Below are 144,179 nucleotides of genomic sequence, written 5' to 3' on the forward strand. Positions count from 1 at the left end.
AAGGAGACAAACTATATCTACCTACATCTCCATCTTGGCCCGAAGTCTCTCAGTGCTACTTTTGTTTGGGTCCCAAAAGCCACTCCTACTCCCTGCTTCATTCCCTCCCCTCCACCTACTGGTCTGGGCCACCATCTCCTGTGGTCCCTCTTTGCAGCAGCTCCTGGGTGTTGTCTTACTCCAGGCCTTGACCTTCAATTTCTCTCCACACAATAACCAGAGAAGTCCTAATAAAGCCTGACTTAGATCATCTCTCCATTCTTCCCCAAACCTTCCTGTAACATCCCATTTCTCTCAACATGAAAGACAAGGTTCCTTCAATGGCCTGCAAGACCTATGTGATCTGGGACTCTGTCCCTGCCAAATGCCCACCCGATTGACTTGCTCCGTGCTGTCCCTGGAACTTGCTAACACATCAGGATGTGCACATCAGGGTTTCATCTGCTGTTTCCCATGTTGCTTCGCCTGCTGATATCCAAAAGGCTCACTTCTTCACCTCTTTTAGGTCATGGCTCACAAGTTACCTTCTTGAGGCCTTTCCTCGCCACCTATTTAAAATGACACACCCATCCTCCTCCTAATTTTTCTCTATAGCACCTATCTCCTTCTAACACAGTAATGTCTTTTTCTACTCACCTTGTTACTATTTCTCCCTCTACTGGAGTATCAGCTCAATGAGGACAGATTTATTGTCCTTTTTGTTCACTACCTGTGGAATAGTCTATGGCAATAGTAGGTGCTCAATAAATACTTGCTGAATGAATGGCTGTTGTGTTTTCTAATTGACGGGGAGGCAGTTAGGAAGCAGTTGAGCTACTCCAGGTGTGGACAAACTACTGTATATGTAGTCAGAGGTTGAGGGACATATGGGCAGTGTCATCTTTTGGGGGAGAGAAGAGTGACTCCTGGTGTCCAGTCTGTAAGGGAAGTGTTCCATTTTAGGATGCTCAGTGGGAGGAGCCAGCTTTGGAGGGAAGACCAGATGGCATACTAATATAGGATAAGCTTGAGGTGATGCTGGGATGCCCAAGTGATGCGTAGTCACTGATAGAAATGAGGACTAGAGGTACAATGGAAGGGCCAGCATAGTAGAATTCTGGGAGAGTATGGAGCCTCAGGGGATGAATTTTGAGAACACAGAGAAAAATGAAAACAGAGTCCCTCACTCCAGTGCCTGTGGCAGTCAGGTGGCACTTTAGGAAGCAGTGAGGCCTGTGACTAAACGAGGTACCCTAGCACTGCCGAAGAAGAAGTAGCCTTTCTCAGTTGTTTGTTGTGTGTGAGAAGACAGGCCAGGCTTGTAAGAGCTTCTGGTTTGTCAAGAAAAGGAAGTTTGGGTTTTTATATAAAATTTATTTTTATTTTTTTATTTTTTGAGACAGTTTATTGAAGCATTGCAAAAGTGCTATATAGGTCAAATGATCCACATCTGTGAGCTGGATTCAGCTCTTGGGCAATCACCTGACCACTTCTGGAATAAGAGTGATGAGGTGAAAGGCTGGGGGCAGAAACCTGGGGGAATGGAGTTGCAGGGGTACTGTCTGGTCAAAGACAAAGGAGGCAGGAGTTTTAAGCAGGCAGTGCATTACAGAGTTTGAAAACGGAAATTTGGCCCTTAGGGGATCACATGAAGATTTTAACAGAGCAGGTTTGTGCAATGGTAGAGGTAGAAGCCAGACTTCTCTGGGGTGAGGAGCCATCCTTTCTATACCAAAAGGTATCCACCTCCCTTACAAGGGGCAACGAAGAAGATACAGATGGAAGTTTCTTTGCTTTTAACCAGGGCTCCCCCTAGAAGGGAATAGGGCTCAGTGTGAGCCACTTCCCCCAGCCACTTTAAAGGAGACTGAACTGTTAACATCTTTCAAAGGACTCCTGGAATATTATGAATCATGGACATTTTGAAATTACATGTTAATGATGTTCAGAACAGAAGAATAAGGGTCACTGACCCGAGCGCCAGCTCCTATTCTAAGTTCAGAGACTGGAGTAGACACCCCAGTCACTCTACCTTTGAGTAACTGTGAGTCTGCAGCAGCACTGCCCAGAATTTTCCCCACGAAAGACATTGTTTTCCACCTGGGCCACCCAATATGGTAATCACAGGTCACATGTGGCTACTAAGCACACAAAATGTGTTTAGTGACTGAGCAGCCAGATGTAAACAATTTAAATTTAAAGAGGCTCATGGAGCTAGTGGCTGTCATACTGGACAATGCAGGTCTAGTTTTTGGGAGAAACTGTCATTATAGAGACAATACTCTACTCTTCCTTAGCCTCCTTTCTCACCCCTCCCCCCACAAAGGAGGTGATGTCAATAGGGAATGGGGTATCCAGGTTGGCAAAGTCACTTACCTGGGTGTAGCTCTCTTGAGGACTGGATAGCCAAGCAATGTGGGTCTATGTTCTTAGGGCCTCTCTCTCCTCCATTTCTCATGGGCATCTCTGAAACTCTGATCTTATCAAGCTAAGCAGATAGCTGGCCTCAGACCAGGGCTGAGAAGACTGGAGAAGCCCATGTAGGTTATGGGCCTGCACCTCATACTTCAGCTCAGTTACATACCCAATGGCTCTGCCTGCCTGGCTACCAGCCGCTGGGCTCCGCCATACTAAAATGGCCACTTTTAGATTTCTTCCTTTGATCTCATGTGAATTTGTCTCCCAAAGGGACTTTGTGAGACAGGAGTGTATATGGCAGTGGGGGAGAAAGGGCTCCAATTTGGCAGGATCCAAGCAATTCCCAAAGTCCTAGAACATTTGCATCGAATAATGTCTCAGGTCCCTAACAATGTTTTTTTCTTATTTTTTAAAATTTTGACATGCTAATTAAAAATATTCACATATAATGTACAAACACATTCCCTTTGTGAATTTAAAACAGTTCAGAAGGTCTTCACCATAGGTAAAATTGGCTACTTCAACATTTTCTTTCTGTAGATGTGCACACACACACATACACCCAGTGGGGTATTTTCTCTCCCAAATGGGATTATACTGTGTATGTTTATTCTGTGACTTGTTTTTCTCACCTTGACTTAGGAAATATTTTCTTATTCTTTAATGGAGATAGGTCCCATTCCTTTTTAACTGCTGCATAGTATTCCACTGTATTCATGCAGTTTATTTAGCTGTTCTCTCTTGGTGCATATTTGCTTTTTTCCTCTAGATTTCAACAGCACAAACTGTGCTTCAGCAAACATTCTTGTGCATACTCTCTGCGCTCATGAGTGAGCAGGGAGTCTTGTAGACTGGATTACTGTTCTGTACATATTCATTCCTTCCCTACTCCAAACTTCACAGTAGGGGAGTGTGAGTCACTTTCCCCTTGGCCACAGGGCTTGCTTTGCCCAATGCGGTTGGGGGGTGGTGGGGTGGTGGCCGGTTCTGAGCCTAAACCTTAAGAGGCCTTAAATATTTCCACTTGTCCCTCTTGTCATGTTATCATCACTATGAGAGTAACATTCCCAGTAGATATTCTGGTCCAAGGAGGATGGAAAACACAGTGTGGATTTCAGCCTATCCATGTCCAGCTTGGATCAGGCTAACCCTCACTGAACTGCAGGCAAGTAAGTCAGAAAATAAAAGCTCGTTGTTTTGTGCAGTTGAAATTTCAAGGTTATTAGACAGTAAAAGTTTCCTGGCCCTGGAGTGAAAACTGGGAGAGCTTTTAGCATCTATTAACATGTTTAATAACATGCCCTTTGACCCGAATTCTACTTTCAGGTGTTCAGTCTACCGAAGCTCTCTTTAATTACAATACATGGACAATAACGATCTTTAGACTGATTTTCACTTGGTTAAAAGAGGGTGTCCTCACCATTCCACTTGATGGAGGGGGCTGTCTAAGTATTGAGCTGTGGAATAACTTAGCAGCTAACCCGTGGGGAACTGGGAAGCCTCTGGTGCTGGACCTTTCCTCTACTCAGAGCAGCAGCACCAGGGGTCAGACAACTCCCATGGCTGTACATGTGTGGGGGCACCACTTGGGCTGTCAGCAGCATCAGGTCACTGATTTGACAACCTTGAAGTATGATTACCTTGGAAGTCTTTTTCTAGCAAGACATGTAGCCCAAGCAGTTCCAATCCCTAGTGCACTGGTGGAAGTTCAGGATTGGCTGGGAAACATAACATAAAATGCATGGGGAAGGAGAATTCCTACTGTATAGAAGTTGACTGTTTTCTATTCAGCTCACCTCCCTCCTACCACCCACACCCAGCCAATCTCTTTTCATCAAAGAACTACATTTTTTAAGACTTTTTTCCCCCCAGGTCTTCCAGAAGTCTCTTGAAGGGAATCACAGAAAATCTTCCTTGTGCAGGAAGATTCTTAGTGTTGAAGCAAGAAGTTTGCTATGTGGGGTCCCGTCAACTTTCTCAGCTTGCTTATGGAAGGTGGAAGGGAAGAAAATTGACTCCATTGCAATGACCTATGGACACTTCTGCAGAGAAATATGTAGTGTATTGGGAGTAAGCTCAGATGAAATCTTGGAGCTTGGAAATAGATCTGTTTGCTTGCTGTCCCCACTTGCTTCTTGATTCATCTGTCACTGTGAGCTCAGTGCTGATAATTCTGTTGAGTTGTAGCTCTCATCTGGCTTGGCATGGAATTGCGAAGAGAAGGAGTTTTCCCAGCAGAAATTTACTGTGTCCATGTTTATTTGTGGTAGAGGCTGATTGTTAGAGTTGGAGTGGGGGTTGGCTTCATATAGGGGTTTCGGGCTATCAGGGTGGGGTCTTCATGCCCAAACAAGATTATGGGCATCTATGCATCAGCCTGCAGTGCCTGTCTGCCCACAGGGAAGTAAGCTGAGAAAACTACTCATCAACCATCTTGACTCTCCACAGGCCCATCTAGAGGCAACTGCTCCAACTTTCTTTTTTTTTTTGAGAGTTTATTTATTTATTTATTTATTTATCTATCTATCTATTTATTTATTTATTTAGATTAAATAGAAGGGAAGGGAGGGAGAAAGAGAGGAAGAGAAACATCAATGTGTGGTTGCCTCTTGCACACCCCCTAATGGGGATCTTGCCTGCAACACAGGTATGTGCCCTCATTGGGAATTGGACCAGTGACCCTTTGGTTTGCAGACCAGCACTCAATCCACTGAGCCACATCAGCCAGAGCAGGTCTAACTTTCTACATCAGGTCATGGGGGAGGCCTCATTCCCTATTAAACTGTGGCAGATTGTATGACTCTGTAGTCATGCGATGCAGCAGCTGTGATGGGGGAGGAGGGGCCCACATAGATTGAATCAGTGTGGCACAAGGCAATCATGCACAGGTTGGTCAGCAACAGGTGCCAGGAAGAAGCCCTGGCCAGTTGGTACAGCAACATTAACCCTTAGGGCCAGACACACTATTTTCTCTGCAGTAGAGTAGGGAGTAGGTCTCATTTCATGCTCAAAACCACTCTGTGAAGCAGGTAGTACTATCACCATTTTACAGATGAGTAAACTGAGCCACAGGGAAATTAAGAATCTTGCCTAAGATCACTCAGCTAGTTACTGGCAGACCTGGGAAGCAAGCCCAAACCTGACTGACCCCAAAGGCTACCCACCCCTGTAACAACTGCCTCCCTAGATGGTCCAGTACCGGGAAAATTTGCTGAAGTCATACCACTGACCTGGAAAATCGGAGGATACTGCTATTCCTTAGTCCCTGAGTCCCCAGGTATGGCAATAACCCTCCCTATTTATACCCAAACAGCTTTAAGTAGCCAGAGTGGTCTGGTTTTGGTCAGCAGTCTGACCCAAAGCCCTTGGCTTTTGGTGTGCTCACTTTTGCCTCAAACATGCAGATCATGGCTGCTAAAGCAAGTCATGCAGCTGGAGTCAAAACAAGTTGCCTCCCTCCTGGACTTGGTCTTCTACTGGGGAAGCCTTTGCTATTCTGTCGCCTGCTAAGGAGCGATCACTGTCAAAGCCAGGACCCTTAACCCTGCACCAGTTCTTGTTCCTCTGCAATCAGAGACACCAGGCCTGGTGGACACTGACCCTTCCTGCTCTTGGGCATAGGTGAATGAAGATGTTTTCAGCCTTCTGTAAGCAAAGGAAAGCCCTGGAGTGTCAGGCGGTAGCTCCTGTGCCCTGCAGCTCCTGGCAGTGGGTAGCTCAGGCTCTAGCATGCACACTGTTCTGTAGCCAGTACTCCCAGGCTGGAACCACACTAATATTTAAATTCAATGGTAAGGCTGCTTCCTGGTCCCAGGGCTCTCCTGGGGATGTTCTTGTAGAATGGGGTGTTGGGTGACAACTGGTGTGGGCGGAGTGGGAGCCACAGGAGATGGCAGGCAGGATCTCTAATCAGAAAAATAACTAATGATAATAACAATTATTTACAAAATATTTACTACATATCAGGTGCTGGGATATATCTTTCCCATGCATTTTTATTTTAGTTCTCACTCCAGTTCTCTAAGGCAGTTGTATAATAGATGTATAGGCTAGAAAACAGAAGCAGAGGAAACTAAGGAGCTTGCCCAAAGTCACACAGCTAGTAAGTGATAGATCAGAATGGCCAGCTGACCAATTAGCCTTGAGAATTCTGAAATCAAATGCCTAAAGGGGCCAGGCAGTTTAATGCAATGAATGAAGCCTGGTAGGTTCAAGGCAATAGGGAGTGGGGGTTGGGACTACTGGGGCACAATGGAGAGGGAATCCTTGTTTAATGCTCAGCTCTAGCTACTTCTTGCCACAAAGAAATGTGGACCCAGTGTGGCCAGCTCATCTGATTTTCAAGAGAAAATCTTAGCATGTTTGTTTTTATGATCAGGGGAAAATACACACTTATACATCTATAGGTTTTTATTTGAAGTGTTACAACTTTTAAATGTTGGCAAAACATTCTTATTCTAAAAAAAAAAAACAACCAGTGAGCACAAGTCAAATTCAGCTTTGGTGACAACTCTGCTCTTGCTGCCAAGCCCAGCTTGCTCCCTACTCTCCCACCCACCCCCGTTGTCCTGCTTCTACCATGAAGAAAGCAAAAGGGAGACTTTAGCTCAAAGGCCCTCAGTCTGAACCGTCATCCTGAGCCACTCTTGAGGTGGGTGACTGAGGGCAGTGTAACCCTTAGATACAGATAATCAGGGCTCTGCTGACCCCACACTTCAGAGGGCTCTGCTCTTGCTCACTTCCAGCTGTCTTCCTTCCCATGAAGAGGAGGATCTGCTGGGTCAGTGGACCTGCCACCCAGAGCTCACATTTCCTCTTCTAGACCAGTCTCTAGGTCTTGGGGACCCCACAATTCCTTGCCCCAAAGGCTTAAGCCTGCTCTCAGGACCTGTGTATTAGTTGTTTGTTGACATAAAAGAAATCACTTTAAAGTGTATGGTGTGAAACAATCACCTCCGTATTAGCAACATCCCTCACATGCTATGCCAGCCAGATGAGTGCAACATTCTCCCTTGGGTCTCTCCTGATGTCCAGTGAGATGGTGGCTGGGTCAGAAGTCATCAAGAGGTTTTCTCACCCACAGATCTGTGGTGTATCTGGCTGAGGCCTCAGGGGATGCTGCAGGCCAGGGCATCTGCACCTGGCCTCTTTGTGGGGACTGAGCTTCCTCACCTCATGGGAACTGGTTCTAAGGACAATCTCTAGAGGGAGAACCAGGGACACTGAGTCATCTTTATGACCTACACTCAGGAGTCACCTCTACCAGACTTTATTGGTTGAGACAGAAATAAAAGTCTGCCCAGGTCAAGAGGAGGGAGGTAACCTTGCCCTGTTGATAGTGGCAGAAGGAGTGGGAAATGTTCCCATGACTATTCTGGAAAATATTTTCTGCAAGAGCCTGAAGGTTTCTCTTTCCTAAGTTCCTCTTGAGGCAGAGGTGAGGCCAAAGCATTGGGGCATGGATGTATGGCAGGCACATGAGCCCTCTGACCCTACCCATGTTGAGGGCAGGCTGCCTACAGTGCAGGGCAGGCACTTTGGATTTGCTCTGAGGAGCTCTAGCTGAAAGCCACAGGTGGGCAAACAAGTTAACTCCTGGGGGTCCAAGTGATCTCTGGCACTGACAGGAGTGGTTGTGGGGAGGAGAAGAGAGACAAGATAAATGACCTGCTGTGTGTCTACCAACTTCTGGTGAAGACACCCTGACAGAGTGTAGGAAAGAGGAGGCTTTCTTGAAAGAACTTGTTTACTTGAGGGCTGAGACAAACACAGACAAGCCAGCTAGCAAATAATGAGAGTCTGGGTCAATTTGGGTCAAAATGCAAGCAGGCCTTTGTAGAATGGAGAGGTCAGAGCCCTGAGTCTCAGACCTATCTGCAGATCAAAGCTATAAGGCAGCTTGAGAAAATCCTAATTGCCTGTGTCCTACATGGCTCAGAACTCAGAGATGATTGGTCCATCACTTTGGGCCTATGTATGGGGAGTCGTAAGTTCCTCGGTGATTCTAATATGCTGCCAAGTTTGATAAACATAATCTAATTTGGTCCTCACTGCGACAGTGCGTGGTACGTGTTTTAAGTCCCATTTTATAGATGGGGAAACTGAGATTCAGACAGACTACATGACTTGCCTCTGGTTTATCAGAGCTGCAAGTTGAACCTCTGACTCTCTAATTCTGAAAATGATACTTAGAGGATCCTTGGTGCCAATGTGGGAACTTGATCTAGGGTACCAGGGGTCTGGTATAACTGAGGTAATGCAAATAGCATGTTGGAGTAGGTACCTATGAAAGGGTGAGCATGGCAGGGCAGTGCAGAGGTAGAGGTGGGAGGAATATGTATGTGTGTAAGAGAGAGTGAGTGACAGAGAGTGATGGGGCAGTGTCATAGAAAGGGGAGAGCAGCTTCTAGGTACAACTCTGGGGGGCTTTTTAAGCGGTTGCTCCCTTTCTGTGAGGGGTTGGCCAATCAAGGAGGCCTGGCCAGTCTCTCCAGCCCATGTGCCCTAACTGAGCATCTCAAGCTTCCTGGCCTTTGCACATGTTATTCTGTTTGCTGGCACTATCTTGCCCTTTTCTCCACTCATCTCACTGCTGCCCATCCTTCCATGCATAGCTGAGACACCACTCTCTTCAGGAGTCACTCAAACTGAATTTTGAATTTAAACTCTGACACTTACTAGTCCTGTTCTTGGCTAAGTTATTCAAACTCCATGATTCTCAGTTTCTTCATCTTTAGAATGAAAAAAGTAAAAATAGTCTTTGCTTCAGATGGTGCTGTGAGGTTTAAATGTCATCATGAATGTAAATCTCTTAAAATAGTCTCACTTGGAACTAGTGCTCTCAAAAGTCAGCACCCATTACTGCCCTGTAGCATCTTATCTGCATTATCTGTCTGCCTGCCTCCTCCTTGAGTCTGAGGGCAGAAGCTATTCCTGGCCTCTACTGAAATCCTATGGCCAGCATGATGCTTGCAATGGCTAAGTTCTTGAAGGGTTCTTGGTGCAAACATGGAAATTTTGCATCTGATCTAGAGATAACCTGATGTAGGTGTGATACAGATTGCTAGGTTCCATTTCAACTGAGATGTCACCACTTTTCCCCTCCTTGCAACAGAACCCCAATATTGGTGGGAACACTGATATATTCATCTAAAGGATCACATCTTGCAGACCTGCAGCCAGGGTGGCCACACAATGCATTGTGACCAACCAGGCTCTTAGGTTAGGTTTCTGGAAGCAGACTCTGAGGCAAAGATTTAAGAGTCAGCTTTTTATTTGGACAGTAACTCCAGGAAGGATTTGCATGGAATCAGGAAATGAATCAAGGAACAGGAGAACAAGTACAGACTGTGTTAGTGAGCAAGTTATTGTGCAGCATCTGAGGCTCCGTCCCACTGAGAGCCTTTGATAGGTGTAGAACAGGTTCCAGGTTTCCACCAAGGGTAAGGAACTTGTAATATTTGTCCATCGACTGCTGTCCATCATTTGTTGAGGCTATCCCTGAGCACCATGCACTATGGCACTTCTAGCCTGCTCTGTGTGGTGCTCTGAGCAAGTTACTGTCACCAAAGGAAGATGCTTGTAGGGGATTCTGTGGTACCCAAATGATGAGTGTCAAGGGTACATGGGAGGGGCAGGCTCCACAGTGTCTGTTATACAAGTGTAAATGTAAGTTGTTGCAAAGGACTTGCAAGAAAGCTCCACAAAAGGGAGTCTGATTCAGCTAGTATGGGATGTTTTGCTCATGATTTTTCCAGTTTCCTCTTGCTTAGAATATAGATTTAATGGCTAGAGCTATGGCAGCCACATTATGTACATGAGGCAAAGGCCAACAGAACCATCAAGACCTCTTTCTGTTCTGCCATCTTTTAGTTATCAAACAATTTACTACCAGAAATTATGTCATATAAGAAAAAAACTTCTTTATAGTTTAAGGTAGCCATTAATATTTGAGTTATATGTTATTTGCAGTCTAACCCAATCTTAGTTCAACATATTATAAATGTTGAAGAATGAATGAGTAAAACCTGGGCAGGGGTGGGGGTGGAGTGAAGAGCACCTTTTGCTTACAGAGATGCACAGCAGGTTTTACTATATTCCTAGACATCAAGCTCCCAAGGGCTGGATGATGGTTAATTTTGCTCATTATTTTACCCTAAGCCAATACAGAGAAGACTTGTGATAACTGTCTCCTAATAAATAAATGGCCAATGATCCAGGGAGAGGATGGGAAGCTACAGATGCTCTAGACACAATATATTTAACTTTACATTATGGGAAGTCTTTTCATATACCAGATTGTACTTCTTTTTTGCTAGAGGGAGAGAGTTTGGAGGGGAGGGAAAAAAGATCAAATGAGCTAGAAACTGAGTAGTTTAAATTTTCTCCTTTAGAAACTATTTCAACCTCTGTAAAATGGGGATCATAACCATACTAAACTGAAGTTGGTCATAAGGATAAAGTGAGAAAATATATGACCAGGGATTAGCAGGATTACTGACACATAATAGGTCCTCAGTAAAGGATACTTTGATTATTATTGTTGTTACTAATACTTACCTGTACTAGACCCTGCAGAAAATAAATAAGACATGGTCCTTGTCCTTAGATAGCTGATGATCTGATAGGAGGAATTCACTGTATTATGAGGGAGGACAAACATGATTATTTTCATTTTATGTCTGGGAGTATAGATTCTCAGGGGTTTTAAAATGTACCCAAAATAAGCTCACTGGTTTTTGGAGGGGACTTTCCACAGCACTATAAAGAAACTCAGGAGGAACATGAGGAGTGTTACTGACCTGGGGATAAATTCAGCAGAGAAAGTTTATGGTTTGGTCTTGTAGCCAGAGCCAACATTTGACAAATGCCCCAGTAAGATCTTTGAGAGTGGCTCCAAGCTCCACCTTACCCCACCTCATTCCCTCTCATCCTACTGGCCTCAGAAAACTCTAGAGGCCCATTCCAGCTCTGAACTTAAAAATGCATTTGTTGAAAGGAGACAAATTGGCACAAAACGAATAATGGAAGTGCTGTTTAGCAAAGCTATGGATGGAATGCCTTTCAAATCAGGTTAAAGTGCTTTACTTTCCAGATTAGTCCCTGAGCAAGTGTCTTCATTTTCAAGGCTGTCTAGGTGCACATGGGTGTGGGCTCCTTCTCACTGAAACTGTACATCATGGAGAACTGTCAGTGGCTGATGCCACTCACCAAGGCAGAATTCCTCTGTTACTTGGCTGGGAGCCTTACTCAAGTGAGTGAGGTAATAGATGGAGTTACTAAGATTCAGTGGGTAGACTTCTGGACAAAATGCAGGAGTAGGTAGATACACTTTACTTCCTCATACAACCAAAAGAAGAACAATGACAAGTTTAAAAACAAAAAATAACCAGAACTGCCAGGAAATCGAACTGCATGGAAGTCTGACAACCAAGAAGTTAAAGAAAAAACGTTCATCCAGACCAGTAGAAAGCATGGAGCCAGGCAGCTGGGGTGGAGAGGACTTGGGGCAAGGCAGTGGCTGGAGGACTGAGGCAGTCAAGGTGGCAGCTGACAGAGTGGACAGTCCCACATTTGTGTTCCGATAAACTGGGAAGGACAACCGGGGAGTGAGACAAACAGTGCAACACAGGGTTCTAGTGCAGAGAAATAAAGCCTCAAAACCTCCAGATCTAAAAATCTGTGGGGGTTGTGGTGGTGGGAGAAACTACCAGCCTCATGGGAGAGTTTGTTGGAGAGACCCACAGGGTCCTAGGACCTACACAAAACCAACCCCCTGGAATCAGCACCAGAAGGGCCCAGGTTGCATGTAGGTAGAGGAGAAAGTGACTGAAAGCTAACTGACAGTTGAGCAAGTAGTGTTGTTCCCTCTTGAACCCCTCCCCCAAAATATAGCACCACAACACAGTGATGTGGGTTGCCCTACCCTGGTTAATAACTAAGAATCCACCTATTACTATGTAACAGGTATGCAGAGACAAAAAATATGACCCAAATGAAAGAACATATCGAAGCTCCAGAGCAAATACAACAAAGCAATGAAGAGGTAACCAACATATCAGATGCAGAGTTCAAAACACTGGTAACCAGGAGGCTCACAAATAGTTTGTGAGTATTGTCACAAAATAAAGAAAAAAATGAAGGCTACACAAAGTGAAATAAAGAGAAATATACAGGAAACTAACAGTGATGGTAAAGAAATTAGGACTCAAATCAACAATTTGAAGCAAAAGTAAGAAATAAAATTCAACCAGAACACAATGAAGAAACAAGAATTCAAAAAAGGAGAGTCTTAGGAACCTCCAGGACAACTTTCAACATTCCATCATCTGAATCATAAGGGAGCCAGAAGGATAAGAGGAAGAGCAAGAAATCGATAACTTATTTGAACAAATCATGAAGAAAAACTTCCCCACTCTGGCAAAGGAAACAGACATGCAAGTCCAGGAAGCTCAGAGAGTCCCAAAGAAGTTGGACCCAAGGAGGAACACACCAAGGCACATTATAATTACATTAGCCAAGATTAAAGATAAGGACAGAATCTTAAAAGCAGCAAGAGAAAAGGAGACAGTTACCTACAAAGGAGTTCCCATAAGACTGTCAGCTGATTTCTCAAAAGAAACCTTGCAGGCAAGAAGGGGCTGGAAAGAAGTATTCAAAGTCAGGAAAGGCAAGGACCCATATCCAAAATTACTCTATCCAGCAAAGCTAGTATTTGGAATGGAAAGGCAAATGAAATGCTTCCCAGGTGAGGTCAAGCTAAAGGAGTTCATCATCTCCAAGCCCTTATTATATTAAATGTTAAAGGAACTTATCTAAGAAAAAGAAGATAATCAAAACTCTGAACAGTAAAATGACAACAAACACAATTATTAACAACAAAATAGGAAAAAAAAACAATAATGAACTAAGCAAACAACTGGAACAGAATCACTGAAATGGAGATCACAGGGAGGGTTATCAGTGGGAAGGGGAGGAGGAAGGTTGGGGACAAAGGTACAGGAAATAAGAAGCATAAATGGTAGGTACAAAATAGACAGGGTGAGGTTAAGAATTGCATGGTAAATGGAGAAGCCAAAGAACTTATATATGATCCATGGACATGAACTAAAATGGGGAAATGACTGTGGGAGGCAGAGAGGAATAAAGGAGAGAAAAAAATGGGATGACTGTAATAGCATCATCAATAAAATATATTTTTTAAAAAAGATCCATTGGGTAAACAGAGCTCCCATTCAAAAAGAAGCTCTAACAAGACACATTTAATTTTTCTGTAAGTGGGGTTCCCTGTTAAACAAATCCTTTTAATTCCTTGGTTCTCCACCACAGACTCTCTGTGACCACCAGTCTGTTTCACAGATAAAGTAGCCTTCCTAAGGGTGATTGATACAAAGAGATCTGATTAAGATAACTCAGATCACTGGGGAGAAGTAGGGAGGGGCCATAGGAGGAGTTTGCCAAGGCAATTGTGGGCAGTCCAGGACAGGACTGACTGAGAAGCTGAATGCCTTTAGAGCCAATTGCAGTAAAAAGACGCTGGCCCTCTGGCTCCTAAGCTGGCTCTGGCTCTGGCTCTGGCTCAGGCTCAGGCTCAGGCTCAGGCTCAGGCACAGGCACAGGCTCAGGCACAGGCTCAGGCTCTTCTTCCTCAAGGATGCCTGAATTATGGTGCTGCAGCTGCCTACATTTATCAACGAACTAGGGCAGCAGTGCACAACAGAACTCCAAGTACTATTCAGTAACATGATGGCTTCAGACAGCCATCCTCAAAGGGGGAAAAGCCAGAGGCAGGGGCTGAGAAAGCTTGATTAGTCTCAGCATCGTGGTATTGGTAGCAACCCCAAGCAATGCCCAGATTTGTGTTTCTTCTAGCACCTGCTTTGAGAGCTGGATGCCCTGGCATAAAGCAAAGATACCACTCCCTCCTATAGCATTTTGTCACCTGAGAGACAATTTCTCTATGGTGACATATACTCACAGGCATATCTCTACTTTTTGTAAAATAAATAAACCCAAATCATCATCATAAGTCTTGATATAACTATTTGGAACCATGTGGTGGGATGTGAAGTGGTTTTTGCTTCTCTGGTTCCTACTTGACTGTCATCCCTTCTGCCAGCTGTGCATTTTGAACTCACTGCCTTGGGAGTGGATGACTTAACAGAAACAGAAAAAAGTGTCAGCTCTTGGCTGAGGCCTCAGGGGATGACATGGATTGATGGCATAAATAATAGATGTGGAAGAAGGGTTGGGGCAGAGGGGAGCTTCTGGACATGGAGATGGAAAGGATTGGCCTGGAAGGGGGAAGGGAGAGAGATGGAGGGGGTGAAGTGAGGGATAGGAGCCCCAGGGCCATGTGGGCATGAGGGGCTGGGCTTCTGGACACTGCTCAGACCCCACCCTGGAGGAAGCACTTGGGTCATTAAGTGCCAGGGATGTCCCACGGAGTCCTGTCAGCACCTATGTCTCTGCTGTCTGTTTTTGTTGGGAACTGTTCTGCTTGGTTTCAGAAGCTGTAATCCACCATGGCTAACACTGAGTAAGAGACCTTGGGACTATAAGCCACTAAGAAGACAAAGCTTATCTTCCTGATAGGGGCACTGCCTCTGCCCCCTTTTACTGCACCCTGCTTGGCTCCGGGGCAATGACTGATTAGCCAATGAAAAGGTAAGATTTGTCAAGGGAGAAATGACCTCAGACAGGTATGGTCATGAAGGGGCCCTCAGGGAAGGACTTCGGGAGTATAGAAAAAAGGAGTGATGAACCCTTGCCCCTCAGCTTTGGCATAGCCTGAGTCCTCATTTGGTCTGATAGAAGTCTCCTAATCTCTTGGCTGCCTTACTTCCCCTGCCGGACTTGAGCCTGAAACAATGCCTGAGGTGGCTGTGGCCCTGTGCTGGAAAGGCATCTTCTATTATTCCATGTGATATTCCCATTTCTGTGGAGACTGCAGAGGTAGGTTAGGGCCTTATACACCTGCAGGGGCACTTGTGATGGAAGATAGAGCCCCTCATCACTCCTGTACCACTGAAACCTGCCAAGATGAACCTGCTGAATGGTGCAGGCAGACCACACGGCTTGGCAAAGTTCTTCAGTCACAGAAGCTCTCAGAACACTGAGGAAGGGAGAAGAACTGTGGGTTCATGCATAGCTCTTAGGACCAGTTATCACTTCACCTTTGCTGTCCACTTTGGAAAGCTCAGTGGGGTACAAATGTGAGTGAGAATCCCGCTTTTCCTTTGTCTCTTGCATAAGTTCTGGGAACTCAGCCTGTTTTCTCAGCTCTGCTGACTAGTCTATGGGGACTCTTCCCCAGTCAGGATGCCTAAAAGGTGGGGTCTCTCAACTGCTCCCTGCCTGTCCTCCATCCCCCACACAAGTCCACAGGCCTTTTTATTTAAAGAATTCACTGCTTCAGGAAACAGATGGGAGAAACAAAAATAATAAACAGTTAGAATTTCAAAGGCTCCAGAAGATTTGAATCATGGTCTCAGTCCTGTAGTTAAAGACTTATGAGATGGGTCCTGAATATCATTGTAGCCACTGTTACTAAAGCTCCTGGGATGGCCAGGCAGTGTTGTAACTTGTTAGTAACTGGACTGGTCTGTAATCCTCACAGCGGCCCTAGAGGTGCTGGTGTTCTTGCTGATGCTTATGGATGAGACAGTGGCGTTCAGAATGCACAATTGGCCACTGGATTTTACAGGGTGGTACAAAATGGGAATGTGGCACCCTTGTTTAAAAATTATTAGGAACTTCGAGATGGTGATGGCAGAGCATTATACCAAATGTGGAACACTTCTGAGGGCAGGGCCCTGTGTGACTGTGCTGGTCACAGGCCAGTGAAGCCAGCCTTGTCAGAGATTAGGTGATTTACCAAAATATTCAAGGAGTGAGAGGCAAACCTGGGTTTTGGTGGAAGATCTAGGAGAGCCTTAAACTGAATTCTGCTGTCTCCTGAGTCTACCTGCAGCCCCCCCCTTTCTTCTCTCCCACCCATCACCACTGATAACACTCAGCTGTGACCTTTATTTTCTATGACTTAAAAAGAAGAGGAAAAAGCAGAACATGACTTTGACACATCCACACTACATAAATCATGATGTTGCTCCAAGAAGCCCTTTGGCTTGTGCTAAAAAGAAAGCTAAAGAGACAATGGGGCATTGCCCCATCCCTGTCCATGAAGCAGATGAAGTTTGAAAGTCCCTGAGGGCAGGAAGAATAGTCAGACTTACTTACTTCAGGAAGTGGTGTCTTCGCTCCAGTTTATGTGGACTTGATTTTAAGGGAACTCACTGGCCCAGCCCATGTAGATAGCCTCCCCAGTGTGATGTGTATAATATGCAATAGATTAAAACATAAGTATATGGGTTTATGTTTGTATTTTATTTTATTATCACAGTGGTCTCAATGTAGAGAGGGACTTGACCTACCCAGGGCACATTGGCGATGTCTGGAGACATTTTTGTTGTTATGACTGGGTGGTGGAGGCTGCTACTGGCTTCTAGTTGGCAGAGACCAGGGATGCTGCTACACATCCTGCAATGCATGGGACGGCTCCACACCATAGAATGATCCAGCCCCATTGTCCACAGTGGCAAGGTTGAGAAGCCAAGACCAGCAATTATAATTTATTTTGCTATTTTCAAGGAATGAAAATATAGCTCCAAGACTGGAGCCCCAATCTGTAAAAATATACTCTTAGAAAATAAAGTTTTGAGAAATGCTGGCCAAACTTGTGATCATTGTATAAGACTAATTGGGCCCCGAATCAGGAGTCATTTGAATCTTAGGTAATTTTCACAATAACCCCAACAAATTTGCATTGTTATCCCCATTTTTCTGATGAGGGAACTGAGGCTCAGAGAAGAACTAATTAGGAAAGGACTACCAGGATATGGTGTTTACCCAAAGATGTCACCACAGAGTCAGGCACAATGGGAGTTTCTTTGGCCTTAAGAGATCCATTTTTTTTCCTTGGTACCTTACCAGCTGGGGGTGGGTACCCACTTTTTTGCCTCTGGCTCAGAAATTTCCCCTCTTTGCATGTGCTCAGAGTGAACCCTGTTTTTGTTACTTCCCATCTATCTCAGTTCTACTGCCTGAATGTATCATATTCACAACACCTGGATTTTGCTTTGAAAGATGCACCCTCCTCCAATTTGACCTTTGGCTGAGTTGGGGGATGGGACAGGTAGACAAGGTGATAGTAATCAGTGTATTAAGTTCTCTGGCCACAGTGTTTGACTTGAAATGGTCACATAACTGAATTTGAGCCAGTGAGAAGCTGTGAGAGGTGTGCTGTCCTATTGCTCCCCAGGGGACCCAGCTTAAGGATGAAGTATGAGAGGCTGCCAGATAAAATACAGGAGGCCCACCCGAGCCTGATTTTCAGATGAACAGTGAATAACATTTTTTAGTATAAGTGTGTCTCAAATATTTAGTGAGGCATGGTTATACTAAAAAGTATTTCTGTTTATCTTTAATTAAAATTCAACTGACGTTCTGTATTTGTATTTGCTAAATCTAGCAACCTATCAAGTCAAGCTACCCATGGACTTTGTAGCTGAATGACTGCCGAGGAATTTTCTGGACCTTCTCAATGTTGGCCTTTGGAAGCCTGGAAAGAAAGACTCCTAAGGGTGCCCTCCCACATGTCCTCTGGGTCTTCACAGTGCTTAGTAGCAGTGGACAATAAAGGCTTGTTGAAGAGCTAGGGTGCATGCGTAGCTCCTTACTCTAACTACCTTTAGTTTTTTGAGCATCTACTGTGTGCCAGAAACTGTCCTGGAGGGTTAACTTAAACTGCTTGCCATCTATCACATGTGCTGGAATTAGGTAGCATATAAGCATTTCACAGGAGAGGAAACAGAGGTCTGGAAAGGTGCCATCCTTTACTTTCAGCACTGATTTTTAACAAGTGAGAAAGGGAGAACTTGAAAAATGTACAAGTTCTGCAAAGCCAGTGCTCATTTCTTTACAGCTTGCCATCTCTTGACCCCTATACCTTGCCTGTCACTCAGCCCCTTGGAAGGCACCCAGCATTACCCATGAGTTTGCTATCTTCTCAGCCCCTGAGGGCCACCCCCCCCATTAGCTGCCTACCTCCTGCTTGAAACAAGTCACTGAACATCTGGAAGCCTTAGGAGGTTGTTTCTTTGACAACCTTTACTTTTGAAGCTCATTGAAATTCTTGCTATAACTGCCATGATATGAGCAGTCCAGGTATACAAGCCTCCAGAGGCCAGACGAGGTTGGCAACATCTGCTTCCAGTTACCCCGGGGAGGGACTTCACCACCAGCCACTGGTAACAGGAGCTCCTGGCCTCTGATTTATGGTCCATTTGGAATGAAGCCTCAGGAGCAATTACTTGTTGGATGGAGTCAGGCGATAGAGAGCTGAGGGATTTGCAAGGCAGAAAGCAGACCTGGCTGGCTGTGCTTCCTACCCAGCAGATGAGCTTCATCTAGTGAGAAACTTCTGGTTTATTTAAATGACCAAACTTTAGGGACCCGAATATATGCCAGGCACTATTGCAAGCACTTCATGAATATTTACTCAGTTATGCTTTTCAAGAGGGAGATATTCTTGTCATCCCATTTTATGGTTGAGATTGTGAGACCCTCCTTGACTCCCAAAGATTACATCACTTGCTGTAGTCACATAGCTGGGAACACAGGCTCAGCTGAGACTTGAATCCAAGCACTTCACTGTTATGCTGCCCTGAAAATGAATGATTTATAAAACATGTGAACTGGACCAGATTCCTTGCTTGGAACACACAGATGCTTCCATTCACAGAATAAAACCCAAAGTTGTTAAGCTGTAGGGGCCTCTGTGATCTACCCTAGGTCCTCTCTCTTACCCTAGCTCCCCTTGCTCCATCCACCCTGCTCCTTCTTGCTTCTTTTTGTTTGCTTGTTTCTTCCTTTCTTTTTCAAAAACAGCTTTATTGAGATATACTTAATGCATAAAACTTACTGATTAAAAATGTACAGTTTAATGGTTTTTAGTTTTTTTCAGAGTGGTGAGGCTATCCCCAAAATCTAGTTGTAGAACATTTTCATTGTCCCCAAGAGAAATTTCATCCTCATTTTCCCTTATTCCAGCCCTAGGCAACCAGCAGGTGTACCTCTATCTCTATAGATTGGTCTGTTCTGAACATTTCATATAAGCCAGTCCTACAACATGTGGACTTTTGTGACTGGCTTCTTTTATTGAGTGTTATGTTTCCAGATCTATCTATGTGGTATCATAAATTGGTATGGCATTCCTTTTTGTGGCCAGATAATATTCTTTTGTATGGCTATACTACATTTCCTGTATCCATTCATCAGTTGGCAGAAGCTGGCTATTTCTGATACCAAGAGCCTGCCTGGACAGACCGTGGGAGAAGAAGGGGCTCAAGGAGGTGGGTGAGGTGGTATTGCCTTGGTAACCAAGCTAGCACCTCGTGAACACTCTGTCTCAATGTGGCAAGTCCTGGTCCTGGTGACAGATACTCTACTCCAGAGCAAGATGGGCACAGGAGGAAGCATTACACTGAGCATGCACAAGACAAACAAAATGATTGGCTAAAGGAAAAGCCCTCCAAACCCCCTCTGGTCCCTGGTTGGGGGTGGGACCAGAGGAAGGCAGCCACACATACCTTAGAGGTCAAGATGGTGGCAGGAAGAGGTGCTGTACCAGAAAAGACCTGTCAGTCTAGCCTGGGGAAAAGATGGGATTGGTCAGGGGGCTGGACCATTCCAGAGTACATGGAAATTTAGGCTGGAAAAAATGTACTGTACCTGGCTCTAGCCGACACAGGTAACCCAGGGAAAGGAAGAGACAGTCTCTTTTTATTCACCTTATGGATACGCAAGCGGGTGCATTTGCAAGATCTTATGGCCTTGGAAGCCACGTGGACAATGGTGGCATGGGCAACATACACAGACTCCAGGAGGGAGCCTGAGGCCCCACAGCTACCTGCTTAGCCACCTCTGCCTTCCAAGGACAGATAAAGATAGAGCTGGAATTGTAGGAACTGCCTTGGGTTTTAGGGGTTTTGGTCTTGTTGAGAATAGCTGGATTTTGCTTGTGTTTTATGAAAGAGATGAACATGATGAGCCTGGAGACAGGGAATCCCCTGTCTTCCCAAATGGTGCAGCATTTTAATAAAAACCTCTTTCTTTTCTTACCAAGTTTGCCTCCAGAGTTTTCCTACTAGTGGCAGCAGGCAGTCAAATTCCACTTTTGTTTGGTAACATTTCTACTTTTTGGCTTATGGATAATGGTACTGTGAACAAGTGTGTGTTTTATATGGACCTCTGGTTTTGAACATTCTAAGTCTGTGCTCCTGCAGAGCCTTTGCCCTCACCAGCTCTTGTCCATGGAGTGCCTCTCTTCCAGACCTTCCTCACTCATATCTCTACCCATAGGTCACCTCCTCAGGGAGGCCTTCCCTGACCACCCTCTCTGCTCATCACTACTCCTCCTTCTGCTTTAGCTCTTTTTATCAATGTTATCACTACTGAAATTACTTTACATCTTTGAGTACTTCTTTCTGTCTGCCCACTGGTCATGGAGTTCCATGAGGGTGGGGACATTAATGGTCTCATTCACTGCTGGTTCCTCAGTGCCTGGCACACAGGTGCTTAATCAGGGCCAATGAGGACTCAGTGTCATGCTCCAACCAGCACAAGGCTTACAAGAGGTGAACATGCAGACCCAATCACTCTGACTGGTAACCAGTGCTTCTCTGATAATTACTGCACAAACAATGTCTAGCAATGCTTTCTAATTCCCTCACAAGAGGGTTGGAAAGACAGAGGAGCAAACCAGTAATCCAGCAGGGTACTGTGTAGGAAACCAGAGTGGGGTGGCTTTTGAGAGTGGCCACTTTGCCTGGAAATATCTGGGTGTTACTATGTGTGAACTCTGTGATGTGAGCCATTAACTTTATCTTTTGTCCCTCAGTTTTCTGAGCTGTCAAATGGAAGTGATGGTACATTCTTTACTGGAAGGTTATGAGGGTTGTTCAGAGAAACAGAACCAACAGAAGGGAAGAAATATATGATTTATTATAGTAATTGGCTCATAACATGCTATTATAGAGGCTGAGAAGTCCTATAATTTGCCATCTGCAAGCTGGAGGCCAGTGAAAGCCTGCAGATCTCTAAGAACTGGAGGGCTGATGGTGTAAGTCCTAGTCAAGGACAGAAGACCCATGTCTGGCCTCAGGAGTCATGCAGAGAGAACAAATTTCCTCTTACTCAGCCTTTTAGTTCTTCTCAGGCTTTCAAAGGGCTGGGTGGAGCCAGCCATACTGGGGAGGGTCCACTGCTTTACCCAGCCCATCCATTTAAATGCCAATCTCCTTTGAAAACACCTCATAGACACACTCAGAATAATGTTGAATCTGGGCGCCCTGGGTCCAGTCAAGTTAACACATAAAATTAACCATTACAAGGATAAGTTGGAATAAGGTGGGTAAAATGTTCAATATATGTTGGCTATTTTTATGTGGGTGAATGTAGTGATCTGGAGAGCAGAGGAAGCGCTTAGTATGTCCAAAAGCCAGTGGGACCCACACAATCTACACTCACCTTCTCCTCTGACACTCTTTATGGGGTAGGCGCTAGGATCATGGTCTTACATGGGAAAATTTTGCCACACAGAGCAGTTAAGAAACTTGCCCAAGGTTGCCCAGCCAGGAAGAGGCTGAGATTTGTACCAGGCTTTCTGGCCACAGTGGGAGGGCTATCGTCACCTCTTTTTGCCTCTGATGGTTACAGAGTGGTGATGGTGATGCTGGAAAGAGATACAAGGCAGAGGAAATGGGGCACTGTTATTTTAGATCCGGGGGACAGAGGCTACCCTGTCCTCAGGGCTGAATATGCACTACCCAGCATCCCTGCGACTATATCAAGGGCCTATCACATGTTCCCCTCTGGGGGCTGGTACTGGGGACTCCAAGGCAAAATGTGATGACCCAGAATCCATGAGGTGGTTTCCAGCTCAGATGTACCCTGCAACCAAGGAAGGGTTGGGCAGCTAACCCTGCCTCTGCCAGGCCAGTATGTCATGTGGCTGGGAGCCAGTGGCCAACAGTTATCAGGCTGAGCCAGGCTTGTGTGAGGGAGTTCAGAGGAGCTACCAAACCCAGCATGTACTGAGCATGTCCTTTCTTTCTTCAGGTCTTTCTTTCCCTATTTTCAGCCCTGTCTCTCCTAGCACCCTCCCCTCCCCTTCTTTTTCTCTCCCTCCTCACCCTTACTTCCCATTCATCCACCCACCCAGTATGTGCTGAAGGTCTACTATGCATCAGATATTGTGTTAATCTCAGTTGTTAAGCTCCTATTCTCAAGGAACATTATGTACAATTTCAGTGGTACCATAAATAAAACTACAATATCAGCTTAGAAAAAAGATGTGTGTTCTTCAAAAATAACACTGAGATGACTTTTGGGAATTAGATATTATTTGTACATACAAAGATACCGTAAACAAAATTAAAAGCCAAACAGCAGGTTGTAAAACTTTTTTGCACCCTATGTGATGCACAAGAAATCCCCATCTATGTGTAGGGGATTTGGCCTACACACTTTTTTCAAGGCCTGACAATGAGTGTCTCTCCATTCATAGCAGAGCCAGCCCTTCCTACCTTCCTTTTTTTCTTTTTCTTTTTCTTTTTCACTCATCTTTTGTCCTGCATAAGATCAAGTGCCCTATAAGTAGATCAGGGCATTAACATCTTGAGTCAGTGATTATGACATGACGTCAGTCAAGAACAAAAATGTCCTGGGATCAATGCACTCATCCATCATTGTTTCACAAGCTGAAGTCCCAGCATTTAATGACAGAATTCCTGACCTCAGGGATTTGAGTCCAGTGTGGGAGACAGACAGAACACCAAGCAAAGGCTCTTTGGGATGATGAGTGTGAAGAGGTAGGACAAATGCTGGGGACTACTGGGGACTCCTGGGGACTATTGGGGACAAGAAGGGCTAGTGAGGACAGTGGCAAATAAGGAGAACCCTGAAACATGGGGAAGTTAGCTCAGTGAAAAGAGAGGGGAAATTGTTCCCAGCCCGGACTCTGACCATCCCGCCCCCCCACCACAAAAGTAGTGGTTTCATATATTACATATGACACCATATATATGGTGTCAGGTAGGTACCTGAAATATAGGGGGGATCATTTTGTAAGGTATGTAAATGTGTGTCTAATCAGTATATGTATTATATACCTGAAACTAATGCAATGTTGTATGTCAAGTATAACTGAAAAAAGATTTTAAACTGATGGCAAGCCTTTGAAGAATTATTGGGCAGTTTACAACTTGTTTCAAATTTGTGTTTTAGAAAGATTACATTGGCTCCATCCTAAGTAATGGGAGACCTGAAGCTAGAGACAGCAGTTAAGGGACTGTTGCCAAAATCTAGAGAAGAATCAGAATTGCCTTAAAATAATTTAATAGCAGTGAGGATGGAGAGAAGTGGATAGAAGTCAAGGTCAAGACTGTGAATGGCCACAGAGACTTCTCACTGTGGAGAGGGAGGAATCAAGGATGACCCCAGGTCCATGGCTTGAGCAATCACAGAGGCCAATGGGGCTGTTATGGAAGAGGAAGGTTGGATGTCCAGGTTTAGGTTGGATGATGAGTTTGGGGTCCTTGTGAATCAATCTCACAGTGGAAGTTTCATGAGGTAGTTCCATGAATGAGAGTCTGAGGTGGTCATTTAGGCTGCTGCTCTGGAAATGGAAGCCACAGACAGACAGAGAAGGCTGGAAGCCAGGGAGCAGCTGCAGTAGCTCAGGGAGATCATCTCACTTGAGGAAAGGAGGAACACTGGGTAGGGTGTTTGGATCGAGAGCCAGGAGTGTCCTGGATTCCTGTCTCTGCACTCACTGGCTACATGACTTCGGGCCTGTGATTCCACCACCTTTCACTCTCTCCCTCCCTCATGCCGGACATGGATGGACCAGTGACTTCCTGTTGTCCCACAGAGCCCGTGGAATTTCTGGGAAGTCCTTCAGCAGCCATGGCAGTGACTGAGTTGGGGCCGTGGCTCAGAACAGTCACCTCTTCTTCAAGCGCGGTATTTCCACTTTGATTTGTTTTGTAATTTGGCCTCTAAGTTTTCATATGAAGAAAGGGTCTCCATGACCCAAAAGAGGTTGATAAGGAAATGACCTCTCGTGTTCCATCCAGCAGAGGGTAAAACCACACCTAGTTGGGATTTTCCTGATGCTAAAAAGAGTGATGTTTCTGTAAATTGGAGGCAATGAATAACAACTACAGTCATTGCAGTACCATTTGGTTCAGACTCTAGGTCCAAAATCATGATTACTTTATCCAGGGGTCCCAGCAGTGGATTTATCTAGAGGGTATGCACTACCAGCCCACGTACTCCAGGGATGACAAAAGAGATTCAGCTCTAGTGACACTTGCAGCTGCACTGACCAAGTGCTGTAATTGATTGACAATGTCTGCACTAGGTGGCAGTTAACTGGCTGATGTGTGTATAATGTATCTGGGGGGCTTTGATCTAATCTTTGTCCTTAAGAAGCACACAAACTCCTATCCCTCTGTTAGTGCCTGGCTGCTTTGGCATACTTTCTCTTTTTTTTCTCCTGCTCTTGCTACTGAGTACTTCAAAGGTTCATCCTGGCCCACTTCCCAGTGGCAAGTCACTTCAGGAAACAAATGGGCTGCTCTCTGGAGGAAGCCAGATCACTCAATAAGTTCCCAATTCTCTAGAATTAGATGGTCAGTCATGCAGACCAGAGGTGGGCTCTTGGCCAGGGCAGCGCAATATTTCTTTGCTGAGACCCAGCAAAGAAAAGACTCAGCCTTGTTTTCAAAGGTATCAAAGGCCATATTTAGGAGGCTCTGGACACCACCCTCAGTTCTGCCTACTATATTCTAATGGAGTGCTGGCACTTAGGCTGGAGTGGTGGCAAGAATAAAAATAGAGCAGTCCGTTTCATTTCAGGAAATTGAAAATCTTCCTTTATCTTTGACATTTAAAAAAAGGGTCTTCATTACATAAGTAAATCAGGTTTTTTTTATAGAAAGACTGAAAAACATGGATAAGCAAAATGAAGAGGGGAAAAAAACCTACCTACCATCCTGATACCTGGAGGAAAGCATGGTTTCCATAGGCTGGTGTCTTTCTAGACTTCAACAGCATGGACACCCATCCATCAGAGTACACAGTGGTTACTGTCCTGTGGTTGGTGGGCCCCCTGTGGTGCCAGCACCAACCCTGTGGCTACTGGATATCCAGAAGGTCTGGCATCCAAGAGGTGGGGCCAGGGCAGGTGAGGTGTTATGCCAGGGGCACAGCAGTAACTTTTATCAACCAGACTGTAAATAGTTTAATTTTTAATAATCTGAGGTTTATCAACCAGACTGTAAATAGTTTAATTTTTAATAAACTTCATGGATCATTATCAGTGGTGTCCATTGCACTCCTCTGAAGGTGTAATCGGGCATATTGGCTGGAGGTGGGCCTGGACTGAGGCATATGTTTGGTGGGTGGAGTTAGGAGGCCTCACTTCCCAGCCAACATTTCTATTTGCATGTGGATCTTATTACTCTTGGAGGGTGAGCTGGGCCAAAAATACCCCTTTATTTATTTGTTTTTTATTATTAACAATTTCCCTCCCCACAGGGACCAAGAATTCTCCTGGAGAGAATCTAGGACTCTGGCTTTCACCTTGTATTCAAAGGTAAAAACAACCTTACCTTTTGGGCTCAGCTGGCTTCAGTTAAGGCTAGATCATTAGAAAGGACCGCAGGATTTTAACAGATACTCAGAAGGAAAGGGAGGGCGTGGACCAGAGCCAGGACTCAGCACCCTGGCTTAGTGAGCTGGAGGCAAGCGTTCCTTCTGACAATGGTTTAAAGCTTACTGAGCCTTCCGCACTGACTGGGTGTCCTACAGGGAAAGGAAGTGCGTGAAAACATAAAGGCTCTAACACTTTGAAGCTCAGGCAGCATTGCTGTGGGGCTCTTCTAAACTATGGACCCTTCACACCCTGCTCTGAAGGGACAGGGAGCCCCTTTAGATATGGGGTCCTGGCAGCAAGTGCAGATCTCAGGCAGCACAATCAGCCAGGGAAGGGGCATAGCAAGGCATAGAGCCAACAACAGCTGTAGGGCGACTAGACTTCTCCATTTCTACTAAGTGGTAAAAATGCTCACGACTTATTTGACAAGTAGTTTAACTAGAGGTTAAGGGTACAGATTCTGAAGTTTGACTGCTTGTGTTTACATCCTGTCTCTCATTCTTAGCTGAGAGACTTTGAGCAGGGGACTTAATCTCTCTGTTTTCTTGTCCTTAAAGTAGGAGACACAGAGTACCTATTTTGTAGAATTGTTCTAAGGATTAAATTATGTAACCTTATATATATATATAAAACTGATTTTTGTAATTAATTGCTGGCTCACACATGCATCCCTGGGTGGTCTTGAAAATGCAGTATTTGAGAAAGGGAACCCTGGGGAAAAAACTGGAAATTCTGTTAATTTGGAAAGTGGGGCCTTGAGCTGTTGTGTTTTAGGGAAGTGATTCTTAAAGTTGAAAGTATATCAGAATCCCTTGGAAGGCTTGTTAAAACACAGATTGCTGCCCCGCCCCACCCCTCCCTGCCCCAAGGAGGTCTGGCCCGGGCAGGAGAACCTGCATTTCTCCGTCCCCAGGGGCTGTCCCTGCCGGAGTCCACAGCAGCACTGGTTTGTAATGGTTTATAAGTGCACTTCATTTGTTCTACCAGGTGTGAACCCTGGTGCATGATGGTTACATACCTTTTTACTAAAGTGGGATCTTACTTGACATTTTGTAACTAGAATGTAAATTTGACAGGGGCGGGGGCCATGACCTTACTCCCCAGTGTATCTGTAGCAAGGGAGTGCCCAATAAATACCTGTCGTGGGGAGGAAAGAAACTTGCTTTTGGCACTCAGCAATATGGTTGTGCACATTTTTCCTGTTAATAAATATGCTTTCACCACTGGTCTGTTGCAGTGCTTCTTATATGGATGCAAGTGAGAGAACAGCCTGAATTTGCTGGGCTAAAGGGGCAACGTGTTCTAAGAAGCAGAGTGACCTTGTAACTGGAACCAGGACTGCGACAAGCTGAGGACCTACAGAAGGAGCGGCCCCCTGGTTACAGATCCTGCCATATTGCAAGTCCACCTGTGTGTGTGCCCCTTACTCTCTCTCTCCTAGTAACCCCAGCTGGGACTCTGATAAGCCTCATTTTGGCTGCCTGGTGCCCCTGCTGTGAAGGGTGTGGTGAAGTGGTTGCTTTGTGTGCTCCCTACTGGATCTCTTTGAATTGCCTTTCATTCAGTTTTCCACCTCTGTGCTTAAACCTGATTTCAAACTGGTGATCAGGATTTGGTTTCTATGGACTTTTCTGGACTCACGGCAAGGATTTGACTGACTTAACACCATCTCCCATTAGCAATAAGGGCCCATGGCAGTATCATAGGTTTGATGTCTTTGAACATTTAACCCATGCAGCGTGATTTCAAAGGAGGCAGGAGGTTTCACCCAACAATGCCTGTTAAAAAAAATTAATATAATTAAGAAGATAACTCAGGCCAGTGTTCCGGGGACTGTTTCACATGGACACATAATGAATGCTAAGCTGAGTACAGTAGTGCCAGAGAGCAAAATATATTCTTGGTGTTGGTCAGTTATGGCCTGCAATACATTTACTTGTTCCAAACAAATATGTTTGTCAATACAACACAGTTAGGAAGGCTGAGCCAATCCAACCATCAACTCTGCAGAGAAGCGGAGTGTGGCTCCCGTTCACCCTGCTAGATGCAGCCAAGACCTGAGCGTATCAGCACCAGTCAACTAGGTAGGACTCCGGCCTTCATTCCATCTCTCCTGGTTACTGAGAACATTTGCCTCTTGTTTTCTTCTTTCCCCATGTGATTCATTACCTTGAGGCAATCTCCCTCCACAATCTTTTAGGTTAATTTCCTTCCTTTTTTGTGTGTGCCAATGGCTAGAAGCAACTGCTGAGATACATAGTTTTTAGACTCAGGGCCTGACAAAATAGAACAAATAATTAGTTTTGATAATAGTTACCATTTATTGCATAGATGCTTAGGATAGACATTATTAGTTCCATTTTATAGATGAGGAAACTGAAGCTAAGAAGGGCTAAATGGCTTGCCCAAGGCCACACAGCTAGTGAGTGGCTGAGCTGAGATTTAAACTCTGGTCTCTCTGATGCCAGAGTTTGTATTATAACTACTGATATTAAGAAACATAGAACCCAACTCAGCTTGGGTTTAAACAATAAGGGGATTAAATTGATAGCTTAAAAGTAGACTTTGAGCTAGGCTTAATCCAGCCACTTCAGTGATGTCACCCCAAACCTGGTTTCTTTCTGCTCTGCCTGCCTTCATTCTTAGGCTCCACGCTGCTGGGTTTACACTCCACTGCTGGGGCCCTTCCCATGTGGAAGGAAACTGCTGCAGGAGCTATATCCTTTAAACCCCCAAGCCACGTCAGACTGGGGATAAAAGAACGTCCCCCTGGGGCGCTCCCCTGGAAGAGAACAATCTTCTGCTCTTAAACTCTTGGTATCCCATTTACTTGGCTTGAGTTAGGTGCCCATCCATAAATCATCACACCTGGCAGAGAGACACCAAGTACTGATTGCCTTAGGCTGGATCCAGGGTGCCGTCACTATCACACAGGCCCCGTGGCTTGTGTGACAAGGGGCCTGGGCCCTAGAACAGAGCTGGGTGCTGTGACCAGAATAGGGGGAAGGGCTTAAAGAGTGAACCAACTGGCCCAGCACAAGCCCTGGTCAACCAGAACTGACGCTGGTCACAAAGACCCATTAACCACCTGCTACTCAAAGTAGCTTCCAGTGACAGCAACACTGGCATAATTTGGGAGCCCATTGAAAATGCAGAATCTTGGGACTTACATCTGATATACTGAATCAGAATCTGTGTTATTAAAAATAAGATCTTTAAACCTTTAACAAAGTTTAGCAAATTTGAAAGCACTGATTTAGCAGAGTGGTGAAGAGGAAGGATAGGGTCTTTGCATCAAACACATGGAATTTCAAACCACATTCCATTGCTTTCTACCTGGGTGATATTGGGCATTGAGTGACACCACCACTATTACAAAACTGTGCAGGGGGTATAGTAAATAACTTTTGTAAAGTGCCTGGTATGTGGTAGATGGGAAATGAACATAGCTCCCCAATTCCCATCCCAAGTGTTTGTAAGTGGGGACACTGATCCAGAAAAGTCTTTGCTTGCCCAAGATACAAAACTGAACCTCAGGTGCTATGGGCACTGTGGGCTTTCCTCTCTGCAGTGCACCAGAGATTCTCGGCCTGGCTGCACATTAGTATCACCAGGGGAGTTTAAAAAAAATCTCAGTGCCCAGGTGTCAGTCACTACAAATCAAACAACAGGACTTTCCAATTCCTATGAGCAGCCAAGGCAGAGAACTAGTGCCACCTACTCTCCTGCCTCCTACATTAATTCAGCTACAAGAAGGCTGTTTTGAAGCTTTCAGGTGGCTGGCGGCAGAGCCTTCCAACACGAGTATGAGCTCTCGCTTGACTTTGCAAGGGAAGGTGGAGAAATTTGTGCCAGCTGGTGTCCACTTGCACTTCTCACACATTCAGGGAAGGTTCACATTTGAGCTAGGGAGCCAAAGGCCTTGGACTCGAAGCCTTGACCCTGGGAAATCAGGGGGCAGGTAGGGAACAGTGACAATCTCTGCACCTGAGTGAGAAGGGAATAGACCAGAAATTCTAAACTTTTGTGTTTTATGGACCACTTGGGATCTGGTAGAGCCTCAGACTCTTTTTAGAAAAATGCTTTTATGTTATACAATAGGACTAAAGAAAAAATTGTTTTGAAATACAATTGTCAAGATATTTAAAAAGGAAAAAATTATGACTTGGAATATACATGCTTCTTTATTAACATGTTAAATAACACAATCCAGCAGAAAGAAATCTGAAATAGTGATGAGCATGCACAGTATTTTGAGGTATCTGCAGTAGCTGTTGTGTGACACAGGAGTGTCTGTAATTTCTACCTGTGACAAAGTAACCGGTGCCTCTCATCCTACTGAATTCTGGCTTACATTTAAAAAGGGGGCACGAGCTGAATTTTGGTTAGAAGCTACTGAAAATAATTTTTTTACCCAAGTCTGTTAATCTCCTGGATGCTATCCACAGAGTCCTTGGGTTCCCTGTTGGTGATTATAGGCCTTCACAACAGAGGGTACCCCAAGGGCACAGTGTGGTTTGTCTCTAGCATCCAGCCTGTTCTTCTGCTGGGCCCTGCAGGCTGAAGCCCTGGAGTCAGAGGTGTGCTGGGAAGGGACTCCAACCTTTCAGGGATGGGTATGCCAGGGTTTCCCCCCCAGATCTTCTCCTCACTGGCTCTGTGACCCAGGCTCGATGCTGTGTTGCTTTTAACCTCCTTTTCTTAATATATAAATCAAGGGTCCTAATGTTTACTTCAAATTTTTCTGTGGTAAGGAATGAAAAATGCCTCACACAGTAACAGTGAACCTCCTGGTTAGGTATGCTGGCTGTATGACCTTAGACAGGTCCCTAACCTCTCTGAGGTCTCATTTTCCATATCTATAAAATAGGCGGCTATTAGTGCCTATTTTACTGTGAATATTCAGTGCTTGGCACCAAGAGAATGCTTAATAATCTTGACCTTCATAGTCTTTAAAGCATGGCCTGGCACACACTCAGCCCATTATCCACAGTAGTTATTGAGCTGAGGACCTCAGATATTCCGTAGGGCTCTAAGCACAGCAGTTTTGAAGCCTACTTCTTCAGCCACACTTCTAGGCTTGTTTCCTTGGCTGGATCTAGCCGGCTGCCAGTTCCAGGAGCATCCTGGGGGATGCTCTGTGACCTTAACTCCTCAGGCACACCATCTTATCCCTGAGGTGAGGGCCAGGGTGTGGTACATGGGGCTGGGTGGGGTGGGTAGGAATTTGGTGGGAACCTTGGAGGAGAGATGATAAGTCACTGTAGCCCAGTCCTTCTCCAGTCCTCCCAACAGCCAGCCTCCACTATACTGGGCTGGGATTCTCAGGTCTTGTGCCTGGGGCCTGTCCTCTCCCAGTGGCCCTGCCCGATTCACCCAGGCCTTAGGAATAGCTGGAGCACTGGCCAGGCCAGGCATCAGTAGGCAGGAGCCAGTTTTCTTAGGAAAGAATTTAGCTATAAGCATCACCCTTCCAGTCTCTGTTACTCTCAGTCTGGAAGTCTCTTTTCTCTGCTTCTTTCTCTTCCTGTCTGTTTCTGTGAATGAGCCTATGTCCTGCTTCCATTTTTCTCTTTTGGTCTCTTTAACCTGTCTGTCTCTGTCTGTTTTTCTCTGCCTCCCTCTGAACCCTCTCCCCTCCCCCTACCTCCTTCTTTCTCTCCCCATTTGTCTGGCTTTTTCTGACTTTTTGTCTCTTTCTCTTTCCATCTTTGCTTCTCTCTATCTCTCCCTCTGTCTCAGTATTTGTCTCTGTTTCTATCCCTTTCTCTGTTCATCTCCTGCCCCATGCATTTATTTGAATCATCTCATAATCCTCAGCTCTCATGAGCCCTCTGGTGCACTCATGCCAAGTTCTGCTCATTTGACACAGTGGCCTGGGTGACTCTGAAAGGTAAATACATCCTGAGTTTCCATCCCCTCCTACTCAGGAGGCAGATTGTCTAGAGGAGTAATAGGATGGAACTCATAGGCTGTCTGGCACTTATGACTGTGCTGTAACACTTGACTCTTAAACTCCTTGAAAAAAAGACCACGTCTGCACTGCCTTCAAATCACTGGTAACAAGCGCAGGACCTGCTGCATAGCTGTAGTTAATTTTTTAAACCTCATTTGCTTTTTAAATTCTGATCCTCCTACAGGCCATGACACATGGCCACACTTTCCAGAATATTCCAGAAAAAGCCGTGTTGCTTTGTACTTTTGTTCTCCCTGCAAACTCTTATTTATTTTTCATATTTCCTTTTGGATGTCACGTTTTCCAGAAAGCTTTCCTGACTGCTGAGAGAGGTGAGTTTTTCCGTTTCTGTTTTCCCACAGCTGAGTCCCACGCTGATTTGTAAACTGCTGGAAGGAGGGAGTGGGCTTTTCCCCGCATATCCTGGGCCTAGCATAGGGCCTGTTTGGTGCTGAATACAGGAGCAACTTGAGGAGTATGGGGAGTCTCAGCAGTTAAGCTGTAGTCCTCAGCTCTATCTCTAGTTTTTTGCTGTTAAAAAATCAATCCTGTTCAAGAAGGAAAAGACCACACAGAAGCCAGTCTGGGAAAGCTAGGCTCAGGAATGCCAAGCTGGCTGTTGCCTGGACAATAGTTACCTAGACTTCAACTTCCACTTTTGACGAGTTGGTTTTTAACCAGGTAGAGCCCCAGGCAGAGAAATAAGTACCTGTTCAGATCAGTGGTTCTGCCCCCTGCCATACCTTGCAATATTTTTTTAATAGGAGGAGGTGAAATGAATTAATTATGAGCCATGTGTGTTCGCAGGCATATATTCTGTTACTCAGCTCCTCTTCTTGAAATGTGCGATCCCAATTGCAAACGAAACTCTGCGTCCCATCCTGGTGCTTCTGAATGGCTTTCACAACAGTGCCTTTGTGGGCTGTCTTGAATGTCTGCCATGCCAGGGAGGCCGAACATTCCTCCAGAGTCCTAGTGGAGCTTTGAGGAGGTCTGCTGGCAGAGGCCCCATTTTGCACGAGGTGGGAGGGCATGTCGGGAAATGCTGCTTTTAATCTGCCCACATCCCCTCAGGTCCCCCAACCCCCACAGCCCAGGTAGGAGGGGTTGAGATAAAGCCTCTAGCGGCAGACAGGAGATTCAGAGCTGCTGTTTTTATTACCACTCTTACTGTCTCAAGTAACAGGGGCATTAGCCAGCTGGGAGGGGTGGAGGCGTGCCAGGGGCACAGAGCAGGGCAGGCACCACCCAGCCTTCCAGCCCATCATGGGCAGCTGTGACTAGGAATAAAAGACAAATATGGTCCTGGATGGTGGCATGGAAATGTGAGCTTTGTATAGAAGGTCCAGTGTTATGCTTACTGTTCATGAGTATTGAGTGTTACTGTGATGATAACAGTGGCTAATGTTCACTGTGCATTCCCTTTATTCCTGGAGCTCCACTAAGTATTTTCATGTATTAGCTTAACAAATCCTCACAGAATGTGCTGTAGGTGCTGGCTCACAAAAATTGAGGTGGGATTTGAATTTGGGTCATCTGACTGGAGTGCCCACGTCTCTGTCCATTGTTTCTTCTAGTCAGTGCAGGTGACAATAGACACCATGTTTAGAAGAAAGCACAGAAGAGACTTGAGCCTCATGTAGACCTGTGTTTAGCTCCCAGCTCTGCAGCTTCTAGCCAGGAAACGTTGGGTGGTCCTTCCACCCCTTCAGCCTCAATTTCCTTTTCTGTGACACTGGCATGGCTCATCGATCTTGCAGGCTGCTGTTGACACTAGAAGACATCACATGGGTAAGGCGCCTATTATGGGCTGAACTGTATCCCCCAAAACATATGTTGAAGTACTAACCTCCAGAACCTTAGGATATTATCTTATTTGAAAATTGGGTTATTGTAGATTTGATTAGTTGAGGTCATATGGAGTAGATGGGCCCTTAATCAAATAAGGACAAATCCAATTTGTGCTTATTAAAGGGGGACACTTGAACAGAGAGGCAAACACACACACAGTGAGCACACAGGGACAATGGCCACTTGAAGATATGCAGAGGTGTGCTTCTGTGAGCTTAGAATGCCAAGGCTACTGGAAGCTGCCAGAAGCTAGAGAGGCAAGGATGGAGTCCTCCCTGGAGCCTCCAAGGGCAGTTGGTTCCTTCCACACCTTAATCTTGGGCTTCTAGCTTCCAGAACTATGAACAAATACATTTTTGTTATTTTAAGTCACCTGGGTTTGGTACTTTGTTAGGTGGTGACAGAAACTAATGCAGTGCCTCATTCTGACTACTATAGGGGCTCAAAAAATAATAATAGTTTTCTTCCCACCTTCTGAGTTCTTCTGATCAAGCTAAGAGTCAAATCAACAGAGACAGATTAACAGGAAAAAAAAATCAAAGTTTAATACATGTGCATGGGGAATTCACATAAGCATGAAAATTCCAAAGACAGTGAGACAACATTGAATATATAGGACATTTGGATAAAGGAGAAAGGGGAGACGGGATATTAGATTCAAGAAGTGGAATGGGTGACTTATAGGTAGTTGAGGAAGAGCAGAACACACAGGGCAGGAAAATTCTTGTTCGGTGACTCAGAGACAATAGGACACAGTATCTAGCCAACAGCCCTAGAGTCTTCCTCCCTGAAGCTAGCGTAAAGATTTTTTTTAATCCACACCTGAGGACATGCTTACTGATTTTAGAGAAAGGGGACAGAAGGGAAAAAGAGAGGGAGAAAAACTTTGATGTGAGAGAGAAACATCAATCGGCTGCCTTTTGTATGTGCCCCTACTGGAGACCCAACCCACAACACAGACATGTGCCCTGACTGGGAATCAAACTTGTGACCTTTCAGTTTGCAGAATGACACCCAAATGAGCCACAAGGGCCAGGGTTAGGGTGAAGAGCCTTGTTGATAAAGCAAAGGCTCCCTTTCTAAAGCTGGTTTCTCTGTCTGAATCTCTTGGGCAGGGAAGGGAGTGGTGGTCAAAGGTTCTTTCTGAGTCTTGTTTCTTTAAACAGCTTAAAATCAATACCTACAAAGGCAACTTTAGAGTGGTGAAAGTTTGGTCCCTTCTTACCCTGAAACCCTCTGCAGCATGGTACACATGGCCTGGCTCTTATCTCAGTGTGTATCTCTCTGCAGCCTTCTGCAAATGCACAGCAAGCCCAGCTGGGCACTGAGCAGGCATCAGGTGGCCAAGAATTCACAGTCTGGGAGTTAACAGTGAAGCTGGGAGTCTATGGATAAATGCCCCGCTTCCACACGTGGTGGGATGATTCCGAGTGTACCCTGCAGTCTCTGAAAGGCATCCAGTGGGCCTGAGCCCCAGGTGCCGAGAGTGGTTACCCAATACTTATTTTTTAAAATTATATTTTATTGTTTATGCTATTACAGTTGTCCCAGTTTTTCCCCCTTTGACTCCCTCAACCCAGCCCCACCTACTCCCTCAGGCAATCCCCACATTGTTGTCTATGTCCATGGGTCATGCACTGATGTTCTTTGGCTACTCTATTACCTTCCCATGCTAACTTTACCTTCCCATTGCTATTCTGTAACTACCAATTTGTGCTTCTTAATCCCTTCACTTCTTTCACCCATCCCACCTACCCCTCTCCCATCAGGTAACCAACAAAATGTTCTCTGTATCTGTGATTCAGTTTATGTTTTGCTTGTTCATTCATTTTTTTTTAGAATCAATTGTTGATAGAGAAGTGTTTATTGCCACTTTATATATTTTATCTTATTCTTAAAGAAGACACTTTGACAGTTCATATAATACGGGTTTCTGATAAACTCTTTTAGTTTTTTCTTGTCTGAGAAGCTCTTTATCTGTCTTCTACTTCTAAATGATAGCAAAACTTTGCTATCATTTAGAATTAGAGTAATCTAGGTTGAGTAATCTAGGTTGTAGGTCCTTGCTTTTTATCACTTTGAATACTTCTTACCATTCCCTTCTAGTTTGCAAAGTTTCTTTTGAGAAATCAACTGAAAGTCTTATGGGAACTCCCTTGCAGATTTAAAAAAACTGCTTTTCTTCTGTTGCTTTTAGGATTCTCTTTGTCTTTAAACTTTTGCATTTTAATTATGATGTGATTCGGTGTGGGCCTCTTTGGGTTCATTTTGTTTGGGACTCCACATTTCCTGGATTTGTATGTCTATGTTTTTCACCACGTCAAGGAAGTTTTCTGTTATTATTTTTTCAAATAAATTTCCAATTTCTTACTCTTTCTCTTCTTCTTCTGGCACCCCTATATGCTAATGTTGGTACACTTGAAGTTGTCCCAGAGGCTCCTTACACTATCCTCATTTTTTAAAATTCTTTTTTAAAAATATTTTATTTATTTATTTATCTTTAGAGGGGAAGGAGAGAGGAAGAGAAACACCAGTGTATGCTTGCCTTTCCCTGCTGGGAACTGGCCTGCTGGGGACTGGCCTGCAACCCAGGCATATGTCCTGACTGGGAACTGAACCACAATCCTCTGGTTCGCAGGCCTGTGCTCAATCCACTGAGCTATACCAGCCAGGGCTAAATTCTTTTTTTCATCTTGCCGTTCTGATTGGTTGTTTTTTGCTTCCTTGTATTCCAAATTGCTGATTAGATTCTCAGCTTCATCCAGTCTACTGTTTATTCCCTGAACATTGTTTTTTTATTTCAATTAATGTTTCTTCTATTTCTGACTGGATGTTTTTTATGCTGTTGAGATGCTCACTAAGATCCTTGAAGCATCCTTATCACCAGTGTTTTGAACTCTGCATCTAGTAGATTGCTTATCTCCATTTTGTTCAGTTCTTTTTCTGGAGTTTTGTTCTCTTCTTTCATTTGGGCCATGTTTCTTTGTCTGCTCATTTTGGAAGTCTCCCTGTGTTTCTTTCTATGTATTAGGTGGAGCTGCTACATCTCCTAGGCTTTATAGAGTGGCCTAATATAGTGTTTTATAGAATCCAGTAGCACAGCCTTCCCTATAGCTCAAGTTGGGTACTCAGGTATGCCCACTGTGTGGGCTATGTACATCCTCCTATTATAGTTGAGCCTTAATTGCTTTTGGCATGTTCAGGGTCAGCCACTGCCTACATTCTGTCTGGGGTCACATAGCATAATCTACAAAACAATCTGCAGATGAATCTATTTGTGCTGGGCTTGGGGGTGCCCAGGCAAGTCTAAGCTGTGAAACAATGCTGGTTGCTGCTAGTACTGAGCCTGGGGCAACTTAGCAAGAGGTATGGGGCTCACTGAAGCCAGATGCTGCTTGTTTGAAAGTACTTAGGAAAATCTGAAGCATGGGTCAAGGTAAGCCATTCAAATGGAAAAGCCACTGGAAATAGCTTGGGTGGGCCTGAAAGTTGGGTAGGATAGAGCCTCAGGGAATCACCAGGGTGGGGCAAACAGTGTAAGCAAGGTTGATGGAGTCTCAGATATGGTGCCCACCTGCCAGCTCTGTGGCTCTACTGTGGGAGGGCTCAGAAAAGGAACAATGGCCTGAGCCAGCACTTTTGTCTGGGAGAAAGCTGCCTCTCAGCTCTTGCCCTGATGCTGGACAATTCAGTTCCTCCCCATATATCTTGGATGCCTTTGAGTCTGCTGTCCCTGCTCTGGAGCTCAGGGGAGTGAGTCCAAGTAAGTCTGTGCATAGACCCTTTAAGAGGAACTGCCTAAAACTATAGCAGATTTTGTCTTCCACAGCCTCAATCCTCACTAGTATTTATAGCCAGAAATAATGGGGACTTATCTTCCTTGTACTGGAGGCTTGGGCTGGGGAACCTAGTGGGGGGCTGAGACCTCTTGGTTCTAAGATATCCCTCATGATTTTTATCTGCCACACCGGGGTCTGGGACCAGCCCATTCTGCATCTCTGCCCCTCCTACCAGTCTCACTGTGGTTTCTTCTTTGATTCCATAGTTGTAGGACTTCCATTCAGCTCAATTTCTGTTGGTTCTGAATGGTGGTTTTTCTACAGTTTAGTTTTCATTTTGATGTGGTTGTGTGGGGAGTTGAGCTGTGTTTACCTATTTTGTAATCTTGACCAGAAGTGCAATCCAATTATTAATATTCCCTTTATGGGTGTCCTCATCCTTTGTTTACTCTCTTGTGGTGCTTCCTAGGATCAGCTCCTAAAAATAGACTGCTTATATCCAAAGCCCCAACTCAGGTCTGCTTTAGGGAAGACCCAAGAGTATGACAGTAAGTAAGATAGTAAGACAGTAAAGCTTGGTATGACACTAAAGTGGCAGCTGCTTTCTTTTCCTGATCAAATTCAGCATCTTCAAGCTAAATGATCCAGTAGGTAGTTCTTGGACACTTGGAAAACTCTGAAGACAATAAAAGCCCTCAAAGACAGATCTGGCATCTCAGAGAAGGGAAATGACATGCAACTTATAAGATAGAGGGAATAATATTAGTTAGAATTCTTGAGCCCAGGCCTGCATAAGGCAACAAATCTGGGGGACTGCTCCCAGAAAATAATAGGGAAGACTATGCTGGTACTGCAGAGGCCTATTTGAGGTGGGGATCATGGGTCAGGGGCCTGGTCTCTTGGAAGCCAGCAGAGGTGAGAGAGAGGTGACGAGAAATTAGGTATGGGCTCCATGATCCACCACAAGGAACCCCCCAAGTCTTTCCCTAAATTAATAAAAAGTGAACTTCATGCATGTGACAGGATTTCTTATAAAACTTGTCACATGGTCAAGGTCCACATACAGTATAAGCTGAGCTGGCACAATAGACTTAGGAGTGAAGAGGCAAGGTGGGCAATCTGCTGAGATTTTGAGGAGGAACTAAGACACACACAGGCTGAGACACAAACTAAGTTTACTCAACTCCCAATCAACAGACATTTGTCATGTGTGGCTGCCCATCACCCAGGAATACTTTCCCTTACACTTTGGGTAATTTTCCTTATTTTCATTCCTGCTTTATCAAAATTGGAGAAAACATGCTTTGCTAGGTTCCCTTGCATGCCGGAACCTAATGTGCAATATTCTGCAAATTCCTTGCATCCACAGGACCCTAATACTCAGAAGTGAGCTAAGGGAGTAGTCATACCAAGGGCCCCATGTCTTTTAGTGAGCATGGTGGCCTAGGAATTCTGTCTTCAGGGGCAGCAGCAGTGGGGTTCCTGGCACTGGCTCTGGTTCAGGAGCTTTTGGCATTGAAAAGAGAGTAGTACATTCTCGGAGAGACCCCCATGATGTGTGGATGTTATTCCTGGCTGTGGAGCTCTAGAGTGGCCTTCAATAACCATTCCAGGGGCTCTGCAAAGCATTTGGTCTTCTCAGATAAATTCTTTTCTCCTTCAGCAAGTCCAAGTGGATTCTGTTATTTATCTCTAACAACCTTGTCCAATACCAACCTGAGTGACTTTTGAGTTTTAATAACAGCAGTTTATCTCTCCTGGGGGTTACTAGGAGGCCTGATTCTCCTGACATGCATTATTTCAACAAATCACCCCCACAGCTGCACAGGGCAGAGCAGAGAACTGAAGGGAAACTGCATGGAATCCTTGGGTCCATATGGATCCAACACTTGTGTTTTTTGTTTTCTCTTAGAACCATTAGACTTACAGCAACATTCCTCACAGGCCATGATGGGTGGTGACTGCCTACCTTATTTTGTGTACAAAGCCTGATAAAATGACACTTTCTCTTTTTCACCCCTTTCCACCACCCTAATGCTGAAAGAAAAGAAATGTATGTCCTGGATTTAGTGCATCAATGACAGGAAAGAGGTTGTTCATAGAGAATCTTCCTGTTTTCTAAAGGAAGATTTCTCTCTTCCACTCATTTAGCTGAGTGGAAATATACCAGATAAAGTTTTGCTATAAATATGAATCTCCCCTTCCCAATACATAATCAATACTCTGGCTGTTGCATAGAGTGAGCTCAGAAATAGTTGTTTTGAGCTCTTCATGAAGCTGACTGAACTGTGGACACATTGAAGATGTCAATTTTCAGATACACTAGCAATTTAATAACAGCATGCACGCCATGAAAGGAAAAAATAGCTAGCATATGTTGAGTGCTTACTATCTGCCAGCTGCTACACTCAAGATCTCTTTCATTTATTGTCTATTCGATGCTCTTATTAATAGCACCCATTTACAGATGAGGGAATGGAGACTTAGTGAGGGGTGGGGTTTGCCCCTGGCCCACAGGGTTAGAAAATGGCAGAACTCAGAGTATAACTCCAGAGCCTTATTCTTCTTAACTGTCATTCTGGAGCACCTCCCAAGAAACACCACCTTAAATCTTTCCATTGATTTTAAGTCATATTTCGATTTCTGAAATATTACAAAATGATGGGATGAATATCTCATAGGTAAGAAAATTAAAAATCTCTCAGTTCTAGCGGGGGGCCTGGAAGGATCCCATAACTTACCACTGCCTCCTAAGAGGAAGTGGTGACCTCCCAAGGTAGACCTCCTAAGAGGAAGGAGGCATGGATGGACATCTCAGGGGCTGATGGCTCAGCAAAGCCAGATCTGTCTCCATCTCCATCTCCCTCTGAGGCCCCTGTGCATTTGGATGGTGGTCTACCCCAAGGATAAATGCCAGCATCGTGAGTCTCCACTGGACTGCACCCTGCTGTTCAATGTAAGATTTTTTCCTTGGATGACAGAGGCTGGGTTCTGTGCCATGCCTAAAACCCCAGAAAGCCTCGTCAAGATGCTTAATCACACACCTCTTTGATTTTCATTATTCAAGATCTGACATGCTGACTGGGAATACATCACTCAGAGTATACATGGCTGGTAACATTAAATATTAGAGAAAACTCTTTTAATTAATTTTTAATGCATTCTTTATAAAAATTCTTCATATCTACCCACACACTGAAACAAAGTACTAAAAGAAAAATTGACGTTCTGGATCTCAGGGACTTGTAGGTCTCAACAGCCCCCTACTTGGGTTACCTCTGAGTTACATATCAGGATGTAACAGTGATGGCAACTATGGCATAGAAGCAGGCTGACCATATGTCTTGGTTTTATTGGCAGACTCCATTTATGTCTCTTGTGCCAGCATGCTCACTAATAGCGCCTTCTTTTACTCCCCAATGTGTTTCAGCTTGGACGTTAAATTATCTTACTCTAAGGCCACCACTCCCTTCCTTTGCCAGTCCTATGACAGACACATTGTCCTGTACCAGCTGATGTCACATGCATCCTCCAAATTATTCTCAATGTAGCCCTCCAGGCAGCCACTCCCAGCAATACAAGCTTGTGTCAGGATGAACTCTATCTACTTTTCTTTTCTGAGAAAGCAGTTTATGTCAAATTCTTATAAATATATATCACCTTTGGCTTTAAACAACTCTCTGTTTAGGCCTTTAATTTTATGACATTGCTTTTCTTTTGTTTTCTTTTTTTTTTAAGAATACTTTACTGATTATGCTTTTGCCATTGTCCCATTTTTTCTCTCTTTTATCCCCCTCCACCCCCACTCTGTCCAGCACCCCCTTTCCCCTTTAGTTCATGTCTATGGGTCATACATATAAGTTCTTTGGCTTCTCCATTTCCTGTATTATTATTAACCTCCCCCTGTCTATTTTGTGCCTACCAATTATATGTCTTATTCTCTGTACCTTTTCCCCTATTCTCCCTCTTCCACTCCTCACTGATAACCCTCCATGTGATCTCCATTTCTGTGATTCTGTTCCTACTCTAGTTGTTTGCTCAGTTTTTGTTTTTGTTTTCTGATTCAGTTGTTGATAGTTGTGAGTTGGTTGTCATTTTACTGTTCATATTTTTGATGATCTTCTTTTTCTTAGATAAGTCCCTTTAACATTTTATTTAATAAGGGCTTGGTGATGATGAACTCTTTTAACTTGCCCTTATCTGGGAAGCACGTTGTATGTCCTTCCATTCTAAAAGATAGCTTTGCTGGACAGAATAACCTTGGATGTAGGTCCTTGCCTTTCATGACTTTGAATACTTCTTTCCAGCCCCTTCTTGCCTGCAAGGTCTCTTTTGAGAAATCAGCAGACAGTCTTATGGGAACTCCTTTGTAGGTAACTGTCTCCTTTTCTCTTGCTGCTTTTAAGATTCTGTCCTTATCTTTAATCTTGGCTAATGTAATTATAATGTGCCTGGTGTGTGCTTCCTTGGATCCAACTTCTTTGGGACTCTCTGAGCATCCTGGACTTGCATGTCTATTTCCTTTGCCAGAGTGGGGAAGTTTTCCTTCATGATTTGTTCAAATAAGTTATTAATTTCTTGCTCTTCCTCTTCTCCTTCTGGCTCCCTTATGATTCAGATGGTGGAATGTTGGAAGTTGTCCTGGAGGTTCCTAAGACTCTCCTCACTTTTTTGAATTCTTGTTTCTTCAATGCGTTCTGGTTGAATTTTACCTTTTTCTTTTGCTTCAAATTATTGATTTGAGTCCTAATTTCTTTCCCATCACTGTTAGTTCCCTGTATAATTTTCTTTATTTCACTTTGTATAGCCTTCATTTCTTCCTTAATGCAACCATAGTCAACCATTTTTGTGAGCATCCTGATTACCAGTATTTTGAACTCTGCATCTGATACATAGGCTATCTTTTCATTGCTTAGTTCTATTGTTGGAGCTTTGATCTGTTCTTTCATTTGGGCCACATTTCTTTGTCTCGGTTCACCTGCTAAATTGTAAGAGGCAGAGCCTTAGGTATTTGCCAGGGTGGGGCAACCAACATCACTGCATTCTGGTGCTGTATGTGGGGGAGAGGTCAGAGAGGGAACAGTGCCACTTCCTAGCTTGCTTGGCTCTCGCTCCACTTTTTGTCACTTCCTTTGTTTCTCACATGTAGATTGTGCCATTTCAGGTGCTGATGCCCGGATGGGTGGGCTTCTGTACATTCTAGGACCCTGTGGGACCCTCCAACAGATTCTCAGGTGATATTGGGAGTATCTCCTGCTGCCTCAACTGCTGCAGGTTTTTACAGCCAGAGGTTTTGAGGTTTTATTTCCCTGCACTGGAATCCTGGGTTTTGTGGTCTGTCTCACTCCCCAGTTGTTTCTCCAGTTTATCTGCACACAAATGGGAGACCACCCCTTACATTAGCTAATTCCTTGTCATGTATCCTCTCCTCCCCAGCTTCTTGTCTCCACCCCTCTTACCAGTCTGGATATATGTTTTTTCTTTAACTCCTTGGTTGTTGGACTTCCATATAGTTTGCTTTTCTGTCAGTTCTGGGCTTTTTTTTTTTTTAACTGGTTGTTATCCTTCTTTTGATTGTATGGGGAAGCAAAGTGTATCTACCTATGCTCCCATCTTGGCTGGAACTCTCTTTTTCTTTTTAAAAAATATTTTTTATTGATTATGCTATTACAGTTGTCCCAATTTTTCCTCCTTTGTTTCCCTCTGCCCAGTACCCCCATTCCCTCCAGCAATCTCCCCTCTTAGTTCATGTCCATGGATCATGCATATAAGTTCTTTGGCTATGCCATTTCCTGTACTGTTTTTAGCATCCTCCTATCTATTATGTATGTACCAACCTGTACTTCTGAATCCCTGCACTTTCCCCCCATTCTTTCCCTTTCCTCTCCCAACTGATAACCTTCCAAAGGATCTCCATATCTATGTATCTGCTCCTGTCCTGTTTGTCTGCTTAGTTTGTTTATTAGATTCAGTTGTTGATAGTTGCCATTTTAATCTACACAGTTTTGATGTTCTTTTTCTATTCCTTTTAATATTTCATATAATAATGTCTTGGTGATGCTTAACTACTTTAGTTGTACCTTATTTGGGAAGCACTTTATCTGCCTTTCAATGAAATGATAACTAGGCTGGATAGAGTAATCTAGGTTGTAGGTCCTTGCTTTTCATCACTTTGAATACTTCTTACCAGTCTCTTCTAGCCTGCAAGGTTTCTTTTGAGAAATCAATTGGCAGTCTTATGGAAACTCCTTCATAGGTATTTGCTTTTCTCTTGCTGCTTTTAAGATTATCTTTAACCTTTGGCATTTTAATTATGATGTGTCTTGGTATGGCCCTCTTTGAGCCCAACTTCTTTGGGACTCTCTGTGCTTCCTGGATTTGCATGTCTATTTCCTTCACCAAATTAAGGAAGTGTTCTTTTGTTATTTTTTCAAATAAGTTTTCTATTTCTTGCTCTTCCTCTTTTCCTTCTGGCACTTCTGTGATTTGCATGTTGGTAAGCTTGGATATTGCTTTTCAATGGGAGTACTATGGTCACTTCGTGGGAGGCAGTTTGTTGTGGTGACTCTTTCAAGCATTGTAGATATTTAATATTTGATATTTCTGATACCATGTGCATTAAATGCCAGTAGCACAATTTCTTCCCCCACAAACCTAGTCATTGTGACAAATAAAAATGTGCCCCCTACATTTCCAGAACACCACCAGGGAAGCACTACTACCCTGAGTTGCAAATAGATACAAGTATTAATAACTACACTAAGCCAAAGAATGTTGCTTTGGTTATCTGTTTTGTGTAAGAACCCCCCTTTCTCCCTTCTTCCCAAGAAATCATTGTCTTAAAACTATAACAATTATATTTTTAAATTTTCTCACTGATTTGTAATTTAGGCAGGGCTTGATGGGCATCTAACTGGGGCAAGAAGTTCTCCTGAAGAAGTTCCCTCACAGAGCAGACAGGTTGGTGCTGGCTGTGCCAGCTGCAAACTCAGCTTGGGCTCCATCTAGTATTTCTTTTATCCTTCCTGTGGGCCTCCCCATAAGGCACCTTGGGCTTTCTTGTAGCATGGTTGTGGTTCCTAAAGGGAGGAAGCAGAACTGCCCATCCTCTTAAATGGTAGGCTGAGAGCAGAAATTTGGTCACTTCTTCATACTATAACGGTTTGAGCAGTATCAGGGCCATTACAGATTTTGGGGATGAAGGAAATAGACCCCATTTCTCAAAGAGGAGAATGACAAACATTTTAATCCATGTTCATTCACTATTATCTCATCTTGAGAATCACAAAAATCTTAACAAGTAGAATGGGGAGAACCTATGAATTCCCCCATCTTACATGTGGTGAAATAGGCTCCGAGAATTGGTGTGGCTTGCCCATAGGAGATAGGTAGTTCATGAGCCATGGACTTGAAACAGGAGGTGGGTGGTGGCAAGCTCTTACACAATCCTTAGATTTCCCTGGAACCAGTGTAGTGAAAACCAAACCTGACAGAGTCAGAGGGTGTCACTGTGGTGAGGCCCCACTTCCTGTTAGCTCTTTCCTGACGTGGTCTTTGCTGTGTTAGACTCTTCATTGGTGCCAAAGTTCTTGCATAGCTTCAGAACCTGTCATTTTCTTTATCATCAAGTATTTGTTGATCATCAACAAGGGCCAAACACTGGGTTAGACCTGAGGGATGGCAAGGTGAATGGAACAGAAATGGCCTTGGTAACCTCACAGTCTCAAGAGGAGATGACAACAGCTTATTTGAATATACCGAGGGACAGCTACAGCTAAGAAGAGAGAGTACAGTGTGCTGTACAGAGGGAATGTATAAGAGGGTGTTTCCAAGGAAGTAACACTTCAGCTATGATCTGAAGGATGGGAGTAAATAAGAAGGCAGAAAGTGCGGTGGGAGAGGGTGTTCCAGGCAGTAAATACCACACACCATGGTGGTCTACACAGAGCTGAAGAAAGCCACAGAGAGTGGTGTGAGAGATGACTGTGGAGGAAAGAAGGTACTGGAGGGCAGTATCTTATAGGCCAATGAGAGATGCTTTCTTCCTTGTTATTCTTGCATGTTATTCTGAGAGCAATAGGGGAACATATTATTTTGACAAGATTGTTCCAGCTGAAACTTAGAGAATGGATTGGAGAGGCAGGAGTGAATTTGGGGAAAACAGGCCCTTAGCCCCTGTTGAGAAAACAGTGGGAAATGATGTAAACACACTGGCCAGTATAACACTTTGGCTACTGTCCACAGTGATGACCACCCCTCCAGCTTTGCCCCTCCATTTGAGTAGTGACGACTAAGAAGGAAGCTCTGCTCTGTGATGTGAGCAGAGGCCCCCCCATTCCTCGTATGTTACCCTTATTCAATTCACATGGTCCAAGACCCAGCACCAGCACCAGGGTGAAATGAATGAAAAGCCCAGGGAGCAAAAATTAATGAGATGTGCATTTTTGATCCTCATTGTACTACCCTGATTGTGAACACTTCTTTACATTTGGTACCTAGACACCTCCCTGGCCTCCCTGAAGTCCTGGTCCTTGCCAGCAGTTTCTCTCCAGATGTACTCTGTGTAGCCAGGAAGGGGAGAGGGAGAAGAAGAGGAGCCCCCCCAGAACGAGGAGTGATATGGGCCATATGAGTGATATGGGCCTCTTTCTGGGGGGGCTCCCCATATATCCCATTGTCTAGAAGGGAGTCATTGGCATGTAGAGCTGCCAGGGAAGCTGTACATGTCACCTCCATCCTGGACATGAGCCACACTACTGGTTTGAAGTTCTCTAAGTTCTGGGAAACAGTACTACAGCAGCACTTGCATGAGAGAGTGTTACAATGGACAGGAAGGTGAACATGGAGGCTGCCAGTTTCTGGCTGTGTAGAAGAAGGTCAGCTCCCTCACTTTAAACATGAGGACACTGGGGCTCAGAGCCAGAGAGTGTATGTATCAAGATGATAGTGGATGGGGATTGGAGTGCAGGGCCCCAACTCCAGGGGAGCCCCAATTTCCTTAACACCCATTTTCTTGTCCTCTCCTGCATGGAACAACCCCATAAACCCATCTGAAGGAGAGTGGGCTCTCATAGATGATGTTCCTTGTGGGACAAGAGTGAGGTGGTGGTGGGGGGCATACTGGAAGGGGTGGTAGACACTAGGAGACTTCCAGGCTTCAGTTAAATTCAGAGGTAGCTCTTTCTTTCTCTTCCTCTACTTCTCATCCCCTCTCCCCTTTGCGACTTCCTCCTCCACACCGTTTGTCCTCCCTTTCTTATTTTCTGTTCTACCTTCCCTGACTTCCTCCACCTTTCTCTTCCCTCTTCAGGATTCCCTCACTCCTACTCCCTGCTCCCTTTTGTCCCTTGTGTCCTTCCCTGGCAGTAGTGACACCTGAGGAATGGCTCAAGATGGAAATGCCCCAATTCAGGGAATTAAGCAAAAAGGGCCCTGTGAGTCCTGTACTGTGGTTGATGGTATGTTTGAAAAGGCTTGGAAAGTGGTGACTGCTTCTTGCCTCCCCACCAGCCTCCTTATTCACAGGGCCTGCTTGTCACAGTGTTACAGACCCAAGGTTCAGAGTTTGGAGCAAGGAAAGGTTCACTGACTGAGAAAGCCTAACTTGAGGAGATGGGAGAACTAACTCTACAATCCATCTTCAGAGAGACTGGAATCCAGGCATCTTTTACAGTCAAGGGAAGGGAGGAGGGGGTGAAGCTAGGGGTGAGTGTTGACCATAGACAGGTAGCTTCAAAAGGGATCCATGGACGAGTATATAATTTCTCAATCCCTTTCTTGTGGTTGGTCCCTTGATTCTAGCTGATCTGGGTCCTGTTATGGAGACTTCTGTGAATATTTGAGAAACAGTTATTACTTTGTTCTTATTTCCCTACCTCTGTGCTGACCAGGGGGGATTCTCAAGCCTCAAGCAGAATTCCTCTAGCTAATTAGCATATCTATTGTAGGCTGTCAGCTTGCAGGCTATCAGAGAGAGGAAGCCTCTCATTCTGGTACCACTCGGGGTGGGGTGGAGTTAAAGCCTCAGGTTTTTGAGGAGCCCCTTCTCAGGACAAGCTTCCTTTCATTTTTCTTCTCACCCCAGGAACCCAATGTTGGAGAACTGGGGAATTCGTTCCGGGCTCTATCCTGGATCCTCTGTGTGCTATTTGAGTAAATATTATAAAATTTTTTGACTTTGTTTTTCATGTAGCCCTGAGGGAGTGCACCTGGTTTTAAAGGGAAGATCCTCCTCTCTCCTTCCCTCCCCCTCTCTCCTCCTCCCTCCCTCCATCTCTCTACTTCTCCCTCCCTCCCTCCCTCCCTCCCTCCCTCCCTCCCTCCCTCCCTCCCTCCACTAGGGACCTTGTAGGCATTTAGGAAAAGCATCTCATTGCCTTTGCAGGCTCACAATATGCTCATATTGTATAGTGTTGATATGATGACCCAAGGGCATTTGTGGCATAAGAAGTTGTTTATATTTAGTCTATGTCCTCAGTTCCTGGCACAGGGCTCCTAGTAATCTATAACATTTACATCTATAGTGGTGAGTGTCTTTTGTATGCTAATGACAAGACTGCTGGCTGGGGACCAGCAGATAATTTCAGGATAAGGGCTGGTAACCTGAAAGCGCATGATTAAAGTGTCGAAACTCTCAGCCCTACCCACAACCTCCTTGGAGAAGTGAGGGGCTGCAGATTGAGTTAAATCATCTAAAATTTAATAGTCATGCCTGTGGAAACTTCCAATATATACCTACAAGATAGGGTTTGGAGAGCTTCTGAGTTGGTGAACACATCAAGGTGTTAGGAAGGGTTGATGGGGACTCAAGTCTTGGAAAATTTTAGCTTAAGATAAAAAGTTGTTAGTCTAGCAAGTAATATGTATGTTAAGGCTTTTGTTTCAGAAACTTCAGATAAGGCCCATCCTGGCTCCTGGGAAAACAGCCCACCTCCTGGGGCACTGATAGAAGATTACCACCTAGGGACAAGTTGGAGGCATCCAGTTCATTGTGTTCCAGGAAGAAACAGACTATCACCCTCCCCTGGGAACTGCTAACTGCTAGGACAGGAGTGTTGCAGCTTCTGGATCTCAAAGCCCTCACCATACCTTGTTTAACCCTTCCATCCTTATAAAAATTCTGGCCTGGAAAGAAAACACAAGATGATCTGTTAGAGTATGAACCCACCATCTTCTCAGATCTCCAGCCATCTGAATAAAGCACCAATAAGGATTCAATCATTGTCATTGCTCATTGGGTTTCGTAGTGACAGGCAGCACAAACACCCGTGTCTTTTCTGTCTACATATTTTGGCAACTCCACTGGGACAGACTTTGGGACTCTCTGGTAAGTCTGGATATTTGGTGAGGAGTCCCATTGGCTGCCTGGGCTGCCCTGGGGGTTTGGATTTAGAGAATCCCAAGCAGGTACCAAGTGATTTCACTTGCAGATTCTCCCCCTGAGCTTCTGGCACTTCTCATCGTTTATCATATTTGATTGAATCTTTGCACTTTCTGGTTCAGGTTAAAATCCCAGGTCACAACTTAGGTCATCTGGTAAAAATACCTTTCTGGGTTACAGAGCTGTCTGTTTAGGGTATCTTCTGTTTTGTGCTCCATCTATGTTCATGAAAGGATATCTGGTCTGTTTTGGGTACCCTCTGGAACTCCATCTGGTAGAATGGGGAAAAAAACCTCTGTTCCATGAAATGACCCTTTGGGGTCAGTTACTTATGAGAGTATATCTAGGGCATATGTTGTTTTGTTGTAGTACTGTTCTGTTTGTGTCTTGTATAATTTAGACTCAGGAGAGTGCTGGTCACTGAATGGGTCTTTAAATTACTGCATTATACTGTAACTAGAGTTGTATTGTCAAAAACCAGGGAAATGGGACAAAATGCCTTATCTAGAAGTGTTTTTTTTTTAGTTTACATGGTGAAGATGCATGTAGAATTAAAAAAAAAAAGGAAATAAGTTAACGGCTGTAAGAAAAGATAATTTGCATGTGAAAGATAGAAGCTCAGAGGAGAGCGACCAGGAAGATCTAGATATTATGACTGCTTCAGGCTGGTCAGAATATTACAGAACAAAGAGGCCAAGGCGGGGGCGGGGGGTCACAATATACTATTACCAAAAAGACCCCCTACTGGGCTTGATTGTCTGGAGCCATATAGGAAAGATGTCTCTCAATGCCAGAGATTTGTGAAAAGGAAAGGAAATGTTATTTAATGCTACACAGACTTAAAGTAGTGACCTAGAGTCTTTATTAAAATATCAAAGTCCTTTTTGGATACTCACAGATGCCCACAGCACTTTCTTATCCCCCCTACCCTAATTCCAGGTACCATAACTCTGGAAAAGAAGCACACATCCATATTTCAGGCTGCTGGCACCGTCAGCTGTGTCTCCATCCAAGCAGGATCTCTAATTACTCCAAAGCCATGTGGCACCTTTTCATAGCCTACTGGCAAGAGTTCTTTCACCCTTCTTCCAGGCAAAGTCTTTCCTGCTTCCTAGGTCACGTGGCCAAAGGGAACACCCCAAAGCCATGTGGTCATTTTCTACCAAAGCTGCAGGGGTCCCCACTTTGGCCAAAACCGAATGGTTCTTCTCTCCACCAGAGCTGCAGGGGTCTGCACTCTGGCCAAACCATGTGGATCTCTCCTCCAAAGCAGCAGGGGAGGGAGGGTGGGGAAGGGTGGGTCACCACTCTGCCAAAGCCGAATGGTGGTTCTCTGCTAAAGCCTCATGGTGATTCTCTCTACCCCAGCTTCGAGGTTCCCCACTCTGGCCAAAAGCACATGGCTCTCTCTTCACCTAAGCTGTGGGGAGGGGGTGGTTGCCACTCTACCAAAGCCATGTGATTCTCTCTTCACCTAAGTTGAGGGGATTTGCACTGTGCCAGAAGCGTGTGGCTTTCTCCCTGCACTGCCACAGCCAAATAGTCCTCTCCCCTACCAAAGCTGAGTGTGGCTCCCTCTGGCAACGCTTCAAGGGAGTCTCCACTCTGCCAAAGCCACGTGGCTCCCCCTCCAGTGGTTGCCATGTCTGGGTTTAAATCCCTGAGCCAATCTTCCTCTGTACTCCCATTTCTGACACCTCGTACAATCAGTTACACCTGCCAGAATTTCTGTATTCTTCCAAGTTTACTGGGCTGCCATCATGAGTATGGGCAGGTATGTCCCCATGTCATGGAGCCAGTCTTCTCCAAGCTCTCACACAGGCACTGTCACCTGGGGGACCTGCCCCCAGTTATATCTTGGGTGGAAGTCACTTCCATCTCCCTGGCTCAGAGCATGGCCACCCCTATTTAACATATCTATGCAGACAGTTAAAGGTTTTAGATATGTTAAATGATCATGCCAGAGGTTAGCTGCAAAGCTTTGGCTGTTCTTAACAGCTCTGTATGTTCCTGCTCTGTGTGTCCCTTTCCCCAACTCACACCTGAGTGGGAAGGGGTGAGGACATCTTACATGTGTTCGTAATATTTCCTGGATACCCTGAGTTCTGGGCCCCATTCCAAATCCCTATTTGGGCCCCCCTCTGGGCTGTAACCTGTTACAAGAGTTTCTGCAGCCCCAGGGGATCTACTCTGATGAGTGAAATGGGGAAAGTGTGCCATCTCAGATTAGTCAAGGAACCAAATTTGGTGGAGAAAAAGCCCCTACTGGGTCAGGGCAATATTCTTTTCTGAGATTTTCAGTGGGAGTAGGGCCAGAGGGCCAGCCTGCTGGATAGTATTGGGTATATACTCTGTTTTTCTACATTGGATCTGTTAAACTGGGAAAGCTCAAACCCTTCTTATGGACATGATCCTGCTAAAATGATTAGTTTGGTTGCATCAGTTTTTACCACTCATTATCTCAATTTGGCAGACATACAAGCCTTATTGAATTCTTTGCTTCAGTAGGGGATGAGCAGAGGCTGGTGTTGGATAAGGCAGATGAAGAGGCTCAGAGATTACACCAAGAAAATCCAGATGGGGCTCTGGGCCTTCCCAGGGCAATACCTGTAACCAAGCCCAACTGGGACCCTAATGGAGATGGCCTTTCTTACAGCATTGTAAGAGATATCTCCCTGAGGGAATGGGGAAAGGTGTCCCTGGGCAGAAAAGTCTGAGTATGATGCAGGCAATGCAACAAAAGTCCACAGAAGACTCCTGCCAACACCAGGAAACAATTAAGGAGATTCCTGGGGATGGCAAGCGACTGCTGCATTTGAATTCCAAACTTTGGGCTCATTGCTAAACCACTGTATGAAGCTCTGAAGGGACTGGAATGTAGCCCTCTAGAACAGACAAAAGAGTGCACTCAGGCTTTTGATTCCCTGAAGGTGCACCTGGCTTCTGCACTAGCCTTGGGGCTTTCAAACCTGCTGAAGCCCTTTCAGTGATAAGTGTATGAGAGACAGGGCGTTGCCCTAGAATTCCTCACCCAGATGCTTAGTGACATTTTCAGCCCATTGCATAATTGTCAAGGAAATTAGATCACCCTGTCCAGGGGTGGCCAGCCTGCTTGAGAGTGGCAGCCCCCTGGAAGCTCTTGCAGGAAGCTGCAAAAGTTTTCCTTGGGACAGCCTATCACCTTTTGTGCATCTCATCAAGTGCTGAGTTTGCTGGAGCAAAAAGGAAATAAATGGCTTACTGCTGGAAGAAGGGACAGGCACCAAGCCATCCTTCTTGACAATCCCAACATCTCCCTCAAAACTAAGTAAGTTAAACCCTGCCTCTTTTCTACCAGATCCTGACTCAGCTGTGCTAATACATGACTGTGCTGAAATAACTAATGAAGTGTATTCTAGCAGAATTGATTAACAAGACCATCCTTTAGAAGAAGCAGACTGGACTCTCTGTACAGATGGAAGCAGTTATATGGACAAAGGAAGCAGAGAGGCTGGGTATATACTGTGACCCTTTTTTAAAAAAATTTATTTATTATTATTGATTATGCCATTACAGTTGTTCTATTCCCTCCTTCACTCCCCTCTACCCTACCCCCCGTCCTCACCATTACCCCCCCCTTTAGTTTATGACCACGTGTCTCAGGTTCTTTATATTCTATATTTCCCATACTATTCTTGCCCCCCATCTATTTTCTATCTACTGTCTATGCTACTTATTTTCTGTACCTTCTCCCCCCTTCTCCTCCTCCCACTCCCCTGTTGCTAACCCTCCTTGAGATCTTCATTTCTATGTATCCACTCCTGATCTAGCTGTCCTTTTAGTTTGCTTTTGTTTTAGGTGTTGTTGTTGATAACTGTGAGTTTGCTGTCCTTTCACTGTTCATGTTTTTTTAACTTCTTTTTCTTCAATAAGTCCCTTTAACATTTCATATAATAAGGGCTTGGTGATGATGAACTCCTTGAATTTGATCTTATCTGAGAAGCACTTTATCTGTCCTTCCATTCTAAATGAAAGTTTTGCTGGATAGAGCAATCTTGGATGTAGGTCTTTGGATTTCATGACTTGGAATACCTCTTTCCAGCTCCTTCTTGCCTTTAAGGTCTCTTTTGAGAAATCAGCTGACAGTCTGATGGGAACTCCTTTGTAGGTGACTGTCCCCTTATCTCTTGCTGCTTGTAGGATTCTCTCCTTCATTTTAATCTTGGCTAATGTAATTATGATGTGCCTTGGGTTGTTCCTTCTTGGGTCCAACTTCTTTGGGACTCTCTGAGCTTCCTGGATTTCCTGGAAGTCTATTTCCTTTGCCAGATTGGGGAAATTCTCCTTTATTATTTGTTCAAATGCGTTTTCCACTGGTGGCTGTGCCTTTCCCCCTTCTGGTACCCCTATAATTCGGATGTTGGAGCATTTAAAGATGTCCTGGAGGTTCCTAAGCCTCTCCTCATTTTTTTGAATTCTTGCTTCTTCACTCTTTTCTGTTTGGCCATTATTTGCTTTCTTCTGGTCCACTCCATTGATTTGAGTCCCAGTTTCCTTTTCATCGCTATTGGTTTCCTGTGTAATTCCCTTCATTTCAATTAGTTTCACTAATTTGTGGCTATAATCAACCAGTTCTGTGAGGATCTTGATCACCAGTGTTTTAAACTGTGCATCTGAGAGTTTGTCTATTTCTTCATTGCTTAGATTTATAGGCTCTGGGGCTTTGAGATCTTCTTGAGCCATTTTTGGTCTGTTTGCACCCATTAATTATGAGGAGCGGAGCCTTGGACTCCCAGGTCGCTGGGTTGTGAGGCTGTATGTGGGGGCATGGTCAGAGCGGGGAAATGGCGACCCCCTCTGCTGTTTTGCACCGCTGGGTGAGGAGAAGAGCCTTAGGTGGTTCACCAGGGCAGGGCCACTCAGAGTCGCTGGGTTATGACACTGTATGTGGAGGCAGGGTCATAGTGGGGAAATGGCGGCGCCCTCTGCTGCCACTTGCCGCTGGGGCCTGCTGGGTCCCGTCCAATCGCCCACTCCCTCGCTTGTCTATCTTTGCACAAATGTGCGACCACAGTCAACCCGCAGCCCTGCTCCCTTGCTGTTTCCGCACGGTCGCTCTCTGGGTGGCTCACTAGGTCCAACCCTGTGCCTGGGTTCCATGAGACTGAGTCCATCTGACAGAGTTTTCCTGTGCAACCCTGCTCTGCCAACTGCTGGTTTCGCCCCTCTTACCAATCAGGCTGAAGAATTTGTTGTTATCAGACTTCTGAAAAGTTCAATTTTCTGTGTTCTGACTATGTTTTCTGTTGCTAATATTTAGTTGTCTCTAAACTTGGTTGTGTGAGAAAGCATGGCGTCTCCACCTATGCCTCCATCCTGGCGGAAGTCCCACTTGTGACTCTTGAAAGAGTAGTGGAGGTCAGGGTCTTGCTGCCAGGGACCTCTGCTCAGAAAGCTGAACTGATTGCATTGATGAGGGTTCTGGAATTGTTGCATAGAAAGAGAATGAATGTGTGTATTGACTCACGGTAAGCTTTCCTGATTTTGCATGCACATGGTTTCCATCTAGGAAAACAAAGAACTATTAACCTCCAAATAAAAAGGAGATTAAGCATGCAGCAGAAATTTAAAAATTATTAGAGGCTGTTCAGGTACCTTTACAGGTGGCAGTTATGCACTGCCTAGGGCATCAGAAAGAGGACACTAAAGTGGCTAGAGGAAGCAATCTGGCTGAATGGGCAGCCAAAGAGGCTGCTAAAGGAATGTTTATGATGCCTTTAGTACCTGTTCTGGACTTGTCACAATTTGACCCTGAATATTCAACTGCAAACTTAGAAAAAGCTAAGAGTTGAGGTTTTAATGAAGAAGATCCAGATAGAAGATGGAAAAAAGAATAAGAAAAAAGCTATACTGTTTTCCTGAACATTTAGTAGAGCTAGTCATAAAGCATTTGCATAAGGCCACACACTGTGGAAGAGATTCATTAACCACCTATGTCAAACTGTGGCTCACAGGTCTTGGAATTTCTAAAGCCATAAGAAAAGTAATAGATAGATGTGTTATATAACAGAAGAATAACTCCAAAGCAGAACCCCATCAAAGGAAAAAAAGAAAGCAATACCAAGAATAGTGTCTACTTGGAGACTGGCAAATAGAATTTACTCAGATGACAAGGGTCTGAAGGTGGAAATATTTGTTAATCTTTGTTGACACCTTTTTCAGGATGGATAGAAGCTTATCCTACTAGAATGGAGAAGTCCTCGGAGGCAATGAAAGGTTTACTGAAGGAAATAATCTCACTTTGGCCTCCCTGGCAGCATCCAGAGTGATAACGGACCTGCTTTTATTTTCTAAAAAATTACACAGGAGGTTAGTAAACTTTATGAATCAATTGGAGACTCTACCTCAGGCTTCTGGGAAGTAGAGAAGATGAGCCACCTTAAAGAAAAATATAGCCAAGCTGTGTCAAGAAACTCATCTCCATCGGGATCAAGCTTTGCTCATTCCCCTGCTCAGGATAAGAGTGGTTCCTCAAAGTGGGATTAAGTTGAGTCCACACAAAATCGTGTACAGGTGGCCATTTCAGGTCACAACTGCGGTGAGAGATAGGTATATAAATTTAAAGAAATGGAAGGTAAAGACAATGTACAACATTTAAGTCAGACCTTAGCTGTGATGAATGACCTTGCCTGTATTAGAGACTTTTCTCCCACAGGTTTGCTGCATTCCTTTGAGCCTGTAGACACAATGCTACTCCAAATTTTGGTGACAGCATCTCCAAAAAGCCAACTAGGAAGAAAGTAGACTGGACCTTGGGACATACTCCTCACCACCCTCAACATGATGAAACTGGCAGAAATAAAACCTTGGACTCATCACACCAGAATAAAGAAAGCACTGGAAGAAGATTTGAAAGTCATCTTTGAAAAACAGTGACTTATGTTCTTTTCTTTGCCTCTTGTTTAACCCCTTGTTATGGACAACTTATTCCTTCCAAACAAGATGAAAATATTTGGGTATATTTAGCAAAAATTGAATATTTCTGACTTTTGCTTTGCAGGGGGAACTTATGTTGAACAAACTTTCCCTTCATGTCTTATAGGTGTTTGTGCTCCTTTGGAAAGCCTTAGAAATTATACTGTGTTTAAGCATATTGGGAAAAAAAGACCTACTCTGATATTTATAATTGAGGACCAGTGGTGACTATAAAGGACAGGGAAATGTTTCCCTTAAAGGTCACACACGTACTCCAGCTAGAGAGTGTGCAACTTTTGTTAACTGTACTAAAACTGTTTTGTGCTCTCAGCAGGTGTGAAAATAAATTGTACCACCACCACTGATGTGTCTTATGCTCATATTAAACTGCCAACAGGATGGTTTCTGATATGTGGAATGTCTATTCCTATGTTCCAGCAAACAGCTCTGGGGGACATGCTCTCTGGGAGGACTGACAGTGTTTATGCCTCAGAAGCCCCATTTGACCCAGGTTCAACAGGATCTCTCCCTCACACCCAATTGTATCAGTGACTTACACCTTTTAAGCCCTGCTGAATATGTGTCTTTAACTATATTTATGATGCCAACCATAGTAACTTATTTGAATGTAGAAATAAGCAGATTAGCTTGCCCTGTGGTAAAAGCTTTGAATGCCACCTTGTAAGCCATTGGTGCCATTAGTAAGAACTAGGACAAGTCAGAGAAGTAGTACTAGATAATAATAGTGCCACTGTAGACTACCTTTTAAGGCATAATCATAAATGTGAGGAATTTAAAGGATTCTGCTGTTTTAACTGATAGTTCATAGCTCATAGGACAAAAAGTAAAGCAAGTAAATAATGTAATGTCTAATGTAAAACAGAGAGAGAGATTCTTTGGTATTGACTTATCTAAACTAACCTCTGAGCTGCCTAGTATACCTGGTCTTTGAGACATTTATTATTTTTATTCTTGTCATTTTCTTCAGTATTATAGTTGTTGCATACAATGTGCCTCCTATATGTAGGTCTGCAGTTAGGTGTATTCCTACCCATCCCCTCCCCTCCACCACTGGACAGTCCAATACTAAGTTCTGATGGCATAGAAGTGAGATAGTTTAATACTAATGGTGGGGAATGATAGGAAACTTAAAACTTGTAAAATTTTAGCTTAAGGTAAAAAGTTATAAGCCTAGCAAGTAATATGTATGTTAAAGCTTTTGTTTCAGAAACTACAGATAGATAAGGCCCATCCTGGCTCTTGGGAGAAACAGCAGATCTTCTAGGGCACCGCTAGGGATCCCCTCCTGCAGACAAGTGGAGGCATCTGGGCCAATGTGTACCGGGGAGAGAGAGACGACCACCCACGCCTGGGAAGAGCCGACTGCCCAGGCCGAGAATATGGTTTTCGAAACCTGGTTTTCCCTGAATTTCAAAACCCCTCACTGAGCTTTGTTCTCCATTATAAAAATGCTGGCTTGGAAAGCTCTTTGTTCTCTGTTATAAAAACACCTGCTTGTAAAGAAAATGTAAGACAGTTCTTTTGGGTGCAAACTCACTGTATTCTCAGATTGCTGGCCCTCTCATAAAGCGCCCATAAAGATTCAATCTCTGTCACTGCTTATTGGGTTTGATAGTGACAAGCAGCCTGAAATCCAGTGTCTTTCCTGGTTTCAATCTCAAGAGCAGAGAAGAGCACAATCTGGGATCTTCTATGTTGCAATGAGCTACAGCATCCCATGGGCTGCTATTAGGGCACACATCTCAGGGCCATGGCCCAGCACACAGGACTCAGCCTCTACAAGTCAGCTCCTGACCAGGTGAGTAAGTGGGCACAGAAGGGGAAAGGGCAAGACTCTGTCCACCTTCCATTTAAATTCAGCAACCCCAAAATTCTGTGTGCTCTGGAAGCAGATAGGAAGGCTTTTCCACTCTGCCATAACATTTTGCTAGCCTGGCACATGCCCTGTACAGGGAGGGACCTTTTCCTGTCTCCGTGTTAATCTCCATGCTACACATGTGCTATGTCCTTTCTGCCTGCATACACTCTGTGCAAGCTTTCCAATGCTGTGTCATGAACTATGGTAGTTTGTTTACTCTTACTTGGGAGTAGGGAAATCTACCATACATTGGCTATGGCTCCCCCAGTGATCTCACCAGATTACTCAGTAACATTGTAGGATTGAGCCCTTACTTTGTGGGATCTAACACTAACTTCACGTAATGGTGTCAGGCCTGAATTGAATTGTAGGACATGTGGCTGGGGTGGAAGAGCTGGAGGACTGCTGGGATGAGAGCTGGGCTACTCATTCAGTACCAGAAGAACTATAAGTAAAAACTGCACAGAGCCCTTTGGTCTCATCTGTGTGTCCATATCCTTTTTTCTGAAAGAAAAAGGTCCTCCTTCTTCCTTCTGGCAGGGCTCTCAGTGACAGAGTCTCAGAAATGGAATGTGACCCAGAACTTCTAGTTAGAGTAGCTGATTAGCAAAAGAGTGTGCTTCTTTTCTCATTTTTAAAATATAATCTTTATTATATCTTTTCCATAAAGAGTGCTTTTTTCCTGCAGGGCCATGGGGAAAGCTTAGTGCCTCAGTCTACCAGTGTTCCATCTTCATCACTGGGCTGGGATTTGTTCAGACAATATGGGAGCCTGTCAACAGATGCTGGGATAGATTGACTTCTTAATAAATATGTGATCGCAGAATGTCGTCTAGACTAAAAACCTCACCTGATCTCCTGCATTTCTTTGTGTCCTTGCAAGTCTTAGATAACCAAATACACCAAAAATAAAAATAGAGCCAAGATTTTGAGATTTTAAAAAAATATATATTTTACTGATTATGCTATTACCATCATCCCAATTTTCTTCCCTTTTCCCCCTCCTCTCTGTACCCCCTCCCACTATCAATCCCCTGGCTTAGTTCATGTTCATGGGTCATACATATAAGTTCTTTGACTTCTCCATTTCCTGTACTATTCTTAACCTCCCCCTGTCTATTTTGTACTTACCATTTATACTTCTTATTTCCTGTACCTTTTCCCCTATTCTCCTCCCGTACCCTCCCTGCTGCTAAACGTCCATGTGATCTCTATTTCCCTGGTTCTGTTCCTGTTCTAGTTGTTTATTTAGTTTGCTTTTGTTTTTTGTTATTTTTTATGTTCAGATGTTCTGTTGTGGATAGCTGTGAGTTTGTAGTCATTTTACTGTTCATATTTTGATCTTCTTCTTTTTCTTAGGTAAGTCCCTTTAACATTTCATATAATAAGGGCTTGGTGATGATAAATTTCTTTAACTTGACCTTTTCTGGGAACCACTTTATCTGCTCTTACATTGTAAACGATAGCTTTGCTGAATAGAGTAATCTTAGACATAGGCCCTTGCCTCTCATGACTTGGAATACTTCTTTCTCTTTTGAGAAATCAGCTGATAGTCTAATGGGAATTCTTTTGTAGGTAACTGTCTGATTTTCTCTTGCTGCTTTTAATATTCTCTCCTAATCTTTAACTTTGGATAATGTAATTATGATGTGCCTTTATGTGTGCTTCCTTGGGTCCAACTTCTTTGGGATTCTCTGAGCTTCCTGGACTTCCTGGAAGTCTATTTCTTTTGCCAGATTGTGGAAGTTCTTCAGTATTTTTTTCAAATGAATTTTCAATTTCTTGCTCTTCCTATTCTCCTTCTGGCACACCTATGATTCAGATGTTGGAACATTGAAAGTTGTCCTGCAGATTCCTAAGCCTCTCCTCATTTTTTTGAATTCTTGTTTCTTCATTGTGTTCTGGTTAAATTTTATTTCTTCCCTTTGCTCCAAATTGTTGATTTGAGTTCCACTTTCCTTCCCTTCACTGTTGGTTCCCTGTATATTTTTCTTTATTTCACTTTGTATAGCCTTCATTTTTTCTTCTTTTGCAACCATAGTCAATTATTACTGTGAGCATCCTGATTACCAGTGTTTTGAAGTCTGCATCTGATAGGTTGGCTACCTCTTCATTGCTTAGTTCTATTATTGGAGCTTTGATCTGTTCTTTCATTTGGGCCATATTTTCTTGTCCTGGCCTGCCTGTTACTTTGTAAAGGTCAGAGCCTTAGTTATTCTCCAGGGCAGGGCAACTCATGTTGCTGTGTTGTGGTGGTGTATGTGGGGCAGAGGTCAGAGAGGGAACAATGCCACTTGCTTAGCTCTTGGCCAGCTTTCAGTCACTTCCTCCACTACCCACAAGCAAATTGGGCCCTTCTGGTGCTGATTCCTGGGTGGGTGGGTTTATGTATGTGTTAGGACCTTTTGGATCTCTCCAATGAAGTCTTATGTGAGGCTAGGAGTTTCTCCTGCTGCTGCAACCCCCATAGATTTTTAGAGCCAGTGGTTTTGAAGCTTTATTTCCCCCTGCTAGAATCCCAGGTTGTGTGATCTGTCTTGCTTCTCAGTTGTTCTTCTGGGTTTATCCTCCACAAATGTGGGACTGCCTGGTCTGCCATCTTGCCTACCCCATCCTCTTGCCGCTGCCTTACCACACATCCTCTCCACCCCTTCTATCAGTCTGAATAAATATTTCTTTTTTACTTCATTGATTGTCAGACTTCTCTTCAGTTCAATTTTCTGGCAGTTCTGGTTATTTTTTGTTTTTAAATTTGTTGTCCTTCTTTTGGTTATGTGAGGAGGCAAAGTGTATCTATCTACCTAAACCTCCATCTTGGCCAGAAGTTGATTTTGGGATGTTTTAAGATAGGCTTTGTAATGTTTGAATGAGGTATTCTTTTCTATGACTATGAAGCATCCGAGCTTTCATTTTTGCTTATCTCCTTAGGACTTGCTGGTTTGGGAGACAAAGGCAGACTTACACCCTTGGATGCAGGAGAGTATGATGGGTCAGCACTTGGTCTCAGAATTCTATCGCTAAGTTGAAATCCTGGTTCTGCCACTTGTTAGCTGGGGATCCCTAAGCAGTTTTGTGCCTTAATTTCTTCTTCCCTATTGTGGGGGTGATGGAAAATGTACCTGTCTCACAAGGAAGATGTGATGATTAAACAAGTTAGTAAATATCCAGTGCTTGTAAAATGCCCAACATATAATAAGCTCTATGACTCAGATTTGTGATATTAGATTGCCCTTTAACCTTTGTCTTGTTCCTGGGTTTCTGAATTCAGGATGGTGGCAAGGGTTAAATGAACTCATATGGGAAAAGCATCTGGCAGCTTTGCTTTTTGGGATATTGATTGTTTTAAGTTGGTTGTTTTTCAGAAACAGAAGATGCAAGGAAAGCTGTAACGTTCTTCTTAACTGCCTAATGGAATTCATATAGAAAACTAACTCAAAGGAAGGGAACATCATAATGTGAACTAAGTGTGGTAGACAAAGAAAAATCTAGTAACATCTGTTTGCTAAACTTCCTCTTTGTCCCATTGTTTCTGGGTGACCTAACATTAATTTGGTTACCACATTTGCTCTTTTTCATCTACCCATAAATTGCCTCCTGACCGTTTGAAGTCCCAGAGTCTTGGCTCCCCCTCTTTAATCCAGACTGGCATATAAACCTCAAATGCATCCTGGGGTCTCATATTATTTTGGAACCCCTGTATGCATGTACGTATTAAATTTGGTCATGTTTTTCTTGTTAATCTGTTGCCTGTCAATTTGATTATTTGTCTAGCCAGAAGAATTTAGAAAGGTGGAAGAAAAAGTATTTTTTCCTCTCTTACTGAGTGAAATTGATAAAGGCAAGAGAATTCAGGCATCACCAATCTGAGAATGACAGGGTTTGGATGCGACAGATTCACTTCTTTACAGTCTCATTTAAGCATCTTTTCTGAAGCAGCCCTATCTCTTTCTCAACTCACTTCTTTTTCCCCTCAGACAATGGGGTTGCTTGCTTAAAGGGCCTTGGCTGAGTAGTCACATGACAGCATTCCATTAAAAATATCTTTGCCTAGCTGTAATGCATGAGAGACATTTGTGGTAGCTTTGGTGGGGAGGCACTGATTTTGAAAAGAAGAGGAAACAAAGCACTTTTATTTCCATTGAATGAAAAAAATACTTCCAAGACTCTTGTCAAATTGTTTCCTCACTTTCTCCCTCAGCAATTTTCCAAAGACCCTGGCAATGAACAATTCTCTCTGACTAATTGTTCTGGTGGAAATGTCTCCTATTTAACTTGCATTTAAACTATGGATTACTGTTGAGAGGAAATGCATTGATCCACATGGGTTTGTGCATTTCTGTCTTAGAACTTCTGCTTTGGGTAAAGACAGCAGTCTTCATTCAATCCAGGGATCCCTTGGAGATGCAGAGGCAGAGAAGGAAATTCTCTCTGGCTGGTCCTTTGTGGGGAGTCAAGGAGCTGCTTTCCTGAAAACATTGCTGCCTCCACCTGTGCCCAGCCTGCCCTTCTGGTGGGAGAGATGGTCACTGTTTTTATTTGTAAAGAACTGGGAGCTGGGAAATTTGTGGTGTGAAGCTACCTCAGGCTATATCCCCTTAGCCAAGTTGCTTTCCTCCTCTGGTTTCCACATCTGTAACAGAAAGTTAAGAAAAAAAAAACATCAGAAACTTGGAAATAAGGCAAAAGAATGACTCCATGTCCTTTGAATGCCTTAGCTGAGTGCTGGCCAACAGGATGTCTCAGGGTTATCTAATTCTTTAGGGCCCAGGCTAAGTCTGCTGCCACCTATTTTTGGCAATGAAGTTCTGTTGGCCAACAGCTGCATGCATTCACATATATGCCGTCTATGTTGCTTTCACACAGGGCCAGGCAGAAAGACCACAGGGCCCACATGCTGAAAATTATTTACTGTCTGCCCTTTATAGAGCAGGTTAGCTCACCCCTGTTCTAGAGGAACATAATGCTGTTTGATTTATGATTTAGAACTAATTTGGGTCCAGACTCTGGAAAATGTGATGCTCATTTGTGGAAGACTAATAATTTGCAAATGATTTTGGTATAGTAGTCATGGAAATTATTTCTGCTTCGTATAAAAAATACCCCCAAAGAATATAATCCTATTGACTTGTAGGACACTCATCATTTCCAGGTCTAATCTTGTCATTTCATTTCAACATTCTTTCTGTCCTTCACTGTGTTGTCTTTGATCTCTCCCATAAGCCTTCGAATGAGCCTTCCTATCCTGCTCACTCACCCACCAATAGGTTAGTGAAATCCTCACCACATGTTCCCTTTTTATTTGTGTGAATCATGTTCTTCACTTTTTGAAAATTATTCTTTGATATGCACAATGAGGAGGACATCAGACCAGATCAGCTGTTGATAAACTGCTCTGGGGAACCCTGGGTGCTTCAGAAATTCCTTAATGGGCACTAAAATGATAAGGGAGCCATCAGATTCTCCTGGTGTCTCACCAACTCAAGGATTTTCAGTTTATAAACCTGACATATTTTGAGTCTTCAAACATAAAATTCCTTGAGAAAGGGAAAAAGCATTATTGCCACTAAAAAAACGAGTGTTGCAAGCACTAGCTAAGGTGATGAGAAGTTTTCAAGTTCCTGAGAACTGCATGAAGCAGACAGGGCTGTGTTGCCCGGTAGCTGCCAGGGGGCACACATCCCCGTGCACAGTCTCTGTTTGGCTCTTGGGTCCACCATGTGAGTGTAATGCATTGTATTTATTCTTCTTCAGAGGACAGCCAGGCCTCCAGACACCTGGCATGAATACCAACAATTCCTCTAGGTATTAACAAGGAAAAAGGTGTGCCTTTCTTTCTTAACTGTTTTTTTTAAAACAAACCTAACTGTAGTTGTACAAAGCATGATCTGTTGTCCTAATTACTGAAAGTTTCTCATGAGAACATTTGGAAACCAGCAGGTTCTCTAGAACTCCAGAGAACTGTGGGGCTCACCAAGTACTGGGTGGTATCTGGCACTCCGTGAACCTGGTAGGGGCAAGGTGAGGGTGGAAGGAGAGGTAAGTGATCAGACATCTGTATGTCTGTGTGTTTCCTCTTTTATTTGGGGAATCAGTTATTAATTGCAGGGCTTGGGGAGGGGAAGTTGGAAGGCTCAGTTCAGCTGCTGCCTTTCTGGGAGCAAGCCTGCCTTCTCCCAGGCTCTCTGGGGCTTCCTAAGAGCAGGGTTTGGGTGGGATAACTTTGAGCAGCTCTTGAAGTCTGTGCTATGATTTTTGGTATCAGCATGGATTACATGATCCTGTTGTATGATTCTTTCTATTCTTGCCAGGTTGATCTTTATTCTTTTTTAAAATTGAGGTTCAATTCATGTAATACAAAATTAATCATTTTAACATTTCAGTGTATACAATTCAGTGGCATATAGTAAGTGCCTTTACAATATTATGAAACCATCCCCTCTATCTAGTTTCAGAACACTCCCATGACCCTAAAACAAAATACCCATTTACTAGTCACACCCCATTGCCCACCTCTCAACCTCCAGCCCTAGGCTACCACTAATCTGCTTCTCATTTCTATGGATTTACCTATTCTGGATATTTCAGGAAAATGGAATCATGCAACATGACCTTTGGGTTCTAGCTTCTTTTACTGGGCACAGTGTTTTGAAGGCTCATCCAATTTGTAGCATGAGCAGATCTTCATTCCTTTTTGTGACTAAATGACACTGCATTGCATGGTTAGACCCCGATTTACCCATTTGCCTGTGAATGGGCATTTAGGTTGTTTCCATTTGTTGGTCATTGTAAAGAGTGCTACCATAGCCCCCTCAGTCTCTCAGCAGCCTGAGTGACAACCTTCACAGCAAAGACTCCTCCAGGTATTTCTGGGTGTCCTTGTGGAAATTTCACATGACTGATGTCCTGTTCCATGTGCCTGGGTACAGCCTCTGCTGCTAATGCCCTCTATGGGCAGATAGACATGCCACATGTGGCCACCACCACTGGAGGCCCTAAGCCCAGCTGCCAACTTTGCCCTGTGCTGTGCACTGTGCAGATGCAAGTTCTTTTTTAAATATATTTTTTAGTTATGCCATTATAGTTGTTCTATTCCCCCCTTCATTCCCCTCCACTCTGCACACCCCCTCCCCCACCATTCCCCCCCTTTAGTTTATGATCACGTGTCTCAAGTTCTTTAGATTCTATATCTCCCCTACTATTCTTGCCCTCCCCTATCTATTTCTACCTACCATCTATGCTACTTATTTTCTGTACCTTCTCCCCCCTTCTCCTTCTCCCACTCCCCTGTTGTTAACCCTCCATGAGATCTTCATTTCTATGTTTCTGCTCCTGATCTAGCTGTCCTTTTAGTTTGCTTTTGTTTTAAGTGTGGTTATTAATAACTGTGAGTTTGCTGCCCTTTCACTGTTCATATTTTTTATCTTCTTTTTCTTAGGTAAGTCCCTTTAACATTTCATATAATAAGGGCTTGGTGATGATGAACTCCTCGAATTTGATCTTATCTGAGAAGCACTTTATCTTCCCTTCCATTCTAAATGAAAACTTTGCTGGATATATCAATCTTGGATGTAGGTCTTTGGATTTCATGACTTGGAATACCTCTTTCCAGCTCCTTCTTGCCTGTAAGGTCTCTTTTGAGAAATCAGCTGACAGTTTGATGAGAACTCCTTTGTAGGTGACTGCCCCCTTATCTCTTGCTGCTTCTAGGATTCTCTCCTTCCTTTTAATCTTGGCTAATGTAATGATGATGTGCCTTGGGATGTTCCTTCTTGGGTCCAACTTCTTTGGGACTCTCTGAGCTTCCTGGATTTCCTGGAAGTCTATTTTCTTTGCCAGATTGGGCAAGTTCTCCTTTATTAGTTGTTCAAATAAGTTTTCCACTCGTGGCTGTTCCTCTTCCCCTTCTGGTACCCCTATAATTCGGATGTTGGAACATTTAAAGATGTCCTGGAAGTTCCTCAGCCTCTCCTCATTTTTTTGAATTCTTGTTTCTTCATCCTTTTCTGTTTGGTCATTTTTTCCCTCCTTCTGGTCCACTCCATTGATTTGAGTCCCAGTTTCCTTTCCATTACTGATTTCCTGTGTATTTCCCTTCATTTCAATTAGTTTAGCCTTCATATGTTCCTCTAATTTGTTACTAAAATCAACCAGTTCTGCGAGCATCCTGATCACCAGTGTTTTGAACTGTGCATCTAAAAGTTTGTCTATTTCTTCATTGCTTAGATTTATTGGCTCTGGGGCTCTGAGTTGTTCTTGAGTCATGTTTTGATCTGTTTGTGCCTGTTATGTATGAGGAGCGGAGTCTTAGTTGTTCACCAGGGCAGGGCCACCCAGGTTGCTGGTTTGTGATGCTGTATGTGTGGGCGGGGTCAGAGAGGGACAACAGCAGTTCCCTCTGCCGCTTCCATCTCAGAGAGGGCCCTGCGCAGTCTGTCTCACCACTCGCTCCCTCACTGGACCATCTGAGTGTGAATGTGTGACCTCAATCAGCCCTCAGTGGGTCCACCGCCTTGCGACCTCAGTGAGTCTGCCTGCTTCTCCACACCTGCGATCCGCCCATGGCTGTTGGGTCATGCGCCCGGGTTGGTCCGGTGGATCTTTCCTGCCTGACCCCGCTTTGCTGCTGGCTCTGCCCCTCTTACTGGTTTGGCTGAAGGGTTCATTGTTGTCAGACTTCCGTGTAGTTCACCTTTATGTAGTTTGGCTGTGTTTTCGTTGCTAAAACTTTGTTGTTTTTAAACTTGGCTGTGCGAGAAGGTGCAGTGCTTCCACCTACGCCTACATCTTGGCAGAAGTCCCCAGATGCAAGTTCTGCATGAGGGGTTGGACTTGGTGTTTGCTGCTTTCATTACAAGATGGGGATCTCACCATCTCATGAAGGCATTTTCTTTCTTCTAGCCCTCAGATCATTTTTTCCTGTCCTTGTCACTTTCCCCCCAAAAACTCTTTTGGTCTTAGAGGAGGATAAGAAGGGTAACTCATCCATGGTTACCCAGGACTTTCCTGATCTTAATTCTCATAATCTGTCATCCTAGGAAACCCTTCGGTCCCAGGCAAAGCAGAGAGTTGATCACCCTAGATTTTAGCCTGGTTGGATTGTGTCTCATCATTCAATGTGTTGAGTTTCACCTAATCCCCCTGTTTTGCATCTCATGTCAGAGCTTGGCCCTTGGTTGTACCTGTAAGCACCAAATCCTGTGTGTATTTGCCCACAGCTAGCTAGAGGTTAAGCCTCTATTCTTCTACTAAATTGGTTGGTTATCTTGCTGCATGAGGTTGGAGGAAACCTGGGCATGTGAATTTGTTTTTGTTTTTTTTAAGGATTTTATTTATTTTTAGAGAGAGGGGCGGGGAGGGAGAAAGAGAGGGAGAGAAACATCAATGTGTGGTTGTGTCTCACATGGCCCCCCACTGGGAACCTGACCTGCAACCCAGGCATGTGCCCTGACTGGGAATTGAACTAGCAACCCTTTGGTTCACAGCCCATGCTTAATCCACTGAGCTACACCAGCCAGGGCTTGGGTGGTTTTGTTTTTTTTTTTTTAAGATTTTAAAATGAATACTCTTACTTTCACCCCACTGGGCCCCTTGCTTTTAAGGATCACTAATACCTCTGATTCTTGATGTTTCCTGGGGTTCTGGGGGTACAAATCACCTTGTTTCATATGATTTTCTATTAGGCATGGCTTTAGCATTCTCAAAAAATAATTTTTTTGACATTGCTTGCTTGCTTTTTCCTTTTTGCTCATGTATTTTTCTTTGCTGGCTTACTTATGACCTTTTAGTAAAACTCTTTTACTGTTATGTTAGTGATTCTTAGAAAGGAGCAGAGAAAACACGTGGGTTTTTTTTCAGACATTTTAAACAGAAAGTTCATTTCTTTAACATGTGAGGCGAGGTTGGGTTTCCATCTTGGCTCAACCTCTCAGCTAAATGACCTTGAACAACTATACTAACTATAACTGCAGAAGCAGCTCAAAATGGTTTTATCCTGTTTGACAAGTTGCTGAGTTGTCTTTTAGAGACAAGAGACAAACCATAAGCCATGCAGCTGAGGCATGTGCAGAGGGGAGAACGTTGGCCTCCAGCTGCACCCAAAACCAAAGTCTCCCCCACCTTCAGTGAACCAAAGGACCATAACATGACCAGAGCTTGAATACCAGAACACTTTCAGAAGTCAAAGTTCTGTTGTCCAGAGAGATCAGATGTTGACACTCCTTTATCATAAATGGCCAAGCTCCAAGGTCCTTCAGTTAAAACTTGCCTACCTCTAAACCCTTAAAACCCCTTAGCCTGGCCCAATGAGTGAGATGGATTTGCGGAACCTCTAGGGCTCTGATCTTCTTAAGCTGACATTTTGAGTTTTGGGCTGTCAAAGTGTTGGGTACACAGATTTGGGTTTCGATAATAAGACCTCTCTCAGCTCTGTTTCCTCAAAAACTTTGTTCCCCTTTAAAATAAGAGTAGAGTGAGATAGTAATGACAAATCAAGAACACATGCGAAGCCCTGAGCATGAGCTAGGCATGGGTGGCCACAGCAGGTGGTATCAGAAGAAGCATGCCTATGACCTATATCTCCATGATCTAAGACAGCTTTCCTCAGTGTCTGGGGTTCTCCCACAGCCCTCATATAGGAGGGAGAGCCCACTCACCAGTCTGAAGGGAATACACTCCCTCCATCCTCCACTGCCTTTCAATTAATTTTCATGAAGACTTCCACTTCCTTCTTATGCTAAGGAGATAAAGAGCCCACTCTTTCCTCCTAAATCCTCAATTGGGCTCAATCCGAGTGCCTGTCATCAGCTTTCCTGCCTTATATCTGCCCTTACATTCATCTTTGACCCTTCATGGCTAAGTTCAAAGTCGTCTTTCTTGAGGAAGCCTTTTCTAAATTTGCCAGCACCCACAGAAACCCTCTCCTCTACACTTATATTTGAGGAAAAAACAGTGGGGCACAGTGGTAAAGTGCTAAAGCTTTCAAGGTGTTGCCCCAGGTTTGATTCTCAGCTGTACTACTTACCAGCTGTGCCACCTTAGGCAAATGACAACACTGCTCTGAGCTCATTTTCTCATGAGTAAAATGGGAGTTAATAATGGTATCAAACAGAAATGAATGGTGTGGTGCAAGAAAATACAGTGGCCAATGTGTATGTATAAATTCTTGATAAAAGTTTATTGTTACCTCTGCTTCTGCCATATTTAGGTTTTGATTTGATTTAACCACCAGGCTGTATCTAGTGGTGGGGCATTGTGTTCTTCCTCTTTCTGTTCTTTGCAGCTGGCTACAGTGCCCAGGAAGTAGTAAGGGTGCTAGAGTAGGAGTCCCAAATCCTGTTTTTCCTGTGTCATGGGCAGAGTAACCTCAGGCAGGTCACATCACTTCTCTGAGTCTTTTCTTCTGGAGGCCACCGGAAGACAAATTCCTGCTAAGGCATACAGAAAAGAAAGTGAAAAAGAGACATAGCTTTTAATGTATGTTCTTTTCTCTTCCAGTTAGTTCATGGCCCTGTAGCTCAGCTAGAGAGCCTTTTATCACAGAGTTGGATAGAACCCTCGGTGGTGGTAGTGGGTTGTCTCTGATTCTGGCTCTCAGCCTCAGCTTTACATTAGAACAATCTGGGAGACTTCAAAGTGTTAAAACCAGGGCCTGACCTTAGATCAAGGTAACTGAAAATTTGGAGGATGAGGTCAGAAAAGAGTGGTTTTTTTAAGTTCCTAAATGATACTAATGCTTCTGGACAAAGGCTCACACTTTGAGTATTGAGACTCTATACAATCCTCCCATCTTTTCAGGAGGCATCTGTCAGGCCCCTCTGAGTCAGGGAGAAGGTACAATATCCCTTCACAGAGCTCTTCTTTTGAGCTTTGGCTTGAACTCCTCCATGGACATGAAGCCTCTTCTCTTCTGATGCCCCATTCCATTGTTGGACAACTGCTTTTCTTTCTGTTGAGCTGAAGCCAGCCTCCCTGGAAAGCCCACCCGTTTGTCCTCATTAAGGGAAGCTCAGCCTGGTCCAGGGGAAGCCACCATGCATCTGAACTGCCCCTCATCTGAATGACTGTGGCAGGGGTCAATCATCAATTTATTCTGACAGCAGGACTTCAATAGCGACCTGGAAGATTTCAGAGTGCCCTGGATCTAAAAGAGAGGACATCTCTTTAAGTAAGCTTTAGACTGATGTTTTCCAAATATGCCTCCACTAGAATTTTCTGGGTAACATGTTTCAAATAACCTACTAAATCTAAATGTCCAGGGAAGCTGTTTATGTAATATTTGTCCTAGGTGAGGATTATGGTAGCAGGGGATACAACTTATAAGTTGATTAGATTAGCTAGTTCTGGTGCAGAAGGTTCCAGAGAACAGATTCCTAGGAAAGAGCCTGGGCTTAGCAGAGGTGGGGAGGTGGGGGTGGCATTGTGGAGCAGGTAGAGGCAGAGGGAGACTAGGCCTTGATGGGGCTCCCACCTAGGCTTGGGCCTCGGTGAGGGAGTCTGCCTGGATGATGTTCTGTGGCTGTTGTACCAGAATCCTTTGAGCCTTCTTTCCCCAAAGGGGTCCTTTTCTTTCATCTCCAGTTCTTGGGAAGATGGAGGAGACAGTAAAGTCCATGCATGTCTCATTCATGCCTGCAGAATTCTGTTCTCTGGGAAAAGGTTCCCTCTTTTAAGGCTCAGTTCCATGTTGTTTCTTCTCGACTCTTGGAATAAGAAAGTTAGTCTTTAATTCAACAATACAGTGTCTGTATTAAACTGAGTGGCTTAAACAACAAAAATTTATTGTTTTCCCTGGCTGGTGTGGCTCAGTGGATTGAGTGCTGGCCTGTGAACCAAATGGTCGCCAGTTCGATTCCCAGTCTAGGGCACATGGCTAGGTTGCCAGCCAGGTACCCAGTAGGGAGTATATGAGAGGCAACCATACATTGATATTTCCCTCCCTCTCTTTCTTCCTCCCTTCCCCTCTCCAAAAAATCTTTGAAAAAATTTTATTGTCTCACAGTTGTGGAGGCTACAAGTCCAAGATCAAGGTGTAAGAGGCTTGATTCTCCTGAGGTCTCTTTCCTGGGCTTGACTACATTTTTACTGTGTCCTTGCATGACCTTCCCTCTGTACAAGCACATCCCTGGTATATCTCTGGGTGTCCGAACCTTCTTCTCTTTTTTGCAGTGGATATAAAATATTATGTTAGTTTTAGGTATACAACATAGTGATTAGGCATTTATATAACTTACAAAGTGAACACTTTGAGTAATGTAGGACACTTTGACACCATAATAGATATTACTACAATATTATTGATTATAGTCTGAATGCCATACTTTACATCTCCATGACTATTTTGTAACTAGCAATTTGTACTTCTTAATCCCTTCATCTTTTTCTCCTGTCTCCCCAATTCTCCTGTTATCTAACAACCATTAATTTATTGTCTGTACCTATGAGGTTGTTTCTGTTTTATTTGTTTATTTTGCTTTTTGGATTCCATATATAAGTAAAATCATGTGGTATTTGTCTTTCTCTATCTGGCTTATTTCACTCTTTTCAAATTAGTACTTTGAGTTTCTTTAGTTAAATAACCAGAAGTCAAATTGCTGGGTCCTTCTTGTCTCTTGTTATAGCCTTTGTTGAAAAATCTACTTTGTCTGGTATAAGTATTGCCATTACAGTTGTTATTGTTTTTTCCATTTCTATGAAATATTGTTTTCCATTTCTTTCAGTTTGTGTGTTTTTTTATCTGAAGTCTCTTGTACACAGCACATGTAAGCCTCTTATTTTCTTATCCATTTAGCACTCCCTCCATATCTTTTGATTGGAACATTTAATCCATTTACATTGAAAATAATTGTTGACATATATGTAGTTATTGCTATTTTATTATTCATATTTTCATCTTTTCTCTATTTCTTAAAGAAATACATTTAACATTTCTTACAATACTGGCTTGGTGGTAATGAATTCCTTTAGACTTTTCTTTTCTGGGAAGCTCTTTATTTGTCTTTTGTTTCTGAATGATAGCTTTGCTGGGTAGAGTAATTTTGGTTATTAAGTCCTTAATTTTCATCACCTTGATTATTTTGTGCCAGTCTCTTCTGGTCTGCAAAGTTTCTGTTGAGTTGCAAACTTTCTCTTCTTATAAGGACACTAGTAATATTGGGGCCCCACCTTAAAAGAGGCCCCACCTTAAGGACCTCTTTTTAACTTAATCAACTTTTTAAGGGTCCTATCTCCATAGACAGTCTCATTCTAAGGTACTAAAATGTTAAGGGTTTCACATGTGAATTTGAGAGAGGGGGCATTATTTAGTCCACAAATTTTCCCAGGGCTATTTGAGTCGATGACTGATGACAGTGTTGGAAGGAGGCCCTGGTGGAGCATTTGTTAAAAAGCAGAGGGAAAGAAGCAGAGAAACAAGTTTTAGAAAGCACAACTGCCTTAGCTTTCTCCATTTAGTTACCTAATACTTCTGCTATTCTGTTTTCAATGTCCAGGAACTCTTTCTTATTTTCTTTTCCTTTCTGATAGTATGCTGTTCTTGTTTAAAGGATACATAACATTTTTTTTCTGGGAACATTCTTCTGCTCCTTGGATCCTCTAAGTGTCTATTCTTCCCTCCTATCTGTTTTAGTTTCTGTCTATTAAGCTAGAAGCATACTTTAAATGTCTAAGGGTATGGAGCTGTCTGATTGGAAAATCTATGGGGTAAGTATGTTTTTGCTAAGGGTTCCCAAATATCAAATTCTCTAGGTCTTTGCTTTTGACTCAGTGGCATTTCTGGAGAAGAGACCTCTGATTATATTCTTGGGGATACATCGAGTGTATGTGTGTGTGTAACAGAGAGGGAGAGAGAAAGACACAAAGAAAGAGACAAAGATAGGGCATTCTGGAGATGTGTGATGGGAAAGGGTCTGAGCCTCACTCTTCAGTGGACAGACATGAACTTATTCCTGTTTTTATTTTAATATTCTTATTTTTAAGTATATTTTATTGATTATGCTATTACAGTTGTCTCATTCTTTTTCTCCTCTTTATTTCCCTCCACCCTGCCTCACACCAGTATTCTCCTCCTTAGTTCATGTTCGTGGATCGTACATATAAATTCTTTGGCTTCTCCATTTCCTGTACTATTCTTAACCTCCTCCTGTCTATTTTGTATCTACCATTTATACTTCTTATTTCCTGTAACTTTCCCCCATTCCCCCCCCCTCACCCTCCCTGCTGATAACCCTACCTGTGATCTCCATTTCTGTGATTCTCTTCCTATTCTAGTTGTTTGCTTAGTTTTTCTTTCTTTTTTTTTTTCTGTTCAGTTGTGGATAGCTGTGAGTTTGTTGTCATTTTACTGTTCATATTTTTTATCTTCTTTTTCTTAGATAAGCCCCTTTAACATTTTATGTAATAATGGCTTGGAGATGATGAACTCCTTTAACTTGTCTTTTTCTGGGAAGTACTTTATCTACCCTTACATTGTAAATGGTAGCTTTGCTTGATAGAGTAATCTGGGGTGTAGGTCCTTGCCTTCAGTGACTTTGAATACTTCTTTCCAGGTCCTTCTTGCCTGCAAGGTTTCTTTTGAGAAATAGGCTGATAGTCTAATAGGAATTCCTTTGTAGATAACTGTCTGATTTTTCTCTTGCTGCTTTTAAGATTCTCTCCTAATCTTTGACTTTGGATAATGTAATTATGATGTGCCTTTATGTGTGCTTCCTTGGTTCCAACTTCTTTGGGATTCTCTGAGCTTCCTGGACTTCCTGGAAGTCTATTTCCTTTGCCAGATTGTGGAAGTTCTTCTTCAGTATTTTTTCAAATGAATTTTCAATTTCTTGCTCTTCCTATTCTCCTTCTGGCACACCTATGATTCAGATGTTGGAACATTGAAAGTTGTCCTGCAGATTCCTAAGCCTCTCCTCATTTTTTTGAATTCTTGTTTCTTCATTGTGTTCTGGTTAAATTTTATTTCTTCCCTTTGCTCCAAATTGTTGATTTGAGTTCCACTTTTCTTCCCATCACTGTTGGTTCCCTGTATATTTTTCTTTATTTCACTTTGTATAGCCTTCATTTTTTCTTCTTTTGCAACCATAGTCAATTATTACTGTGAGCATCCTGATTACCAGTGTTTTGAAGTTTGCATCTGATAGGTTGGCTACCTCTTCATTGCTTAGTTCTATTATTGGAGCTTTGATCTGTTCTTTCATTTGGGCCATATTTTCATGTCCTGGCCTGCCTGTTACTTTGTAAAGGTCAGAGCCTTAGTTATTCTCCAGGGCAGGGCAACTCATGTTGCTGTGTTGTGGTGGTGTATGTGGGGTAGGGGTCAGAAAGGGAACAATGCAGGTTGCTCAGCTCTGCACTGTCTTTCAGTCACTTCCTCCACTACCCAAAAACAAATTGGGCCTTTTTGGTGCTAATACCCAGAAGCATGGGTATTATCTCTTGGAGAGACCTGTTGGTCTCTCCAATGAACTCTCATGTGAGTCTGGGAGTTTCTCCTGCTGCTGCAACCCCCATAGATTTTTAGAGCCAGTGGTTTTGAGGCTTTATTTCCCCCTGCTGGAACCCTATGTTGTGCATTCTGGCTCACTGCCCACTTGTTCTTCCCAGTTTATCTGCACGTAAATGCAAGACCACTCAATCTACCAGCCACCACCTTCCTGCCAGTGCTCTCTGCCCTACGTGCCCATCTCCATCCCTCCTGCCAGTCTGAATGAATGTTTCTTTGTTAACTTTTCAGTTGTGGGAGTTCCATACAGTTCAGTATTCTGGCAGTTCTGGTTATTTTTTTATTTAAAATTTTTTTGTTGTCCTTTTGATTGTGCAAGTAGACAAAGTGTAGCTACCCATGTCTCTGACCCCCTGTTTTTGGTATACTACTCATTGCCACTCTTAGTGGGGTCTCATACCTGCCAAGTTATCATCCTTGCCCTGGCCTATTCTGAGTGCTGATATCTGTCTGGAACTGCACAGCTAAGTACTTGTTTGGCAGTGTGAGGTCTGAGGAAGAGAGCTGAGGGTCTAAGTATGCACTGATCTTCAACCCATTGTCCTGTCTTAGTGCCACTCCAACATGCATTTCTCCAGAGGTACCTTGTGTCTAATTTCTGAACCTGTCAAGACTCTGCCATGTGCCGCCTCTGCTTTTTATTGACTGTCCCCCTTCAGGTACTTAGCAGAGAAAAATAAGTCAAGACCAAACCCATTGCTGCTTATCTGTTCATTTTCCAACTTCCTAAATGTGCTGACATGTGCCATTTGCTTGTTCCCTCTCTTCTGTATTTTCTTCTTGTTTATGGCATTGTTCTTCCCACATCTTAACATTGGTGAGCTTCAGGGACTAAGCACAGATCAACGTCTGCATGATTTACTGGATGTTGACCTCCTCTCTAAGCCTTATTCTCCCCATCCATAAATGGGGCAAATAATTCTTTCCAGTTCAAATTTGTGGAAATTAAGTGAACTGGTGTCTGTAAAATATGTAGTGTGGGGTCTGGCAAAAATGTCCAGAATATACTAGGAAAATAACCAAGTACAAATATTGACCTTATCCAAGGGCCCTTTGAAATCTCTGCAAACAATGATGCAGTGAGAACTACACAGAGGAATGTCTAGCTTAACATTGTTTGCTAGCCTCTGGTGCCTGCTTTTTTCTCCCATTACTGAAGAAAAAAAAAAAAAAAGGAAAACAACTTGGTATTTAACCACAAAGAGAGGTACACTAGAGTGATGTTCCTGAAAGTTTACCATGTATACCAATCTCCTGGGCTCTGACTCTTACTTTCCAGCTGAAAACTATGCATTGCTGCTAGTTCTGCTGGTTGAAGGACCACATTTTGACCAGCAAGATGTTACAGAACAGAGGTCCAAGGGGGGCAATATTTGGCTCACCCAGGGATGCCAAAAACTGTTACAGAACAACAGGCCCCCCCCCCAAGGACTGTCTAGATCACCTACTGGGCTTGTCTGTCCACCGCCAGAGGAAAGACATCTCTCCATGCCAGAGATTTGTGAAAAGCAAAGGTTCAATGTCCCCATTAAAATATCAAAGTCCTTTAGGATAACCACAGATGCCCACAGTCCTTCCTTCTCCCCCTGTCCTAATTTGGGGTATCGTAACTCTGGAAAAGAAGCACACATTTATGTTTCAGGCTGGCGGCACTGTGTCACCAGCTGTGTCACCATTCAAGCAGGATCTCTAATTACTTCAAAGCCATGTGGTACCTTTTTATGGCCTACCGGCAAGAGTTCTTTGTACCCATTTTCCAGGCAAAGTCTCTCCTGCTTCCCAGGCCATGTGGCCAAAGGGAGCACCCCAAAGCTGCAGGGGTCTTCAGTCTGGCCAAAACCACATTGTTCTTTCCTCCACCAGAGCTGCGGGGAGGGTAGGGTCGCCACTCTGGCAAAGCTGAGTGGCGATTCTGTGCTACCCCCAGCTGCGGGGGTCCCCACTCTGCCCAAAAGTGCATGGCTTTCTCTCTGCACTGCCACAGCCACGTGGTTCCCTCTCCTTCTCACATGGCTGTGGGGGTCCCCACTCTGGCAAAGCTGCATGGTACTCCTCCAATGGCTGCCATGTCCGGGTTTTAAATCCCCATGCCAGTCCTCCTTTGCAGCCCCATTTCTGACTCCTCCCACAATCAGTTACACCTGTCAGCATTCCTGTATTATTCCAAGTTCACTGGGCTGCCATCTTGAGTCTAGACAGGTATGGCCCCATGGGGTGGAGCAATCACCTCCAAGCTCTCATGCAGGCACTGTAATGGGGGCAGGGAGTTGCCTCCCAGTTACATCTTGGGTGGAAGCCACTCCCTTCTCCCTGGCTCAAAGCAAGGCCACAGCTACTTAACATATCTATGAAACCAGTTAAAGGTTATAGACATGTTAAATGACCATTCTAGAGGTTATCCGCGAAACTGTTGCTATGCAAAACAGCTTTCAATGGCCCCTCTCCATTTGTCCCTTCCCCCAGCTGACACCTGTGGTGGGGGGTAAGGGGTGAGGACATCTTATATGTCTTTCTAATATTCCCTGGATACCCTGAGTTCTGGACCCCATTCCAAATCCCTTTTTGGGCCCCCCTCTTGGCTGCACCCTGTTTCAATCCCTCCTTTCAGATTTATAATCATTTTATAATCATATAAAGGACAATGGGTGAAGGTTTCATCTTCTTGCAACTGCTTCCGGCTGGACATAGACGTCGTCCTACCTTTGCTTGGGTCAGGGGTACCCTGAAAGAGGGGGTGTGCAGCATGGAGGGAGTCCTTCCTGTGAGGGGAAAGACCTTACAGGATTCTGGTCAGTTGTCTGTCACCAGGTAGTTGCAGGCTTGGTGTCCAAAGACTGGCATTACTGGACCATTGGCCTTCTGGTCAGGTCATATTATGGAGGTGACAGATTAGGCAAGAAATTGGAAGCACAATTAAATTATAACTATTAAATGACAAAGGCAGGGACTTCAGTAAAGAATGGCTTATCTGGAGGAAGGTGTACAAGGCATGCTACACCTATCCAAGACTCTTGTGGCCCACTATACTTCGCTTGAGCTGAGAGGAATACATTAGAATTTCCCTCCTTTCAGATTTCTGAGCCCTTTCTGTCCAAGCTATCAAGACAGAAAAGGGAAAATCAGTTCTAAAGTGAAGCCCACAGACCTACCCAACCCTTTATCAACCTAACTACTTAGTTCAATCAAACTGTTGAGTCTGGGGGGGGGGGCGATGCCGAAGATGGGCTCCTTAAGTGAGGCCTATATTGTAACTAATCATCCATAGACATAGGCAGGTCATATGCATACACCCCATGAAAACAGAAGAACACACAGGTTAATTTACAGAATAATCCCCAAACCAGTCTCTGTGCCTGTGAGACTGTTTTTGGGATGACATTCCATTGCAAGGTCCTTCCTGCAATACCATTTAACAATGGCAATTTGACAGGTCCTTTGCACCTGTAAATTGTATATCTTTGGTGATATTACAAACCCCGTTTCAACTTTCAAATGAAAACAAACTTTCAAGACAGTTAGCTGTGCCATTCTGATGTCCAATACTGAGCATAGTGATTTTCCTTGAACTACAGTTTTTCTCCTTAAGATCACCCTCACTCTTATTACAGGGACGACTTTGAATCCCGCGTTTAATTTTGACTGTTTGTTTGCATTAACACACCAAGAGCAGCCTGGATCACTTATGATCCTTAAGTCCGCTTTGCTGGAACTCATACAGGGAACCCTGAGATCGACTTCTTAGTCTGTCCCTCGGGGCATAGAAGCAGAGCCACACATCTGCCATCTGGCTTCACCTGTACCAGTCATTTCACTCAGATCCTTGAGCCCCCATTGTGCCTACAGGTTTTTGTTTTTTTTTAGCCATCTTTCAGGAAAGCAACCTTTGTTCCTTCCCTGGAAAGACCTCCATGAACCGCACAACCACCCAAAGTACCAGGCTCATTTCATGGGCTTTCACTAGCTTCACAAGTCAATCCCAGTTCCTCAGAACTTACTGGTGATGACCAGAACCCATATATGCCTCCTTCAGACGTGACATTCCAGTGAAAGTCCTGGTTAACAAAACCACTATTAACAACTGGTCTTACTGGTTTTATGCAAAGAAACCTTACGTCATCACTCATTCCTTCAGAATGCCAAATTCTGGAGGGATCAGGTAGGGAGAAAAATACAAAGTGTGATGGAAAATCCTTTTCCTTGTTTATTTTCCTATGACGTATGAAGTTTCCACCTTTTCTGGAATCCTCAATTTCCTTTCTCAGAGCAGATACAGAGCATAATCCAAAACACAGAGTTCCAGAACAATACACAGGTAGAGGCATTCTCTTGTACCAATGCTTCCACTGGTGCCTCGCAGAGACATGCTCCTTCAGGCCTGGTCTCAGGACAAAGACATGCTCTTTGCCTCAGGCTGAAACACTTATCAGCTCTAAATGACCCTTTCTGGGTCCTGGGTGGCAAAGGCATCCTCCCCAATTGGCTATGGTGACCTTCACTAGGTCTTACAGCAACCTTTCCTAGGTCTTACGATAGAGGTTTCTTATCAGAAGCAGAACCAAATGTTTGTTCTTTTCCCACGAAACCAGAAAACAAGTAGTTGAAATTTCCTTTACTTCAGGTTTAAAACTTTTACATCCCTTATACATATTTCTACTCATCTAGATTTAATCATCATTCTCTTTTAATCTTGGTTCCTTTCCCACATGGGAAGTACTGTACTTAAACTCAGTACTTAAACTCAGTATGTGGCAGCCAAAAGTCCCTAGCACTATAGGTACCTTCAGCTAAAAGTCCCTAGATTCACAGGGACATTCTGCAGCTTTCTGAAGCTTAGATCTTGCAAACACCTTATAAATCAGATGGTCACCCTTGGACCTCAATTCATGACCTTCAAAACCAGAGCCATTCTGACTAGAACCAGTTACACGGAGAACCTGACTGATGCAGTGCCCACACAGCAGCAACACGCAGCCCATAATCTGAAGAGAACCCTTAGCCCAGCACTTTGTCCAGTTCCAAGATGGAGGCCCCTCTGCATGCTGGGTCCTCCATGGTGGGGCACTCACGTGGCTCATTCTCCATTTTACCCAAAATGGTAGCATCCTGACTCTGGTTCTGCTCACCTGCATAGGCAGCCCTGCAGCTCTGGCTCCAGTCTCCAGAGCTAAGGAGGCCCCAGAAGCCCCCAAGGCCCCTGCCACCCATGGGTGCAGCGAGAGAGTGGAGCCGACTAGGGATTTGTTTCTTCCGCAAACCTGATACCAGTTCCTTTACTGCCACCTGGGCTCACCAAAACTGTAAGTGAGCAGACGGGCAACCTGGAGGCAGCGTACTAACCAAATCATTGTCTACAACTTCATTATTCCCCAAACAAGAGTACTCAGAAAATAGTTTTCAACCAAATCATTTCACTTCTCTGCTCCCTTCCCCGTTTTGTTTCCTTTTCACCTTTCCGGGTGTGATTAGGCAGCCAATGCCCTCAAGAGGAGCACAGAGAAATTCTCAGAGACTGGGAAAATTCTGAAGCCTCACTCTCTCGCACTTGAGGGGGTTGGTCTACCACGGACAATTATCCTCTCGGTGGAGTCGTCAAAAACTGTTACCGAACAGAGGTCCAAGGGGGGCAATATTTGGCCCACCCAGGGATGCCAAAAACTGTTACAGAACAACAGCCCCCCACCCCCCGCCTAAGGACAGTATACTAAATACTGTCTAGACCACCTACTGGTCCACTGCCAGAGGAAAGATGTCTCTCCATGCCAGAGATTTGTGAAAAGGAAAGGAAAGGTTTATTTAAAGCTATACAGACTTAAAGTAGTGACCCAATGTCCCCCATTAAAATATCAAAGTCTTTTAGGATAACCACAGATGCCCACAGTCCTTCCTTCTCCCCCTGCCCTAATTTGGGGTACCGTAACTCTGGAAAAGAAGCACACATTTATGTTTCAGGCTGCTGGCACCATCATCTGTGTCATCATCCAGGCAGGATCTCTAATTACTCCAAAGCCATGTGGCACCTTCTCATGGCCTACTGGAAAGAGTTCTTTCACCCTTCTTCCAGGCAAATTCTCTTATTTCCTTCACCAGAGCTGCAGAGAGGGTAGGGTTGCCACTCTGGCTAAACCACATGGTTCTTTCTTTCACATGGCTGCAGGGGTCCCCACTCTGGCAAAGCCACATGGTACTTTTCCTCAACTGGCTGCAGGGATCTGCACTCTGCCCAAAGCGCGTGACTTTCTTCTTTACCTGGCCAAGAGCGGATCTTCACTTTGCCAAAAGCACGTGGCTCTCCCTCAATGGCTGCCCTGTCTGGGTTTTTAATCCCCGCACCAGCCCTCCTTTGCAGCCCCATTTCCTACTCCTCCTACAATTGGCTACATTTGCTAGCATTCTTGTATTATTCCAAGTTTACTGGGCTGCCATCATGAGTCTGGGCAGGTGTGGCCCCATGTCATGGAGCCAATCTTCTCCAAGCTCTCACGCAGGTCCCCAGTTACATCTTGGGTAGAAGTGACTTCCATCCCCCTGGCTCAGAGCATGGTCACAGCTATTTAACATATCTATACAGCCAGTTAAAGGTTATAGATATGTTAAATGACCAGGCCAGAGGTTAGCTGGGAAACCATTGTTGTACAAAACAGCTCTCAGTGACCCTGCTCCATTTGTCCCTTCCCCCAACTCACAACTGTGGGGAGGGGCAGTAAGGGGAGAGGACATCTTATATGTTTTTCTATATTTCCTGGACACCATTCCAAATCCCTTTTTTGGTGCCCCCCTCTTGGCTGTGCCCTGTTACAAAGATACTAAATGGTAGAAATTTACTGTTTGTAAATGAAGAGCAGCTATAGGAAAGATGTCTTCCTGGGCTTCCTGTGGTTGAGAGCTTTGAAATGAGACTTGTCCTTCAGGACTGAAACCCAAAGGGAATAGTGTGGGTTCCTCTAAGTGGCCACAAGATGTCCTAATGTCATTACAAGAATTCTCCCAGAAAGTTTCTAGTCTGGGTATCAAATTACATCCCTTAGATGGGGACATCGAAAATGGCAGTTATCTAATTTGTGCTACTTCAGGGACTAGTCCCCGTGAAACCTCTCTCCTGGGTGCAAGACACATGTCAGGCTCACAGCAGACTTTTGTTTTACCCACTTTCTCCCATTCACCATGTTCCTGGTGTCATAGGAGAGTCATGTGGGTACCAGGAGTGAGATCTGTCCTAAGGGGAGACTGGCCTTAGAAACAGATTTCTTCCAGGGTCATTCCCAGAGCCACACACTGAGGGATGCTTTGCACAAACATTCATTTTCTAGAACAATCAGTTGGGAAACTGCTTCCTGCCATATCCCCTTCCAGAGACTTTAAAAAGTCCATTAGCATGTCAAAGGCTTTGATGAGCCCTGCTGGGAACCTGTTTAACAACAAAAACAGATCAATCCTACCCCTTCCCTCCATGCTAGTAAACCTGTATAGCAAAGTTAAGTTGACCAGAAATCCAGGCTGCATATTTTCACATTGAAAATGGAGGCTGATTTGGTGTATTTCAGGTGCTACGTGGGCTGGGGAGGAGAAGTGAGCCTGAGGTCACACTGCAGTCACAGAGAGGTAGAATTATTACATCAGACTTCCTGCTTGCAAAACCGAAATATTTTCTGTTTGGCATTTTGGAAAAAACATTGCTGACATTAGGATGAGTAGTTGCTCCTAGAGGAAATCGTAAATGAGCCATTTTTGTAGCTTCCCTTCTCCCCACTCCCTACGCTGAAACCTGTGAATAGTAGGTGCTTAATAAATACTGGATATAAGAAATAGCTGCAAGCCTTCTTGCTGTGGAAGTGTTACCGAACAAGAGGTCCGAGGGAGGGGCAATACAATATTCGGCCCACCTAGGGATGCCAAAAACTGCTATATAACAGGGGCCCCTCCCAAGGATGTAATACTAAAATCTACTGGGCTCTTCTGTCCGCCAATTGGAAAGACATCTCTCAATGCCAGAGATTTGTGAAAAGGAAACAAAATGTTTATTTAATGCTATTCAGGCCTAATGCCTGCACTAAAATATCAAAGTCCTTTAGGGCATACACCTACACCCACACAGCTCTCCCTTCTCCCATTGTCCCAACTCCGGGTACCGTAAATCAGGAAAAGAACACACATCTGTGTTTCAGGCCGCTGGCACCATCAGCTGTATCACCATGTAGGCAGGATCTCTCGAGTTAATCCAGTCATGTGGCACCTTCTCACGGTCCACTGGCAAGAGTTCTTTCTACCAAGTTCTAGTCAAAGTCTCTCCTGCTTTTCAGGCCCCGCGGCCAAAGGGGGCACCCCAAAGCTGCAGGGGCCCGCACTCCACCAAAAGCATGTGGCTTTCTTCTTCACCTGGCTGCAGGGATCTCCATTCTGGCAAAGCTGCGTGTTTTTTCCCTTTCACCTGGGAAAGAGGGAGTCCGCACTCTGCCAAAACCACGTGGCTCCCTCTTTCACCTCACCAAGAGGGGGCCCTCACTCTGCTGAAACCTCGTGGCTCTCTCCCTCAATGGCTGCTGTGTCTGGCTTTTAAATCCTCATACCCATCTTCCTCTGTACCCCTATTTCCGACTCCTCCCAAGATCAGTTACACCTGCCAGTATTTCTGTATTAATACAAGTTCACTGGGCCGCCATTGTTAGTCTGGACAGTAATCATTCCACGTCCTCGAGCCAATCTTCTCCAAGCCCCTATGCAGGCGCTGTAACTTGGGGGACCTGCCCCAGTGACATCTTGGGGGAAGTGACTTCATCCCCCTAGCTCCAAGCCTGGCCACAGCCATTTAACATATCGAAGTGACCGCCAAAGGCTATAGATATGTTAAAAGACAATGCCATGGATTAGCCGCAAGGCTGTGGCTATACAAAACAGCCCTGCATGTTCCTGCTCCATGTGTCCCTTCCCCCCAACTCACACCTGTGTGGGGGGAAAGGGGTAAGGACATCTTATATGTCTCTCCAATATTCCTATACACTTTGAATTCTGGACACCATTCCAAATCTTTTTTTGGGGGGGCCCCCCCTGGATGCACCCTGTATCAGAAGGACAGTCCCTGACCTTCCATTGCTTCTCCAGACCTGTGGTTCTGCCCTATAACTCACTCTCCAACACTGGCAGGCAGGCTCCATCAAAGGCAACTTCCTCTTTCTGAGGAAAAATTTCTTCAAAAGGTCTCCAAGGGCCTTTGAACATCAATAAGGCAGCTCTTAGCATCATGTGGGCAAATATGTAAAAATGAAGCAAACATATGGATTACATTTTCAGCAAAATACACATAAGCTTCAAAATTGTTGGAAAAATGCTTTGCAGGGTCACTCCATTGCTTCGTTGTGTTTAAAGCTGTTTTAGAAAAGTTTGATATGTTTGATAAACCTCAAACATAGTGTAGAATTAATCTTTCTCTCCCTAGACTAGGTGGGAAACTCAGAAGGTTTGGGTTGAGGTTCAATAAATTGAACCACTCATTAAAATGCCTCTTGAATCTGATTCAACAAATGATAGGTGGCTGCTTATGCCCATTGGGGTATATATTTTTTCAGTCACTCTTAGAGGGACAAAATGGAGGCAAAGGTACAATTGTTGGTGCAGTATTTTTATTTGCCTTCTGATGCATGCCTGGTGTTGTCAAAAAAACTTAACTAAAAAATGATTATATACCATACATGTGCATTGTCAAAAAATGAGAAGAGACAGATGAGCATGAAGAAGAAAATAACGACTATGGAAAATAATGAAAATGGAGTCATTTTACATGAGCAGGACAGCCAAGTGGTCCCACACTCAGCTATTTGAACACAATTGGAAGGGAAAGCAGAGTTGGGGGAGGGGGAATTGGGGAAGAATGATCTTGCTTACAATGCAAAATGCGTTTGGTGGTTGAGAAGACATGAGAATGTGGTTGGTGTAGGGTAGGAAGCTGGTAGAGAGGGGTCCTGATTGGAATCCTCTTCTCAGTTTCTAGAGTTGGTAACCCTTTTTTCTTAATCCTCTCCTGAAGACATGCTTATTGATTTTAGAGAGAGGGGAAGGGAAGGAGAAAGAGAGAGGAAGAGAAACATCAATGTGAAGAAGAAACATTGATCAGTTACCTTTTATATGCATTTCAACTAGGGACCAAACCTGCAACCTAGGCATGTGCCCTGGCCAGGAATTGAACCAGCAACCTTTCAGTCTACGAGATGATGCACCAACCAACTGAGTCACACTAGCCAGAAATAAAGTCGGTAATCTAGAAGACTCTGCCCTTCACCCTAAGCCTCTGTGCCACACAGTATGGGGGGGAGTCTGGGATTTGGCCCTAAGCACCAGGAAAACATGGATTACTTTAACTTTTTTGTGGATCTATTATACTTTCAAAATAGTAGTATTTTTAGCAGCATCCTTGAGGAGACAGTGTTGCTAGCTGAATAAGATCATTTACTGCCTTGATCAGGAAGTCTCACTTGCTCCAGGAAACACAGGAAATGGAAAATTGTTGCCAAAGAGCAAGTGGGGTCCTGCTTCTCGCCAACCACAGGCAAATTCTGGAGGCAGAGGTTTGGAGAAAAAGGAAAGCTACACAATTCTGGAAGAATCGCAGGCTTCTGCCTTAAAGCCTGTCTCCTCTAGGATACCCAGAGAAGAATAACCCTGCCACTTTCTGCCAGGCCAGACCAACTCTAGGTTGTGTCCAGAGTTTCTTTTCCCACTTAAAAATACCATTGTTTGGGAACTGCAGGTGGCTACAGCACAATCTTCCAGGCAGATCCCCAGGAAGAGAAAGAGGCCGAGTCTCTGCCCTTCCTCTTTTTAAAACTTCCAGCCCATAATTCCATGAACTCTGGAAGTGTCCAACTTCCCAGCCAATACCATCCTAGACTGGCAGGTTTGCACCTCCCCTGGCTGCCATGTTCCAGAAGGGAGTAGGAGGGTTTTTTCCTCCATCAATCACACTCACGGGCCTCTGCTATTTCTATCCCAGGTAGGGAGATCTTGTCATGTGCTGAGCTAGCTTGTTTACCATTGCCTCAGGCAACCTCCTCCTACAGCCCTTCCCTTCTCCTCCTGGCACCATGCTGGAATCAAAATCGCAGAGGCTCAATGGACCATGAGTAGTGCAGCTCACTTCAGATTGTGCCTGTGTTCTTCTCCTTATTTTTTAGTTTTTAATATATTTTAATTATGCCATTACAGTTGTTCTATTTCCCCCTTCACTCCCCTCCACTCTGCACACCCCCTCCCCCACCATTCCCCCCTTTAGTTTATGACCACGTGTCTCAAGTTCTTTAGATTCTATATTTCCCCTACTATTCTTGCCCTCCCCCTTATTTATTTTCTACCTACCATCTATGCTACTTATTTTCTGTACCTTCTCCCCCCTTCTCTTTCTCCTTCTCCCACTCCCCTGTTGCTAACCCTCCATATGATCTTCATTTTTATGTTTCTGCTCCTGATCTAGCTGTCCTCTTAGTTTGCTTTTGTTTTAGGTGTGGTTCTTAATAACTGTGATTTTGCTGTCCTTTCACTGTCCATCTTTTTTACCTTCTTTTTCTTAGGTAAGTCCCTTTAACATTTCATATAAAGGCTTGGTGATGATGAACTCCTTAAATTTGACCTTATCTGAGAAGCATTTTATATACCCTTCCATTCTAAATGAAAGCTTTGCTGGATAGATCAATCTTGGATGTACGTCTTTGGATTTCATGACTTGGAATATTCCTTTCCAGCCCCTCCTTGCCTGTAAGGTCTCTTTTGAGAAATCAGCTGACAGTCTGATGGGAACTCCTTTGTAGGTGACAGTCCCCTTATCTCTTGCTGCTTCTAGGATTCTCTCCTTCATTTTAATCTTGGCTAATGTAATTATGATGTGCCTTGGGTTGTTCCTTCTTGGGTCCAACTTCTTTGGGACTCTCTGAGCTTCCTGGATTTCCTAGAAGTCTATTTCCTTTGCCAGATTGGGGAAGTTCTCCTTTATTATTTGTTCAAATAACTTTTCCACTTGTCCCTGTTCCTCTTCTCCTTCTGGTACCCCTATAATTTGGATGTTGGAACGTTTAAAGATGTCCTGGAAATTCCTAAGCCTCTCCTCTTTTTTTGAATTCTTGTTTCTTCATATTTTTCTGTTTGGTCATTTTTTTTCCTTCCTTCTGGTCTACTCTCTTGACTTGAGTCCCAATTTCCTTTCCATTACTATTGGTTTCCTGTGTATTTCCCTTCATTTCAATTAGTTTAGCCTTCATATGTTCCTCTAATTTGTGACTAAAATCAACCAGTTCTGTGAGCATCCTGATCACCAATGTTTTGAACTGTGCATCTGAAAGTTTGTCTATTTCTTCGTTGCTTAGATTTATTGGCTCTGTGGCTCTGAGTTGTTCTTGAGTCATGTTTTGATCTGTTTGTGCCTGTTATGTATGAGGAGCAGAGCCTTAGTTGTTCACCAGGGCGGGGCCACGCAGGTTGCTGGTTTGTGATGCTGTATGTGGGGGTGTGGTCAGAGAGGGGCTACCCAGGTCACTGGTTTGTGATGCTGTATGTGAGGGCGGGGTCAGAGAGGGACAATGGCGGTTCCCTCTGCCGCTTCCTGCCACTGAGGCCTGCGAGGTCTGTCTCACTGCTAGCTCCTTCACCTGTTTATCTGTGCGCAAATGTGTGACCTTGATCAGCCCTCAGCGGGTCCAAAGCCTTGAGCCCTTAGTGGGTCTGCCTGCTTCTCCACACCTGGGATCTGCCCACGGCTGCTGGCATGCCTGGGTCATGCACCCGGGTTGGTAGGGTGGATCTTTCCTGCCCAAACCCTCTCTGCTGCTGGCTCTGCCCCTCTTACTGATTTGGCCGAAGGGTCTGTTGTTGTCAGACTTCTGTGTAGTTCAATTTTATGTGGTTTGGCTGTGTTTTTGTTGTTAAAACTTTGTTATTTTTAAACTTGGTTGCGCGAGAAGATGCAGTGCTTCCACCTACACCTCCATCTTGGTGGAAGTGCTGTGTTCTTCTTTTTCTGTACACCCAGGAGACCCCGCTGAAAAGTTACTCTCAAACAGTTTCCAACCGCTTTTTTCCTTGCTACCTCCTCATGTAGAGGATAGAATTCAATCTCTGCTTCTCTCGCAGCTAGGCTAGTCAGCTATAAAAGTCTAACCTATAAGTAAGGGTCTGCTGGGGGTGGCGGTTCTGGGAAATCTCTTCACTACACATATAGCTTTTCCCTCTGGCTAACTTATTTCTGATGTGCAGAGATGAGGTACCTGGAGATGAAGCAGCCATCTGTGTCACCAGAAAAAGGACAAGAGAATAATGGAGGTTGTCCCTGAAAACACTAAAATTTGTGTCAGCAACTGTCACCTCCATACTTTCCGTTAGGTAAAAAAATGTTAGAGTTAGGTTTTAGTTATGTTTAAGCTTAAGGTTAGAGTTAGGATTAGGGTTAGCGTTAGATTCTGAGTTAGGGGTAGGGTGTGTTTAAGCCATTGTGAGTTCAGTTTTCTGTTATTCATAGTCAAACGACCTTTAGCAGAAGCACTGCATGAGCCTCTCAGCTTGGCATTGAGACTGGTACACAATGGCCATAGTATATGAGCTTTGTTGTGGCAAAAATAAACTTTACACAATGTTACAAATTTGGTGGCTATGTCATGGTCTCAACAGGGAACTAATGACCCACTCAAGCAGGGGAGGAGAGTTTAATTAAAGGACACCATTTAAAAAGGTGTTTGAAGAGTTTAGGGAAACCACAAGAGGTTAGTCAGTGCCCAGGGCTATCAGTTCAGAATTCTTATCTCCCCAGGCTGCCAGAACCAGGGAGTAGGTGCTTATCTAAAGTCAGGGAGAGCTGCAAGATGGAAAAGGCTGCCTGACAGGGTATAACCTGAGGTAGGGTTGCAGCTAACTGGCAGTGACTCAGCATGGGAATAAATTTCTGTGTTTCATTCTCCTTCTGCCCTCCAGTATCCTACCAGTGCTCCCACAAAGCCAGAGGGCAGCCAAGGATCAGGCAAGGGAAAAGATGGCAGGTGGATCTGGAAGGGCAGATGGGAGGTATCCTCTTTAGTGGTCCCCAGTGAAGGAAGGGTCTGAGATAGGCAGGGGGCTGTGCTCCACCTGAGGACCACTGCTCGGGGATGCAAACCTCCCTTTAAACTTTGAGAGTTCTCTGATCTGTGTTTGTGAGCTTGTGAGGCCCTTTGTTTCCCTCTAAAGCCCCCGTGGGCTGGCACAGGTAAATACTAATCAGTCACCTGGTATCTGCATGAACTATTCTGCAATCAGATTGGTTGCAAAATTCTAACTCTATTTGAATATCTATGGGATCTCAGATCAACCTAGGCAAACACAAACCCTTAGAAGATGAGAAATAAAGGACACTTGCTATTCTTGAACTGGGCCCTCACCAAGGTCCTCACCTCCATGGTCTCATTTTATCCACAAGATACACTACACCCCAACTTCACCCAAAATAGCAGGAAGGTGCTGGAAGAAAAGTGACTTGCCCCAGACCTCAAGCCCTGAGTGGCAGAGTGATAGTGACTTCTCTGGCCAGCCCTGCGCTTCCCACACTGCTCTCCTTCTCTCACTTTGGCCACTCCTGTGAATTGTCATCTCACCAGGCTGCTTCTGAGGCCTCCCTCTCCCAAGGAGGCTCAGAAATGTTAAGGGACTTGCCCAAAGCCCAAGTGTGTCTTCTTAACTAGCAGAGCATAGGTCCAGTGTACTGAGGAGACTCCAGACCCTCATGCCAGAAAGCAGCTCTCAATTGGGTGCTCTTCTGGGTTTTTCTTGCCTGAACTGAAGTTTACTTGATTCCCAAAGGATTCAGCAAAACTCAGTACTTGCACTAGAGCATATTCATTAAGAGCACTCTCTGAGTCTGGCAGACCAAGGTGAGTTCTTTAAACCCTTTCAAGCCTCACCTATAAAATGAAGCTATAACTCCCTCATGTTGGGTTCCTCCAGAATGGAACCTTAGGATAAGGATTTTCTAGCTTAAGTAGTTTGTTTTGAAGGTGACCCCAGGAAACACAAGGAGGAGATCAGGAGGTGGGACAGAGAAGGGAAAGCAGCCCATAGCAGGTGCATTGTCAGGCAAATGACCACACTTGGATTCTAGAGCTTAATTCTCATGGGAGCCAGTGAAGACCACAGGATGTTACCCAGTTTAAAGACCAGAGGTTCTGGGGTGTTGATCACCAACTTCCATCCCTTGTTGGCTGAGGTGGTTTTGCAGTGAGATTGTTAATTCCCTGGTGACAGACCTAGGTAGGCCTTGGAGGAATGGAAAATCACCAGGCAGGAAAACTGTACCGTGGGAAACTGCAGCCTGGGAAAATGCCTGCCTGGGAAACTGCCTGACGACCCTAACCAGGATAAACAGATGCCTGGCTAAGACTGGGGTCTGGGGTCAGCCTATCCGGCATAACAGGATGCAGCTTTAACTTGAGCCTGACAAGATGTATCAAGAACAATGGTCAGCAAAAACCAGGCACCCAGCAACCAGGTCTAGCCAATCAGACTCTGACACCCCAACCAGTTACCCTTCACAGGTTTTTGTGCTGAAAAACCCTGCCTTAAGAACAACCACACGAGTCTTAACCTCCCTTGGTTGGCTCCCCAACCTCCCTAGGTTGGCTGCATTTTTCCTCTTATTGCCTGCTAGTAAGCCCTGCTCCTTAGCTTGCTGCCTCTATCTGGTTTCTTGAGCAACTCCAACCTAATACCTGGCACTTCCTGTCTGCTGGTGAGTGGACAAAGCCAGCTGCAGCAGGAGGAAGCCTCCAGCAAAGAGATGTGTGTTTGGAAGGTAAAGTCAGAGCAGAGTGTACTGGTGATACAGGGTGCAGTCAAAAGGAAGGGAGCAAAAAGGGAATTGGAATGGGGTCCAGAACTCAAGGTGTCTAGGAAATATTGGAGAGACATGTAAGATATCCTCACCCCTTCCCCCCAACAGGTGTGAGTTGGAAAAGGGACAAATGGAGCAGGCCTTGGAGAGCTGTTTTGTACAGCAAAGGCTTTGCAGCTAACCTCTGGCATGGTTATTTAACATATCTATAACCTTTAACTGGTTATATAGATATGTTAAATACTATGGCCATGCTCTGAGCCAGGGGGATGGAAGTGACTTCCACTTAAGATGTAGCTGGGGGCAGGTCCCCTGAGTTACAATGTCTACATGGGAGCTTGGAGGTGACTGGCTCCACGACGTGGGGCCACACCTGCCCAGACTCACGATGGCAGCCCAGTAAACTTGGAATAATACAGGAATGCTGGCAAGTGTAGCCGAATGTGGGAGGAGTTGGAAATGGGGCTGCAAAGGAGGACTGGTACAGAGATTTAAACCCAGACAAGGCAGCCATTTAAGGAGAGGGAACCACGTGGCTGTGGCTGGGCAGAGGGAGAGCCACATGCTTTTGGCAGAGTGAGGACCCCCTCTGGGCTCTGGTGGGAGAAGGGAGAACCACGAGGCTTAGCCAGAAGGGAGAAGCATGAGGTTTTGCCAGAGTGCAGACCTCTGCAGCTTTGGTAGAAAAGGATTACTCAGCTTTGGGGTGCTCCCTTTGGCTGTGTGGCCTGGGAAGCAGGAGAGACTTTGCCTGGAAAGATGGGTACAAAGAACTCTTGCCAGTGGACCGTGAGAAGGTGCCACATGACTTTGGATTAATTAGAGATCCTGCCTGGACAGAAACACAGTTGATGGTGGCAGGAACCTGGATCTAGGACTTTTGCTGTTTTCCTGAGTTAGGTCCCCGAATTAGAGCAGGGGGAGAAGGGAGTGCTGTGTACATCTGTGGATATCCTAAATGACTTTGATATTTTAATGAAGATGTTAGATCACTACTTTAAGTCTGTACAGCATTAAATAAACATTTCCTTTCCTTTTCACAAATCTGCTGAGAGATGTCTTTCCAATTGGTGGCAGACAATGGAGCCCAGTAGGTGTTCCAGACGGTATTATTATACCATCCTCCTGAGTCTTGGGCCCTGTGTGTCTGTTCTGTAACAGTTTTTGGTGTCCCTGGGTGGGCCAAATATTGCCCGCCCCTGGACCTTTGTTCTGCAACACTGATTGTAAGTAAGGGTGGGAGTGGGGGTTCTGCCAGCATCTCCCCCGCCTACCTGTTGAACTGTTGTGAGGAAGCAATAAAATACTGTCCCTAGTAAGTGCTGAGTAAATGGCAGCCATTATTATTACTATTATCATTATTGCCCACACCATTACTGAGACTGCTACTGACTTGAAAACTGAGTGGCCATTTAGCTCTTGTCTTCCTCCTACAGTTCTTGACATCAAAGTGTTTTGCTTCAGCCAAGCATTCTATTTCACCTAGGGACAATCCCCTGGGAAGAAAGCTCTGAGCTCCTGGCCTATGCCATTAGAATTCTAGTCAGGTGTGCTTTCCAAGCACAACCTGTTCTGCCTCCAGCTGGCAGCAGGTTAGGTGCGCATGGCTTGCACCAAGTGAGTGCTGTGTGCTGCTGTCTCCTCCAGGGCTCCTGCCCTGCTGTTTTCCCCTAAGGGCCCAAGACAGAGGAAGGCCCCTTTGAAGCTACAGAAAGGTGGAGTTGCTTCTTGCAATTGCCGTCCTTCCATCCTTTGTGTTTTCTGTTGCTTCCTTCTCCCAGCTCCAGCCCCTACTCATTCCATTTCCTTGCCATCCTTTCTTGTTTGGGCTCCTTGGAAAGGGGCACTATTTTGGTCATGATCATTCCTAACATCTACCCCTTGAAGCACTGGCTTTTTCTCCTCATTCCTTTTGGATCTGTTTCCTCTTGTGTTTGCTTTGATCTCTAGCTGACGCTGACAGGTGGACTGGCTCACCCACTGATCCTGATAGAGGACTCAAGAGTTGGAAAATTTTAGTTTAAGGTAAATAGTTAGTAAGCCTAGTAGGTAATGAATATGTTAAAGCTATAGTTTCAGAAACTGCAGGTATGGACTGCCCTCCCGCCCTCCCCCCCACCCCCCAGACAGCCAACTGCCTGGGTCACAGGTGGAGACAACTGAGCCACTGTGTTCCAGGGAGAGACAGACCACCAGAGGACAGCTAATTGCCCAGGGTGAGAATGCTGCAGTTTTCAAATCTAATTTTCCCTGAATTTCAAAACCCCTTAATGCACTTTTTTCCCTGTTATAAAAAGACTGCTTTGGAAGGAAATGTAAGATGGGTATGAACCCTCAGTCTTCTCAAATCACTGGCCATCTGAATAAAGTGGCCATAAAGATTCAATCGTGTCTCTGCTTATTGGGTATAGTATGTGACAAGCAGCATAAATGCTGGCTTTTCCAGCTTCAATCCCACTGTGTAGTTGAACAGAATTTTTACATTCTTCAGGCTGTTGCCCTTGCTGCCCATTCCAGAAGGAATGGGTGCCAGCTGGCTTGGAAGCCTGGATATCCTGCAAATGGAAAGAGCTGGCAGTGATGGTATAACAGGGTACAGCCAAGAGGGGGGCCCCAAATAGGGATTTGCAATGGGGTCCAGAACTCAAGGTGTCCAGTAAATATTAGAAAGATATATAGAATGTCCTGTTTCCTCCCCACCACAGGTGTGAGTTGGGGAAGGGACAGATGGAGCAGGAACATGTGGAACTATTTGTACAGCAACAGTTTCACAGCTAACCTCTGGCATGGTCATTTACCATATCTATAACCTTTAACTGGTTTCATAGATATGTTAAATAGCTGTGGGCATGCTTTGAGCCAGGGGGATGGAAGTGACTTCCACTTAAGATGTAACTGGGGAGCTGCTCCTCCTGATTATGGTGCCTGTGTAAGAGCTTGGAGAAGATTGGCTCCATACCATGGGGACACACCTTCTCAGACTTATGATGGCAGCCCAGTAAACCTGGAAGAATACAGGAATGTTGGCAGGTATAACTGATTGTAGGAGGAGTCAGAAATGAAGCTGCAGAGGAAGATTGGTGTAGGAATTCAAACCCAGAGGCAGCAACCATGCAAGGGAGAACCACGTGGCTTTGGCAGAGTGGGGACTCCGCAGCTTTGGTGAAAGTGAGAACCATAAGGCTTTGGGGTGCTCCCTTTTGCCACAGGGCTTAGGAAGAAGGAAAGACTTTGCCTGGAAGAAAAGGTGTGAAAGGACTCTTGCTGGTGGGCCATGAGAAGGTACCACATGGCTTTGAATTAACTGGAGATCATGGCAGTGACACAGCTGATGGTGCCAGAAGTCCAAATCACAGACTTCTACTTTCTTTCCTGAGATATGGTATCCCAGATTAGGGCAGAGGGAGAAGGAAGGACTGTGTGCATCTGTGGGTATCCTAAAGGACTTGAATATTTTAATGAAGACATTAAGTCACTACTCTAAGCCTGTATAGTTTTAAGTAAATATTTCCTATCCTTTTCACAAATCTCTGGCATTGAGAGACGTCTTTCCTCATGTGGCTGGCATAGCGAAACTAGTGTTTTGTTTTGTTTTGTTTTGTTTTTTCAGTAATATTGTACATCCCTCCTTGGGTCTGTTCTGTAATAATGGCTGCCTTGTTATTATGGAATTGATAGTGTGTCGCTTTGCTGCCTACTGAGGGTTAAGGGAAGGTAGGAGTTGGGTTGGGGTGGCAGCTGGTGAAGTAGGGAAGATCATCAAGAAAGTGCAGCAGTTCCCTTAGGAGGGATCTCTGGAGGCTGCTGTCCAGAAGTTTCCCAAGTACCTTACATTCCAGAGGAAATGCAAATAAGAAAACAGGCCAACAGGGGACTTGGGTTCAAGTTTTGAATCTGTTACTACCTGGCCATGGTATCTTGGATAAAACAATCAGTCCTGTGCCATCTTTTTCTGATTCCTAAACCACCTCGGATGACACTTGCACAACTTGGTTTGGGAGCACATGGTATCAACCCTTGCTGCATAAAAGGAAGCCCCCAAACATGGTGGCTCCTAACAACAATCACGGATGTGAAACTGGAGAAAACACCAGCGTTCGTGCTTCCTTTCACATACCAAACCCAGTAAGCAGAGGCAGGGATTGAATCTTTATGGAGCCTTTATTCAGATGACTGGCAATCTGAGAAGACAGTGGGTTCATAGCCTAGTGGACCATCTTACATTTTCTTTCTAAGCCAACCTTTTAATAAAAGAAAACAAATGCAGTGAGGGGGTTTGAAATTCAGGGAAAATTAGATAAAAGAAAATTGCATCACTCTCGTCCTAGGTAGTTAGCTCTTCCCAGGGGCACTGGTCATCTGTCTCTCCCTGAAACACAATGGCCCAGATGCCTCTACTTGCTCCCCAGGCAGTGGTCTTTAGCAGTGCCCCAGGAAGTCAGATGTCTCTCCTGAAAGCCAGGATGGGCCTTATCTGCAGTTTATGAAACAGTAGCTTTAACATATGCATTACTTACTAGGCTTATAACTATTTACCATAAACTAAAATGTTCTAGCTCTTTGAGTCCCCTATCAGATGCAGCTCATGATTCTGTGAGTGAGCAGTTTGGGTTGGGTTCAGCTAGGCGATTGTTCAGTCTCAGCTGGGTTGGCCCACTTATGTACCTGTGATTAGTGGCCAGGCCAGCTGGGGCTGGATGGTCCAGGATGGCCCAACTGAGAGTTTGTCTTTCTACCTCAATCTGTCATCCTCCAACAGGCTTGCCCTGGTGGCATCTGCAATCTAAAAAAAAAAAGTGCACAAAGCTTCTTGAGATGTGAGCTTAAGCCAGTCACATTTCTACTGCTCCTGTACCCTTTTGGTCAGAACTAGTGATGGGCTACCTCAGATTCAAGGGGTGGAGAAAGAGACCCAACCTTTGGCTAAGTGTGGCTGCAAAGTCATGTGGCAAAAGCATATAGATACAAGGATGGGAATAGGTTAGACCATTTTGCTCAATATATCTGCTACATCCATAAAGTAATACACTTACAGTCACTTAAAAGAGCAAAAAGTCTTCTCAGTGCAAACAAGGAGGCAAAAGGCAGAAAATTGGTTTAATCCCACTTTCCAGAGGGATGCATTGTTAATATATTTTTCTGCATAATCCAATCATCTTCAAGCTCCTGTAGGGTGTTCTGGCTGAGCAGGAACCAGAATTTGAATAACAGAAGAGATGAGAATATTTTTGGGGTTGTCTATTCACAGCCTCTGATAAATCTAAGTCTCTTGACTTGCCCACTTTCAGGCTTGACCATATGCTGATGTGACTATGAATGTACATAGTTTAGGAGATGGTCCAGTTTCAGAGACCCTTGTCATATGGATTGGAGTCTAACATGATAGTCCAGATGTTGCACAAAGCAGAAACATCAAAGGGAGAAGGAGTCCTGGGGACATGATAATTAATACGAGCACCTGCCCTAGTTCATGGAGGCATGCCTGTTTTCTGGAAGAAAGAAGCCATAGGTATCATCTGAAGGGGAGCTATCTAAACTTTGGTAGCCTAAAACTCTTGTTGTGTGGTCCTTCAAATGAGTGCAGCACAGAGGGCATTTCATTCATTTTTTCCCAGAGGATGAGTGAGAACTGCTGGCCACCAGCAGCTGGTGCCAGGAGAGATTTGGGGCTTTGCAGGAGTGTAGATTTTAAGTTCCACCAATGCCAGCACAGTTTTTGCAAAATCACAGACTTCCTGGCACTGTGGTGCCTGCCTCATTCATGAATACATGCAAGCAGTCTTGGTGCCTGAATTGGTCTCCAGAAATGTTGGCTACTTGTCATCCTCACCAGCCATCTATTTCTTCAATTTTTGCCAGCTCTGAATATTGTCATTTTTTAAAAATCATGCATTGTTTTAAGTGGAATCTCTATATGAATACATACATGGAATAGATTCATGCTGGAAAACAATTTGCAAGACAAATGAACCTTCCCCAATCTGCATACATTTTAATATTCACCTGGGAAAGTCCTCCCTTCTTCTCTAAGGACCACGTGGGTATGTTCACAGTACTTTTCACCTGTCCAGCTCATCTCGTGAATTCCTCCATGCCATGTTGTTACAGCAGAAGGTGTGCCTGGGCAATCCCGTGCTTGCCTGCAGCCTGCCCAGAGCAGTGCCACATCCTTCCCTCAATGGCTGCCAGGTTTCCTTTGTGTTTCTTGGCTCTGTTTCAACAGAACCCTGGAAAAGAAGGATTGTAAGCAAAGGTGAATGAAGGAGCCAATCATTTCTGAGATAATCCCATCTGACTAGAACTTTCTAAAGGAGGCAGCAAGAAAAGCCCAGCTCTGTCTGGGCCCTTGCTGGACCCTCAGTTGGGTCTGTGTCTCTGTTCCCCAGAAAGCAGGATGCTATGGGCTTCTTGCACAGCCTTGCAGAGATCAGTTCACAGCAGGGACACTTCCCAGGCTGCAGGGGGAGTGTTGGGCTCATTTGCTTCTTTTCTTGGGTTGGACTCTTGGGTTTCTTTTCTAGGGTTGGACTCAGTGAAACTGGCCCAATCCTAATGAGAGCAGACATGAGAGGAGAGAGAAGGAGAAAGTTTGACAGAGGGCTGACTTCCCCAGTCTGCTCAGACTTCTCACTTTTCATATAAAAAAAAATCACAATTAACCACCTCACCAATGTGAGCCCCCAGCCTCACAGCCCATCTTGTCACTGTCTTCTAGGGTGGTGGAAACAGGAGCAAGACCCCGTGGGGAGCGGCTGAGGTATGTGGAAGCACCCAGTCCTGGAAAAGCCTGAACCTTCTCTGGGTTTTTCTGGCCTGTGGTCAAAACATTCAGAGTGCACAAAGCCTTGGGACGCCTTTTGGAACTGCTATTGATTTTTGGCCCAGCTGGCTTTAAGGAGGGGCCATAAAAGGGTTAAGAAGTCCCTTTCTTCCCTCATGCACTGACTGCCCATTATTGCTTCAGCTGGCTCCATTTCTTCTGGGGCCTTTCCAAACAGACATGCAGGGACCTGCCTCTGGCTACATCTGCCAAATGCAAATAGTTGCTAAAGTCATTTAGTGTGTCCTTGTGTCTCCTTGATGTCACTGGTGTTCCTTAGGCAACTGCTGCTGGCATGCCATCAACTTCCAGAGGATCTGTGCACACAGGAATATGAAATGGCTCTTGCTCACTTCTTGTTTGTAGATATCTTGAAGTGGGATCCTCCCACTAGGAATTCTCGTCCACTTTTTATTTGAAAAGATGGCAGTGAGAGAAGCCTAACCCAACTGCCCCCAGAAGTCAGGCAGCTGGAATCAGTGTCCCTTTGCTGGATCTCTCTGGGTGAGTTGATGCCTGTCCATTGAAACTGTTCCACAGGAGAGGTAGTGGCAAGAGAGCAAGAGGGCTGCTCTCTTTTCTGCTTAAAAGCTATACAAATTGGACAAGAACTTGTGTGCAGATAGTTCATTCTGAAGAAGTGCTCTAAGAAAGGGTGTGGGGGGACTGGGGAGACAAGTACAGAAGGTATTAGGATGGGACACTGCTGTGGAGACCCGACCTTCTGAGGAGCAACAGAACGCACCTTAGCATGGTCCACTCAGGACACACAAGAGGGGAGTATTCATTTCTGTGTTAGTTATAGTCACTCCTGGGATTGAACTTACATGTTTGCCAGGGGCCACATGGCTGAGCATCCTCCAGGGAAGAAGCCCTGCAGAAAGCAGACACCAGTGCAGTTGAAGTGAAGCACCCTTGGTTGTCACAGCTTTGGACAGGACAAAAAGGTGACTGGCAAGAGCTTGGGATAGCACATGACGGTTGTGAAGTCTGTACCTGGCATCTCTGAATCCCCATCTACAATGTGGTGCTTGGCACATGGAACATGCAAAACCAATGGTAAATGAGAAGTGGAGGGAATTTTTTCTGTTGAATTTGTTCATGGCCCTCCATCTCTGGTCGCAGAGGCCAGATGTTCTTATTCCACTGCTTTTATGCTTCTCTGGAGTTTGTATCAAGAAGGTGCTCTGCTCACTGAATGATATGGGTTGAGCTAACCTCCATGAAGGGGAAGGGTTACAGGACATTTTTCCAATCATGTCTACCAGAGACCTTGTGAGAAAAGTTGCAGGGAGGGGTGGAGTGGCCTGGGCATATCAGAAAAAGTCCCTTCTTTTCCCTTCCTTCTGTTGAAGACTGTGCTCCATTTACTCTGAACCTAGTTTCTGAACATTATCCGAAACAACAAACAACTGGCATTTCCAAAGCATGGCACATATCAAAATGTAATCCATGGCATCCTAGTCCTGTCCCCACCTCATCTCCATTGACAGCAGTTCTACTTTTACTTTTGATATATTAAGGTTGTGTGTGTATTAGTTGGGTTTGGGTGCAAGCAACAGAAATCAACTTCTTCAAAAAAGAGAAAAAAATTATTAGAAGTATATGCAAACCAGAGAGCTGTGGGCCAAGAAGTTTGGGAAACAAGAAGTAGAACAAGTGAAATAAGTCTATTGCATGATGTATCAAAGTCATCAATATGCCAATACAAGTACCCAAGAGGGGTACACAGTTTGCCAAGTTTTCCAAACATTTCTTCAGTTCCAAGATGTACTGATTGTAAGATGTATCCGCAGTTTAATAACAATGACCCAGGATTCAAATAAAAAAGGAAAACTATCACATCAGGTATATACATTGATTTTAACAAGCATCCTGATTTCATACCTTGTTTGTTGTTTGTTGTAAGGCAACACATACAGAGTACTTACTATGTGACAGACACTATTTTAAGAGCTTTTTGGGTAAGTTTACTTATTTAACCCTACATTTTGATGTTAGAGGGGACTCAGAATGTGTTCTAAGATATCTTATTGCTAAGAGTGTGATTAACCAAGGTCTCCAGGTTCTGGAGCTCTGAACCTATCTCAGCCTTGGGCAGAGGCCTTGGTTCCCACAGGCCCCCAGCCAGCAATGGAGCATGTCAGCTACACTGAGGCAGGCATCTTCCTGGAAGATGCAGGACTCCTCTGGCAGTTGACTGTGACTTACAAACTACCTATACTAAAAACGTTGCCAAAACTTTTTTATAACTGCACTGCCATCTAAGGCATTTTCTTCCTTTTCTCTCTTTTTTTTTTTTTTTTTTTGCAGGAATTCAATCTCTGTCAAGGTTTCACATGGTCCCAGCCTCCTCTGTCATCTCCCATGTATTCCCACAGGTGCATGTCATATACATGTCATCTTATCTTGACATCTGTTTCTTGCAGAGCCTGAAATAACACAGTTGGATCTTTTATTTTGTTCCCAGTTTGTGGATGGGAAAATCAAGGCCCAGAACAGTTAAGTAACTTGCCTAGGCTCACACAGCTAGGAAGGGCCAGAGCTGGCAATCAAATCCAGGTAGTCAGACTCAGAGTAAATGCTTGTAACCATTTCCTTATACAACCTCTCATTTAATATTAATACAAGAAAAAATAAGAAAGTGCATTTTAGGATCTAAAAAATAAGGTATTTGATCACAGAACTCACTTTTGTAGAGCATTTTACAGAGAAAGAATTCAGGGTGCTGTGTCTTAGGAAATGTGGGCAGTGTTTTGCAATGCATTCCTGTCATGACTTGAAGGTGTTACAGTGCATGTGACAGGGAGCAGAGATGAGAAAGAATCCTGCAGATCTCCAGGAATGTCCTGCTACTGCTGGTGATTGTGTCTTGAGAAGTGTAGGAAAGACCTGGTCATGCACTTGATCTCTACTGGCCCCTTATGTAGATTCTGTTTTTTACTGTCTCTCAAATTCCAGTGAGCCCCATTGTGGCATGATAGAAAGGCACTGGGCTGGAGGTAGGAGGTCTGAGTTTAACACCATCACTAAACCATGCTGCATCTTGGTAAATCAGTGGACTTCTCTTGCCTTGCTTTTCTTATTTGGGATGGGATAAAATAAAGGGTTTTCAGGTTGAGCCTTTTGGGTCCAAGGGGCACTTTGGAGATAATGAACAAGCTCTTGTTAAGAGGTTTCAGAGGGAGGAGCTGCTGCTTGTCCTCCTCCATTTCAACCAAGCACTCTACTTTTATCCATTTTCAAGATTGTCATTCCATGAGTATCTGCAAGCATTATTGGTTGCAAGCTACAGAAACAGACTCTTCTGGCCAAAAAGAAAAAAAATTAATAAAAGGGTATTAGACCTAGGGGCAGTTATTCAAAGATTCACTAAGAGGCTGGAGGACCAGGCATGGGGTCAGAGAAACAACAAGGGTTCTGCAAAAACTGCACTGGTAGCCAAACTTTCACGAAGACCCCTTTCCAATCTGTCCCTCAGCCTTTGGTTTTGTGTTCAAGACTAAGTCCAGAAAGAAAGCATTCATTCAGTTGGCTGCGATTGCCTCTGGGTTAGGGAGGAAATACATGGTCTCTCAAAATTCCAAAGTAGGCAGTGCTCACTAAAAAGTCCTAACTAAGACCTTTTAAGTTGGCACAAGGTATTTTCCAAGAAGTACACCAAGTTAGAAAGAAGGAGTATGTATTCAGTGCCCCAAATATCGAACACCAAATTATGCATGTGAGTTTTGTTTGTAGAATAGTCCCACTATTAACCCATTTGAAAGGCACTAGGCTAGGGGCCCTTCCTGCATGACAGTCAGAGACAGTAACCTCATCCAGCTGTCTAGGTTCCAGCTGGGAAAGAAGAAAGCAGCTGCTCTCTAGTTTTTTGACCACACAACTGCCACACATGCCTCTGAAAGTTCCTCTTATCCTGACAGCTGGTGGAGAGAGGGCAGAAAGTCAACAGTCTTGGCTTGGGTTCCTTTATGAAAGCAGTGGTAGAGAATGAAGGCTTGCTTGCAGGTAGTTTAATATGGGGATTGATCCCACGGGGTGGGGGACAGAAAATAAAGAAAGCAATGCAGGGATGCATTACTGAGGCAATCACCACTGTGGACTATGGGCTGCAGTGGACCATCTGAGGAACCTTTGACACTAGCACCCAGAATTTTCTAATTGAAGGACAGAAGGAAGTAATTATCCATTTGCTGCTGCATCCTACTGGTCAAGATGGTACTTTCAGGTTTGATGGCAGCAGAATGGCTGAATGGATTCCTACACAAAAGGGCAGCTGAGAATCTCTAAGGGGGAAAGTGAGAAATGTAGAGTGCAGCTGACGCCCAGTGATGTTAGGTCTACCAGGATGCATATCATGGATACGGCATCAGCTGGAGGTGATGGTGGGTGGGGAGGATTCTGGGGCAGGGCCCCAGAGGGTTCTAACGTAACTCCTTTGCCACTCCCCTGCCCCAACCCTCTTAGAACTATGCTGACAGGACATGCCTGATATCAGGGTGGCTTGGGGCCCAGTGAAGTTTGGACCTTTGTTGGTGGAGACTCAAGCCCATGAGAAAGGGGCAACCTTTGACTTTCTGCACAGCATATGTCACCGTTTGATGATTGATGTTGCATTGGGGCCCTCACACTGTGTTTCCAGGGTCTTTACTTTAGTCTTTACATTTGACAAAGGCACCACTTTTGAAGAATGTATCAGAGGAAGAAATGCACACCCTTCTCCTCCTTAAGCAGGCTCTGCTTCCAGGTGATGTTCAGTGTTCTCTAGAGAGGGGCTGCAGTGTGTGGGTACAGCAAGGGAACCTGTGCCAGGCAGAGGCAAGTCAATTGAGGCTTGAGCAGGTGGGCTTCCTGGCTTTTGCTCAGGTTGCCTAGAAACTGGGAAAAAACAGGTTTCGGCCTAGTTTTGACCCCAGGCAAACTGTCCAAAGGTATAGGAAAAAAGAGTCCTCAGAGTTTTGTTACTGAAACTGCAGCATCTGGAGATTCCAAATGGACCTCACCAGAGGTCTGAGATATTTTTATGAGTTTTTGTTTTTAAAATCCACTGCCCTATAGTTGTATTTCTAAAACTGGAAAAGCCAGCGTTCATGTTGCCTGTTACCTACCAGACCCTATAAGCAGAGACAGGGATCAAATCTTTTGGGTGCTTTATTCAGATGGCTGGAGATCTGAGAAGACAGCGGGTATATATCCTAACAGACCATCTTACATTTTTTTTCAAGCCAGACTTTTTATATGGGGGCAAAAGTATAGGTAAAAAAAGTGTAGGTAAGGGATTTGGAATTCAGGAAAGAGGTTAATCAGATTAAAGCTGCAGGCCAGCAATTTCCCTAACATTCTGTCATCAGCTGACCGGTGACCTTATCTGTGTCCTGTGCCCTGGGTGATTTTCCTTGTCTGTGTTCTGGGCAGTAAACTGTCTCTCCCTAGAACATAGCGTCTCAGATACCATCTTGACTGTTTATGGTATCTTCTAGAGCAAAGGTCAGTTGCTTGTGATCTGCTGGAGTCAGGATGGGGCCATATGTTCAGTTCCTGAAATAATAGCTTTTTATATGCATTAAATATTAGGCTTATTAACTATCACCTTAAACTAATATTTTTCCAATTCCTGAGTCCTCCATCAGTTTGAGTGAAGAAAAGAGGTCAGTCTCTCTCATGGCATGTTTGCTCAGGCTGAAGCCCTGCACTCTAATCCTGGATGAAAGAGATGGCTATTGATACAACTTTATTTTCAGTAAGTATTCATTAATAATCACTTCCACTTTCTGATATTTATCAGGTCCCAGGCACTGTACCAAGAGCTTAATGCATCTTCTCTCATTTTTTCCCATTTAATTACCCATGCATCGCTCAGATCCTAATAGTCCTTTCTTTAGGGACATCTTCCTAGACTTTGTTTTCCTTCCTGACCCTTCCATTATATGCTCTAAGTGAACCACAAACTTTCCCTTTGAGGCAATTATCTCAGGTGACATTTTATTTATGTCATGTTTCTTTTTACAGAAATCTGAATAGATTTAATTAAAAAAATTTTTTACATTTGTTTTCTTCAATTTTATTGAGATATAAGTGACATATAAAGTATTAGTTTTATCTTTTTTAAAGTATATTTTATTGATTATGTTATTACAGTTGTCCCATTTTCTTTCTCCACTTTATTCCCCTCCACCCTCCCCTTTATTCCCACCCTTTATTCCCCTCCACATGTCCATGGGTCACAGTTTTTTTTTTTAATTTTATTTATTTTTCTTTTAGAATAGAAGGGAAGGAGAGAAGGAGAGAAATATTAATGTATGGTTGCTTCTGGTGCATCCCCTGCTGGGTGTTGTAGACGATCGGCGGGTAAATACACACTCTCGGAGTCCGGAACCGAATTGATAAAAATTTTAATGGCCAAAGATTTTTCCTGAGCAGGGGCGAACTTCCCCAACTGTGACCGGAGTCACGTAGCTACTCAGAGCTACAAAATGGAAGTCGCGCCTGGCTTACAGACTACTGGGTATTTATATTTTCTAGCAAGCAAGCAAAGGCATACAGAAGCAGAGGTGGCGGTTAGCTATTGGCTTATTTAAAAACGGCGAGGGTCCCTGATTGGTGGGTGCTGCTGCTGGCGGGCACTTTCAGGCGGGCCGGGTTAGTTACCTTATTTGGCTCGAATTTTAAACCCAATTGTTCCCGGATGTTTGTTCATTACCCTGTTCCAGGAACTGCAGATTTAGGGTTGAGTAATGCCCTAGCTGTAATTTTCCTAGCTGGGTATAACACTGGGAACTGGCCTGCAACCCAGGTATGTGCCCTGATGGGGAATCGAACCTTGATCTTTTGGTTCGCAGGCCCATGCTCAATCCACTGAGCTACACCAGCCAGGGCTAATGGGTCATACTTTTAAATTATTTGGTTTCTCCATTTCCCATATTATTCTTAACCTCCCCTTGTCTATTTTGTATCTACCAACCACGCTTCTTATTTTCTGTACCTTTCCCCCCCATTTTCCTTCCTACCCCTCCCTGCTAATAACCCTCCCTGTGATCTCTATTTCTGTGATTCTGTTCCAATTCTAGTTGTTTGCTTAGTTTCTTTTTCTTTTTGATTTTTTTAGGTTCAGTTGTGAGTTTGTTGTCATTTTACTGTTCATATTTTTATCTTTTTTTTCTTAGGTAAGTCTCTTTAACATTTCATATAATAAGGGTATGGTGACGGTGAACTCTTTTAACTTGATCTTTTTTGGGAAGCACTTTATCTTCCCTTCCATTTTTAAAGATAGCTTTGCTAGATAGAGTAATCTTGGATGTAGGTTCTTGCCTTTCTTGACTTGGAATATGTCTTTCCAGGTCCTTCTTGCCTTTAAGGCTTCTTTTGAGAAATCAGTTGATATCCTTATGGGAATTCCTTTGTAGTTAACTGTCTGATTTCCTCTTGCTGCTTTTAAGATTCTGTCCTTATCTTTAATCTTGGGTAATGTAATTATGATGTGCCTTGGTGTGTGCTTCCTTGGGTCCAATTTCTTTGGGACTCTCTGAGCTTCCTGGACTTCCAGGAAGTCTATTTCCTTTGTCAGACTGTGGAAGTGCTCTTTCATTAGTATTTCAAATAAATTTTCAATTTCTTGCTCTTTCTATTCTTCTTCTGGCACACTTGTGATTTGGATGTTGGAACGCTGGTAGTTGTTCTAGAGGTTCCTAACCTCCTTCTCATTTTTTTGAATTCTTGTTATTTCATTGTGTTCTGGTTGAATTTTCTTTCTTTCTTTTGCTCCAAATTATTGATTTGAGTACTGGTTTCCTTCCCTTCACTGTTGGTTCCCTGTATATTTTTTTTCTTTAAAAATTATTTTATTGTTGTTCAATTACAGTTGTCTGTATTTTCTCTCCACCCCTCCCTGTACCCCCTCCAAACCTTCCTCCCTCCCTTGCTTCTACCCTCCCCCTTGGTTTTGTCCATGTGTCCTTTATAGTAGTTCCTGAAAACCCTTCTCCCCTCTCTTCCCTTCCCATCCTCTCTGGCTATTGTTAGATTGTTCTTATTTTCAGTGACTCTGGTTATATTTCGTTTGCCTTTTTGTTTTGTAGATTATGTTTCAGTTAAAGGTGAGATCATATGGTATTTGGCCCTCATTGCCTAGCTTATTTCCCTTAGCATAATGCTCTCCAGTTCCATCCATGCTGTTGCAAAGGGTAGGGGCTTCTTCTTTTTCTGCTGTGTAGTATTCCATTGTGTAAGTTTTACCATAGTTTATAATTTTTTGATCCACTCATTTAGTGATGGGCACTTAGGTTGCTTCTAGCACTTGGATATTGTAAATTGTGCTGCTATGAACATTGGGGTGCATGGGTTATTTTGGATTGGTGTTTCAGGGTTCTTAGAATGTAATCCCAGCAGTGGAATTGCCAGGTCAAAGGGCAGTACCATTTTTAGTTTTTTGAGGAAATTCCATACTGTTTTCCACAGTGGCTGCAGTAGTCTGCATTCTCACCAACAGTGCACTAGGGTTTCCTCTTTTTTTTTCATCCTCTCCAATACTTGTTTGTTGATTTGTTTATGTTGGCCATTCTGATGGGTGTGAGGTGGTAGCCATCAGAGAGATGCAAATTAAAACCACAATGAGATACTACCCTGTATATTTTTCTTTATTTCACTTTTCATAGCCTTCACTTTTTTCTCTATTTTGTGATCATAATCAGCAATTTCTGTGAGCATCCTGATTACCAGAGTTTTGAACTCTGCATCTGATTGGTTAGTTATCTCTTTATTGCTTAGTTCTTTTCCTGGAGTTTTGATCTGTTCTTTCATTAGGGCCATATTTCTTTGCCTTGGAACACCTATTATTTTGTAAGGGTCAGAGCCTTAGGTATTCGCCAAGGTCGGGCAACCCACTTTGCTGCATTGTGGTACTATATGGGGGGAGTGGTTGAAGAGAGAACAATGCCATTTGTTCTCTCAATGCCATTTGCTCATCTCCCAGTTGGATTTCAGTCACTTCCTCTGCTATCCACAAGCAAATTGGGCCCTTCTGCTGCTGATTCCTGGATGGGTGGGTTTCTATATGTGTTAGGACCTTGTGTGTCTCCCCAAGAAATTCTCCTGTGAGACTGGGAGTTTCTTCTGCTGCTGCAACCCCCACGGGTTTTTAGAGCTAAAGGGTTTGAGGCTTTCTTTTCCTGCATTGGAACTCTGGGTTGGATGGTCAGTCTCAATCCCTAGTTGTTCCTCCCAGTTTATTCGCCTGCAAATGTGGTACTGCCCGCTCCTCCAGCTGCTGCCTTGCATTGTATCCTCTTTGCCCCAGTTGTCCATCTCTACCCCTCCTACGGGTCTGGATGAATGTTTCTTCTTTAACTCCTTGGTTGTCAGACTTCCATACAGTGTGGTTTTCTGTCAGTTCTGGTTGTTTTTGTTTTTGTTTTTGTTGTTTTAAATTTGTTTTCCTTCTTTTGGTTGTGTGAGGAGGCAAAGTGTATCTACCTACACCTGCATCTTGGCTGAAAGTAATATTCATGTCATTTTAAATTAATGTCTGTCTCCCACACTGGGAAGAGAAGTTATCACATACTTACTGTCATATCCCATACTTAGCACAGTACTTGGCGCATAGTAGACACTCAGTAAAATGCCTTTTGAATGAAATAATAATTGAATAGCTTTACCAGGATGGATTTTACAAGAGGCTCAGGGTGGGTAATTATTGGCTCAGGGTCACACGACTAGTAAAGGTAGAGATAGGATTCAAACACAAGCTATTTGGCTTCAAGACCAGGCCTTCCTCATTGTGCGCTGCTGCCTCCCAGTGTCCAAGTTCATTTTCTCTCTTACTGCCCTGTCCTACCAGTGGAGGACAGGGGTTCGCACCCATCTCTCTGCCCCTCCTGTCCCTCTGATCTAGGTCTTGGCACTCAGCCCCGTGGCCCCTGTAGCTGTGAATCCTACCTTTGCAAATAGCTTTTATACTGTTCAGTGGTCTCTTGGCTAAAAGTGCCAATCTCCATCTGTGGAGATGGCACGGTGTCCGCTGACAAGATGACATGCTATTTTTACCCAGCTTAGTTGCCAAGCCAGCCAGATGTTTTTCAGTAGTGCGGGGAAACTGAACATTGCCAGGGGGTGGGGGGTACCTTCCACACATCAGCTCCTTGAGGGGCTCTGGGACAAGAAAAGGAAAGGCTCAGCTTGGAAGTGGACACTGACAAGAAGTTTCCAGGGACTGGCACCTGTCTGGGCTCCCACAGCATGCTTTACACTGGCTGCTGGTATGGGCACATGCTGGGGCTGTTTTGGGGCTATTCCAGGAAGGAAATACCCAGGTCAGCACTCCTGGGAGGGCATGTGCTAAGGACCTTCCCTTTTACCACCCAACTGACTGCTTGGAAAATTCTAGGTTTGGCTGGCTGCCCAAGAAGCTGGCTAGATGGAGTGGAGTCCAGGCAGTTGTTAGGATTAGCTTTCTCTCAGGAAATACAGAGCCAAAGGCTGGGCTGTCTTAATCTCTGCTTTCTCCTCCCATGAGATGGTGACTCTCAGCTGAGTTGTGGTCCCCAAATAACAGCCAAATAGGAACAGAGGTGTGTATGGCCCAGTCCTGCTGGCTGTGGCTCCCTGTTCTCCACACTTCCCCACACCTCCCCTGTGTGACCTCCAGCCAGTCATAACTGCTCCAAGGGAAGCCTCCAAGGCCATTCTCCAAGCTCGGGGAACCTGTGGTTCAATTAGCTGTAGGGAATTACTACAGCTGTTCCCAACTTGCCAGCCTTACCCCTGATCACCCATTCTTAGACCTGCAGTGGGTGATAAACAAACTCCACCCCCAACATCCTACTCCATAAATGCATACCCATACATGAATCCATTTCCTTGGCCTTAGAAAATGTATCAGAATGTTCAAACTGACTACAAGAGACCGTTTCCAAGTTCAGGCTTCTGGACAAAAACACCCTTCCCCATGAAGGGTTTCATGTGGAGAGAGAAGAAATGTTTGCAGCTGTGACAAATGAGCTGAGAAAAGTAGATTTCAAAGGGGTCCTTGTGGCTTCATTGAGTAAGTCTAGCCATTCTGAGCATGGCCTGAAAGATGTCTGCCTTGGCTGGTGCTGCAAAGCCAGGGCTTCTCAAACTTGAATGAATACCTGGACTACCTGTGGATCTTGTTAAAATACATATTCTGACTCAGTCAGTAAGAGAGGGCTCATAGAGTACATGGGGTAGGCAGAATAATGTCCCCTCTATGATGTCCATATCCTAATTCCTAGAACCTGCCAATATGTCAGGTTACAGGGCAGGGGGCAATTCAGGTTGTAGATAAAACTAAGGTTGCTAATTAATCAGCTGACCTTGAGATGGAAATATTATCCTGGATTATCCAGTGGGCTCAGTGAAATCATACAGGGTCCTGAAGTATGAAAGAGGGCAGTGACACAGTGTGACAAGGACTCAACCCACTGTTTCTGGGTCTTAAAGATAAAGCAAGGAGCCATGACCCAAGAAATGTGGGCACCTCTGGAAGCTGGAGAGAGCAGGGAAATGGATTCTCATCCTGATTCTCCAGAAGGAGCACAGCCTTGAAACACCTTGATTTTAGCCCAGTGAGATACAATTCAGACGTCTGAACTCTAGCACTGGAAGGTAATATTTTTGTGTAGCTTTAAGTTTGTGGTAATTTGTTACAGCAGTAAGAGAAAATCAATTCAGTCTATACTCTCACAGATGATGCTGATGCTTGCTATTGGTGCCCAGTCTGCTGGTTGAGTAGCAATGCTAGAGCTTTCCCAAGTATGGGGCTTACACCTGGGCTCAGTGAGGACCCAGAGGTGGGAGACAACTGTTCAGCGGTTTCCAGATACTCATTACCCTCTTTTGTATCTGCCTTTTGGTATGTTCCAAGTCAGGGGTTTTCTGGTCTGTGGGATATAACCCCCTGAAAGAACCAGGCAAGTCAATGCAAGAGACTCCTGCACCCTTATGGGTATGTTGTCTGTTACCCAGAGAAGTGAGGCCTCATGCAAATTGTATTTTTCAAATGTATGCAGGTGCTATGAATAGGTTACCAGTGGAAGGTGGTGGCTTAGAAAAGAGGCTTTGCCCCTTGGTTAAATGCTTAACTCAATCAGAATACAGGTGTCCCTATGTGATCTGGCCCCTCCTTTCTCCTCCAGTTCTACCTTGCTCTTTTCTCCCATCACATGTTAAGCTCCAGTCCCACTGGATTCTTTCTGTGCTTGAATGGACATGGGTCTTTCCTGCCTCAGCATATGCAGGCCTCCTCTTCACTCTCCCTACTTAGGTTGGAAGGTGACTTCTTGGAAGCCCTTCCCTGACTGCCCTGAGAAAGCAAGGCTCACCTAGTACTTCTTCTTATTGCTTCAGGTGCATTTTCTTTTTAGCATTTATTACAGTTTGCAGCTACATACTTATTTAAAGCATTTACTGTTTTACCACCTATCTTTCCCTCTGAATTGAGTGCAGCAGGGAAAGGGCTGGGTTGATTTGTGTCCATGGGTGCCTGGCACTCTCAGCATACATTATGTGATTAATAGACATTTGTTGACCAGGGAATGAATGAATAAATCAATGGATGTACATCTGGAGTGTGTCCACATTCCTCAGTACTCTGAGTCTCCCACATAGGGTTTATCACTATCTCCTAGAGCTCTGGTGCCTGAATACCTCTCAAAGAATAGAAGCCCTGAGGATGACAACATTGGTTCCCATTTTCCTTCACATTTCCTTTCCCCTTTTCATCTCTCCTCCTCGTCTCCACAGTTTACCTCTGTCACAAGGAGAATGAGCTTTGCTGCTCTACTTCAAGTCTGATTGGTTGTCACCTGATTGGGAAAAACACAAAACAAAACAAAATGATTCACACTTGGTGCCTGGGCATCCTTTCCTCCATTTAAGTCTCAAGTCAGTAGGGATTTTGTATGGCATGAAGCCAAATACTAATATTTAATTTGGTTTTATCCTGAGAGCTTGCTTGCTTGAGTCCTGGCAAATGCCAGAAATAGTCTGTTTCTGGTTTTCTTCTTTTAGAATGTACTTTATTGATTATGCTATTACAGTTGCCCATTTCCCCCTTTTATTCTCCTCCACCCTGCACAATGTCTCCCACCCACATTCCCTGCCCTTAGTTCATGTCCATGGATGGTTGTATGTATAAGTTTTTTGGCTTCTACATTTGCTACATTATTTTTTAACCTCCCCCTGTCTATTTTCTACCTACCATTTATGCTACTTATTCTCTGTACCTTCCCCCCTTTCTCTCCCTCCCACTTCCCCACTGATAACCCTCCAAGTGATCTCCATTTCTATGATTCTGTTCCTGTTTTAGTTGTTTGCTTAGTTTATTTTTGTTTTTGTCTTTGATTGTTAATAGCTGTGAGTTTGTTGCCATTTTAGTGTTCATATTTTTTATCTTCTTTTTCTTAGATAAGTTCCTTTAACATTTCATATAATAAAGGCTGGGTGATGATGAATTCCTCTAACTTGACCTATCTGGGAAGCACTTTATCTTCCCTTCCATTCTAAAAGATAGCTTTGCTTGATAGAGTAATCTCGGATGTAGGTCCTTGCCTTTCATGACTTTGAATACTTCTTTCCAGTCCCTTGCTTGCCTACAAGATTTCTTTTGAGAAATTAGCTGATATCCTTATGGGAATTCCTTTGTAGTTAACTGTATGATTTTCTCTTGCTGCTTTTAATATTCTCTCCTTATCTTAAATCTTGGGTAGTGTACTTATGATGTGCCTTGTTTTATGCTTCCTTAGGTCCAATTTCTCTGGGACTCTCTGAGCTTCCAGGACGTCCAGGAAGTCTATTTCCTTTGCCAGATTGTGGAAGTTCTCCTTCATTATTTGTTCAAATAAGTTATCAATTTCTTGCTCGACCTATTCTCCTTCTGGCACCCCTATGATTCAGATGGTGGAATGTTGAAAGTTGTCCTGCAGGTTCCTAAGCCTCTCCTTATTTTTTTGAATTCTTATTTCCTCATTCTTTTCTGGTTGGATGTTTCTTTCTTCCTTCTGGTGCACTCTATTGATTTGAGTTCCAGTTTCCTTCCTGTCACTGTTGGTTCCCTGTACATTTTCCTTTATTTCACTTTTCATAGCCTCTAATTTGTGACCATATTCAACCAATTCTGTGAGCATCCTGATTACCAGTGTTTTGAACTCTTCATCTGATATGTTGGCCGTCTCTTCATCTCTAAGTTGTATTTTTTCTAGAGCTTTGATCTGTTCTTTCATTTGGGCCATGTTTTTTTGTTTTTGTTTTTGGTTTTTTTTGTCTTGGTGTGCCTGTAGTAAGCAAGGGGCAGAGCCTTAGGTATTCACCAGGGCAGGTCAACCCCCCCTCGGTGCATTGTGGCACTGTATGTGGGGAAGGGGTCTGAGAGGGAACAATGTTGTTTGCTGAGCTCTCAGCAGGTTTTAGTCACTTTCCCAGCTCTCCACAAGAAAATTTGAGCCCTTCTGATGCTGATTACTAGGTGGGTGGGTTTGTATGCATTCTAGAACCCTGTGGGTCTCTCCAAGGAACTCTTCTGTGAGGCTGAGGGTTTTTCCCACTGCGTCAACCCTCACAGGTTTTTTTCAATCAAAGGTTTTAAGGCTTTATTTTCTAGTGCTTGAACCCTGGGTTGTGTGGTCTGTCTCACTCCCCAGTTGTTCTTCCCTGTTTATCTGCTCTCTAATATGGGACTGCCCTGTCCACCAGCTGCTGCCTTGCCACGAGTTCTCTCCACCCAGCTGCCCATCTTCATCCCTTCTACTAGTCTGGATAAATATTTCTTATTTAACTCCTTGGTTGTTGGACTTCCACACAGTTCAATTTTCTGGCAGTTCTGGGTTTTTTTTGTTTTTACATTTGTTGGCCTTTTGGTTGTGTGAAGAGGCACACTGTGTCTACCTATGCCTCCATCTTAGCCAGAAGTCCCTGTTTCTGTTTTTCCATCTCATCTTGGTAGCAGAAGCATAGGCTGAGAACACAGGATCTGACTGCAATTGTAATGGGTAGAGCTTCAGGCTAGACTACAAGAAACAACAAACTCCCTGTTGATGAAGTGGTAGACAGGAACACATTTCCTCTGTCTTCCATGGGGTGGTTGTGCTTGGAGAGGTCTGGGAGAGAGATGTCCCTGTGCTTTGGGGCTGGTCTGAACACAGTGGAATCTGGAGGCAGGTATTGAGCAAAATTCAGCCACAGGGAGACTGGATAATGGCTGGCTGATACTTACTCATTAAAAAAAAATTTGGTATTTTTTCATTACCATTTTGTTCCCTTATATCTCTCTCCCCACCACAATCACCACATTGTTGTCCATGTCCATGAGTCCTTTTTCCTTTTTGTGCAATCCCTCCACCCACTTTCCTTCCCCCACTTAGCTGTCATTCTGCTCTCTATCTATGAGTCTGCCTCCATTTTGCTTGTTATTTCAATTTGTCCATTAGATTCCACATATAAATAAAACCATATGGTATTTGTCTTTCTCTGACTGGCTTATTTCACTTAGTATGTTCTCCATGTCCATCCATACTGTTGCAAAGGGTAAAGTTTTCTTCTGTTTAATAGCCAAGTAGTGTTCCACTGTGTAAATGTCCCATAGGTTTTTTATCCACTCATCTACTGATGGACACTTGGGCTGCTTCCATATCTTGGTGATTGTAAATAACACTGCAGTGAACACAGGAGTGCTTATGTTCTTTCAAATTAGTGTTTTGGGTTACTTCAGATATATTCTCAGAAGTGGAATCATTGGGTCAAAAGGCAGATAGATTTTTAATTTTTTGAAGTTTCTCCATACTGCTTTCCAAAGTGCTTTCTAGTCTGCATTCCCACCAACAGTGAAAAAGTGTTCCCTCTTCTCTGCATCCTTGTCAGCGCTTGTTGTTTGTTGATTTGTTGATGACAGCCATTCTGACAAGTGTGAGGTGATATCTCATTGTGGCTTTAATTTGCATTTCTCTGATGATCAGTGACATTGCACATCTTTTCATATGTCTATTAGCCATCCATATGTCCTCTTTGGAGAAGTGTCAATTCAGGTTCTTTGCCCATTTTTTAATTGGATTGTTTGGTATTTTTGATGTTGGGTTTTGTAAGTTCTTTATAATTATGGATATTAACCCATTATCAGATGTATTGGCATATATGTTCTTCCATTCTGTGGTTTATATTTTTACTTTGTTGATGACTTCCTTTGCTGTGAAAAAACTTTTTAGTTTGATGTAGTCCCATTTGTTTATTTTGTTTCCCTTTCCTGAGGAGATATATCCGATAAAATATTGCTAAGAGCAATGTCTGAGATTTTGCTGCCTATATTTTCTTCTCCAATTTTTATGGTTTTGGTCTAACATTTCAGTCTTTAATTCATTTTGAATTTATTTTTGTGTGTGGTGTAAGAGGGTGGTCTAGTTTCACTTTTCTGCATGTATCTGTCCAATTTTTCCAATACCACTTATTGATTAAACTATCTTTAGCCTATTGTGTGTGCTTGTTTCCTCTATTGAATATTGACTATAAAAGTGTAAGTTTATTTCTGGACTATTCTATTCCATTGATCTATATGTCTGTTTTTATGCCAGTACCATGGTTGTTTTGATTAGTATAGCCTTACACTATAGTTTCATATTAAGTAGTGATATTCCTCCAACTTTGTTCTTCTTTTCAGGATCACTGTTGCTATGCAGGGCCTTTTGCAGTTCCATATAAATTTTTGTTCTAGTTCTAGTTTTGTTGATTAGATTCCACTTAAACATGAGATCATATGATATTTGTCTTTCACTTCCTGGCTTATTTCACTTAGCATAATGCTCTTCAATTCCATTGATGTTGTCACAGAAGGTAGGAGCTTCTTTCTTATTTCTGCTGTGTAGTATTCCATTGTACAAATGTACCATAGTTTTTCGATCCATTCATTTACTGACTGGCATTTAGGTTGCTTCCAGCACTTGGCTATTGTAAATTGTGCTGCTATGAACAGTAGGCTGCATGGGTTCTTTTGGATTAGTGTTTCAGGGTTCTTAGGCTATAACCCTAGCAGTGGAATTTCTGGTTCAAAAGGCAGTTTCATTTGTAGTTTTCTGAGGAAATTTCATACTGTTTTCCATAGTGCCTGCACAAGTCTACAATCCCACCAATAGTGAGCTAGGGTTCCCTTTTCTCCACATCCTCTCCAACACTTGTTGTTTGTTGCTTTGCTCATGATGGTCATTCTCACTGGTGTGAAGTGGTATCTCATTGTGGTTGAAATTTGCAACTCTCTGAAGGCTAGCTATACTGAGTATCTTTTCATATGTCTTTAGACCCTCTGTATGTCCACGTTGGAGAAGTGTCTGTTCAAGTCCTTTGACCATTTCTTAATTGGGTTACTTGTCTTCTTAGAGTGGAGTGGTGTGAGTTCTTTATATATTTTGGAGAACAAACCCTTGTCTGAAGTATCATTGGCAAATATGTGTTCTCATATGGCTGGTTCTCTTTTCATTTTAATGCTGTTTTCTTTTGCCATGCTGAAGCTTTTTAATTTGATGAGGTCCCATTTGTTTATCCTTTTCTTTATGTCCCTTGCTCTAGGGGACATGTCAGTGAAAATATTGATGTATGGAATATGTGAGATTTTCCTGCTTATGTTCTCCTCTAGGACTTTTTACAGTGTCATGTTGTATTTAAGTCTTTTAGGCAGCTTGAATATTTTTTTGTGTGCATAATGTAAATTGGTGATCAGGTTTCATTTTTTTGCATGTAGCTTTCCAGCTCTCCCAACACCATTTGTTGAATAGGCTATTTTTGCTTCATTTTATGCTGCTGTCCTCTTTGTCGAATATTAGTTGATCCTAGAGACTTGGGTTTATTTCTGGTCTCATTGTTCTGTTCCATTGGTCCATGTGTCTGTTCTTGTGACAGTACCAGGCTGTTTTAATTACAGTGGCCTTGTGATGCAGTTTGATGTCAGGTGTTATGATCCCTCCTACTTTATTCTTCTTTCTCAAAATTGCTGCCCCTATTCTGGGTTGTTGATAGTTTCATATACATTTTTGATGTATTTGTCCTATATCTGTGAAATATGACATTGGTACTTTAATAGATATTGCATTGAATCTATAAATTCCTTTGTGTAGTATGGGCATTTTGATGACGTTAATTCTTCCAATCCATGAACATGGAATGTGCTTTCATTTTCTGTATCTTCCTTAATTTCTTTTTTCAGACTTGCATAGTTTTCTGAGTACAGGTCTTGTACCTCATCGTTTAGGTTTATTTCTAGGTATTTTACTTTTCTTGTTCCTATATTAAGTGTAATACTTTTCCTGATTTCTGTTTCTGATATTTCATTGTTGGTATACAAAAATGCCTTTGATTTCTGAATATTGACTTTGTATCCCACTGTTTCGGTAAATTCATTTAGTAGGTATAACAGTTTTTTGGTGGAGTCTGTAGGGTTTTCTATGTACATTATTATGTCATCTGCAAACAAGGACAGTGTTGTTTCCTCTTTTCCAACTTGGATGCCTTTTATTTCCTTTTCTTGTCTGTGGCTAGGGCTTCTAATACTATGTTGAATAGAAGTGGTGAAAGTGGACAACCTTGTCTTGTTCCTGATCTTAGTGGGAAAGATTTTAGTTTTTTCCCATTGAGTGTGGTGTTGGCTGTAGGTCTCTCACATATGGCCTTTATTATGTTGAGGAATGCTCCCTCTATTCCCACTTTGCTGAGTGTTTTTATCATAAATGGGTGCCGTACCTTATAAAATGCTCTTACGACAAGTATTGATATGATTGTGTGATTTTTCTCTTTGCTTTTGTTTATGTGATGTATGATGTTTATTGATTTGCAAATATTGTACCATCCTTGCATCCCTGGGATGAATCCCACTTGGTTATGGTGTATCATTTTTTTTAGTATATTGCTGGATTCAATTTGCCAATATTTTGTTGAGGATATTAGTGTCTATGTTCATCAATGATATTGGTCTATAGTTTTCTTTCTTTATTATGTCCTTATCTGATTTTGAGATTAGGTGATGCTGGCTTCATAAAAAGATTTTGGGAGTCTTCCTTCTTCTTGAATTTTTTTGAATAGTCTGTGAAGGATAGGGGTTAGCTTTTCCTTAAATGCTTTGTAGAATTCTCCTGTGATACCATCCAGTCCAGGGCTTTTGTGTGTTGGGAGTTTTTGATTAGTGCTTCCATATCATCTGCTTTTATTAGTCTGTTCATGCTTTCTGTTTCTTTTTCATTGAGTTTTGGATAATTATATTTTTCTAGACATTTGTCCATTTCACCTAGATTTTCGAATTTCTTGGCATATATTTCTTCATAGTAATTTCCTACAATCCTTTGTATTTCTGTGGTATCAGTTGTAATCTGTCCTCTTTCATTTCTGATTGTATTTATTTTGGTCCTCTCTCTTTGTTTCTTGATGAACCTGCTTAAAGGCCTGTCTATTTTGTTTATCTTTTCAAAGAAGGAGCTTCTTGATTCATTGATCTTTAGAATTGTGCTTTTAGCCTCTATGTTGTTTAATTCTGGTTGATCTTCGTAATTCCCTTCCTTCCACTTGCTTTGGGCTGTCTTTGTTGTTATTCCTTGAGTTCTTGTAGATGTAGGGTTAGGTTATATATTTGAAATGATTCTATCTTTTTTAGGTAGGCCTGTATTGCTATGAACTTCCCTCTCAGGACTGCCTTAGCTTGTGTCCCATAAATTTTGGATTGTTGTGAGTTCATTTTCATTTGTTTCCAGAAACATTTTGCTTTCTTCCATGATCTCATTCTTGAGCCATTCATTGTTTAACAGCATGCTATTCAATATCCATGAGTTTGAGTGTTTTTGAGTTTTTTCCTTGAGGTTGGCTTCTAGTTTCAGTCCCATGTGGTAGGAGAAAATGCTCAATATTATTTCAATTTTCTTGAATTTTTTGAGGCTTGTTTTGTGCTCTATCCTGTAGTCTATCTTTGAAGATGTTCCATGTGCATTTGAAAAGAATGTACATTTTGCTTCTTTGGGATGAAAGGCTCTACATATACCAGTTAAGTCCATTTGATCTAGGATATTGCTCAATGTCACAATATCTTTGTTGCTATTTTGTTTGGAAGATCTATCCATTTTTGATAATGGGGTGTTGACATCCCCTACTATAATTGTGTTGCTGTCAATATGTTTCTTGACATCCTTAAGATTTTCTTTATATATTTGCATGCTCCTATGTTGGGTGCATATATGTTTACAATGTTTATGTTTTCTTGCTGGATTCCTCCCTTGAGTATTGTGAAGTGAGCTTGTAGGTCACTTTTTGTGGCCCTATTTTTGGAAGTCTATGTTGTCTGATATTAGTATTGCTACCCTGGCTGTTTTTCCCTGTCTGTTTGCTTGGAATATTTGTTTCCAGCCCTTCAGTTTCACTCTGTGTAGGCCTTTTGTTTTGAGGTGAGTCTTTTGTAGTCAGCATATGTGTGGATCTTGATTTCTCATGCATTCAGCTGTTTTATGCTTTTTTGATTGGAGCATTTAATCCATCTACATTTAAAGTTTCTATTGGTAGGCACTTATTCATTTTCATTTTTTGTACCTATGTTCCTCTCTCTCTGACTCTTTTTTTCCTTTTCTTAAAGCAGTTTCTTTAGCATCTCTTGCAGGGCTTATTTGGAGGAGGTGTACTCTTTTGTCTGAAAAACTCCTTATTTGGCTTTCTATTTTAATTGAGAGCCTTGCTGAATAGAGTAGTTTTTGGTCCAGACCTTTGTTTTTCATTACTTGAAATATTTCTTGCCTTTCCATTCTGGCTCAGAGTGTTTCCATTGAGAAGTCAGCTGCTAGCCTTATCGGGGGTCCCTTGTGTGTAACTTTCTGTTTCTCCCTTGCTGACTTTAAAATTCTCTCTTTGTCTTGGAATTTTGCCATTTTAACTATGATGTGTCTTGAAGTGGGCCTCTTTGGGTTCCTCTTGATTGGGACCCCTTAGACTTCCTGAATTTGTGTGATTTTTTTCTTCCATGGAATTAGGGAAGTTTTCCATCATTACTTTAAAACAGGTTTTCTATCCCTTGCTCTTCTTCTTCTCCACTTGGTATCCCTATTATATAGATACTATTACATTTCATGTTGTCCTGCTGTTCCCTTAATATCTCTTCATTCTTTCTGAGTATCTTTTCCTTTTCCTGCTCTTTCTGGGTGTTTTTTCCTACTGTGTTCTTCAGGTCATTGATTTGATTCTCTGCTTCATCTAGCCTGCTTATAATTTCTTCTACTGTGTTTTTTATTTCTGAGATTTTATTGTTCATTTCTTGGTGGTTTTTGTTTATAGTTTTTATTTCTTTTTTCATGTGGTTGTAGACCTCACTCAGTTCTTTGTAGTTGTCTGTGAGTTTCTTGAGCACCTTTATAACCATTATTTTGAATTATATATTTGATATTTGATTACCCCCATTTTATTTAGCTCTTTTAGTGGAGAGTCTTCCATTCCTTTTGATTGCATGCTCTTTTTTGTCTCCACATTTTAAGTGACTCCTTTTGTTTGTTTCTGCACTTCCTGGTGTTTTGCTGTGCTAGCTGTCTTTGTAGGATGACTTCTATGGTAGGAATTCTATGAGGTTCAGTGATGTGTTCTCTTTGATCTCTCTGTCTGGACACTCTAGGCTTGCCATTTCTTTTGTTTGTGTGGGCTGTCTTGTTGTACTTGGGTTTTTACCTTTTAGTGGTTCCTTTGTTGGTGTTTTTTCTCCTCCAGCAGGTATAATGATATTTGTGGCTCCCACCTATTCTTGTATGTGATTAGTGGGAGTGTGTAGGCAAAGTGAATTATGACAGAAGGAAAGAATTCTATGGGATTTAGAGTACCCACAAGTAGAGAAGAGATAGGAGATCCTTTGGATAAGTATAGCATTAACTGTGATATTTCATCCAACTAGCCACTTCTTATAAAAGGTGAAAGAGAGATGAGACTCTTGTTAGAAAGGAGGATGATTGTGAGCTGAATCCCCAAAATAGAGTGCTTGTTCAAGATTAGATGGTGAGATATAGTGAGAGTACAGAATAGAAAGTAGGCATAGTGTGTTGAGAGAATAGAGTTAACTACAACAATAATAATGCTCAGAAATAAAGTGAAGTGGGCTGACATCAGAGAGGGTTGCTATGTAGTATTTTTAATTGTATGGAACAACAATTATTTACAATAGTACTGGAGCAACAATAATATGACAAGAAATATATGGTTTGGATAATCAGACTAGAAAGTACAGTCAAGAGTGGTGTGTTTTTGGAACATGAGTGACATGAAAGAAAGAAAGTTAAAATACAATAAAGAGAGAATAAGGAAAACCAGTCAAATAATGCAATTCAACAAAGAAATAAAATGAAGAAAACTAAATATAAAGATGAGAAATTTAAAAATAGTAATAAAATAAAAGTGGTAAAAATAATGAAAAAATAATAATATACGTAAACAATAAAATGCCAGCTCTGTGAGATAGCAAAGTGACATTTGTCTCAGTTTCTCAATTTTGAGGGTTAGCCTTGTGCTCCCCCTTTGGATCTGTCTCTGTACCTTTCATAACTCCATGTCTTATTGTATCACTTGGGGGAAGAAAAAAAGAAAAGAAAAGAGAGAGGAAAGAAAAAAAATAAGCCTCCTGCTGTCTTTAAACCCATTGAGCGAGTTCTCCTGGTCTTCTTAGATGCCACAGGAAGAAGGTGGCTGGGCTTCACTTTTCTCTCTTTGTATAGTTTTGTGAGGAAGGGGACCAGGTCTAAACCACAATATTCACAGTTGCTCAACCTCCAGCCCAGGTACTCCCTGAGTTGCTTGGCCCCCACTGTCCATTTGCACCAGGCCTGAGCTTTTAATTTCCCAATTGCACTGAAGCCTGTGTAGTGCTCCTCCTCCTTCCTCTTTGCAAGCCCACAGTTGTTGGAATCCACTGCCGGGTAAGCAGTGCCAGTCAGCCTCTGGGTGAGCAGCAGGAGTCAATGGCAAACAAGTGGCTCAAATCAACCACTCAGTCTCTGAGTGAGAGTGTGAGTCAAGCTCAGGTATGTGTCTGAAGTCATCTTCCAGGTGAGTGTTTCCACAAGCAACCAGAAGCAGCTGCAGGGCAAGCATCACCAGTTAGTCTCCAGGTGAGTGGCAAGACTCATCTCCTGGCTAGTGGTCCAAGTCCTGTGCAGGCAAGCAGCTCAAATCAGCCTCAGAGCCAATGGGGCAAACCAGCTGCCCTGCAAACTATCTAAGTCAAGCCTGGGTACGCAGCTCAAATCACCCTTGAGCCAGTCTCTGTGAGAGAGTTCCTTACAAAGCAGCTGTGAGCCTTCTTTTTGTGTATAGGCATGTAAAACCTCTTGTTTAAGCCCACCATTCTTAACAAGTGCATGGCTTTGTCACATAGCCCAACTTTCTAACAAGTTTGGAGACACATGGCTCCCCAATTTCTGTGGTGCTGGTGTCCACAGCCCCAACAGGTATATACTATGTCTGTGTCTCCCACTTCATCTCTGTTCCCCCCAGCAACTTCAACCATCCAGGTCCCTCCTGGTGCCAGGGTGCCCTCCCTTGTCTGGTAGGGGAGGGAGCTGGTGATCTAATTCTCCTCCCTATATCCTGTGACAGGTGCTGGGTCGGGGGCCACAGCAGCCCAGATCCCTGCACAGATCCCAGGGCCCTTAGTGTCCCAACACAATCTCCTTACCGTCTGTTTTTTCAATGTCTTCTACAATTTTTGGCCTCCAAAGTTCATATAAGGTGGGATGCTGTTGGCCTTTCTCCCACCTACCTCACTGCCATCTTCCTTTCCTTCATAATTTTCTTTTTTTTTGTTATGTCTTTATTTTGTTTTGGAATTACAGTAATGCTGGCCTTATAAAATGAGCTTGGGAGACTTCCCTTCTCTTGACATTTTGTTCCCTTTTCATTATGTAGTATCCTTTGTCTTTTAATATAGCCTGAGTTTTAAAGTCTATTTTGTTGGCCATAAGTACTGCTATGCCAAGTTTTTTCTTTTCCTTTCTATTTGCATGAAACATTTTTTTACATCCCTTTACTTCTAGTCTGTGTGTATCTTTCAAACCAACATGGGTCTCTTGGAGGCAGACTATATATGGGTCTTGTTTTCTTATCCATTCAGCTACCCTATGTCTTTTGGTTGGAGCATTTAAGCCTTTTACATTTAAGGTGATTATTGATAGACACATATGTAGTGTCATTTTATGGTTTGACTATTTTCCTCTGTTTTTTCTTTCTTTTTTCTTCTTCTTAAAGCAAACCCTTTAAAATTTGTTGCAGTACTGGTTTGGTGTTAGTAAACTTTAGCTCTTTCTTGTCTGGAAAGTGCCTTATTACTCTTTCAATGTTAATTCATAGCCTTGCTGGGTAAAGTAGCCTTGATTGTAGGTCCTTGCTTTTTTTTAAAAGATTTTGTTTATTTATCTTTAGAGGGGAAGGAAAGGCGAAAGGGAGAGAAACATCAATGTATGGTTGCCCCTTGTGCATCCCCTGCTGGGAACTAGCCTGCAACCCAGGCATGTGCCCTGACTGGGAATCAAACCACGCTTGTTTGGTTTGCAGGCCCACACTCAATCCACTGGACACCAGCCAGGTCAGGTCCTTGCTTTTTATCACCATGAATATTTCATGCAACTCCCTTCTGGCCTGAAACGTTTCTGTTGAGAAATAGATGACAATCTAACTGGTGCTCCCTAGCATGTAACTATCTTGCTTTTCTCTTGAGGCTCTTAGGATTCTGTCCTTGTCTTTAAGCCTTGCCATTTTAATTATGATGTGTCTCAGTCTAGGCCTGTTTGGGTCCAACTTGTATGGCACTCTCTGAGCTTCCTGGACTTGTGTTCCTTTCCTTCACCAGATTAGGCAAGTTTTCAGTCATTTTTTTCTTCAACTAGGTTCTTAATTTCTTACTTGCTCTCTTTTCCTTCTGGTATTCCCATGATGTGATATTGTTATGCTTCACATTGTCCAAAATTTTTCTGAAGTACTCCACAGTTTTTTAAAATTCTTTTTTCTTTTTGCCACTCTGCTTGGGTGTTTTTTTCTCCTTTGTCTTCCAAATCACTGTTTTGTTGCTCTGCTTCATCTAAACTACTGTTTATTCTTTCCAGTGTATTATTTATTTAAGGTAATGCCTTCTGATCCTTTTTTATGGTTTCTATGTTTTTTTCATGCTGTTGAGAATCCTTATAATCACTACTCTGTGATTATAAACCAGGGGTGTCAAATTCATTTTCACCAGGGGCCACATCAGTCTGAGGTTATCTTCAAAGGGTGGAATGTAATTTTAGGACTGTAGAGATGTAACTACTCCTTAACTAGGGGCAAGGAGCTCGGTGCTGCTACTGGGTAGAAACAAGGTGCTGGGCTGGATAAAACAAGGTAGAGGGCCGGATTCAGCCCGTGGGCCTTGTGTTTGCCACCTGTGCTGTAAACTCCTTATCCAATAAATTGCTTGCCTCCATTTCATCTAGCTCTTCTTCTGGAGAACTCTCTTGTTTCTTCATTTGGGGCCTGTTTCTTTGTCTTCCCATTTTGGCTGCTTCTTTATATTTGTTTCTATGTATTAGGTAAATCTGCAAAGACTCTGGTACAGATCTTTGTCAGACCCTGATTGTGACTGGCTCTGTGCAACCTGTTTGGAGCTATCAGTGATCCACAGTGTGTGCCTCCCTCTGCTGGATCTGTTTTTGTGCAGGAAGAACAAGGCTGTGCACCAAGGCTGGCTTTTACCAACACTGGGAGGGGAGGGTCAGCTAAAGCCTCAGTGCTCCCAGAGATCTGACTTCATTGTTAAACTTAATCAGTGATATAGCCTCAATCTATAATCCGAGTCCAGTTTAAGCTCCACAGGATAATTCAGAGTAATTCCTGAAGAGGTGGCTATTGCTTCTCCTGAGGCTGATGCCACTTTAGGGGAGTGCTCTGCCTGAGAAAGGTGGCCTCTGCAGTATGAGGAATTATTCAGCACAGGGATCCTGGTGGCTGTTCCTTTGGTCCTATCCACAGAGCCACCAACCCAAGACTCTTCTCATGCATCTCTAGTGCACTCTACCCCTCCTCTCCTGGAGCCCAGGGTAAGTGGCTACAAATGAATTTCATGTGTTGGCTTTTAAAGAGGCTCTCTGAGTCTCCAACCATCTCTCCCTGGTGGACAGAAACTCTGCTGCTTTTCACAGCTGGATGTTATCTGGGTTCCTTTCCAGCTCTGGTACTATAGGCTGGAGAGTCCAGCTTAGGGTTTGTACCCCACAGTTTTCAGGGGGAACCCCCCCAGCTGAGCACTGGAATATCTCTCTGGAATTTCAGCTGCTGCCATGGGAGCCCAGCTAGCCCTCTCACATCTCCTTTGCACTTCCTACCAGTCTCATTGTGGTGAAGGGTTTTTTTTCTGTCTGTCCATGTTCCAGCCAGTGTTCAGGATGATTTCTCTACAATTGAGCTGTAATTCCAGATTGGTCTTGGGAGGAAGTTAGTGTGGCTTCCTCTTACTCCTCTGCCATCTTGGGTCTCTGCTGAATTTACTCTTTTAGTCTGTTATTGATATTTCCCATCAGGACTGGGCATTATTAAAAATCTCAGGTTCATATAGATGAGGAAACAGAAACTAAGGGAGTTTAAGTAATTCATTCAAGGTCATATATACAGATTGCGAACCAAATCTATGTGACTCCAAATCTTTTGTGTTTCTACTGCCTGCTGCTTTTTCTGTAAACCTAAAGACTTCCTACTGTGTTCTACAGGTATTTGTTTACATAGGTCAAACTATTATTCCTTAAGAGGGAATTAGTTCTGACTTGGGGAATCTGGGGCTATTTTTGGAGGAGATTCAAATGTTTGGATGTTTGTGCAAAGGTCAAAATAGAGCACATTAGAGCACTGCCTTCTCAGCATCCATCCATTCCTGTCCCAGCAATAATGTCTGATTTTGGCAAGGGATCCACTCTTTACTGTTCTCAGTCCTCGTTATGTGGGTGAATTCTGTGTCTAGCTCCAGGAATGAAATACAGCGCTAGACTATAAGACAGTCAGTACACCCCATCCTTTTGGCCACAGTTTAAGGATGGTCACATGTCCTAAGCAGGTCCAATCAGGGTGGAGCTAAAGACTTTTGAGGGACTATCAGAAAAGCTCTGTGTTTTGTCTAGCTGGATTTGAACCTGAAAGAAGGTGAGGCCAGTGCTATAATAGCCATATTTTCAGCAGGAGGAGAAATTCTAGAGTAGAAAGCTGAACTGGAAGAGAGATAGAAATTGAGTACAAATGTCATGATTTGATCCTTGATCTGGCTATGCCTAAAGCTGGCAGTACCTTTAATTTAAGCTTTTCAGTTTATGAACTTGCTAAGACTTCCTCATGCCCAGTGCTTTCATGCTAGTAATGTTTTTCTCTGTACCAATCTCTCCAATTTGCACTGCTCTGGCACACTCACCTTATCTATAGCAGCTAGGGCTCTCACCAACAGAAGTGACAGTAAAACAAACTCAAATATGCTTAAGAAGATAAAAAGGGAATTTATTTGTTCATGTGGCTAAAAATATGAATAGGACATACTGTCTTAGAGCTCCCCTCTCCTGCCCCACAAAAGGATGAAAAATATGAAACTGCTTTCCCCAGATATTAATGTCCCTGAGTGTTAATAAATGTTTATTGGGAAGAGTTGTGTGACCCAACAAATTTGAAAAACATGAGAACAAATAGATTAAAAATTTACAGCCAGTCCTGGCTGAGTGGCTCAATTGGTTGGAGCATCATCTTATCCACCAAAATGTTGAGTGCTCGATCCCTGGTTAGGACACGTACCTAGGTTGAGGGTTCGATCCCTGGTTGGGGCATGTATGGGAGGCAACTGATCAATTCCCCCACCTCTAAAAATCAATAAACATATCCTTGTGTGAGGATTTTTAAAAAAGAATTTACAACCAGACTTCTTGTAGCCTTTAAAATGCTATTGACATGTATTGTGGGCTTCAAGAAGAGAATATGTGTGTATGTGTATATTTCCAAAACTTATTTTTAAGGGGATTTGATAATGGCAATGTTGCAAAGAATGTTTTGGAAAACATTAGGTTATAGGTCAGTTATTGTACAGGCTTCAGATAAATCACTGCCAAGTATGAAAGAGCTCGATGAAGGCATGAGTGCTTGCCTAGACGTGGGCAGGACTGGGGCTGTCTGCAGGAGAGGGAGGTTGCTCTTGACTCAAGAACCCCAGGAATACTTTCTGTCCTGAAATTTCCCTTTGACCACAAGCAACAGTAGTGAAATACCTATGAGCTGAGGTGAGATCTAGGCTTGGAGCAAATCTTCAAGAATTTCCTATCTGACTACAAAAGCAGAGCTGCTTGGCAGCAATATCTGGTCTGCATTCATCCATTTATTCATTCAACACCTATTTACTGAATACCTTACTCTGTGCAGGTAATATTCCAGGTGCTAGGGTTCCATCAGTCAATCAGACAGAAATTCCTGCCCCAGTGGTGCTTAAATTGTAGCAGATGGAGGCAGAGAGCCAAGTAAATGTACATGTAAATGGTATGTTATTAAGATCAGGTGCTAACATAATCAGAGCTGGAGGAGGAGTTCAGAGGGCCAGGGAGGGGATGTTAAATAGGATTTCCAGATGGTTTTCATTGAGAAAGAGACCTTTGAACAGACACTTGGAGGAAGTGAGAGGGGAGCTATGAAGAATGTTCCAGTAAGTAGAAATGCCAGTGTGAGGGTCCTGCCTGGCCTCTTGGAGAAACAGCAAGAAGTTCAGTATAGCTGGACAGAGTGAGCATGGGAGAGAGGCAGTGATGCTGGGTGGGGTAGCTGTGGACCTGGGTGGATGACTTTGGCTTTTACCTTGAGCAGGGTGAGCAGCCATGGCCTGGTGAGGGCAGTTTAGAAGGGATCACTCTGGCTGCTTTGTTGAAACTGGAGTTCAGGGGCCAAGTGTAAAAGGTAGAAGGCCTGGGAGAAAGCTTTACATTTTTCCTGGGAAGACAGGCTGTGTCTTGTCCCAGGGCTATAGGTGAGTGGAAGCATGAGCAGTAGCTGGTTGCTGGATGGATTTTGAGGGTGAAGCCAACAGGATATTCCTAGCTAGGAGATGGGGAGTGAGAGAGAGCTGAATAAAAAATAAGTTTTTGTCTGTGAGACTGGAAGAATAAAGTTGTCACTGGTGGAGATGGCTAGGCCTATACTGTGTCTAGAAAAAATAATAAGCCAATGTTTAAAAATTGAGAGATTTCACATTTCAAAAAAATTTCTATTTTCAGCCACTGTAGAAAAATGGAAAGATCTAGCACAACTGGGCCTACCTTCTACCTGGACTCCATCAGTTAGAGCTGGTTGGAAGCCCCGCCCTTAGATGGGCAGGCCAGTTCAGTTTCCTCATTTAGATCACCTGCCTGGTCCCTTAGGGATCTGGGCAGGACAACCTAGGGACAGGTAATAAGTAGCACAGTGGTTCTTAAATTTGAGTGTGCATGAGAATCCCCTAGCGGCTTGTTAAAACAGCTCACTAGGCCTACCTGCAGAGTTTTGGAGTTAGAAGGTCCAGTTGGGGCCTGAGAAGCTACAGTCCACCAAAAGCTCTCAGGTGATGCTGATGTGGCTGATCTGGGGAACTTTGAGACTGAAGGAGCACATTTTCGTTATAGCACTCTGCTCATGGGCCTGCAGGGGAGGTTCTCACATGAGCTGGGAATGGCCTGTAATACAGATGCGTTTTGATAGGATTGGGGAGGGAAAGAAGTAGCTCTTTGCAGGTGAGGGCAATTGAATGAGCTCGGAGGTGCTTTAAGGACTGGAGGCATACTTGACTTACTTTCTTGTTTTTGGCAAAAGCTGGCCCTTCTGGGTCAAGGTCAGCAGCAACTGGAGCAAGGAGTTGGAGGCTTGAGAGAGGAGGACTAGTAAGGTTCCAAGTGGAGACAGTGTCTTCTAGGTAATCTAAGGGAGAGACAAGTTGCTCTCAGCCCTCCCAAACTACATACACAAACTTTCTTACTTATTTCAATTAAGCTCCTGGCTCACAATGCAGCCTCAGGGCTCACTCTTCTATGGGAGGAACAGAAATCACATTCCGCCTGCTTCTCCAGCTTGAAGAGCCCCCGAGGGAAAGGAGAGCAGCCACTACAGTTCTGGCCTCCCCAGTTACCCAAGTGCATGAAGCTAGAGAAATTTCTGGAGTCTCTTCAAGCTATTCAAGGTAAAGTTTGGGAGTCTGGCCTACATTTGAGAGGGGAAGCAATCTGAAAGCAGCATAAATAACTTCTTTTTTCTTTTTTTTCTTGACAAAGAAAATATTTCTCTGTACATCTGGTTTGCATTTTTCTTTACAGTTCTGCCAGAAATAATTGTAAAAAAAGAATACAGCCCAAGATTGAAAGAATCTATCCATTCCTCTGGAATTTACCATCTGTCTGGCTGATTCCCATATTGAGGAATTCCTTAATGTGAATTTATCAGGCTTTAAAAATATGGCAGGCAGTCTCTGGTTTGCCAGTGGTTTTTCACCTTCAAATGTTTCCCTTAGGCCCTCTGTCCCCCCAGAAATTTCTCCCACCTCTGTCTATTATAATATAACCCATTCATCAAATGTCCAATATTTTCACACTCCTTCTGTGTGTCAGACAGTGGTATATCTTGGGGTCAGTGAAAAGCAGAACAAATGAGAGTCACAGTGTGCAGACCAATTAAATAGGGTTACTAGTGATGGTTTCTATAAAGCAAGGCTTCTGTCTATGGGCAAGAACATGTTATCTTCCATTTCTCATCCACAGACTGATGTATTGTACTACTATACATGCTTTGTGTGTAGCCACTCAAGTGTCTTTGTCCAAACACCTTTGAATATTTGTTAGGAGTTAAAACACTGGCTGAATCATCATGACTAGACTCCTTATAAGAATGCAGGTAAAATGCCATGTGAGTTGGGCAATAATGGAGACTATCTGATGCTTATTTAATGAGATGACTTTACTAATCACTTGCTTGGATGTCACACTGATGTCAAACTGTAGTAAAAGTTTGTAAACATTCAAATTCTCTGTCTTTGTGGCCCAGCACTGGTCTCTACTGAGGACAAAAGAGGCTGTTTAAAAAACCCACAGGGTCCTCAATAGCTGAGTGACCCAAAAAGACCCTCAAAGAAGTGAGATCTGAAAGATGAATAGAGACAGCCAAGGCAGAAAGGGGAGGGATGAAAGTTTCTGGGAAAGGAGCAGCATTTGCTGAAGCCCAGAGGAGGAAAAGAGTTTGTTTTATCAAGGAGTGAAAAAATCGCCTCCGTTAGTGCATGTTTGCACAAGCATGTATATACAAGTGTTTGTGTGCACACATGCATATGTATATGTGTGAGTGTGTAACATTAATAACTGAGGGTTGGTCAGAAATGGAATGCAGAGCAATGAAAGAGAAAGGTTGTGGGGGGTGATCTCCTATTTTTATTTTAGGGAAGTCTCTCTTGTTGTGATTACAGCATCCTATTTAGTCAGGGTTTTAGGGTGAGGGATGACAATAGCTATTTTAGTGATTTGGGTATACATCAGTTTGCTAGGCCTGCTGTACCACAAACTGGATATCACAGTTTTGGAGGCAAGAAGTCCAAACTCAAGGTACCCACTACCCTTGTGAGGCCATGAGGGGATTGTTTTCCATGCCTGTTGCCTAGCTCCTAAGAGTTTGTTGGCAGTCTTTGATGTTCCTTGGCTTCTGCTGCATCTCCCTGTCTATGCCTTCATCTTCACATGGTGTTCCCCTTGTGTGTGTCCAAAGTGCCCCCTTTTATTAGGACACTTGCATATTAAATTAGGACAACCCTAATGACCTTATCCTAACTCAATATCTACAAAGACCCTATTTCTTTTTCAAAAGATGCATATATTTATTAAACCTTTTTAGACATTTAACAATTTATTGAAGTCAGAAATATAAATTCTTATTTTCAATATATTTTATTGATTATGCCATTACAGTTGTCCCATTTCCCCCTTCATTCCCTTCCACCCTGCACACCCCCTCCCTCATCATCCCCCTCTTTAGTTCATGTCCATGTGTCACAAGTTCTTTAGCTTCTACATTTCCCACACTACTCTTGCCCTCACCCTATTTTCTCCCCACAGTCTATTTTCTCCCCATAGTCTATGCTACTTATTCTCTGTACCTTCTCCCTCACTCTCTTCCTCCTACTTCCCTGTTGCTAACCCTCAATGTGATCTCCATTTCTGTGGTTCTGTTCCTGTTCTAGTTGTTTGCATAGTTTGCTTTTGTTTTCATTTTAGGTGTGGTTGTTAATGTCTGTGAGTTCACGGTCCTTTCACTATTCATCTTTTTTATCTTCTTTTTCTTAGATAAGTCCCTTTAACATTTCATATAATAAGGGCTTGGTGATGATGAACTTCTTTAACTTGACCTTATCTGAGAAGCACTTTATCTGCCCTTCCATTCTAAATGAGAGCTTTGCTGGATAGAGCAATCTTGGATGTAGGTCTTTGGATTTCATGACTTGAAATACCTCCTTCCAGCCCCTTCTTGCCTATAAGGTATCTTTTGAGAAATCAGCTGACAGTGTGATGGGAACTCCTTTGTAGGTGACTGTCCCCTTATCTCTTGCTGCTTCTAGGATTCTCTCCTTCATTTTAATCTTGGCTAATGTAATTATGATGTGCCTTGGTGTGTTCCTTCTTGGGTCTAACTTCTTTGGGACTCTCTGAGCTTCCTGGACTTCCTGGAAGTCTATTTCCTTTGCCAGATTGGGGAAGTTCTCCTTTATTATTTGTTCAAATAAGTTTTCCACTTATTGCTCTTCCTCTTCCACTTCTCATAGCCCTATAATTCAGATGTTGGAATGTTTAAAGATATCCTGGAGGTCCTAAGCCTCTCCTCATTTTTTTGAATTCTTGTTTCTTCATTCCTTTCCGTTTGGTTGTTTCTTCCTTCCTTCTGGTCCACTCCCTTGATCTGAGTCCCAGCTTTGTTTCCATCACTGTTGGTTCCTTGTGCATTTCCCATCATTTCACTTAGTGTAGCCTTAATTTTTTCATCTAATTTGTGACTAAAATCAACCAGTTTTGTGAGCATCCTGATCACCAGTGTTTTTGAACTGTGCATCTGATAGGTTGGCTATCTCTTTGTCACTTAGAAGTGTTGGCTCTGGGACTTTGAGCTCTTCTTCTGCTTGGGCCATAATGTTTTGGTCAGGTTGCACCTGTTATGTTACAAGTGGTTAGAGCCGAAGGTCTAGCCCAGGTCGCTGGGTTGTGACTGGGGGCAGGGTCAGAGAGGGAGCAATGGCATTTGTTGGGCTCTTTCTGGGATTTCGGTCCCCTCTGCTGCCTCCCACAAGAAAATCGGGCCCTTCTGGTGCTAGTTCCTGGATGGATGGGCTTGTGTATGTTCTAGAACCCTGTGGGTCTCCCCAAAAAAACTCTACTGTGAGGCTAGGCACCTCTCCCAGCACCTAAACCCCCAAAAGTTTTCCCAATAGATGCTTATAGGCTTTATTTCCTGTTTCTGAGGCCCTGGGTTGCATGGTCTGTCTCACTCACTGTTTTTAAACCTGCCTTGTTTATCTGCATGCAAATGTGTCCACAGTCAGCCAGCCACCTTGCGTGCCTCACCGGGTTTGCTCGTTTTTTTCCCACATCCGTCTCTGCCAACCAGCACCTCTTCCTCCCAGGACCCCTCTCTGATGGCCTCCAACTCCGCCCCTCTTACCAGTCTGGGTGAATGGTTTGTTGTTGTTGGACTTTGGTACAGTTCAATTTTCTGTATGTTTTGGTTGTGTTTTTGTTTCTAAATCTTTGTTGTTCTTAAATCTGGTTGTTCAAGGAGGTACAGTATTTCCACCTATGCCTCCATCTTGGCCAGAAGTCCAAATTCTTAATATTAACTCTAGAAACTGGAGAAGTCCCAGGATTTCAATTTCAGAGGCTTTAGAAAGTATTTCTTGTAAAAGGTATTAATATCATGTTCTTTGTTAGACTAATATTTGGAGCATATTTTTAATAGATTTTTTTGTATTTTTCCCATTACCATTTGTCCCCCTTATGCCTTCTTCCACCTCCAAGAACACATTTGATATTTCACCATTTCACACCTGACTAATTGCCTTGATAAATTAGTCAACAGTAGCACATGAATAGATGAGTCTCATACTCATATTTATCTAAATGTAGCAAATAGTACCCTGTTTCCCACTTAATGAAATGCAGTTGCTTTTTTTTCCCCAAGTCTTTGAAGAAATAAGTCTTTAGATCAGCCGTCCCCCTTTTTGGCACCAGGGACTGGTTTTGTGAAAGACAATTTTTCCATGGATAGAAGTAGAGGGATGGTTTCAGGATGATTCAAGTGCATTACATTCAAGCTCACCCCCTGCTGTGTGGCCTGGTTCCTAACAGGCTCTGACAGGTCTGTGGCCCAGAGGTTGGGAACCACTGGTGTAGATTCTTTTTTTCCCTAGTCAGACATGGGACACTCAAGTGCTTTTTTCTTAATTCCTTTGAATATTTATCAGGAGTTAAAACACTGGCTAAATCATTACAACAGGACTCCTTCCGGGTAAAATGCAGGTAAAAATGTCTCAGAAGGTGCTTCACTCTGTTCTTTTCTTTTACATCTGAAATTCACTTGGATGGCTACAGTTAGGCATGTAGAAATGGGTTAAAAATTTTGGAATTCATGATAATTTTGTCCAGGCTCTGCAGTCATTGATGTTCATGTTGATTCTCCGACTAGATTCTAAAGGTCCTTGAGAACAGACACTGTCTAGCTCTGTCTCCACCACAGGAGCCTGCCATCCTCCTATAAGAAATGACTGTTGATTGAGTACATTCAAGTGAGGTAGGTTTCTCTGTTGACCACTTGGTTGCTTCTTGAGGAGATGTGACTGAGTAGCACCGAACAGAGGCTAGGACAAAACTCAGTGCTCTGACCCTGGTACATGAGGTTTGGAAGAACATTTGAAAGCAGCTCACAGGCCAGAAGAACATTGTTCCTGGAACAAAGGAAGGAAGATGACAGAATTGGTGGCCTCTGAAGAAGAATTTCTATATGTCCTCTACCATCTGTATTTACCTTTAGGACAAACAATGGGCCAGTGTTTCTTTGGTGGTGGGGTCATTTCTTTAAAAGGTCAGGGCAAGCTGGCCGTCTTCTCTCTTGTTTCTCCCTTTTCCGTGTCCAGAGAGTTGTGGGACTGGAGTATGACCCCAAGGGAAGAGGACCAGCCATCTCTGCCTCTTCTCCCTTCCTCCCATCTGGCTGCTGGACAGGATGTGGTTGTACCAGCGCTGTCCTGGGCACAGGGAAGCAGCTGTGGTTGCCTTGCTGTCTCTGGCAGCCTCTCACTGGCTACAGAGGGGCAGTATCCCTGCTCCCTTCCTTCTCACCCCATTGCAGGGACAGACCTGAGATATGGGTCTGGGAGTATTGCAGGTGGGGAGTATTTGTCTTTGGGAGTATTGCAGGTGGAGTTCTCCAAAAGCAGTTCTGAAATGGAGTCTTGGGTGCAAGATATTTATTAGGAATCACATCCTAGGAGAAGAGGAGGGGAAGCAAAGCTGGAGAGAGGGAGAAGGCACATGACAAAACCTCAGGTTCCCCCAAGTTGGCAGGGAGCTTTTGGGCGAGCTTTGGAAGAGTGTGTCACCTGTCAGCTCTCACCATGGCTGAAATGGTCTGGTCTGGAAGAGGCCCAGCCTCTCTGTAGTGAAGACCCCTGCTGGCCACACTAGCACAAGTCCCTTTGTTGAAGGATGATCTCTGGATCTATTACAGAGCTACGCAAGGATTTGGGTACAAGAAATTTACTTGAGAGGTGACCATAGGGGGCATGATGAGAGAGTGGGGAAGTGAGATAGGGAAGGGAGGAAAGCCAATTGAGGCGAGTTAATAATCAGGTCACTGCTGGGGCTCAGTTCTCCCAGGGACCTCTGGGACACTGAGGAGGATACTGAGGGGCAAGGAAGAAGCTGGGCAATTCCATAGAAGGCTTGAGACAGAGATGGGAGGGAACCTCTGTGTCCAGGGAACCTCTGGGTGGGACACTACCACTGTCCTGAAGACAATTAAGTACCACCGCTGAGGAAGAAGTGGTTCTCTAGGCGATACCACCCAGGTTACCAGTATTCTCTGCTTTGAGGTATAGAACCCTTGCCTGCCTTAGCCAACAATTCCTTGTTGCCATTGGTGCTTGGAAATAACCTATCTTCTTCAGAGCCTTGGAGATGGAGCCTGAAAAGCCTGGAGGGCAAATATGGAGTCTCATTTGGTCTGAATCCTTAGCTCCCAGCATACATGTCCAATCAGTGCTTGTGGCTGTTAAGAATTTTAAAGAAGAGGCAAAGAGGTGGGGGGAAAGGGCAAATAGTAGAGAGAGCCCTGGTTCAAGCACCACCAGTTACTAGAATTTCATCCAGCTTCTTCATCTAAGCGTCTGGTGTGTCCAAGTGCAAAGTCAACTGAAACTATCTTCTGTCCTAATGAAAGTCTCTGTTTATTGACTGCTTACCATGAATGTCAAACATGCCATTCCTTCACTTAATTCTATTACACTATAACATCAGTATTATTAATACCAACATCCCCACATTAAAGTTGGGGAAAATGAGGCACAGAGAGAATAATGAACTTGCCCAAGGTTGGGCAGTTAGGAAGTAACAGAAGTGGGATTTGAACCTAGCACACCTGTATCAAAGTCAGGGATCCAGCCCTCAACAGAGGTTCTGTTTTTCAGAGGTTTCTATTGCCAGAACTTAGTCCAGCTTCCCCAAGCAGGCTATCAGCTCATCTCCCCCAGAGATCAAAAGCCAAGGCTTGTGAGAGTCATGCTGGCCACTGGTCAAGACTAGTCCATTGAGGGTCAAAGGACCTAACGTTGGTGAGGAACACATTCATCATGAGCCTGACAGACTTGCCAGTGCTTTTCAGTACCTTCCCTAGAAGAGGTCCTTAGAGTACCTCTCCTGAGAGGAGATGGTCACATCCCCACTGAATCTCCACACTTTTTCCCATGTCTTCCTCAGCTCCTGCTCCCTTGCTTAGCAGTTGCTCCACAGGAAGTACAAGAATCCTTTCTAACCCCTCATAAGACACCCTGAACCTGAGGCTGTGATTGTCAGCTCCCCTCCTCCTGAAGCTTCCAGTGAGGCAGGCCCCTCATCAAAAAGAGGGAACTGAAGGTAAAATCAAATCAAGCACACCTCATAAATGGTTTATTTTTATGGGACCATTAGCACACTAATCTTCTAGGGGCCTCTGCCAGGCTCTCATATGCCCTAGATTTTTGGTCAAATCCCAGGAAGTGGGCCAAGATGGGGGAATTAATAGCTTCTCCTTCTTCTGATTCCTGTAATTTGTGAAAGTGTGTGCTTTTGGGGACTGAGATAGCATTGGAAGAGTAAAGGAGACATGGTGACTGAACCAAACAGTGTAAAGAGAGTAAGACAAACAACCTCAGGGAAAGAGAAGGACTGGGGTGTTGGCAACAGGAGTCAAAACTGGATTTGCAGGGGAGAACCTGCCAACTGTATGATCCTTCAAGCGGACCTGCTGGGTCTGACCAAATATCAAGACCCTGCTGTGCAAATGTGGGCATGGACCTCAGAAAATGGGTAGAAGAGAATGAGTAGAGGTGAAAGGAGCAAAAGTGTTACTTATTGAGCACTTACTATGGCCAGATGTTCCCACTTACATCTTATCTAATTCTCAAAACAGTGTTGTGACATAATAGCAGTAGTGGTGGTGGTGGTGGGAGTAGTGGCAGCAGTAATGGTACTAGTAGTAGTGGTGCTGGTAGTAGTCACATTTGTAGTAACAGAAACAGTAGCTCTTGCATACCCATAGTAGTAGTTATGGTACCTTAAGCACTTTCTGTGTTCCCAGCACTGTGCAATTTGCCTTAATGTGTATTAACTTGTTGAATCTTCATAAGGACCTCATGAGAGATTTATCTGAGCTTTTTTAAAATAAAGATTTTATTCATTCATTTTCTTAGAGAAAAGAGAAGGGAGGGAGAGAGAGGGAGAGAAACATAGATGTGTAAGAGAATCATTGATGGGCTGCTTTACATATGCATCTTAACCGGGGACTAAATCTGCAACCCAGGAATGTACCCTGTCCAGGAATTGTACTGGTGACCTTTCACTTTGTGAGATAATGCCCAACCAACCGAGCCACAATGGTCAGGGTTCTCTGAGCTTTTAGAATGAACTCAGAGCAACCAACCAACCTAAGTATACTGTACTTTCCTCTGACAGACAGCTCCACTGTTCCAGCAGCTGAGAGAAGAGGAAACTGAGGCACTTGGAGGTTGAAACACTTGTCCAGTGACACATGGTAGAACCAGAATTTAAATCTAGGAAGTGACTTTAGAGTCCCCCTAACCACTCTGTTTACTGCTTCTCAGAGATAGCTCAGTGGCACCTGCTAGTGTAAACAGCACCAGCCCATACAGGCCACATGGTCTGTCGCAACTGCTCCATTCCTATTTGTCATGAAGAACAGGTGAGGCTCTGTCTAATCAAACTTGCTATAAGAAAGCACATGGCCAGTGGATAGAGTTTCCAGACAAAATATTTTATCTGCTAAATCTGGCAACCTTATGTAAACCAGATTTAATCATGGGCTGTAGTTTGACAACTTCTAATCTAGTGAATGCCCAATTTTTGCACTTTACAAGCCTTCTCTTAATTCCCAGAAAACATCATTGAAGAAGAAATTATGATTCCCACTTGACAGATAAGAAAACTGTGGCTCAGAGGGACTAAGTAACTTGCTTAATGTTATATAGGTGGCAGGTGTGGAGCTGAGTTAGGAATTGAGATCCATTTGACTCCTTAGACTCATTGTACCCAAAAGACTTGATGCTCTGGGAACATAGAGTGAATGCTCCCAGGAATCTTGTGAAATTTAGGCAAAAGAGATACTCCTTGCTTCCCCCTTCTCTATCCCTGAAACCAGGCTGCTCTGTTCCTTGTATCTGATTTGGCTTAAATTAATGGGAGAAGAGAGGCAGAGAATGAGCAGCTTGGCAGGGAGACCTGTCAGGCCACTGTGCTCCCTGATGATAGCTCTGAGTGCTGAGCCTACCTGTGGCTTCTTTTTTAGAGCAAGTGGCACTAAATACTTTTTCGTCATCTAAGCTGACATGTCTGGCTTCAGTCAAGCTAATGCAGCAGAAGAATGGCTGTGGGGCTCATGAACTCTGCTGTTGAGTCTAGGTCAGTAGTTCTCAATTGGGAGAGGGTGTCCCAATTGAGACATTGGGACATAATTTTGTCCCTAGGTGACGATGGGCAATGTACAGAGTCATTTTCAGCTGTCACAACTTGGGTGAGGTACTGCTGGCATGTGGTAGTTAGAAAGTAGGGATGCTGATCACCTTCTTATAACATACAGGACAGCCTCCACAGCAAGAGGATTAGCTAGCCAAAAATGCCAGTAGAGCTGACATTGAGAAACAGTGTCACTGCTGCTGATAGAAATGGGTCTGTTTGGACCTCCTAGTTTCTCTTCTTTGGTCCCAGCCTCCTTACTATAATACTGCTTTCCCATTTTATTGCAGGTGAGAGATAAAGGGTTGACCACTGAAGGTTCTTCAAGGTGAGGACCTCTGGCTGTTCCCTCTTCTTTCCTGTGCTCTACAAAGCACACCTTCAAAACCTCAACCCTATTTGCCAGACCTGCTGTATTAATCAATGCATAACAAGAAAGAGAGAACACTTTCAACAATTTGTGACAGTTGAATTGAATATGGAAATTGGAGTGGGGAAGAAGACATGGCAATAGGCCACTGCTATCTGTAGGCTATGGAGACAAAGGCAGAAAGTGGGGATTCAGCATTCCCAAAGTGAGGGTAATCTACAAAATGGGCACCATGTTTGGCCTGTCCATTGAGAACTGGGGCATGGAGGAGATGTTGTTGCTGGAATGGAAGGAATGGAGAGGGAGAGATACTCCCAGCCTCTCTAACTGGGCAAAACAGCTTGGCTAGAAGTTAATGACCCAGAAACCTGGGAAATGCTGCTCCCTGAGGTAGCTCCTTTGATATACAGAGCAGAACAGGGGAAGGATGGGAAATGGACCTGAGGATAACAGGCTCAGGACTGGTCTACCTGCTTCTCTTGGTAGAAGGAAAAAGTGGAGGAATTCTGGTTGTACACTGGAATCTTGGACTGGTTTCAAACTTTTCTAAGAGAAAGGGCTTGAATTAAGAACTGAAGTTATCTGCTCTGGCTGGTGTAGCTCAGTGGATTGGGCATGGGCCTGCTAACCAAAGGACCATGGTTCAATTCCCAGTCAGGGCACATGCCTGGGTTGCAAGCCAGTTCCCAGCAGGCGTTGAATGAGAAGCAACCATACATTGATATTTCTCTGCCTCTCTCCTTCCCTTCCCTTCTAAAGATAAATAGATAAAATCTAAAAGAAAAAAAAACTGAAGTTATCTAAGAGTTCTTAAAGGCATCTCAGGGAAGACCCAGTATATGAATCTTTTGTGTATCTATATTCAGGAATATCTTGGAAGGTATTACAGATGATTTGGTGAGCGTGCATCAGAGACTTGTTTCTCAAAATAACAAAACCATCTTGATAAAAATCCCCTGGGGAGTGTTAATTCACCAATTCCAGGTTTCCAATCAGAGATCTTGAGTCAGAATCTCTAAGGGATGAAGGGGAGGATACCAGAAATCACAGCATTTTTAACAAAATTCCCCGGTAATCTTTCTCTACTCTGGTTGGAGAATCATGCTGAAAGTTCATGTTAACACTGATGTTGGGGACCTCTCTTTTCCTGATTCCCCACTTTGTTGATAAGCTATGGATATAACTCAATTATTGCCATTCTCTGCTTTGCAACAGTTTCTTGGAGTTTGGGAGAGTTTCCCATGGTGTGTTATATTGATAAACTAGATCATTTTAAAGAGGTAAAAAACTGGTCAGATGTTATATTTCTTTATTAGCTTGAACGAATTGTAATAGTGTGCATAAGGGCATAGGGGAATGGGATAATGGCCCAACATCCCAAGAGAAAACTGATTTGTGATCAAAGAACAGTTTTATTACAAATCAACCTTCTGGAAACATTATTAGTTATTCCTAATCCTGAGGTCTATTTCTTCCATGGGCTAATTTTCTCTCTGAGTTCTCTGTAATGATAATAAAAACTAGTTCACTCTTCCTGAAAACCTACTGAGTGTTAAATACTTTGGATACATGTTCTTTCAATTTAAGAAATTGTAAGACAACAGCTCTGCCATGTGGGAATAGAATTCCCTCATTGCTACTAATAGATAAGGAGACAGACACACTGAAGTAACATTTGCCTGAAATCATGGAGCTAGAAAAGCAGTGGAAACAATATACAGCATACTTTCAAATATGGCTCAACAGAATAAATCTCCTTATTTTGTTACTCTTTCAAGGATGATTATGAATCAAATTTATATTTAAAAACTCAACCGGGTTTCACTTCTGGCCTGACAGTGTGAAGACCTTTCTTTGAGAAATGAGACAAGATAGTAAGAAGCTAGGAGAATTCCTTGGCAAGTGGAAAAGGGAAACTGAGGCAGATAGCTGAATACAATGGTGGGAAATTTAGAGTCAGGTGCTTATGGTCACCAGGGTGGGAAGATAAGAAGACCCTGAATGCCTGGCAGGGTCAAAACTGGGAAAACAAGAGCCTTGCTCCCAGGATATCCTCTCCTCCCTGGAGGTAACATCTAGCCTCAGTTGTGTTTCAGCTCCAGACCCAGAAAAGCAGCAAAACCAGGTGGGCACCACCAGAACCAATTGCAATGACTAAAGACTTCCTGGCCTGTAACTGACCAGTCAGTGGAGAACTTGACCCTGAAAGGGCAGACCCTGAGAACTGGTGAATATTCTACTTAATCCTCCCCTGAGAGTCCCCCTAAGGTTCCTCTACAAGAAAAAGACAAAAGGCTGGAGACAAAGGACCCTGCATGAACTCTTCCTCTGGGGAGTAGCTGGTGCCATTTCCTTTTCTTCTCCCCCACTTCTTTCTTTACAGGCATGAGTCTTCTAAACACTAAGGCAATGGGCAGCTGGCAGCTTGTCCCTGGACTTGTCCCCAAGGCTCCCTCTTCTCCGACTTTGCAGTTGGCTGAGACAGCCCAGCCTATACTCTTCTGCTGCTTCGTCTGTGCTAAGCCCTTCCTTGTTTAATTGTCCCTAGCTTTAATAAATGTATCCTCATAGTCACCTGGACTTCTGTTATGAAATCTTTCCTACACGAAGTCAAGAACCCACACACTGTAGCTGGCCCTAAGCAGACCCACTCAGAGCCAGACCTCTATCTGGTAGTACAACTAGTGAAAACTGTATAAAAAGTTGACATCTCTGGAAATGATCACAAGGGCACATAGCAGATAAAGAAACATTACTTGAAGACAATCTGCTAATATTCAATAGGAAGAGCGAGAGTCTGAAATTTGGACTAAGACCCACTCTCAGCTCAGCAATATGGAAACTCCATTTTAGATTGATACAACCAAAAACATAGGGATTCTTCTCCCTCCAGTTCCCAGTCAGGATGTCAGCATTTCCAATCCTGCTTCCTGCTACCTGTTCTGAAAGGAACTTTTGGGCAAGAGAGGCTGAGAGAAAGAGACTTTCTTCTATCCAGGCACCACTCATGGAATGCAAGCTCTCTCTACCTTGGACACAGCACCACAGAGAATACCGGGGCCCAAATAGCCCTTCATCTGGCTCATGGGTTGAGGGGTTCCATGCTGAGGGTGACAAGCCAAGTGATTTAGGACTGCTGCTCCACCAAATGCTAGCTCACATAGAAGCACACCATTACCCCTGTCTCCACCACCAGAGCCTTGGTGTAGAGATTTTTGTCTGGGCTATAGAACAGAGAGTTCTAAATATACCCCAAAGCAAATGACTTTATTTGAAACAGTGATATGGAGAGATCTGATCAGATTACTGGGGAGGAGTAGGAAGAAGCCATAGGAAGAGGCTGCCCAAGGCAGTGGTAAACAGTCTAGGATGGGATTGGCTGAGAAGCTGAATGCCTCTAGAGCACATAGAATTATGGGCCAGGAGATTTAAAATAAAAGAAGGGCTCTCTGGTTCTCTGGCTCTCTCTTTCATGAAGATGTTTGGATGATCTTGCTACAGTTGCCTGTGTTTCCCAAAGGACAGTATTTTGTATGGGAAAGAAGGCTCAGCCTAGGATCAGGCTGGTCTGGTAGAGGATGGCAGGATTATTCTTCTTTGGGTGTTCTAAAGGGGATGAGCTCTGAGGCAGAAGCCTACCATTCTTCCAACATTGTGTAGCTTTTGTATTTTATGTTGTTTTAGTTTGTAAACTAACCCTATAAAAATAAAATAATTTAAACTAACAGAGAATGATAGGAGAACATAGATGTTAAAGAGTTTAGACTTAACTGATAGGTTTAAGTGACTAATACATGTAGAAAGCTGTTATTCTAAAATTGTGTAACTTTATTTTTGTTATATCATTAGTGCATTAGTTTTTTTCTCACAAAGATAAGTGTTACAGTGGGATCCTCATTGTCCCAGTCAGCATCCAGAAGGTTACAAACGGTTCAGTTCATTTCTCTTCCAACACATGGTAAAGTGCTTTGAGAAGTGAATATGACATCATTTATTTAATTTTTGTTTTTTAAACATATTTTATTGTTGTTCAAGTACAGTTTTCTGCCTTTTCCCCAACCCTACCCCTCCCTGCCACCCCACTCGACCCCACCTCCCTTCCCTGCTTCTACCTGCCCTTGTTATTGTCCGTGTATCCTTTATAATTGTTCCTGCAAACCCTTCATCCTTTCTCCCTATAATCCCCTCCCCTCTCCCCTCTGGTCCCTGTCAGCCTGTTCTCAATTTCAGTGTCTTTGGTTATATTTTGCTTGCTTGTTTGTTTTGTTAATTAGGTTCCACATAAGGTGAGATTATATGGTATATGTCTTTCACTGCCTGCCTTATTTCACTTAGCATAATGCTCTCCAGTTCCCATGGAACTACCCATGCTAAGGGTAGTAGCAAAGGGTAGGAGCTCCTTCTTTCTTTCTGCTGTGTAGTATTCAATTGTGTAAGTGTAGCACAGTTTTTAGATCCACTCATTTACTGATGGGCACTTAGGTTGCTTCCAGCACTTGTAAATTGCACTACCGTGAACATAGGAATGCATAGCTTTCTTTTGGTTAGTGTTTCAGGGTTCTTATGATATAATCCTAGCAGTGGAATTGCTGGGTCGAAAGGCAGTTCCATTTGGAGTTTTCTGAGGAAATTCCATACTGTTTTCCATAGTGGTTGCACCAGTCTGCAATCCCATCAACAGTGTACTAGGGTTCCTTCCCTTTTCTCCATAACCTCTCCAACACTTGTTGTTTGTTGCTTTGTTTATGATGGCCATTCTCACTGGTGTTAAGTGGTATTTCATTGTGGTTTTAATTTGCATTTCTCTGATAGCTAGTGATATTGAGCATCTTTTCATGTGTCTCTGGATCCTCTGTATGTCCTCCTTGGGGAAGTGTCTGTTGAAGTCCTTTGACCATTTTTTAATTGGAATGCTTGTCTTCTTAGAGTGGAGTTGTGAGAGTTCTTTATATATTTTGGAGATCAAACCCTTGTCTGAGGTGTCACTGGCAACTATGTTTTCCCATATAATTGGTTCTCTTTTTCATTTTAATGCTGTTTTCTTTAGCCATGAAGAAGCTTTTTATTTTGATAAGATCCCATTTGTTTATTTTTTCCTTTATGTCCCTTGCTCTAGGGGACATATCAGTGAAAATAGTGCTGTATAAAATATGTGAGATTTTCCTGCCTGTGTTCTCCTGTATAACTTTTATGGTGTTATAACTTATATTTAAGTCCTTGATCCACCTTGAATTTATTTTTGTGTATGGCGTAAATTGGGGATCAAGTTTCATTTTTTTCTTCATGTAGCTGTCCAGCTCTCCCAACACCATTTGTTGAAGAGGCTATTTTTACCCCATTTTACACTGCTGCCCCCTTAATTGAACATTAATCGAATATAGAGACTTGAGTTTATTTCTGGGCTCTATACTCTGTTCCATTGGAACATGTGTCTGTTTCTAGGCCACTACCAGGCTGTTTTGATTATAATGGCCTTGTAATACAGTTTGAGATCAGGTATTGTGATCCCTCTTACTTCGCTCTTCTTTCTCAAAATTGCTGCAGCTATTTGGGGTCATTTATGATTCCATATAAAATTTTAAAGTGTTCTATATATGTGAAATATGACATTGGTACTTCAATAGGTACAGCATTAAATCTATAAATTGCTGTGTTTAGTGTGGACATTTGATGATGGTAATTCTTCTGATCTGTGAACACAGTGTATGTTTCCATTTGTTTGTGTCTTCCTTAATTTCTTTCTCCAATGTGTGTAGTTTTTGAGTACAGTTCTTTTGCCTCCTTGGTTAGGTTTATTCCTAGGTATTTTATTTTTCTTGTTGCTATATCAAATGAATTTTTTTCTATGATTTATGTTCTGATATTTCATTGTTGGTATACAAAATTGCCTTTGATTTCTGAATATTGACTATATCCCACTGTTTGACAAATTCATTTCATAGGCTGTGTAATTTTTTGGTGGAGTCTATTGAATTTACTATGTACACTATCATGTTATCTGCAAACAAGGACAGTGTTGTTTGCTCTTTTCCAATTTGGATGCCTTTTATTTCCTTTTCTTGTCTGATTGTTGTGGCTAAGACTTCCATTACTATGTTGAACAGAAGTGGTAAAAGTGGACAACCTTGTTTTCTTCCTGACGTTAGTGGGAAAGATTTTAGTTTTTGCCCATTAAGTATGATGTTGGCTCTAGAGCCAACATCATAGGTCTCTCATATATGGCCTTTGTTATGTTGAGGAATGCTCCCTCTATTCCCACTTTGCTGAGTGTTTTTATCATAAATGGGTGCTACACCTTATGAAATGCTTTTCTCTGCATCTATTGATATGATCATGTGATTTTTCTCTTTCCTTTTGTTTATGTGATGTGTTAAGTTTATTAATTTGGAAACATTGTGCCATTCTTCCATCCCTGGGATGAATCCCACTTGGTCATGGTGTATGATCTTTTTGATATATTGTTGGATGTGACTTGCCAATATTTTGTTGAGAATTTTAGCATCTATGCTCATCAGCAATATTGGGCTGAAGTTTTCTTTCTTTGTTGTATCTTTATCTGGTTTTGAGATTAGGATGATGCTGGCTTCATAAAAAGAGTTTGAGAGTCTTCCATTTTCTTGGAAATTTTGCATTAGTCTGTGAGGGATAGGAATTAGCTGTTCCTTAAATGCTTTGTAGAATTCTCATGTGATACCATCCAGTCCAGGGCTTTTGCATTTTGGGAGTTTTTTGATTACTGCTTCAAATTCATCTGTTGTTATCGGTCTGTTCAGACTTTCTGCTTCTTCTTTATTGAGTATTGGAAGATTATATTTTTTCTAGAAATTTGTCCATTTCACCTAGGTTTTCAAATTTCTTGTCATATATTTCTTCATGGTAATTTCTTACAATTCTTTGTATTTCTGTTGTATCAGTTTTAATCTCTCCCTTTCATTTCTGTATGTCTTTATCTTGGTCCTCTTGTTTTTTCTTGGTGAGTCTGCTTAAAGGCTTGTCAGTTTTGTGTATGATTTCAAAGAACCAGCTCCTGTATTTATTAATTCTTAGAATTGTGCTTTTAGTTTCTTATTGGGAGTTGCCCTTCCTGGTTTCAGCAGCATAACCCCTCATGGGTAAGGCTGAGTAAAGAGCTTGGGACCATCAACCATTAAGGAGACAAAGCTTATCTCTCTGGCAGGGGTGCTGCCTCTGCCCCCTTTCACCTCACCCTGCTTTGCCCTGGGTTGATGACTGGTTAGCCAATGACAGGTAAGATTCCTCAAAGGATGGATGACCTAAGACAGGCATGGTTATGAGTGGGCCCTGAGGGAAGGACTTAGGGGCTATAGGAAAAGGGGGTGATGGGCCCTCAGCCCTTGGCTTTGACATAGCCTGAGTCCTCATTCTGTCTGCAAGAAGTTTACTAATCTCTTGGCTGCCTTACTTCCCCTGCTTGACTTAAGCCTGAA

The sequence above is a fragment of the Artibeus jamaicensis genome, unplaced genomic scaffold (genome assembly GCF_021234435.1).
Source record: "Artibeus jamaicensis isolate MK-2021 breed Jamaican fruit bat unplaced genomic scaffold, CSHL_Jam_final contig_886, whole genome shotgun sequence".
Lineage (NCBI taxonomy): Eukaryota > Metazoa > Chordata > Mammalia > Chiroptera > Phyllostomidae > Artibeus > Artibeus jamaicensis.